General features: G+C 39.6%; 4 protein-coding genes across 5 annotated transcripts; 2 read left to right on the top strand and 2 right to left on the bottom strand.

Moving 5' to 3' along the window:
• Positions 1-48,570: 48,570 nt before the first annotated feature.
• On the bottom strand, positions 48,571-100,019 carry kif16bb (kinesin family member 16Bb). 2 transcript variants are annotated; one of them, XM_061960206.1, is made up of 19 exons: positions 99,900-100,019; positions 99,778-99,841; positions 99,601-99,708; positions 99,407-99,523; positions 95,796-95,896; positions 93,070-93,185; positions 91,274-91,416; positions 90,850-91,018; positions 89,491-89,616; positions 89,183-89,358; positions 89,042-89,107; positions 88,909-88,968; positions 75,685-75,804; positions 75,489-75,540; positions 75,278-75,406; positions 71,599-71,681; positions 68,992-69,071; positions 51,689-51,758; positions 48,571-51,198 (listed from the first exon to the last, which is right to left on the bottom strand). In XM_061960206.1, the coding sequence occupies exons 1-19, from the start codon at positions 99,944-99,946 to the stop codon at positions 48,994-48,996; spliced, it is 4,032 nt and encodes a 1,343-aa protein (XP_061816190.1). In that variant the 5' UTR covers positions 99,947-100,019; the 3' UTR covers positions 48,571-48,993. The 2 variants fall into 2 exon arrangements, with proteins under 2 accessions (XP_061816190.1, XP_061816198.1); XM_061960214.1 differs by having other exon boundaries at positions 75,278-75,403.
• A 415-nt stretch (positions 100,020-100,434) lies between these two features.
• mad2l1bp (MAD2L1 binding protein) lies at positions 100,435-109,998 on the top strand. Its single transcript, XM_061960194.1, has 3 exons — positions 100,435-100,700; positions 104,965-105,215; positions 109,104-109,998. The coding sequence occupies exons 1-3, from the start codon at positions 100,589-100,591 to the stop codon at positions 109,620-109,622; spliced, it is 882 nt and encodes a 293-aa protein (XP_061816178.1). The 5' UTR covers positions 100,435-100,588; the 3' UTR covers positions 109,623-109,998.
• Positions 109,999-113,599: 3,601 nt separating this feature from the next.
• Positions 113,600-129,151, bottom strand: ephx5 (epoxide hydrolase 5). The gene is made up of 9 exons (XM_061960179.1): positions 128,935-129,151; positions 120,860-121,076; positions 120,578-120,758; positions 120,237-120,446; positions 117,915-118,044; positions 117,489-117,700; positions 114,517-114,625; positions 114,315-114,440; positions 113,600-114,250 (listed from the first exon to the last, which is right to left on the bottom strand). The coding sequence occupies exons 1-9, from the start codon at positions 128,955-128,957 to the stop codon at positions 114,049-114,051; spliced, it is 1,410 nt and encodes a 469-aa protein (XP_061816163.1). The 5' UTR covers positions 128,958-129,151; the 3' UTR covers positions 113,600-114,048.
• A 1,540-nt stretch (positions 129,152-130,691) lies between these two features.
• Positions 130,692-134,262, top strand: cst3 (cystatin C (amyloid angiopathy and cerebral hemorrhage)). The gene is made up of 3 exons (XM_061960164.1): positions 130,692-130,966; positions 131,146-131,256; positions 133,921-134,262. The coding sequence occupies exons 1-3, from the start codon at positions 130,766-130,768 to the stop codon at positions 133,993-133,995; spliced, it is 387 nt and encodes a 128-aa protein (XP_061816148.1). The 5' UTR covers positions 130,692-130,765; the 3' UTR covers positions 133,996-134,262.
• Positions 134,263-144,179: the final 9,917 nt, after the last annotated feature.

The following is a 144,179-nucleotide window of genomic DNA, read 5'->3' as shown; positions in this document are numbered from 1 at the left end:
GAGTTTCGAGTCCTTTCAAGTCCTTTTAACCACAGACTAATATATTTACACAGATTGTGTATGCTTTTAAAAAGCTGTATTTATTTATTAAAACAAGTGCATTTGAAATTGCAGGAAAAAAAATAGTGCTGACATTGCACTTCATAATAGCACTATTAACCAGTCATTTTAAACATTTAACTCATTCCTTTACAGAATAAACACATTTGAAAAAACAAGTGTAACTGTACTTATTTGCACAAAAGTGTTAACATTGTATTTCCACGGCATATTGTGTTGTAACTAGTTCCACAGCAGTTTCTATCCTGTTCTTACCTTATCTCATTGATCTCATCTCATACTGTATGTGTGTTTATGTGTGCGTACACATGAAAAACATAACTAATACATGAACATAACAATGAACAGAGTTGGTACTTTTTAGATGTCAGGGCCCTATGCAATATGTACACATATTCTTAATTTAGTATACATTTTAACTGACCTTTATTTGACAATGTTTGTCTTTCTGTAGGTGGCTAAAATACGCGGTGCTGCTGACCGCCGTCTATCGTTGCGTTACTGTGTGTGATACATTGACTAACGTAACGTTATGCAAAACCTGCTTAAAAAAAATCACTTGACAAAAAGTATGAGTAAGGTAGCGAACTGCAGTGGACGCAACATATTGCCGTGTGTGCAATGACGTTATAACCATAGACATCTTATAAGTAGACGCAGCATTGGCTGCTGTGACGCGAGCAATTTGGCCGCCATCTTGAAGTGGTGATGAGGAGCCGGCGAGCAGCCTAAACTGACAGTTGACAGGTAGAAAACAAAGATGCCGGGGGATTACTTTTCACAAGTAAGATTTAACATTAACGTACTATTGGTTGTATTTTATGAAAAGAATATTACCACAGAGTTGAGAAGGAGCAAAGATCTTCAATATTTGTATGTGAAAATCACAAAGAAATCTTCTGGGGGAGGATGACGCCCCTACAGGGGTTTGGTTTACAAACTTTTGGCCCACCTAAAACAAAATTCACCAGCCGCCAATGATTATGATTTTAGGCAAAATATAAGACAATACTTTTTTAACAGTATAATTGTAACTAGGAATAAGTCTTCAAGTAACAATATTCAAATACTAACATTGTTGGGTAAGACAGAATTTGGTTTTATTCGGAATCAAGTGAAACAGTTTGGTGGTTTTAGCTGATAAGTGATTAAGTATTTGGCAGACGGTTTTATCCAAAGCGACATACATAAAAAATACATATAAAACAATCACTGTAAACATGATCATTTAAGGGAAGAATGTAATACAAAATATCAATACAAAGTGTCAAGACAGAATAAACTCTCTGCTGCTGAAACAACAGAGAGCAGTCTATAGATATATAGATATCTAATGTATTCACACATTGTTTATGTAGGATACACGCATGTTTATATAACCTAATCATATTGTCTCTTCAATTTAAAAATAGCTGATTGTTTTTTCCCCCCTTCTCTGGGATTATATTCCCAGTTTGATCTCGGACGTCTGGTCACTTATAGCGTATAAGAATATTCTATTACTGTTAAGCAAACTATGAATAATAAAACACGCCAAAACATGTGTCCGTTATCATAGCTACACGTATGACAAAAAAGTGCGTGTAAATCAGTGGTATTCAGTGAGGTAAGATGAATGAAATGCGCTGACAGTTCATTGCTCCTGCCAAATGAATTGCACTGAGTGGAGCGGATCACCACTCCAAAATGGCGGCCCCGCGTCTCGTCAGCGCCAGTAGGCAGTAGCGCTCGATGCTGCGTCTACTTATAAGATGTCTATGGTTATAACGTTAGCGGTGGGTTTACAGCCTCACTGATTTAACTACACAGCAAATAAAAGTCACGTTATTTAGCCAATAAACGTTAGCTTACATTCAAAAACGTACCCTTCTTTGTGCATCTTCAAATGTCGAACGAAGTTGGAAGTTGTTGCGTCTCCTTCTGTAGTATTTGAACTGCGTGATTTGTATACGGCAATTCGTTTTTTGTTCACCAAGTCGTAGTTTTTATACCCGAACGAAACCAACTTTGGCATAATTGTTTCTCACTGGCGCGTTGTTTGACAAGTCTTCTTCATTGGTTCTCCTGCAATTTGATTGGATGAATCCTGTGGGATGAAAACATTTTAGATCTAATTTGATTGGCTATTGTACTGAGAGCAGACATGCTGATGTACACAGACGTAGAAAATGAAAGATACGGAGCGCTCCTGAATAACTTTGTAATCTTTGGGTTTTGTGGAAAGTAGCAAGTCTTGTCAAGTCAAAAGGCTCAAGTCCAAGTGAAGTCACAAGTCATTGATGTTAAAGTCTAAGTGGAGTTGCAAGTCTCTTTACATTTTGTCAAGTCGAGTCTAAAGTCATCAAATTCATAACTCGAGTCTGACTCAAGTCCAAGTCATGTGACTCGGGTCCACACCTCTGCTGTCAACCAATACATGGTATATTCATTAATTCATATGTATACATTTAAAGAATAATTGAGTATTTTGAAATAGATAGGTAGATCATTTTACATTGAAGTCTAACTACTAGTACATATTTGTATTTCTGATTTACATAACTGTTGTTGCTTCCTGGAGTCATTGTTTCCTTTGACAGTAACAGGAACAGAATTGGCAACGGTTTTAAGGACATCCATTTTTTAATCTCTTGGATCCTTATTAAAATTGGAAAGTGAGGAGCCTTTTGTTCATCACTGCACATGAACATCAGAAGTTGCTCATATTTAAGGAGTCCCTTGTGAAAGCCCTCTTTCACACAGACTATCCAATCATTTGTGCGACCCGCTGTGCATCAGCGTCCTCTCTTCTTCCAAGTTCATTAGCAAATCTTACAGCAGTGCCGCCTTACTGTCACTCAAACGGAAACTGTGTTGTTTTGCAAAGGAATCAGGTCAGTAAGTATGTTCATTGAATTCTAAACAAACAACCTGACATCTCTTTGGATCCTCAACAGTTATCAAATGTAGTCTTAACACTAAATGTCTGACGGTCAACCGACTTCCCTACAAAAATATCTGCTACTTATTAAAGATTTTCATGCAACAAAAACAAAGTTTCTGTACTAAAAAGGTTAAGGAATGTGATTTCCGAAAGGTCCGAAACAACCAACTTCACTAACAAGCTATGCCAAGTTAAATTGTGGTTTATGTGTGCTGTACAGTGTTGTAAAGTGAGAATGAGGCTGTAGTATTTATTTGCATCCTATAGTGCAGTACCATTGAGAACAAAAGGTAATAAGATAAAAACCTCTGTCAAAAATTGCAAGATTCTTGTGCCACCTGTAGTGTTGGGTATCGTTTGCATTTGGACCATGCTGAATCCAGTTCTTGATTTCGATGCCAGTTCCTAAGGATTCTTGATTTTGATTATGTTAAAGTACCAGTAGAGTGGAAAAACAAGTTGACTTTATATGCTTAATTGTGTTTCAATGTATCCATTAACCCATATACAACTGTATTTACAAGTATGTGAAAATACTGTCTAAACCAGGGGTGCTCACACTTTTTCTGCAGGCGAGCTACTTTTCAATTGATCAAGTCGTGGGGATCTACCTCATTCATATATATAATTCATATTTACTTATTTATGAAATATATGTTTTTGTTAATAAGGTAAAGGTGTTTAATGATAATACAAGCATGTTTAACACATATAGTTAATATTGTTAACAAGTTAAAGGTGTTTAATGATAATGCAAGCATGTTTAACACATATAGTTAATATTGTTAACAAGTTAAGGTGTTTAAAGATAATACAGGCATGTTTAACACATATAGATTCCTTTCTTTCATGAAGACAAGAATATAAGTTGGTGTATTACCTGATTCTGATGACTTGCATTGATTGGAATCAGACAGTGGTGCTAAAAACGTCCGCATTTTCGAATGGAGGAGAAAAAAGTCTTCCTTTCTGTCCAATACCACATGAAAGTGGTTGGTTTTTGGCATCTTATTTGTCCAGCTTCCGTACTCCTTTGTATACACTTTACAAGAAATACATTGTCAGCAAACTCCGTAGCTTGCTAGCTTGTGCACGCCAGCTTTCTGAGACAGTCGGTCTTTGGAGTTTTGACGACAGGTACGGCGCCAGAGTCTGTTGAAATAAAGTGTTTCTCGCCTTCCAATCGGTAATTTTAATGAGCTGGCAGCAGCCAGCGTCATCTCAGAAGACCCTCGGGTGCCGTGAATGTCAATCAAGTGACGAAAGTGACGTCATAGTGAAGATTTATGATCGCTCATTTTTAGGACTATTTTTTTAATGCCTGGCTGGTGATCGACTGACACACACTTTTAGCGGTGGATTGATAACACACAGCTAAGTAGCCCTCTGCTGCTTTAGTTTGAGCTGGCCGCAGAAGCGGAAGCGGAAGCCGCCGTCAGTTATTCTAGGGTTAAAATCATGCCTCTCATCTAAATATTAGGAGAATTTAGCCATTAATCTAGAAGTTGTTCATCCGTGACATTATTTATATACACACACACACACACACACACACACACACACACACACACTTATGTACCCGGAGATGGAGACAAACACACACAACCGAAGACGGTGTCTGCAGGGAGACTTTTCCTTGTTAACCCTTTGTGTGCATCATGATTAATCTAATGTAAGGAGATTTGACTGTGGGGTTCCCCAAGGTAGCTGACTTGGTCCTTTACTCTTCTCTACTTAGGGACCGAGTCCCTTTGGGACAGAGGACCCTATTGTATTTCTTGTGTTTTATTATTATACCGCCGCCTCTTTGAGCTGTAATTTGACCTCCTTAACATGCTTCAAAACTCACTAAATTGGACACACACATCAGGACTGGCGAAAATTGCGATCTAAACAAAAACCCAAACCCCAAAACTCAAAATTGCGCTCTAGCGCCCCCTAGGACGAAAACACAGACAAAACTGCCTGTAACTCCCAGTGGGAATGTCGTAGAGACATGAAACAAAAACCTCTATGTAGGTCTCACTTAGACCTATATTTCATACACTAACAACCCCCAGCAAAAATCAACAGGAAGTTTGCAATTCCCCCTTCAAACAAAAGTTGTGTAAAAAAAGTCACCTTTTTTCAAACATTATCTCCTCTGAGCGCGTTTGTCGTGTCGGCTTCAAATTAGCACAGGAGAGAGATTGAACTTTTCTGATTAAAAGTTGATGAAAGAGTTTTAATTACTGCTCCGATTTGGATGTTATGAGCCCTCAAATTCGGTCCCATCCATCGCTGCTTGCAGCTTTAATTTTAATAATGATCTTTTTTTTGTGTGTAAAAAATATGTATGCAGATGACTACACTAATCATATAAGTATTTTAAACAATGTACTGCAAAGTGAACTGGAATGTGTATCCAGTTGGATTGACAGTAATGGGCTTGTTCTAAATAACAGTAATACAAAATACATGATTCTGGGCTAAAACACACATTGAGAAATGTACAGCCTTTGTCACTCATTTTAAAAGGTATTTCTTTGGGGCAGGTGCATGAAACTGAGCTGTTAGGGTTAACCAAAAAATAATCAATTGAATTGGTCTTGTCATATAAACAAGATTGTGTTCAAAATGGGCAAGACTGTTTCTGTTCGTAGAAAATGTGCCTATTTCATGACTGATTCTTCAATCAAACAAGTTTTACAGTCATTGGTGTTGTCACATCTCGAATATTGTTCTGTGATTTGGTCATACGCTTCAAAGAAAGATATTCAGAAGCTCAATCTTATGCAAAATAAGGCATTCAAGTGCCCACTTTGGACTAGTATTAACAGTATCCACCACATTCTATCGTGGTTATAGGTTGATAAGCACTTACTATTTTTTTTTACTATTCATTCTACAACAAAGCCAAAAATCTAACACTCTAAATATCATATGTTTGTAACAGACACAGACACTCCACTAGACAACAGACTAATGGAAACATTGTAGTACCAGGAGCAAGAACATGTGCTATGCAAAAAACGGTGTAGTACAGAGTTGCTTCCCAGTGGAATAGGCTGCCTCGTACTAAAGGTGTCACATAATGTAAGAGGTTTTAAAAACAAGCTTAAAAAGCTACTACTCTAAAGACAGTTTGTATTCCCTTGTATTCTTTGTTTTATAAATAATTGATTGTAGTACTGTTTATGCATAACATTTTATAGGCATATGCTTTATTGAGTGTTTTTCTATGTATGTATTGCTGAGATTTTATTTAGACGTTATTGCATTATGTGATGGACCCCAGGAAGATTAGTGGCTACTGTGTAGCAACTAAGGGGGATCCATTTTTAACAAATAAACAAACAAATTAATCCTTCATATAAAAAGAAGATATGGACATCAAATCGGTTGTCATCGCAGTGAGAGCAGACATCGTACAGTAAGCTATCGTTTTATTATGTTTGTAGTTTCTTGTTTAGCACTTAGCGATACTGCTACATGATGCTTAGTGTTTCACTCAAGCTGGATTTGTTTAGCAGAGCTTCTAAGACTTGTACCTCCTCCATCTTGTATTCAGGATCAACAATACAAGTTCTGGATCATAATTTTTCCCAAAGAAATCGTTGTTGGCTCTCACAAAGTCTTAATGAAGTCTTTGTTGGTGATTAAGGAATCTGTGGTTCCCAACGTAACGTAACACGATGATGTGTCTGGCTAGCTCATTATCTCTCAAAATGGCTCGGGAATCTCCGTGAGATTGATACTATTTCGATCATATCAACTTACTCTCAAACGTTGGAGGTCTTTCGGTGTCATACAACAGATGTATATAATAATACGTTTGTAGCTTCAATATAGAGGCAACTTGTTTTTCCACTACTGGTACTTTAAAAGACATGGTCAAAAATGTACTACTAATTTCTCTCTGGGCTATTTTCAAACAGTATATAATGTAAGGGGTATTTGAACTTATACAAACCCCGTTTCCATATGAGTTGGGAAATTGTGCTAGATGTAAATATAAACGGAATACAATGATTTGCAAATCATTTTCAACCCATATTCAGTTGAATATGCTACAAAGACAACATATTTGATGTTCAAACTGATAAACTTTTTTTTTTTTTGCAAATAATCATTAACTTTAGAATTTGATGCCAGCAACACGTGACAAAGAAGTTGGGAAAGGTGGCAAAAAATACTGATAAAGTTGAGGAATGCCCATCAAACACTTATTTAGAACATCTCACAGGTGAACAGGCCAATTGGGAACAGGTGGGTGCCATGATTGGGTATAAAAGTAGATTCCATGGAATGCTCAGTCATTCACAAACAAGGATGGGGCGAGGGTCACCACTTTGTCAACAAATGCGTGAGCAAATTGTTGAACAGTTTAAGAAAAACCTTTGTCAACCAGCTATTGCAAGGAATTCAGTGATTTCACCGTCTACAGTCCGTGATATCATCAAAGGGTTCAGAGAATCTGGAGAAATCACTGCACGTAAGCAGCTAAGCCTGTGACCTTCGATCCCTCAGGCTGTACTGCATCAACAAGTGACATCAGTGTGTAAAGGATATCACCACATGGGCTCAGGAACACTTCAGAAACCCACTGTCAGTAACTACAGTTGGTCGCTACATCTGTAGTTGCAAGTTAAAACTCTCCTATGCAAGGCGAAAACCGTTTATCAACAACACCCAGAAACGCTGTCGGCTTTGCTGGGTCTGAGCTCATCTAAGATGGACTGATACAAAGTGGAAAAGTGTTCTGTGGTCTGACGAGTCCACATTTCAAATTGTTTTTGGAAACTGTGGACGTCGTGTCCTCCGGACCAAAGAGGAAAAGAACCATCCGGATTGTTATAGGCGCAAAGTTGAAAAGCCAGCATCTGTGATGGTATGGGGATGTATTAGTGCCCAAGACATGGGTAACTTACACATCTGTGAAGGCGCCATTAATGCTGAAATGTACATACAGGTTTTGGAGCAACATATGTTGCCATCCAAGCAACGTTACCATGGACGCTCCTGCTTATTTCAGCAAGACAATGCCAAGCCACGTTTTACATCAATTTCATAGTAAAAGAGTGCGGGTACTAGACTGGCCTGCCTGTAGTCCAGACCTGTCTCCCATTGAAAATGTGTGGCGCATTATGAAGCCTAAAATACCACAACGGAGACCCCCGGACTGTTGAACAACTTAAGCTGTACATCAAGCAAAAATGGGAAAGAATTCCACCTGAGAAGCTTAAAAAATGTGTCTCCTCAGTTCCCAAACGTTTACTGAGTGTTCTTAAAAGGAAAGGCCATGTAACATAGTGGTGAACATGCCCTTTCCCAACTACTTTGGCACGTGTTGCAGCCATGAAATTCTAAGTTAATTATTATTTGCAAAAACAATAAATAATGTTTATGGGTTTGAACATCAAATATCTTGTCTTTGTAGTGCATTCAATTGAATATGGGTTGAAAAGGATTTGCAAATCATTGTATTCCATTTATATTTACATTTAACACAATTTCCCAACTCATATGGAAACGGGGTTTGTATATAAATATTAATAACTTTTTCCCCAGGAGTACACTTTCAGAAAAGGTTTGTTTTAATTTCGAAAACCTCATTATAAACAAAAATGTGTGATAAGGATGGTTCAGGGTTTTATGCTGTCGATTCTGATCATCCATGAGTGAAATCAGCTGATAATGATCATATGTATCAACTGTGATTTATCTTGTTTAATGTATTTATTGATGATGAGTCCTATTGACAGCGTGACAATATCAACACAATATTTTAACTAGTTCTAAACAACTAAAGAAAAACAAAAACTACTATCTAATACTCATTGAAATCCTTGGGTTTTCCAGGGATGTGAGCACCCTTTGAGGAAAAAAAATGAAAATTTCTATCAGTACAAAGTGCTACCACGCAAACCTCAAAATAACATTTTGAAAATCAAGACTACATTTCCTGCAATTAGTTGCATTTCTACACTATATTTTAATTTTGAATTTGATCTCATCTACCAACCTCTTTTGGCTGTCTTTTTGACACATGTAATGTATCAAAGATGTTTTTGTTTTTTTTAGTTGATAATTTACTAACATTATTATCATTTAAAATGTAATGTAAACTTCTATAACATGCATGCAAGGAACTCAGAAATAATTTCCCATTTGGCAACTATCCTGTAGGCACGCACCCTTGGGTACTATACTTCCCGCGTTGTGACCTATGTTTAAAATATATGTTCTCGCTGGCTATTAATAAATGCTCTAGAACAGAGGTGCCCATTACGTCGATAGAGAGCTACCGGTCGATCACCAGCCAGGCATTGAAAAAATAGACCCAAAAATTAGCCTTCATCAATCTTCACTATGATGTCACTTTCGTCACTTGATTGACATTCAAGACACACAAGGATCTTGTGAGATGACGCTGGTTGGAAGGTCAGTGTGAAGGAAAAAAAGACCAACAGGAAGGTGAGAAACACTTTTTATTTTAACAGACTCTCAAAGTTTCAATCAAAGTGTATTTATATTGCCTTTAATCACAAGTGTCTCAAAGGGCCGTACCTGCCATCAAAAGCCTAAAGACCGACCGCATAGTTCCTATCTTCACAATAAAAGTGCTGCTCCATCCTGCCCGTGCGAACAAAATAAGAGTCAGAAACCTAGTGCACACAAGCAAGCTACATAGTTTTGTATAAAAACGAGTATGAAAGCTGGACAGAAGGGATGCCAAAAACCAACTGCTTTTATGTGGTATCGGACAGATAGGAGGACTTTTTTCTCTTCCACAATGTAAATTCGAAAATGTGGAAGTTATCAGCACTGTAGTGAATCCAGTCAATCAATCAATCAATCAATCTTTATTTATATAGCCCTAAATCACAAGTGTCTCAAAGGGCTGCACAAGCCACAACGACATCCTCGGTACAAAGCCCACACACGGGCAAGGAAAAACTCACCCCAGTGGGACGTCGATGTGAATGACTATGAGAAACCTTGGAGAGGACCGCATATGTGGGTAACCCCCCCCCTCTAGAGGAGACCGAAAGCAATGGATGTCGAGTGGGTCTGACATAATATTGTGAGAGTCCAGTCCATAGTGGATCCAACATAATAGTAAGAGTCCAGTCCATAGTGGGGCCAGCAGGACACCATCCCAAGCGGAGACGGGTCAGCAGCGTAGAGATGTTCCCAGCCGATGCACAGGCGAGCGGTCCACCCCGGGTCCCGACTCTGGACAGCCAGCACTTCATCCATGGCCACCGGACCTGTGCCCCCCCCCCCTCAAGGAAAAGGGGAGCAGAGGAGAAAAGAAAAGAAACGGCAGATCAACTGGTCTAACAGGGGGGCTATTTAAAGGCTAGAGTATACAAATGAGTTTTAAGATGGGACTTAAATGCTTCTACTGAGGTAGCATCTCTAATTGTTACCGGGAGGGCATTCCATAGTACTGGAGCCCGAATAGAAAACGCTCTATAGCCCGCAGACTTTTTTTGGGCTCTGGGAATCACTAATAAGCCGGAGTTCTTTGAACGCAGATTTCTTGCCGGGACATATGGTACAATGCAATCGACAAGATAGGACGGAGCTAGACCGTGTAGTATTTTATACGTAAGTAGTAAAACCTTAAAGTCACTTCTTAAGTGCACAGGAAGCCAGTGCAGGTGAGCCAGTATAGGCGTAATATGATCAAACTTTCTTGTTCTTGTCAAAAGTCTAGCAGCCGCATTTTGTACCAACTGTAATTTTTTAGTGCTAGACATAGGGAGACCCGAAAATAATACGTTACAGTAGTCGAGACGAGACGTAACGAACGCATGAATAATGATCTCAGCGTCGCTAGTGGATAAAATAGAACGAATTTTAGCGATATTACGGAGATGAAAGAAGGCCGTTTTAGTAACACTCTTAATGTGTGATTCAAACGAGAGAGTTGGGTGGAAGATAATACCCAGATTCTTTACTGATTCGCCTTGTGTAATTGTTTGGTTGTCAAATGTTAAGGTGGTATTATTAAATAAATGTCGGTGTTTAGCAGGACCGATAATCAGCATTTCCGTTTTCTTGGCGTTGAGTTGCAAGAAGTTAGCGGACATCCATTGTTTAATTTCATTAAGACACGCCTCCAGCTGACTACAATCCGGCGTGTTGGTCAGCTTTAGGAGCATGTAGAGTTGGGTGTCATCAGCATAGCAATGAAAGCTAACACCGTATTTGCGTATGATGTCGCCTAGCGGCAGCATGTAAATACTAAAGAGTGCAGGGCCAAGAACCCAACCCTGAGGAACTCCGCACGTTACCTTAACATAGTCCGAGGTCACATTATTATGGGAGACGCATTGCATCCTGTCAGTAAGATAAGAGTTAAACCACGACAAAGCTAAGTCTGACATACCAATACGTGTTTTGATACGCTCTAATAAAATATTATGATCGACGGTATCGAAAGCAGCGCTAAGATCAAGAAGCAGCAACATAGATGACGCATCAGAATCCATCGTTAGCAGTAGATCATTAGTCATTTTTGCGAGGGCTGTGTCCGTAGAGTGATTTGCCCTGAAACCGGATTGAAAAGGTTCACAGAGATTGTTAGACACTAAGTGTTCATTTAGCTGCTGTGCGACAATTTTTTCGAGGATTTTCGAAATAAAGGGAAGGTGGGACACCGGTCGGTAGTTTACCATGAGGTCAGGATCAAGGTTAGGTCTTTTGAGCAGAGGATGAATAACCGCTTTCTTGAATGCTAGGGGAACAGTGCCAGAGGAAAGTGATAAGTTTATAATATTTAGCACTGATGGACCTAATAATACAAAAAGCTCCTTGATAAGTTTCTCAGGAAGTGGGTCAAGTAAACATGTTGTTTGTTTTATCCCACTTACACGCTGTAATAGTTCCTCTAATGTTATTTCATCAAAAAGAGAGAGACTATTTTGTATTGCAGTATCCGTCGTAGATACAGTTGTATCTGTGTTCATAGAACCCAGTTGTAGCTGGGATGCGTTGTCTTTAATCTCCTTTCTAATGAGTTCAATTTTCTTATTAAAGAAATTCATAAAGTCATCTGCCGAGTGGGTGGAGCTATTGGGAGGAGTCCCTTGTTGGGTTAGCGATGCTACTGTACTAAACAAAAATTTAGGGTCGTTTTTGTTGAGGCGGATGAGATTTGAGTAATATTTAGCTTTAGCTAAGGTAAGCATGCGTTTATACGATATTAAACTATCACTCCATGCTTGATGGAAAACCTCAAGCTTGGTCGCGCGCCATTTGCGTTCCAACTTTCTACATGATAATTTATGAGCTCTGGTTTCCTCTGTAAACCATGGGGTGCGCCTTTTAGGGACCCTTTTTTGTTTTAGCGGTGCTATACTATCAATGGTTTTGCGCAGGGCATTGTCAAAGTTGTTAGTGAGGTTATCAATAGAGCCGACATAAATTGGGAATGGTGCCATTACCGAAGGCAGTAGGTCAGCAAGAGTCATTGTTGTGGCGGCATTAATGTTGCGGCTGCTATAGCAGTTATTATTATTATTAGTTTGTTGACAATGAGTCAGAACTTCGAATTTTATAAGGTAATGATCGGACATTACTTTAGTAATGTCCGATCTAAGCTACATAGTTTTGTATAAAAACGAGTATGAAAGCTGGACAGAAGGGATGCCAAAAACCAACTGCTTTTATGTGGTATCGGACAGATAGGAGGACTTTTTTCTCTTCCACAATGTAAATTCGAAAATGTGGAAGTTATCAGCACTGTAGTGAATCCAGTCTGATTCCGATCAATGCAAGTCATCAGAATCAGGTAATACACCGACTTATATTCTTGTCTTCGTGAAAGATGAGAATCTATGTTAAACATGCTTGTTTTTTTGTTTTTTTTAATAAAACACCTTAAATATGTTAACAAAAACATTAAAATACATTTTGTTTATAAGGTGTTTTTGTTTCTATTTCATTAAATGCATAGGCGATTTTTTTGACGCGAAAATTAAATGTATAAAAACATGGATTTCCGCAGACATTCCACATGCCTGGTTTTTAACCTCAAAGTACTCCTGTTTTAATTATTCCATGAATTTGTAAACATTACACAAAACAACAAAAACTAATTTTAGAAAATAAAAATATCAATCTATTTTCTCTCGTATCGATCATACACCGTATTTTTCAGACCAGGGGTCATATTAGGATTTATTTATTTTTTCATTTTAAACACTTTCTTGTTGTCCACATAACATGTAATGGTGGTTCTTTGGTCAAAATGTTGCTTGGATTTTGTTTAACAGACCATCTTCAAGCCGCTTTCTGACCATCTCTTCAGGATGCGCAATTTTGTGGGCGGTCTCATTTTCGTGGCTCCACTTCGACAATGTCTTCTCCCCGTCATCTTTGTTGTACCTGTAGTTTTTAGTGCTTCCATATCAAGTCTACTGGCAGATATAAGTTAGAACTGTACGCTACTTTGTATTGGAAATGGCAAAAGCGGAAGATGAAGGCTCCCCCTCAAGAAGATGGAGAAAAAGGAGAAGTTTATTGACTATGGTGTCGGCGCTTATTACAATGGCGGACACATGCAAATTTCCAGGACTTATCGGTACGAAGATTTCTAATATACATCAACAGGAACCAATAGGTAAGCATAATAGGTCGAAACCAAATGCTACATAAAGGTGACATTTTGGGGTCATTACACTATCATAATACCCATATGTTAAAGCACAGTAACTCTGCGTTAGTCGTAATGCGCCGACTATCCATCAAACGGTGCAGCGCCGTAGCTTAACAAAGTCGTACTGAGACATTTTGACAGAGTTTTAAGCGCTGTGTGTAATGTTTCATATTCTCAATCAAACTTTTGAACTTGCTTGCTAAGGTCATCTTGCAATCCACTCTAATTTCTTATTTGTGACTGCCATCTACTGGTCACATTTATTGTTACACCATGTACCAAATAAAATTACTTTGAGGTCGGTAAGCACTACCAGAATTAATCCGTGCATTAGGCGCACCTTGTTTTAGTGTGCACGGTCAATTTTTGAGAAAATGTAAGTATATATATATATATATATATATATATATATATATATATATATATATATATATATTCTTTTTTTTTTTTTTTTTTTTTTCTTTTTTTTTTGGTCCTGTACAGCTTCTCAGGCAAATCATATAGTTGATGTAGATGCCCATATCGGCTGTTCAGATTTCCTTTACAAAAGAGAAGTGTAGGATACTTCTCTTGTTGCCTTATTTGTATTTGACTTTATTAAATGTATTTATATTATCATTTGGTGCAGCCGGGCCGGAGCAGGAGGGGATAGAAAGAGAAAAAAAGGAAGACGGAGGGGGGAATAGTGGGGACAAGAGGGGGATTAGACAGAGAGACAAAAACAACAACAGCAAACACAACAATCACAACAACAACAATAGAGCAACATCAGCAAATACGATATATACAAACATGATGGTAAAAGTGATAGCAAAAAAGCAATTAGCGAAATAAATAATAATACAGAAATTACAATGAGAATTATTACACTACAAATGGACCAATACAAATACCAATAGAAATAGCGCTATTGAAAATGAACAATACCAATAATTTACCTCAATTGTCAACAATACAGTTGTTCAAATGCAACAATACATATACATAATGATAACTAGAGATACAAAAGAATGCAGAAAAATGGAGGGGAAGAAAGAGAAGCAACCTATATTAACCTTGTAGATTGTTATAGTAACAATAGGTTAAGCTTTGTCAGTGTGCCATGTGTTACCCTGTTTCCTCTAGAGCAGGGGTCGGCAACCTTTACCACTCAAAGAGCCATTTTGACCAGTTTCACAAATTAAAGAAAACAATGGGAGCCACAAAAACATTTTAAAATTTAAAATGAAATAACACTGCATACAAAGTTTTTTTTTTGCTTTGTGTTATGTATAAACCAAGGGTCTCAGACACGCGGCCCACACCTTAATATGAAAATTGAATGTTAGTGCGGCCCGCGAGCTTTAAATGAATGGCGCTTGACAGCTTCACAATTGTCATCCCTCCCGATTTTTCCGGCAGACTACGAATTTCAGGGCTACTATTCGCTCGAACGTGCCGTGATGGTACAGCATTTAGCACCCACTACAACCAGCGTAACGGCCCAGACTAACGTTGTATGGGGCTTCTGCTTGCTCACGTAAGTGACAGCAATCATACTTGGTCAATAACCACACAGGTTACACTGACGGTGGCGGTATAAAAAACTTTAACACTCTTACTAATAATGCACCACACTGTGAACCCACACCAAACAAGAATGACAAACACATTTCGGGAGAACATCTGCACCGTAACACAACATAAACACAACAGAACAAATACCCAGAATCCCATGCAGCTCTAACTCTTCCGGGCTACATTATACACCCCCGCTACCAAACCCCGCCCACCTCAACCGACGCACAGAGGGGGGGGTTGATGTGTGAGGGAGCAGGGTTGGGGTGGGGGCGGGGTTTGGTGGTAGCAGGGGTGTATAATGTAGCCCGGAAGAGTCAGGGCTGCATGGGATTCTGGGTATTTGTTTTGTTGTGTTTATGTTGTGTTAAGGTGCAGATGTTCTCCCGAAATGTGTTTGTCATTCTTGTTTGGTTTTGGTTCAAAGTGTGGCGCATTATTAGTAAGAGTGTTAAAGTTGTTTTATATGGCCACCGTCAGTGTAACCTGTGTGGCTGTTGACCAAGTATGCCTTGCTGTCACTTACGTGTGCAAGCAGAAGATGCATATAACAAATTGTAGAGGGCGTTAAATGCTGTACCATCATGGCACGGCCTTATTATTATTGTAAGGGTGAAAATCGGCGAATATTTATCCCGGGAGTTTACTGCGAGAGGCACTGAAATCTGGAAGTCTCCCGGGAAAATCGGGGGGTCGGCAAGTATGCAGCTGAGCCGCATCAGAGTGATCAAGGAGCCGCATGCGGCTCCGGAGCCGCGGGTTGCCGACCCCTGCCCTAGAGCAACAACGTTAATATATGTTTGATGAAACGTGATTATGTGCATGAGTGTATGTATGCATATGTACTTGTATATGTACAGAATGTGTATATGTATGTTTGTACAGTGAATGTAAATTTAAGTATTTTAAGTACACCTTATGGTCCGAAAATACATAGTACAGATACTACCCTTGGTATCAATACTACCAATTTCTGGAGAGCTCCGTCTTCTTCTTTTGTGTTTCCTAATTATACCTGATGCTCGATGCCCAATCCTAGGCCTACCTACATGTCCACAAAGTTCCATGGAAATCAGTAGTGCAATTATTGCATATCCGTAATAACAACCCAATCAACAAAGAGGAGTGAAAACAATATATCTCCATGCCTACAGGAACCAGCAAAAAGACCCCATTTAAGACTATTGATGAAAATTGGCTTGTCAAATCTGTCACATCCATGGTTGTAAATGTCTCCCTGGCTCTTGTACGGGGAGAGATGAGTCTAATTTTCAAACGACAGTGTGTGACAAGCTCATCTTTCTATTGGACAGAAACATTCCCAAATGAGGGCAGCTGAAAGATACCAGCGATGTCTCGGCCATCTCCTTCGGAATGCGCCCCTTCCAATACCTCCCAGTTAAAAGCACTAGCCATAATGAATAGGGATGGCTACCGAATTTGGTACTTTTATAGGTATTGACCAAAATCTGTAGGTACTACACACTAAAAAATGCTGGGTTATTTTGATAACCCATTTTATGAGTTGTGAGTGTTGGGTTAAATTTTGGAGTTATTTTTATGAAGAGAAATCAATTTTTCGGGTTATGAGGGTATTATTATAACTCAATTTCTGGGTTTTCAAAACTATGAACCATTTTCCAATGTGAAACGCATTTTTGGGTAAAAGGCTTTTTTTTATTAAAAAGGTACTTTTTTCTTGAAGGAAATGTTATTAAGGATTAATTTAACTTAACATTATTTACAATCACACATCTTATGTACATGAAAATATTTGAGCATGCTGTATAGAACTACTATTGTCATGATCCGCTGCCCGGATCATGTTTGTTTAGTTTTTGACTCCCTCAGTTCCTGTTTTGAGCACTCCTAGGTTTGTGTTTTAGTTGCCATGACTGCAGATTGTTTTCACCTGCCTCTGATTAGTTTCGGGACGCTCACCTACTCTTGGGCCAGTGGTTCTTAACCTTGTTGGAGGTACCGAACCCCACCAGTTTCATATGTGCATTCACCGAACCCTTCTTTAGTGAAAAATAAAATGTTTTATTTTTTTCAAATTCAAGAAAAAGTTATGTTTTTTTACTGGTGCACAAAATGAACCGTGCATGAACATCACCTTGTTCGAACAACAAAACCAACACAGTGCATGAACTCACAACAAATTACACACTTTACACACATTACCATGAATTGATTAACGTGGACCTCGACTTAAACAAGTTGAAAAACGTATTCGGGTGTTACCATTTAGTGGTCAATTGTACGGAATGTGTACTGTACTGTGTAAACTGTACTGTTTCATTTAATGTATTATCTTCCTTTGCAATCTGCTAGTAAAAGTTTCAATCAATCAATCAAAAAACCTGCAAATCAGATGGAAAATTAGAGGAAACATTGTTTGGGGGTATCCATAATATACCGATAGGGAGAAGTTTTTATTTACACGATAATTTGGATGTGTCAATACATCCGTGGCGGAGGCGCCGACGAACCCCTGAGGCCGACTCACCGAACCCCTAGGGTTCGATCGAACCACTGTCTTGGGCACTAATCAGAGAGCTACTTATTTCCTGCTTTTCGCCACACTCAGTCTGGCTTTCTTATTTGCTTCCACGCAACAGTTATGACGGCTAATACTTTGATTCCTGAGCTAAGCTTTGCCTTTTTGTTTGTCTGTTTACATGTTAAGCTTTTCTTGTTCGCTATTTTCCGCTAGCTTCCCGTGCTATCGGCTGGTGCTCTTTTGTTTGTATCCCGCATGATTTATGGACAATAAATCATGTCCTTACCTCCACATTGCCCCCGGAATCCCGTCTGCATCCTGGGAGAACGATCCACAAAGTAAAATGCGACCCCGCCGTGACAACTATGACCATACACGGCAATTCTTGCTAAATAAATGTCACTCATATCTTGCTTTTAAAGGGGAACATTATCACCAGACCTATGTAAGCGTCAATATATACCTTGATGTTGCAGAAAAAAGACCATATATTTTTTTAACCGATTTTCGAACTCTAAATGGGTGAATTTTGGCGAATTAAACGCCTTTCTATTATTCGCTCTCGGAGCGATGACTTCACAACGTGACGTCACATTGGGAAGCAATCCACCATTTTCTCTAACACATTACAAACACAGAGTCAAATCAGCTCTGTTATTTTCCGTTTTTTCGACTGTTTTCCGTACCTTGGAGACATCATGCCTCGTCGGTGTGTTGTCAGAGGGTGTAACAACACGAACAGGGACGGATTCAAGTTGCACCAGTGGCCCAAAGATGCGAAAGGGGCAAGAAATTGGACGTTTGTTCCGCACACTTTACCGACGAAAGCTATGCTACGACAGAGATGGCAAGAATGTGTGGATATCCTGCGACACTCAAAGCAGATGCATTTCCAACTGGACTGGACAGATCAGCTTTCAGGAAAAGAGAGCGGATGGGGGTATGTCTACAGAATATATTAATTGATGAAAACTGGGCTGTCTGCACTCTCAAAGTGCATGTTGTTGCCAAATGTATTTCATATGCTGTAAACCTAGTTCATAGTTGTTAGTTTCCTTTAATGCCAAACAAACACATACCAATCGTTGGTTAGAAGGCGATTGCCAAATTCGTCCTCGCTTTCTCCCGTGTCGCTGGCTGTCGTGTCGTTTTCGTCGGTTTCGCTTGCATACGGTTCAAACCGATATGGCTCAATAGCTTCAGTTTCTTCTTCAATTTCATTTTCGCTACCTGCCTCCAAACTACAACCATCCGTTTCAATACATGCGTAATCTGTTGAATCGCTTAAGCCGCTGAAATCCGAGTCTGAGTTCGAGCTAATGTCGCTATACCTTGCTGTTCTAACCGCCATGTTTGTTTGTATTGGCATCACTGTGTGACGTCACAGGAAAATGGACGGGTGTATATAACGATGGTTAAAATCAGGAACTCTGAAGCTTTTTTTAGGGACATTGCGTGATGAGTAAAATTTTGAAAAAAACTTTGAAAAATAAAATAAGCCACTGGGAACTGATTTTTAATGGTTTTAACCCTTCTGAAATTGTGATAATGTTCCCCTTTAAGTATTTTTTAATGGAATAAAAATAATGTTGATTAGTAGTTGGGAAGGAGTATGACAAACCAGCAGTAAAATTCGTAATTTTTAACCAACTATTAGGTCAAGTCACAATGATTTTGTTTTTGATTCCATCAGTCGTCTATTCTGATAACAATGTTAGCCCCTAAGAGTTCACAATAGCCTTCAACATCTACCGGAGAACAAATAAAACAGGACGAGACGCAGTTAGATCCTCATTACCCTTATGGTTACTAACATCTTTGAAGCTGTGTCACACAAAAGCACTCGACAAAATAAAGTGCAAAAGTTAACAAAACAATTAGGAAAGTGTTAAGCACGACACATAAGCTCAACCCCTGTTATCATTGACAGAAATACACATACAAAACAAAGTTTTACGAACTATATTAGAATAGTGCGTGAAAAGTTTGTCTTCCACAGTGGTGCCTGCTGCAGACAGACGTCAGTAGCCAAGTGTGCATGGACAACATTTATTTAATCTGATCATCATTCGGATTAGAATGTTACTGTGTCCACGGACTCTGATTATGACGTGCATTTTCATGCATCACACCTTAAATCTGAATAATTTACTTTGACATACCCCGCCTTCCGCCCGAATGCAGCTGAGATAGGCTCTAGCGAACCACCCCGAAAGGGATAAGCGATAGAAAATGGATGGATGAATGGATGCGCAGAACCGAACAAACGGAAAAGGGTCTTAATTGTGATATGGCGCCAACTTTTGGACGAGTTTGCTCACTGCAGGTGCTGAATAAGCAGTGACTTCCACTGTAAACAAACATGGATTTCTGCATTTCTGCTTTTCCGACGTTATCACTTTTTTCTTCTGTTCACTACTTTTGTTTTATCGCTTTTTGAAATGGAGCTGTTCTGTGCTTTTTATGTTGTGATTAGGTACGGGTTGCGGTGTGTCTTTATGTTACGACATTCTGTTTATGTGCCTGAGGCTAGCAGTTAGCGCTTGTAGTAGCTGTAATGTCGTGAATAAAACAGCTCGTTAAGACAACAACTGGATCCCTTCTTTTATTGTTACATCGACACATGACACTCCAGACCATACTTTAAATTTTGCTAGTCTCGTTAAAGCAACAAACTCAACAGTATATAATGTTACGTCTGTACATGTTGAATGGGGACAATCGCTTCATTCCGAGACTATTAAATGTAGTCCCTGTTCCACCACCAAAATATAGCTGACATCAAAGACATGCTCAGTAAGGATAATTATAACCCGAATTTCGGAATATGTGTTTTCATGCGCTACAATCCGAGTGACTCTCGACATAAACCACCCGTCTCAATCGGAATGAAATTTGGATCCAAATGTGTGTGGTGGGGTCAGAATATTCCAAATGGCGTGATTTTTTTTGTCCTGTCCAGCTTCTCAGGCAAATCATATTGTTGATATAAATGCCTATGTTAGCTGTGCAGATTGTATTTACGCAAGAGAAGTGTGGGATACTTCTCTTGTTGCCTATTTGTATTTGACTTTATTAAATTCATTTATATTAATGTTTGGCACAGCCGGACCCGAGCAGGAGGGGATAGAGAGACGAAAAAAAGTAAGACACAGGGGGAAATTGCGGGGACAAGAGGGGGATAAGACAAAGAGACAACAACAACAACAACTTATAAACATCAGCAAATACGATATGTACAAATCAGTGACGTGCAGTCACTAGAGGCAGGTGAGGCGGGGCATCATGGAAAGAAAAAAAATGTAAAAAGAAAAAAAATTAATTAAATTGTTATATGTATTCAGTGATTATACTATAAAGTTATTTTACATTTAACTTCACCAGTTTTAGATTATTTTTATTCAAAATCGCTGAATTTTCACATTTGCCGTTCAAATACTAAGAGACGGTGCGGTGATCAGCAGCCAGTTGAGGCACGTCACTCAGTTGTGCCTCACCATGGATTGCGGACTCGGCTAACTGCTGGCCTGCTGTGCAGTGAGACCGTATTGCTATATGAATTATATTATACATTTCCATAGTTTAGTTAGCTGAGGTATATAATGTACAGTGTATTTTGTCAACAACTGTATGTGTGTAACGTATTTCTTGTGCTGAGCAATCATAAAACTGCTGCGAAGACGCACTGTGTGAGGCTCGCAGTAATCCCGCCTCCTGGTGGTAGAGAATGCACTCCCGCCGTAGAATGCACCCCCTGACGGGAGTGTTATATCAACTAAAGCCCACACTTAAACTTTCCACGTGCAAGATTGAATCTATTTAAAAAGTTATTTAATAAGAAGCCAAAAAGTGCAAAAACAATAATGTTCGTGTTGGAGGAGTTGTGAATGACTGCAGGGACACAACATTAGGTACACCTGCAGACTGCAGCACGGATTTCATATTTCATTCATTCACAACTCCTCCAACACGAACATTATTGTTTTTGCACTTTTTGGCTTCTTATTGAGCTGCTGCATTTTTTGGTTGGGTTGTTTATTTCTATTGAGTAACTTCTACATTTCTAAAAGGGGAGGAATGTAATAGAGTGATCTATGTTTGTCTTTTGCCATCTCCTGGTTAATGTTGGCTATAGCGTACTGTGGTTACTTTTTGGTTGGCCAACGATTTACGTGGTGTTGCGCACCTGACGTCAAGTGTGTTGAGTCTGTTCTGAAGTCTACAGTAAAGAGACGTACTTCATCACCTCGCCTGGTTATTGCCTCCAACCCAATACATTACATAAAGGTAAGACCATAATAACTTTTTTTTTAATTAAATGTGCTTTTTTGTGTGCTACAGTTTGTATGTGTAAAGTTAAAGTTAAGTTAAAGTACCAATGATTGTCACACACACACTAGGTGTGGTGAAATTTGTCCTCTGCATTTGACCCATCCCTTGATCACCCCCTGGGATGTGAGGGGAGCAGTGGGCAGCAGCGTCGCCGCGCCCGGGAATAATTTTTGGTGATTTAACCCCCAATTCCAACCCTTGATGCTGAGTGCCAAGCAGGGAAGAATGCTGGTATGAGCTTTTAAACATAACCCGCTAACTGCTGCCAATCAAATGGTGAATAAGAAAGTCTTTAGGGTTCATATGTTTGTAAATCTGACTGTGATGAAGTCAGTGTCTCACCAGCCATCAACCTCACCGCACGTCACTGGTACAAATATGATACGAAAAGTGATAGCAAAGAGGCAGTTAGTGAAGTAAATATTAATAACACAGAAAGGACAATGAACATTATTGCTCTAAAAATGGAGCAAAAATGCTAATAGAAATGGGACTATTGGTAATGAATAATAATAATAATTACTAGAGATGTCCGATAATGGCTTTTTTGCCGATATCCGATATTCCGATATTGTCCAGCTCTTAATTACCGATTCCGATATCAACCAATACCGATATGTACAGTCGTGGAATTAACACATTATTATGCCTAATTTTGTTGTGATGTCCCGCTGGATGCATTAAACAATGTAACGAGGTTTTACAAAATAAATATTTGTTCTGTTGTGTTTATGTTGTGTTACGGTGATGATGTTCTCCCGAAATGTGTTTGTCATTCTTGTTTGGTGTGGGTTCACAGTGTGGCGCATATTTGTAACAGTGTTAAAGTTGTTTATACGGCCACCCTCAGTGTGACCTGTATGGCTGTTGACCAAGTATGGGTTGCATTCACTTGTGTGTGTGAAAAGCCGTAGATATTATGTGATTGGGCTGGCACGGAAAGGCAGTGCCTTTAAGGTTTATTGGCACTCTGTACTTCTCCCTATGTCCGTGTACCACTCCGTACAGCGGCGTTTTAAAAAGTCATAAATTTTACTTTTTGAAACCGATACCGATAATTTCCGATATCACATTTTAAAGTATTTATCGGCCGATAATATCGGCAGTCCGACATTATCGGACATCTCTAATAATCACCTCTATTATCAACAATATAATTGTTTCAAATGCAACAATACATATATGGAATTAAAACTTGAATTACAAAAGAAAGCAAATAAATGAAGGGGAAGAAAGAAAAGCGAACTGTATTAACCTTGTAAATTGTTATAGAAACAATAGGTCAGCATGCCGTGTTTCACCCAGTTTCCCCTAGGGCAGGGGGTCTGCAACCTGCTGCTCTTTTATCCCTGTGTTGTGACTCCAGCTAGTTTATGCTTCTGTGTACTGTTGTCACTACGCTGTCCCTTGAGACACCGTCATGCGTCTTTCAAAGTTCTCCATCAGCCATCTAGGGGCAGTGTTTTCTGGTGAGAAACCATGACACTTAACTTGTCATGATTTAGCTTGCAATGGTAACTACAGAGGGATTGAATGTTATTGGAACTGTTGCTGTGTTACAATACTTTAATTGCAAACAAAGAAGGTCATTTTTGCTAAGGTGGGCAGTATGCCGCATGATTGAAAGGCATCAACACAGGACAAATAATAAAAGTCAACCAATTTAAGCCTTTACCGCATCGCTGCTACGCAAGGTTAGACTTTTTTTAGGCGTACGTCACGCTGCAAAAAAGGATTTGGAGGGGGACAACAGAGCTCGCCTTAACACAGCAGCATGAACATGTTTTAGATAGAAAAAGTAAGCAAAGCAAAAGTAGAGAACCATGGAAATACCTAGTAAAGGAGAAAGGTGGAATAAAAGGAGATGTGTGACAAGCAGTGTTGGGACTAACGCGTTACAAAGTAACTAGTAATCTAACGCGTTATTTTTTATATTCAGAAACTCAGTTACCGTTACTACGTGATGCGTTACTGCAGTATCGGCTAGAAACTGGGGATCTGAGTGCGTTTTATGGCAGCGAAGCAGAGGCGTGCTTCTGATTCTTCCTCTGCGCTCTCTGTGTGTGTGCGCGTGGGTGTGGGGAGGGGAGGGCAGGGGAGGGGGGTGCGCAATACGACGTAAACCGTTGGCCAACAAAAAAGTAACCACAGAACACTATACGACTATACGGTATAGTGTTCTGTTGTTACTTTTTGGTTGGCCAAGCGGACGTGACAACAGGCTGTCCTCACTCAGATCCGCACGGACCAGGAGGGGGCGTGCCTTAAGTCCGGCTGGAAATCGAGATAAATTTGGAGAATGGTTGTCCCAGGGGAGAGGCACTGAAATTCGGGAGGGTTGGCAAGTATGAGATATTCTCACTTCTTTTCTTTTGTCGAGCACAAAGAAAAGAACATTTTAGTTAAATGTAAGTTGTGTTTTGGATCTACTGCCCAAAACAACAATTCAAATCTGCCTGGTTAGGCTCTGTGTATGTCACGTGTGCCTTCCTTACGTGAAGCCAGCTTTACAGCTATGTTGTTGATTGATTGATTGATTGAAACTTTTATTAGTAGATTGCGTACAATTGACCACTAAATGGTAACACCCAAATAAGTTTTTTAACTTGTTTAAGTCGGGGTCCACTTAAATTGATTCATGATACAGATATATACTATCAAATATATACTAACATCATAATTCAGTCATCACACAAGATAATCATCAGGGTATATACATTGAATTATTTACATTATTTACAATCCGGGGTGTGGGATATGGAGGGGGGGGGGGGGGGTTGGAGGGGGTTAGGTTTGGTTGGTATCAACACTTCAGTCATCAACAATTGCATCATCAGAGAAATGGACATTGAAACAGTGTAGGACTGACTTGGTAGGATATGTACAGCAAGTAGTGGACATAGAGAGAGAGATCAGAAAGTAAAAGAAAAAATGTCTACATTTGATTATTTACAATCCGAAGAGGTATTATGTAGAAGGGAGGGTGTTAGTTTAGGGTTGTAGTTGCCTGGAGGTGTTCTTTTAGTGCGGTTTTGAAGGAGGATAGAGATGCCCTTTATTTTACACCGGTTGGGAGTGGATTCCATATTGATATGGCATAGAAAGAGAATGAGTTAAGACCTTTGTTAGTTCGGAATCTGGGTTTAACGTGGTTAGTGTTAGTGTTAGTGTTATTATGCTGTTTGTTACCTATGTATGTTATGTTGCAGCTATTTAAAATAGTTTTGTCAATTTGTTCTGGCCTGAAATAAATTGGCCCTTTGAAACATATTTTTGTCTTTGTGTGTTGTATGTAGAGCACATTGCTTAGCAGAGTTCAGTGATGCAAATGTATGTCAAGTTGATCAACAGATTGTATTATTCTCCAGTGCAATAACAGTACTGAAATGAAGGCTAAAAGGGCATTAATGGGAGCTTTAAAAAAAAAAAAAAGTAGAAGAAGTAACTAAATAGTTACTTTTCACAGTAACGCATTACTTTTTGGTGTAAGTAACTGAGTTAGTAACTGAGTTACTTTTGAAATAAAGTAACTAGTAACTGTAACTAGTTACTGGTTTTCAGTAACTAACCCAACACTGGTGACAAGCAGTGTTAGGCATAGCGCCGTTACATAATAACTGCGTTACTAGCACACACACAATTTAAGAATTCAATGAAGTGATAATCTTGTAATCCCACAATACCCTGTTTGTGGACAAGGAGAGATACAGCCACCAAAGCACATCCAATCCCTGTATTAACTATAATTTATCTATTTTTCCAAGTAATTTGCCTAACACAAGTGACAACACAACAGATCATAAAACAAAAATCCAGCAAAGTTGGATTTTGACGAAATGTCAGGTGGCGACATGTGTGGGCCGTTACCTAGGGAAACTATAGGGGAAAAACTAGAAAAGAAACCAGTAAAAAAATAACATGCAAAATATGGGTGGGGGGGAATAAGACAGGAACGTAACGTGATAATACATTAAATGAAACTGTATATGTACTGTATATGTATATTAACTTCAATATAATGATCAAATACAGTAGGTTTTATGGCTGCAAGTTGGTTTTATTTGGTGGAAACAGGCCCAAATCGCTCTTTAGGTACAAAAGGTTGCCGACCCCTGCCCTAAGGGAACAATGTTAATATATATTTGATGAAAAGGATTATATGCATGAGTGTATGTGTGTACAGTATATGTACAGAATGTGTATATGTTTGTTTGTGCAGTGAATGTGCGTGTGTATGTATGTACCGTGAAAGTGTATGTATGTACTGTATTTGTTTATGTATGTGGGAGCGTAGGTACCTACGTGGGTAAGTACCAATGTGTGCACGTATGTATGTATTAATGAATAAATATGCATACACTATATTGCCAAAAGTATTTGGCCACCTACCTTGACTCACAGATGAACTTAAATACATACATATATATATATATACACACACACACACACACACACACACACACACACACACACACACACACACACATATACATATATATATATATATATATATGTATATATATATATATATATTAGAGATGTCCAATAATATCGGCCTGCCGATATTATCGGCCGATAAATGCTTTAAAATGTAATATCGGAAAATTTCGGTATCGTTTTTTTTATTATCGGTTTCGGGGTTTTTTTGTGTGTTTTTTTTTTTGTATTAAATCAACATAAAAAACACAAGATACACTTACAATTAGTGCACCAACCAAAAAAACCTCCCTCCCCTATTTACACTCATTTACACTCATTCACACAAAAGGATTATTTCTTTCTGTTATTAATATTCTGGTTCCTACATTATATATCAATATATATCAATACAGTCTGCAAGAGATACAGTCCGTAAGCACACATGATTGTGCGTGCTGCTGGTGGTTGGGGCGTGGTTGGGGCGGGGCGTGGTTAAGAGGGGAGGAGTATATTTACAGCTAGAATTCACTAAGTCAAGTATTTCATATATATATATATATATATATATATATATATATATATATATATATATATATATATATATATATATATATATATATATATACATATATATACATATATATATATGTATATGTATATGTATATATATATATGTATGTATATATATATATATATATATATATATATATATATATATATATATATATATATATATACAAGAAATACTTGACTTTCAGTGAATTCTAGCTATAAATATATATTTCTTTTATCATATATATAACACATAACACTCATCTACTCATTGTTGAGTTAAGCGTTGAATTGTCCATCCTTGTTCTATTCTCTGTCACTATTTTTCTAACCATGCTGAACACTCTCTCTGATGATGCATTGCTGTGTGGCACGCACAAAAGTGCTTTCATCAAATGCACTAGATGGCAGCATTGTCCTGTTTAAGAGTGTCACAACATTGCTGTTTACGGCAGACAAACTGCTTTACTGTAGACGTGACTGCTGTTGTTGTGTGTTGTTGCCGCGCTGGGAGGACGTTAATGAAACTGCCTAACAATAAACCCACATAAGAAACCAAGAACTCGCCCTCCATCATTCTACAGTTATAATGTGATTGGGCAGGTACGCTGTTTATTTTGTGGGAATCTTGAATTTCGGGAGAAAATTTGTCCCGGGAGGTTTTCGGGAGAGGCGCTGAATTTCGGGAGTCTCCCGGAAAATCCGGGATGGTTGGCAAGTATGACTAAGATGCACGTTACAATCAAACAGCTAGAGTACTGACACACAAAAAAAGAAAAGAGTGCCACATCCAACTTAACGCCAAAGACTACTCCCCAGCTAAAGCCACGCAATGCAGTCCGGACCCATGTATAGAGAGAGAGTATAGCCAAATCTATTTCAAAGTGGGTAGCAAACATGGCGCCCTGTAGCCACGTGAGGGGCTTTTGACCACAAAAGCCCCTTCCATGCTACCAATTTTGAAACTTTAAATTAAAATGTGAAAAGAACCCATCACTAATAATGAGATGACGTTAATGATCATATTTGAGTGAATCATTTATGAGAATTTTGAATTCCACATGATGAAACATAGGATTAAACTGCAACTTTCACCCTTTGCAGCACTAACAGCATTTTTTGAGAGGCCTGTCGTCAGGGACGTTGGACCTTAGAGACTGCCTGGCGTCCCAATGTGTTTAATGGAGAAATGGTCACCAAATTCTTTCCTAAAGCTTATCCAAAATTAGGAAGCATATTGTCCAATCTACTTATTTATTTATATATAGATTTATTTATTTTATATATATATTTTTATATTATTTATATATATTTATTTGTTTATATATGCACCTTATTGCTTTTTTTTTATCCTGCACTACCATGAGCTTATGTAACGAAATTTCGTTCTTATCTGTGCTGTAAAGTTCAAATTTGAATGACAATAAAAAGGAAGTCTAAGTCTAAGTATGCATGGCATGTCATGTTAGGTGTGTCCATATGGTCTATGTATTTAACGCTTTAACTATATTTACATAAAAAAATATGAGATTAATGGACCGGATTTGTTTTCATGGCTATACGTGTCATGACAAGCCGCATTATACTGCATGAGTATAGGAGCATCAAGTGGCATTTTGCTGCAGCACAACAACCCACTCGCCATCTGCAGTCATAATTCTGTATGTTGCCTGAGTGGGACAAAAGGCATGACTTCAACATATGGCAAAATGATCTCTTGCAAACAACATGCGATATTATCCAACAAAGAGCTCCTATTACATAAGCTGCCTTAAACTGAGCAGGCACGGCACAATTTAAATGTCATTCGTGCTCCATTATTCCGTAGCAGGAGGACATCAAGCAAAAAAAGCCACACGCATAAAACACAACGGGGGAGCTGCACGAGACCACCGATCAGTAGTCCGAGTACCCTATGATGCAGCGTCTCCATGGAAATTCGGGGCAGCAATAAAAGTGACAGCTGCACCGTGATTTAACGGTCCTCAGATGAAGCATGGCGCACAAGACACAGGAGTAATGAATAAAGTTTACAAATGAGACCACTTCCTGATAAGAGGTTTCATTTCTCATGGGCTGACCGCAATTAAACAACAAGACACATATTACACACCTGAGCTTCTCCTGCAAGGAAAAACATCCAAGGCGGCTTAACGCCAAAACATCAGCATGGTCTTAAGTGAACAGACCTTAAAGGGGAACATTATCACCAGACCTATGTAAGCGTCAATATATACCTTGATGTTGCAGAAAAAAGACCATATATTTTTTTAACCGAATTCCGAACTCTAAATGGGTGAATTTTGGCGAAATAAACGCCTTTCTAATATTCGCTCTCGGAGCGATGACGTCACAATGTGACGTCGCATCGGGAAGCAATCCGCCATTTTCTCAAACACCGAGTCAAATCAGCTCTGTTATTTTCCGTTTTTTCGACTGTTTTCCGTACCTTGGAGACATCATGCCTCGTCGGTGTGTTGTCGGAGGGTCTAACAACACGAACAGGGACGGATTCAAGTTGCACCAGTGGCCCAAAGATGCGAAAGTGGCAAGAAATTGGACGTTTGTTCCGCACACTTTACCGACGAAAGCTATGCTACGACAGAGATGGCAAGAATGTGTGGATATCCTGCAACACTCAAAGCAAATGCATTTCCAACGATAAAGTCAAAGAAATCTGCCGCCAGACCCCCATTGAATCTGCCGGAGTGTGTGAGCAATTCAGGGACAAAGGACCTCGATAGCCCGGCAAGCAATGGCGGCAGTTTGTTCCCGCAGACGAGCGAGCTAAACCCCCTGGATGTCTTGGCTCACACCGTCCCGAAGATGATCAAGAGAAGAATATCGACCCTAGCTTCCCTGGCCTGCTGACATGAGGGTATGTCTACAGAATATATTAATTGATGAAAATTGGGCTGTCTGCACTCTCAAAGTGCATGTTGTTGCCAAATGTATTTCATATGCTGTAAACCTAGTTCATAGTTGTTAGTTTCCTTTAATGCCAAACAAACACATACCAATCGTTGGTTAGAAGGCGATCGCCGAATTCGTCCTCGCTTTCTCTCGTGTCGCTGGCTGTCATGTCGTTTTCGTCGGTTTCGCTTGCATACGGTTCAAACCGATATGGCTCAATAGCTTCAGTTTCTTCTTCAATTTCGTTTTCGCTACCTGCCTCCACACTACAACCATCCGTTTCAATACATTCGGAATCTGTTGAATCGCTTAAGCCGCTGAAATCCGAGTTTGAATCCGAGCTAATGTTGCTATAGCTTGCTGTTCTTTCCGCCATGTTTGTTTGTGTTGGCTTCACTATGTGACGTCACAGGAAAATGGACGGGTGGTTAAAATCAGGCACTTAGAAGCTTTTTTTTAGGGATATTGCGTGATGGGTAAAATTTTGAAAAAAAACTTCGAAAAATATAATAAGCCACTGGGAACTGATTATTAATGGTTTTAAAAATTCTGAAATTGTGATAATGTTCCCCTTTAAAGGGGAACTGCACTTTGTTGGGAATGTTGCCTATCGTTCACAATCATTATAAGCGACAACAAACCACGTCTTTCTTTTTTTTTTCTTTTTTTCTTTTTTACAATTTTAAAGATTAAAAAACGCTTGAAAGATGCGGCTAATGGGATGTTGTAGCCTCCAAAGCCCTCTAAAACTATTTCAAAACTCTCCAGCAACGTTTCAAATACACAGTGCAAGTCTATATATAATGTAGTAACAGTAATGTAGTATCGCAAAAAGCCGCTGCCTGACCAGGGTTCAGAAAATCTGCAGAGACTCCTCCCACCCCCACCAAGGACTGTTTTCACTGCTGGACTCTAGAAAGAGGTTCCGCAGCCTCCGTAGCGGAACCTCCAGGTTCTGTAACAGCTTCTTCTCTCAGGCCATAAGACTCTTGAACGCATCAAAATAATTACCTCAATTCCGCCCAAAAACGGATTAACTCGCTTGAATATAAAGACAATATAACATACATCCATAAACATGGATGCACATGAAAAAGTGCAATATATTTATCTGTACAGTAATCTATTTACCGTATTTTCCGCACCATAAGGCGCCCTGGGTTAAAAGCCGCGCCTTCAATGAACGGCATATTTGAAAACTTTGTCCACCTATAAGCCGCCCGGTGTTGTAAGCCGCATCTAACTGCGCTAAAGGAATGTAAAAAAAAACAGTCAGATAGGTCAGTCAAACTTTAATAATATATTAAAAACCAGCGTTCTAACAACTCTGTTCACTCCCAAAATGTACGCAAATGTGCAATCACAAACATAGTAAAATTCAAAATAGTGCAGAGCAATAGCAACATAATGTTGCTCGAACGTTAATGTCACAACACACAAAATAAACATAACGCTCACTTTCTGAAGTTATTCTTCATTCATAAATCCCTCGAATTATTCTCTTTCGTTGTCCGAATTCAAAAGTTGGGCGAATGTGGGATCCAAAATGTCGTCTGGCGCTGTCTCCCTGCCTCCCTGTCTTGGTGAACGTCACGTGTGTTCGCCTTCTGTCATCCACTGTTCCCACGCAGTTAGCAGTCTAGCTTCGAATGCCCTGTTGACACCAATATCTAGCGGCTGGAGGTCTTTTGTCAATCCACCCGGAATGACGGCGAGTATTGAATTAAGCGCGTAAGCGTGTCTCTTAATGTGATGTTATGAGCTAGCAAATATAACAACTACACTACCCAGCATGCAACGATAGTGACGAGCATGCGCGGTAGCCCTGAGAAGCGTTGTTGTATGCTGGCAGTTAGAATGTGGTTATGAGCACGCTGTGAGTAAACGTTGAGAACTCAGTTAACACGCCTCGTCTGCATTATTTATAATTAGACAGACAACACACTTAATAGGAGCCATTTTGGGGTCTTTACATAAACACACAAATGGAAATGAAACGTCACATATCCCAGCATGCACCGCGCGCTTCTTCTACGGGGAAAAAAGATGGCGGCTGTTTACCGAAGTTGCGAGACCGAAACTTTATGAAAATGAATCTTAATATTTATCCATATATAAAGCGCACCGGGTTATAAGGCGCACTGTCAGCTTTTGAGAAAATTTGTGGTTTTTAGGTGCGCCTTATATTGCGGAAAATACGGTATTTATATCTGCACCTTGTTGCTCTTTCATCCTGCACTACAACGAGCTAATGCAACGAAATGTTCAAAACTTTCCTAACATTATGTATTATGTTCACTATTTACCGTATTCTGATCATTTCAACCATTTCTGGGACTGATTTCTTCCACGCATTGATTTACTTTTCCACAGCAGTGCATTTTAGTCTTCCGGCAATAAATGTGTGTTCTTACTCCCAGAATCAAACACAAGTGTGTTTTCTAATCATGGCAGACTTGGTAACAACAGACAACGAACACAACTATTTTTGGACAAATGAGGATTCACTACCTTATATTTTTTAAGCTGAATATACTGAGATTAAACTGCTGCTTCCAGAAGCGAGCACGAAAAAGAGGGTGAGACGTTGGAGCAGACGGAAGCCGACAGAGTGAGGTGAAAATGACGACGCTGTAAATGTGGAACTTGGAGACAAGCTATTTTGACATAAATGGATTGCTTACCCAAAAAGGAAACGTACCCTGCAAGCTGAACCAGACGAACAACTGGCCATCAAGTGAGTACTTTAATATCGTCATGCGTGTTAGTACAACTACACTGTCTGGATAGCTCAGCTGTGTACAAACAAAACATTAATTGTGGGCTAATACTTTACAGCTACTGTAATATGACCATGTTTTTCAGTCAGTACAAATTGGTGTCGTATCGCAGTGTTGTGCATTACAAATTGACGTAGAAGCTAGTTTATCTCTTACCGCACTTAGCTTTTACGGCTAATACGGTAGAATGCCGATGTGTCACTATGCTAGAAGAATAGTTCCTCAATGTGCGCTCTTACAGTAATAATGTCGCTACAGCTTGGTTATAATACGGGTTACGGAACATGAATTAAAAAGTATTGTTGATTGTTTTTGAATGCATTTTTAAAGAGATTTAAAGGTAGAATTGATTGATTCCATTAACTGCCTTACTAGCCACCTAGACTGCAAAAAATGTTCTTGTCTTTCTTAATGATTGTGAACGATAGGCAAAAAAAGTGCAGTTACCCTTCAACAGTAAGTTGTGCCTCTGTCAGCCATTGACAGGATCGAAAAAAAATACAAATACAATATAACTGACTAATGTTTGGTGGTTGTATTTTCCATCCACACTAACACACATTCTCACTGACACTGTGTCCAATTCTACTCATGCAAAAGGATTTGTGGGACGTACTGATACAACTTTTTCACTTCAAATATCGGAGTTTTGAGATATTAACCATCGAGTCACTTTTGACCAAAACATGTGTTTCCATCTTCGACAAATCGGTTACATTTAAAGGTTAGAGCGCTGAAATTTGGCCACACAGTTTGGGGTTTTTTATCTTGAAAATGGCATCATGGCACTTTTTGCAAAGTTATTCTAAATAGGAGATAATCATTTACTATACACTTAGCTCCTTTGCCCATTTTGGTCGCCCATTGACTCCCATTGTAACACATATTTTTCCAATATACTAAAATCCCGACATTTTATAATGCATTCACCACAAATACTGAATGGATCTAAAACATCTCCCTTCGAAATTCAGAGAATAATAGTTCTGGGTGTAGTTGTGCTTCTCAACCCCTAGTTATGCGAGAGCCATATTATTTGTTCTTATACAGTATATAGTGTTTTTGTATAGTTGTTCGTTTGAATGGAAAAATATACCACCAAACAACTTAATACAATAAACAATGATCGTGGTGGGTTGTTATTGCTACCGCCAGATGACAGATTATGCGGTTATATAACTTCAAATTCATGGAGTATTCAATGCTATTTACGCGAAAACAAACATTCAGTTTCAGCTAAAATAGGTGCCGATACCTTCCATCCATTTATCGGTTTTCTACCACTTGTTCCTCTGTTTTTCCCAAAATGAAAAAAAAAAAAAATTATATATATATATATATATATATATATATATATATATATATATATATATATATATATATATATATTTAGTATAATGGATGGATGGAATATATATATATATTAAAAATAATCCAAACTTACTATGTATTAATAAGTCTGAAGCTGTTAAAAGATTTGAACTGGTCAAAAAGTTTTTTATATATATATATATATATATATATATATATATATATATATATATATATATATATATATATATATATATATATACATATATAAAATATATATATACATACATATTAAAAATAATCCAAACTTACTATCTATTAATAAGTCTGAAGCTGTTAAAAGATTTGAACCGGTCAAAAAGTTTTTTTTTAAATCATACATGACTTAAATTGAATTAAGTTGACTCAAGAGTTAATCCGATACAATATCAGTACAAATCATAGTACATACTTTTATTTTGTAGTGTAGAATGTTGGAAAAGTTTTGATCTAATGATATTATGTAGAGAGCAATGGGTATGAGAAACACTGTCCTTATGACAGATTTTTGCTTCTAAAATGGAGTGTTAATTTTTGTTTTGGTGACATCTATTGGTCACAATAATTAATGAAGCAGCGAGTTGAATGATGCGGACACGTTCGTTACTGGATACTTTTTAATATGCTTCAGCCTTGGAGACTTTGTATCTGTAAGTAATGTGCAACTATAATTAGTTGATACTTTTTATATTGACAAAGACACACGTTTGTCTAGCTTGTGTATTAGTGTGTGCTTAGCTGTTGTGTAGCTGCTAGCTCCTAATAACCTATAACCTACCTTGTTTACCTTTTGCGAATCACCTAACTAAAATAAAATAAAAGTCCGACCTTGTGTGCTTATTATTATTAACTGGATGTCTTGCTTTGCACAAGTAAACACTTTGCAAGACCGCTTGTATCGGAGCTCAGATCGGAAATTTGAGATGCAAGTGATATCATTCAACACATTTTGCTGTTATAGGGCCAATATTAATATCGGATTTTGACACCCCTACCAATTACTTAGTCAAATATGGTCTGGATTTTTTAAGCAAACATTTTGAGAGATATTTTTTATATTATTTGCTGTGATGTGTGGTGAAGTTCATGGATAGTGATGCTTTTTGGGAGATTTTTTTTAAATCATTGTTACAGGTTTCTCAAGAGGATTACTGTACAGCAAAACTAATTGTTCACTTTAGGTAAAATAGTGTGACATTTATTTGTTCTTGTAAAACTGAAAGCCATTTGTGCACCCATCCTTCTCTAGAAAGCATGCTAGTCTGTGGTAAAAGTCTAATCACTTTTTTTCCTTTTTCTTTCAACTGAAAGTCAGTTTTTTAGCCTGGATACATCATCGTTCATCTTTACCAGGGGTCCCCAAGCTACGGCCGGCGGAAATCCCAAGTTAAAAAAAAAAAACAAATCAAAACAATTGTATAAATAGGAGAAAAACATTTTTTTTATCAATTAATTTTATATATTATTTTTTTAAACATGTCCTTTCTAATCCATTTTCTACCGCTTGTTACTCTCAGTGTCTCCTAGCCGTTCAGGCAAATCATATTGTCTAAAAATGCATTTTCCCATCGATAACGTGACATCATCGCGCTGGGAATATATATATATATATATGTATATATATATATATATATATATATATATATATATATGTGTATATATATATATATATATATATATATATATATATATATATATATATATATATATATATATGTCTTAATAAGGTTATCCAAAAAATAGTGCTCGATACCGTAGTAGAGCGCAATATATGTATGTGTGGGAAAAAAATCACAAGACTATTTCATCTCTACAGGCCTGTTTCATGAGGGGGGTTCCCTCAATCATCAGGAGATTTTAATGGGAGCATTCACATACCATGGTTTATATAGGGCACAGAGTGGGTGGGTACAGGCTGGCGTAGGGGCGTGGTGATTGGCTCATGTGTTACCTAGGAGGTGTTTCCGTCTGTGGCGGCATGCTGTTACAATTTCGCTGCGCTTGTTGAGGGATGACAGGTCTGAACGGTAAATAATAAACAGTTTCTCTTTCAAGCATAGGTTGCATCTTTTATTACCACTATTGTAAGGTGTGCTGGATGCAAGAATTTGCCATGTTATTGAATATTCAACATTATTGTCTTTGAGGTCCCAAATGTGTTTGCTGAGTTCTGTGGTATTCCGCAGGTTTTGGTTCCTGAAAGAAGCCTTGTGATTGTTCCATCTGGTTTTGAACTCTCCCTCGGTTAATCCTACATATGTGTCGGATGTGTTAATGTCCTTGCGTGTTACCTTAGATTGGTAGACAACTGATGTTTGTAAGCACCCCCCGTTGAGAGGGCAATCAGGTTTCTTTCGACAGTTGCAGCCTTTATTGGTTTTGCAGTCGCTCTGTCCGGGGGCCGACGGCTCATTTGCAATTGCTTTGTTGTGGTTTGAGATAATTTGTCGTATATTGTTCATACAGCTGTAGCTCAATTTAATGTTGTTCTTGTTGAATACTTTTCTTAGGGTGTTGTCTTTAGGAAAGTGTTTGTCAATCAGATTGAGGAATTTGTGTCCAATGTTAGTTGAGACGTTTTTGCTGTATGGGGGGTTGTACCAGATGATGTCGTTTCGTTTTCTGTTCTTTTTTGGTTGGTTTCCTGGCGTGGGTTCATAGGTGAGGGTGAAATTGTATCCGCTTTCATCAAGAGCTTTTTGGTACGGGGGGGTTGCTTGGTCAAATTCAGCTTTGCTAGATGACAGCATCGATAGCCTTTTATTAATTCCGGTAGGTATTCTTTTCGTGGTGGTGGGTGGGTGGTTGCTGTCATGGTGCACGTATTGGAGTGTTGTGTTGGGTTTCATGAATGGTTGGTAGCTGTTATTTCTCAGGTTGAAAGTGACGTCAAGGAAGTTGACGGTTTGCTTGTTGGCTTCAATCGTGATCCGTAGGCCGTTCTCTTTGAAAATTTGGCATATGCGCTTCTTGGTATTCTCGCTGCTCCTTGGCGAGGCGCGACACACTGCCAGTCCGTCATCACGGTAAATACCAAGGTTCAGATTGAGGCTACCGTGATGACGGACTGGCAGTGTGTCGCGCCTCGCCAAGGAGCAGCGAGAATACCAAGAAGCGCATATGCCAAATTTTCAAAGAGAACGGCCTACGGATCACGATTGAAGCCAACAAGCAAACCGTCAACTTCCTTGACGTCACTTTCAACCTGAGAAATAACAGCTACCAACCATTCACGAAACCCAACACAACACTCCAATACGTGCACCATGACAGCAACCACCCACCCACCACCACGAAAAGAATACCTACCGGAATTAATAAAAGGCTATCGATGCTGTCATCTAGCAAAGCTGAATTTGACCAAGCAACCCCCCCGTACCAAAAAGCCCTTGATGAAAGCGGATACAATTTCACCCTCACCTATGAACCCACGCCAGGAAACCAACCAAAAAAGAACAGAAAACGAAACGACATCATCTGGTACAACCCCTCATACAGCAAAAACGTCTCAACTAACATTGGACACAAATTCCTCAATCTGATTGACAAACACTTTCTCAAAGACAACACCCTAAGAAAAGTATTCAACAAGAACAACATTAAATTGAGCTACAGCTGTATGAACAATATACGACAAATTATCTCAAACCACAACAAAACAATTGCAAATGAGCCGTCGGCCCCCGGACAGAGCGACTCCAAAACCAACAAAGGCTGCAACTGTCGAAAGAAACCTGATTGCCCTCTCAACGGGGGGTGCTTACAAACATCAGTTGTCTACCAATCTAAGGTAACACGCAAGGACATTAACACATCCGAGACATATGTAGGATTAACCGAGGGAGAGTTCAAAACCAGATGGAACAATCACAAGGCTTCTTTCAGGAACCAAAACCTGCGGAATACCATAGAACTCAGCAAACACATTTGGGACCTCAAAGACAATAATGTTGAATATTCAATAACATGGCAAATTCTTGCATCCAGCACACCTTACAATAGTGGTAATAAAAGATGCAACCTATGCTTGAAAGAGAAACTGTTTATTATTTACCGTCCAGACCTGTCATCCCTCAACAAGCGCAGCGAAATTGTAACAGCATGCCGCCACAGACGGAAACACCTCCTAGGTAACACATGAGCCAATCACCACGCCCCTACGCCAGCCTGTACCCACCCACTCTGTGCCCTATATAAACCATGGTATGTGAATGTTCCCATTAAAATCTCCTGATGATTGAGGGAACCCCCCTCATGAAACAGGCCTGTAGAGATGAAATAGTCTTGTGATTTTTTTCCCACACATACATATATATATATATATATATATATATATATATATATATATATATATATATATATATATATGTGACGTGCGGTGAGGTTCATGGCTGGTGAGGCACTGACTTCATCACAGTCAGATTTACAAACATATGAACCCTAAAGAGTATCTTATTCACCATTTGATTGGCAGCAGTTAACGGGTTATGTTTAAAAGCTCATACCAGCATTCTTCCCTGCTTGGCACTCAGCATCAAGGGTTGGAATTGGGGGTTAAATCGCCAACAATTATTCCCGGGCGCGGCGCCGCTGCTGCCCACTGCTCTCCTCACATCCCAGGGGGTGAGCAAGGGGATGGGTCAAATGCAGAGGACAAATTTCACCACACCTAGTGTGTGTGTGTGACAATCATTGGTACTTTAACTTAACTTTAACTTTACACATACAAACTGTAGCACACAAAAAAGCACATTTAATAAAAAAAAAACGTTATTATGGTCTTACCTTTACTTATAAGTGCGGGAACAGTGGTGTTCGTGTTGGAGGAGTTGTGAATGAATGAAATATGAAATCCGTGCTGCAGTCTGCAGGTGTACCTAATGTTGTGTCCCTGCAGTCGTTCACGGCTCCTCCGGCGCGAGCAATGTTGTTTTTGCACTTTTTGGCTTCTTGTTAAGTGACTTTTTTTGGGTGGATTCGGTCTTGCACGTGGAGGGTTTGGGTGTGGGCTTTGGTTGGTGTGGCGCTCCCGTCGGGGGGTGGAGTCTGCGGCGGAGGTGCAATAACCGGCACCAGGAGGCGGGATTACGCGAGCCTCACACAGTGCGTCTTCGCAGCAGTTTTATGATTGCTCAGCACAAGAAATACGTTACACACATACAGTTGTTGACAAAATACACTGTACATTATATACCTCAGCTAACTAAACTATGGAAATGTACAATATAATTCATATAGCAATACGGTCTCACTGCACAGCAGGCCAGCAGTCAGCCGAGTCCGCAATCCATGGTGAGGCACAATTGAGTGACGTGCCTCAACTGGCTGCTGATCACCGCACCGTCTCTTCTCAGTATTTGAACGGCAAATGTGAAAATTCAGCGATTTTGAATAAAAATAATCTAAAACTGGTGAATTTAAATGGAAAATAACTTTATAGTATAATCACTGGATACATATAAAGATTTAATATTTTTTTTTTCTTTTTACATTTTTTTTCTTTCCATGATGGCAGGTGAGGCGGGGCCTCACCTGCCTCCAGTGACCGCACGTCACTGATATATATATATATATATATATATATATATATATACACCTCTGGGTTACACTTGACTTGTTGCTGACTCTATTGCTGACACTTTGGCGCCAATTGAGGGTCGCACTGCCCTTTGCCTCAATGTAGAAGAATGGCAGCGACAAGCACCTGCCAGCTTTTTTGCAGTAAGCCACAGTTCTTTGCACCTCACCTGACTCCCTGCCTGCTTGTCAACGATAGAATCCCTTTGAAGATAGTTGTAAAGAAATTATTAAAATACGTATTTTTGTCATTTCAGTCAAACAGAGGAAAGTAGAAGTTTCATAATTCGGCAAAAAGGTGTTTTTAAACATGACTAGCATTACCAATATGTTTAAAACATTGAATGCAATTTCAGATGGAAACATTCGTGACGGGTCAATACCGAAGTATCAACGCATTATGAAAAAGATGTGGTGATCACTTTAAGAAAAAAAACTTGTGACCGACACAGCTGCTGTGTCATTTGAATGTGAAACATCAACTGTGTAATCAGAAAGTGCTTCTTTTGGCTCACAAGTGACAGCTTGTAACAAAAGAAGTCGGAGTGGCATGCCGTGTTTGATATCAGTATCCATCGTTGATCTAAATCGGGGGTCTGCAACGCGCGGCTTTCGAGCCACAGGCAGCTCTTTAGCGCCGCCCTAGTGGCTCCCTGGAGCTTTTTCAAAAATATATGAAAATTGGAAAAGATAAGGAAAAAAATATATTTGTTGTTTTGATATGGTTTCTGTACGACAAACGTGACACAAACATTCCTAATTGTTAGAAATCCCACTGTTTACATTAAACATGCTTCACTGATGAGGGTATTTGGCGCGCGCCATTTTGTCCTAATTTCAGAAGTCCTTGAACGCACCGTAGTTTGTTTACATATACAACTTTCCTTGATGCTGCCACAGAAAGACGTGTTTTTTGCCACTCCTTTGTCTCTATTTGTCCACCAAACGTTTTATGCTGTGCGTGAATCCACGAAGGTGAGCTTTGTTGATGGTATTGACTTGAGTGGAGTGCTAATCAGACATATTTGGTCACAGCATGACTGCAAGCTAACCGATGCTAACATGCTATTTATGCTAGCTGTATGTACATAATGCATCATTATTTTAGGTATATTTGAGGTCATTTTATTTGTAGTTTCCGTTTCCTTCAACTTGAACACACGCATCTTTACTTGGGCCATTCTCAGCCAGTAATTTCCAGGAGCCTCCATTTTAGTAATGTTTTCCAATGTTGTAAAAATGTGTAGAAATAATATTACATTTCAACATTTCTGTCAACGAAGATTTGCATCAGCCTGCATGATTTGCATCATGTGTTGCCTTCATTATAACACTTATATAAGGCTTTACATTTTTTGCGGCTCCAGACAGATTTTCTGGGGCGAATTTTGTTCCAATATGGCTCTTTCAACATTTGGATCTTTTAGTGTGACAAATAAAAGGGGTAATTTCCTGTTTACTATGTGGCTCCATGACCAGAGTTGTACATGTCATGTCTTTCTGCACCGCTATTCGTTTGAAAAAAACAAAAAAAACAACTCCAAAGCAACTATATTTGCTAATTGTTCATTTTATTTGTAGGTCTAATGTAGTGATTTTCTAATCCAACAGATGTGGTGCCATTATAGAACGGCATCACAGTGCCAGTGCAGTGTCAATACAGCCAGTGAGTGTGCCACACATTCACTGAAGTGTAGTTTTCTAGCAAACAGGAGTGTATCAAAGAGAAAAAGTTACGTAAAAATGAAACATTGTTATTCAAACTTAAAAATGAATGCACAACATGGTAGAAAAACTGTTCATATTTTTGTGTGCTGAAAATCTGCAAACATGTTCCAAATGGGACTTTTTGGTATTTCTGCCAGGAACACAAATGATGTGATAGTTTGAGAATAAGCGGTAGACCAATAAAAGCATCTTCTCACTCACATCAATGCCTAGTACTCTCTGCAGTTGAGGTGAACTCTGTTGACTAGGAGCATGAACCTTTTTTTAGAGGTGAAATTCAGCACATAAATTCACTTCCACTACAAGAATGAGTCTGCAGCCAATGCAAAAAAGTATTTCCTCAAAATAACCAGAATAATTTTCCAAAATAATCCCTTTTAGAAACGTCTTAGTCCTCAACATCTCTGCAGAAAAGGTAAACCATTAAATCACTTTGACCAATGCAGGCAGGCAGAAAGATTAAGATTGGCTCGAAAAGATTTAGCCCATCAACAACTAAGCAGTGAGAGAGCTGACTGGGTCACGTTCACATGCTTCAGTAGGAGGAGGTAAACAAATTATGCCGTTACAGGCTATCAATGACTGCGAGTATTCGAACCAGGGAACTCAAGGTGAAGTCACGAGGGATAATTAGAGAGTTTGAGCCCACCTGTGAATAGGATGTGGAACTGCGAGCTGACCTAAAGCGGCCAATTACCCTGTCAGTAGTAGTCCAGCAAGCGCCTTTTCCCATTGTACCCGGTCCCTGAACTCAACTTAAAAGAATGTTGGATGTTTTCCTTTTTAAAGCAAAGTCAATTACTGACCTTGCATATAGAGTCAAGCAAGGAGACATTTTGAGCGCTCTTGTTAATCGTGTGTTGACTGACTACCTGACAGTAAGGAAAGACACTTATGTATACAGTGAAAAAGTACTGTCAGGTTCAAACACTGATGACATATATTAAACAGAATCAAGGAATCATGCAGAGACAGAGTTCAATTTAGCTCCTGAGGAGAACGCATGGAGCTGCACACTGAGTCACAGTCTCGCCCTATGCTCTCAGGTACAGCTCCCGCGTCCCTCTATTTATTCAGGAGTTCCCCAGTCAACATCACTGAGGACGCCTCTAAAAGGAGTGGTCACATATACCATGCAAAGCAGCTCCAGTACGCACAATACGTGACGGAATGTGCTGGGGGCCTTGTGATTTCGCCTTGTCTCTGCTTCGTCTGCGTGCTGTTGTCTTATCTTCGTTGAGGTCCTTGAAGTCTTTGGCTGTTAGCGGGCTAAAACAAAGAAAACATCTGCGGCTGAGGCCACCTCTCAGACAAGAAGTTTTGTCCTTGCACAGATATAAAAAGTACAGCTTGAGCACAATAGCTAATAACTATAGCAACGGACTTTAAGCAAACTAAAGTTGTGTGATAACTTACACATAATTATTCTAACAAGTAGCAATCAATATTTTTGGCCTCCGAGACCGATTCGATTTCTTTGGTTCTCAGATCTGACCCGATTTCGAGTCCCGATCCGATAGTTTGACAATGGATTACAGAAATAGAAAATGTTTTCATCCATAGTTAAAACAATAACTCATCTTTATAAGGCTTATATTACATGTAGAATGTGCTAGTATTGTTGTAAAACCTATGATTTATTAAATTTGTGGTATCAAAATGCTACATAATTTTTTTTACAAAACATCACTCAGTGGGTGGGGCTTAAACCAGAATTACAACTCCGAGTTGGGTTTGTTATATCTGTTCGCAATTTTGTTTTGTAGTCCAATTAGGTTGATTTGGACTTCAAAGGATTATGCAATTTGTTATTCTTATAGCCCAGGGGTCGGCAACCCAAAATGTTGAAAGAGCCATATTGGACGAAAAAAACAAAAAACAAATCAGTCTAGAGCCGCAAAAAATTAAAAGCCTTGTATAAATGTTATAATGAAGGCAACACATGATGTGTCTATATTAGCTATATTAGCCTACTATCAAAGGCTGACGCAAATCTTTGTTGACAGAAATGTTGTATTTTAATTTATATTCTACACATTTTTGCAACATAGGAAATCATTAGTAAAATAAAGGCTTCTCACAGATGAGATAACTTCTGGAAATTACTGGCTCAGAATGGCCAAAGGTATAGATGTGTGTGTCCAAGTTTAAGGAAACGGCAGGCGGTCTTCTTCTAATGGATGTATTACAATCTTTGCAAGCTGGGTAACGTTTGCTATCGTCTGGAACAACATGGCACGCAAACAACTATGAGAAATGCAGGCAATGTTACATACAGATAATGTGTCATGAGACATGCAAATATAAATTAAATACACAGAGGACATAAGTAAAGGAAATTAAATTAACTCAAATATACCTACACACGAGGCATAATGATGCAATATGTACATACAGCTAACTTAAATAGCATGCTAGCATCGATTAGCTTGAAGTCATGGATTGACCAAATATGCCTGATAAGCACTCCAGCAAATCAATAGAATCAACAAAGCTCACCTTTGCGCATTCACGCACTGCATAAAACGTTTGGTGGACAAAATGAGAAAAAAGGAGTGGCATAAAACAAGTCTTTCTGTGGCAGCATCGGAGAAAGTTGTACATGTAAACAAACTATGAGTTCAGGGATCGCTGAAATTAGTAGGACAAAACGGTGCTTGCCAAACACTCATCAGTGAAGCCGTTAGTTTCGGCGGTAACTAGTAATCTAACACATTATTTTTTATATTAAGTAACTCAGTTACCGTTACTACATGATGCGTTACTGCGTTATTTTTACGTTATTTTTTTATGTAGTATCGGCTAGAAACAGAAGATCTGAGTGTGTTTTATTGGAGCGCTGCAGTGTCGTCCTTCTGATTCTTCTTGTGTCACAAAAGCCGGCGGCGCGCTCTGTGTGTGTCTGGGTGTGGGTGTGGGTGTGGGTGCGCAATACAACATAAATCGTTGGCCAACCAAAAAGTAACCACAGAACACTATATAGATAATAGTGTTCTGTGGTTACTTTTTGGTTGGCCAAGTGGACGTGACGACAGGCTGTCCTCACTCAGGTCCGCACGGACCTGGAGGGGGTGTGCCTTAAGTCCGGCTGGAAATCGGGAGAAATTTCGGAGAATGGTTGTCCCGGGGAGAGGCACTGAAATTCGGGAGGGTTGGCAAGTATGAGATATTCTCACTTGTTTTCTTTTGTCGAGCACAAAGAAAAGAACATTTTAGTTCAATGTAAGTTGTGTCTTGGATCAAAGATCCCGTCTACTGCCCAAAACAACAATTCAAATCTGCCTGGTTAGGCTTTGTGTATGTCACGTGTGCCTTCCTTAGATGAAGCCAGGTTTACAGCTATGTTGTTATTATGCTGTTTGTTACTCATGTATGCTATGTTGCAGCTATTTAAAATAGTTTTGTCCATTTGTTCTGGCCTGAAATAAATTGGCCCTTTGAAACATATCTTTGTCTTTGTGTGTTGTATGTAGACCACATTGCTTAGCAGAGTTCAGTGATGCAAATGCATGTCAAGTTGATCAACACATTGTATTATTCTCCAGTGCAATAACAGTACTGAAATGAAGGCTAAAAAAAAGTAACTAGTTACTTTTCACAGTAACGCATTACTTTTTGGTGTAAGTAACTGAGTTAGTAACGGGAGTTACTTTTGAAATAAAGTAACTAGTAACTGTAACTAGTTACTGGTTTTCAGTAACTAACCCAACACTGATTTTATATGACTCAAATAAACATTTTATATGTTCCATTGGAAATATAGAACATTACACACGGCGCTCAAAAATCTATCAAAATGTTTTAGTACGACTTTGGTAAGCTATGAAGCCGCACCCCTTGATGGATTGTCGGCGTATTAAACATACGAGTATTATTATTGTGTGTGTATAAGATAAGACATTATCTGGCGTTTTGTTTCGCAATATTATGCAAAAGCAACTTTTCTTACCCTCTGGTACCTGCATAAATCCTGAAAAATTGCACGCGTCCACCTTTGTAGTCTGTGAAGATGCCGCAGTCGATAAGCTTCTTCTTTTTCCTCTATCTTCTTGTTATGGGACATTCATCCTCCGCTGTTGCCTTTTCTAGTATAAGTTCTTACTTATATCTGTCAGTAAACTCGCCATGAAAGCGCTAAAACATACCGGTGTAGTGAGTTTACATTATTTACCCAAGGAACTTCAGTTATTAAAGTTTCGGTCGGATGGTTTTTCACGGGACACATTTCCGGTGTTTCCGGGTGAGTAGATACTACTACGTTATTAACACCATCTTTTGACACTTCTTCCACTCCACACTACAAAGATGACAGGGAGAAGACGCTGGCGAAGGTGAGCCACGTAAATAAGACCGCCCACAAAACGGCCCATCCGGAAAAGACTGTCAGTAACGGCTTGAAAATTATCTGTAAAACATAATCTATGCAACATTTTGACCAAAGAACCACCATTACATGTTATGTAGACCAGTGGTCCCCAACCTTTTTGTGACTGCGGACCGGTCAACGCTTGAAAATTGGTCCCAGAAATGTTTTTAATTTTTTTTTGTCATAAAAAAAATACAATCATGTGTGCTTACAGACTGCATCCCTGCAGACTGTATTGATCTATATTGATATATAATGTAGGAACCAGAAATATTAATAACAAAGAAACAACCCTTTTTTGCGAATGAGTGTGAATGAGTGCAAATGGGGGAGGGAGGTTTTTTGGGTTGGTGCACTAATTGTAAGTGTATCTTGTGTTATTTATGTTGATTTAATAAAAAAAAAAATATATATATATATATATATATATATATATATATATATATACAGTATATATACATACATATACAGTATATATATATATACACACACACACACACACACACACACACACACACACACACACACACAGGTAAAAGCCAGTAAATTAGAATATTTTGAAAAACTTGATTTATTTCAGTAATTGCATTCAAAAGGTGTAACTTGTACATTATATTTATTCATTGCACACAGACTGATGCATTCAAATGTTTATTTCATTTAATTTTGATGATTTGAAGTGGCAACAAATGAAAATCCAAAATTCCGTGTGTCACAAAATTAGAATATTGTGTAAGGCTAATACAAAAAAGGGATTTTTAGAAATGTTGGCCAACTGAAAAGTATGAAAATGAAAAATATGAGCATGTACAATACTCAATACTTGGTTGGAGCTCCTTTTGCCTCAGTTACTGCGTTAATGCGGCGTGGCATGGAGTCGATGAGTTTCTGGCACTGCTCAGGTGTTATGAGAGCCCAGGTTGCTCTGATAGTGGCCTTCAACTCTTCTGCGTTTTTGGGTCTGGCATTCTGCATCTTCCTTTTCACAATACCCCACAGATTTTCTATGGGGCTAAGGTCAGGGGAGTTGGCGGGCCAATTTAGAACAGAAATACCATGGTCCGTAAACCAGGCACGGGTAGATTTTGCGCTGTGTGCAGGCGCCAAGTCCTGTTGGAACTTGAAATCTTCATCTCCATAGAGCAGGTCAGCAGCAGGAAGCATGAAGTGCTCTAAAACTTGCTGGTAGACGGCTGCGTTGACCCTGGATCTCAGGAAACAGAGAGGACCGACACCAGCAGATGACATGGCACCCCAAACCATCACTGATGGTGGAAACTTTACACTAGACTTCAGGCAACGTGGATCCTGTGCCTCTCCTGTCTTCCTCCAGACTCTGGGACCTCGATTTCCAAAGGAAATGCAAAATTTGCTTTCGTCAGAAAACATGACTTTGGACCACTCAACAGCAGTCCAGCTGGTGTCGGTCCACTCTGTTTCCTGAGATCCAGGGTCAACGCAGCCGTCTACCAGCAAGTTTTAGAGCACTTCATGCTTCCTGCTGCTGACCTGCTCTATGGAGATGGAGATTTCAAGTTCCAACAGGACTTGGCGCCTGCACACAGCGCAAAATCTACCCGTGCCTGGTTTACGGACCATGGTATTTCTGTTCTAAATTGGCCTGCCAACTCCCCTGACCTTAGCCCCATAGAAAATCTGTGGGGTATTGTGAAAAGGAAGATGCAGAATGCCAGACCCAAAAACGCAGAAGAGTTGAAGGCCACTATCAGAGCAACCTGGGCTCTCATAACACCTGAGCAGTGCCAGAAACTCATCGACTCCATGCCACGCCGCATTAACGCAGTAATTGAGGCAAAAGGAGCTCCAACCAAGTATTGAGTATTGTACATGCTCATATTTTCATTTTCATACTTTTTAGTTGGCCAACATTTCTAAAAATCCCTTTTTTGTATTAGCCTTACACAATATTCTAATTTTGTGACACACGGAATTTTGGATTTTCATTTGTTGCCACTTCAAATCATCAAAATTAAATGAAATAAACATTTGAATGCATCAGTCTGTGTGCAATGAATAAATATAATGTACAAGTTACACCTTTTGAATGCAATTACTGAAATAAATCAAGTTTTTCAAAATATTCTAATTTACTGGCTTTTACCTGTATATATATATATATATATATATATATATATATAGATATATATTTATTTATTTTTTTTTAAACTTTTTTAATATATATAATTTCTTGTGCGGCCCGGTACCAATCGATCCGCGGACCGGTACTGGGCCGCGGCCCGTTGGTTGGGGACCACTGATGTAGACCATAAGGAAGTGTCACTTTAGAAAAAAATTATATGACTCCTTTAATGCGCCCTATAATCCGGTGCGATTTATATATGAAAAGATAAAAAATAGACCATTCATCGGCAATGCGCCATATGGTACGGAAAATATGGTAAATCAAATGTCTTCTATAGAGGAGGCTTGTTTTCCGGATTATACAAATAAGACTAATACTGAAGGGAGAACAAGCCTGTCCTTAGTTTTCTGTAAATGTGGCCCTAAAACAATTTAGTAGAATATCCCTGCCTTAGAGTATAGAGAAGAATCCGTTTTTTTCCTTAAGTGGACAATGTTAGTCATGCTAGTAAACATTTGCACACCTGCCAAGTGCATAATTAGTTCACTTTAAACTCAGAAAGTCTAAATGGTACTTCAACTACAAAGTTATTATGCACAATACAATAGTGAAGGTAGGGCCTTGAAGCTAATCGGTGGTGGTGGTGATTGAGGGGTAAAAAAAAGACAAGTGAGTGAAATTAATTGGAAACTAAATTTGCTTCCCAAAATCTAGGCTGAACGGTCAGAGGTAAATAAACTTCGGTAACAGAGCAGTGGGATTACCTATCTTTTATTTACATCATTTCACAAACATAACTTTAAATAAAACATACAATAACAAATACTTGTATACATAACTTAATCACAATATTTATTCAAGATGGCTAAAATCCTTAAATAGAAATCATTGTAACCTTACAAAGTAAATGAACTGGAACAGAATCGTCATGACATTATCTGGTAAAAAACAATAGGTATAATTGTAATGATTAAAACTAATAGAAAAGAACAATTGTTCAACATTTGAAAATTTTACAAGTTAAACTTGCGTCATATAAAATTGTAATTTTATGGAGAGAAGAATCAAACATCAAAATTGGTCATAGTATTCATAGCCACAGATGTTTTTTTTCACTGTTTGCTAATGCTTAGTGTGTCTTCAAGCTGAGCAGCTCATTACTGTCTGTCAGTTGTTCATCAGGCACTTGACAAATGATTAATCAGGCATGCGGCCTCAGTGGAGCAAATGAAAGTTAATTTCCACATCTCTGCATGTGGAGATAAATTAGAAGCATGGGAAGCCACTTTAGTCACACTGTCAGGGTGACCTCCGGCCCTCACGTTTGAAAGGATTAGATCCAGTCCAACAGCTCCGCACTCATCTTCATCATGTACCAGCATACAGCGTACATCGGAGCGCTGACGAAGGCTCAAGTTGCGGAACTGGGGATGGCAGGGCCGTACAGAGACAGAATGTGGAGGTGGGTGAAAGACAACATCCTCCTGCACCACACCTAGGTGGGTATCAGTGAGTAAAAGCTGGGCCAAAACTTCAGTGTCACTACTGGGACTAATTTGAACCTTCACGCTTGTGTACATTAAGAGCTGCACCTCTCCAAGGATGATGACCAGTTCTTCTTCCATGTTGCAATGTAGAAGATAAAGAAGATCTGCAAGACTCTTCTGAAATTGCCAGCATACTCGCAAATCGGCATCCAGCAGAAGGTCAGGTACGCAAGCCTGTGTGTCAAATGACAATCCAGTCCCAAATGGCCTCCAGTCTCCATTAAATACAGGGTGCTGAGAGACTCTGCTGTCTCCAGGATATATGACGCCTAGTATGGCGGAGCACAACTCTTTGGTAAGTAGCTGGCTGTGAGTGTACACACCCAAGATGCTTTCCTCGGTCGTTCCCATCAAACGCAAACCGTAGCCTGCAAGGCTCACCTGCAACTCCTTCAGCTGCATGAAGGGGAGCTGATGAAACGCCACCAGCAGCCCAGATTCTGCAGTCAATGTATAAAGACCCACCTCCGAGAGGACCAGGAGAGCAGGACAGGGTTCAGGCTGGCTGCATTTTGCTGCATTAAGCCAAAAGAGCGCCACAATTTTATGAGAATCCAGCAGTGTGTTTGATAGGACTAACTGTATAGATGTTCTCAGGTCTCTTAATGAGAAATTTTGTAGGTTAACAAGAGGCTCTGGATATTTGATCGACATTAGAAAAAATCTTTGGACCTCACGCTCTGGACCACTTACAGAGCTCTCAAATGCTTGATCTAAATCTGTGGGTGCATGAGTAATCTCAGTACTTGCCTCCTCATGTGTTAAACAGACATCCATGTCCTCTGCGAGTAAATGCAGATTTTCAGTTGTCATATTTGTTTCCAAGCCATTTTGTGTAAGTTCATGAAGGCTATCTGGAATGCTCTTGGCTTTAATAATATCTGTCTTGGACAGGACTGGGAGTTGTAGGGGGGTTTGACGATTGTAGTCATGAATAATCACAGTAGTTTCACTGCCACAAAGATGTCCCATGATGTCCATCTGGATGTTCTGCATCAGTGGAACATATTTGATCATTGAATAAATGTGACTACCCTTAAAACGTGAAAAGACATAACTGTCTCTAACCAGAGAGAAGACTTGGCTGTCAATGACAGACATGACCTTGATTTTCCTGGCAAGAGAAATTAGATGATTCGACCAGTAGGCCACAAATGGCTTTTGTCCTTTTTCTTCAAACGGGCGCAGTACCATGGAGGAGCTCCAAAGGAAATGCCGAGCATCTTGGACAATGCAACTCACTTTGTTGACCAAACCGCTCAGTCGTGAGCCTTGAACCGCAGATCCCACAGACTTTTTTGCAGAATCCTTCCAACATGCAAGACCAGTCATGTCTCTACAGCCAGGCTGTCCCTCTAAGATAGTTTCCTCAGGTGGAGGGCAGGCTCCCTGATTGCCAAGAGCATGTTCTTTGAGCTGAGAAGTGCTGGCCTGTCGGGGGGATGACGTGGCCCTATTGCTCCCTGAATGCTGAAGGTGGTACATGTTGCCTAATGAGCTCCCACCAGAGCCAGGTCTCCCCCTGTAGCAATGAGCCACAACACCTTGGATCTCGTTAGCTTTCCCCTCTGGCTTTATGACACATCCATCAACTAGGCCCAGGACACTTGTGTGCTGGAGGCTGGCATCCCCTGACCACACCTCCTTTCCCGTACAATATGCTACTTCAGCTGCGTTTTCAGCATCCCTCCAAGGGTGCTCAGACATGAGCTCTGGCTGTGATTTATGACATCGAACAGTCTCCTGTTCCAGGTCACCCCCAGTGCTTACTCCATTCTGTTTGTCTCCACCCAAATTGAAACCAGTCTGAGGGACAGGACATGTTCCAGGTATTTCCTAGTTATTGTGTGAGTGGATAAAAAAAAAAAAAAAAAAAGCGTCACTTTGTGTTTCTTTCAAGCGACATACAATAATGCGTTTTATGTAGAAGTTATCACAACGATACAATTATACATACTATACACACATGCAGATATTTTAAAAAGTGCTCTTGACCCAATATTTTCCCCAAACGCATCATTTCTTTTAAAACCTCTGCGGGAGAGCGTAATAAGGTGTAAACATATGCACATTAATCAACCAGAACAAGCCAAGAGAAAAATAATTTCATGCATCATAAAAAACTGCATTTGGCCCAGCCAGAGTGGGGATAGGTGTTCCCATTAACTGTTTTGCAACTACGCCTCACTTCAGTGCATGATAAAGCTCAAACGCTGCAGCACAAAATTATTCTACACTCAAATTGCGTCTTCACAAAACACACTGTGGTTATCTTCTGATAAATTTTATAACTGCTGTAATTGTAGAAAGACATGTGCACACTTACATTTATTGGGTTGTCAGGAGAACAGGTCACCAGTTTTGACTCCGTCCTGGAAATAAGTAGATCAATAACACTGAAAATAAAGAGAGTAAGATCTATATTAATAACAATGTTTTTATATTTAATTACTCATGCTGCCTTTCATTTTTAGAGGCAAATGTTATTTGGTGTGAAATGAGACTTTAGTTACGGCCACAGGCATGCCTGCAACAATCCCGAGTCCACGTCACAAAAAGCAGCCTTTGTTGGTGAAACAGTCAAAATGGCTGAATAAGATTAAACCCACTCTACCAGCTTCGGATTAAAAAAAAAAGAAAAAACCTTGGTGCATGTTTATTTGAAGATTTACATATAATTTGCAGCTCTCCTGACATGGGGGGGATTTCAGAAACCATGGTTGAGCTGTGCCTGCTACAAGCGATCATCACAGCAACACACGGGACACAATGCATGTCCTTCAATCAGCGATATCGACCCAAAGTGAAAATCAATTATGAATGCAGAAGTTTAACATTTTTGATGACGATTTATATAAAACTTCATAGTTAAATTCACTAACTATAGCAAGCGCTTGATGTTACAATAAAACTAATTCTGATTTCTGGGATGAAACATGTTTTGTTTTTGTTTTTTTAAACCATATTGTCCAGTGCATCTTTCCTGGTACATAATCATACAAAGTTATCCTTTAAAGTCTAATAATGAAATGTGATTAAGGTTAAGAAAATATAAACTTTGGAGTAGGGCTCTAGGAAATCTTTGCTGCTCACTAGTGTTACCATATCTGAGTTATCGTGTAGAAATAATTACAAAAGTACACTTCATTCACCAAGAGTGTTACAAAAAATAGAATATCTAATGTTGGATATAGAGAACATACAAGCACTTTATCCGATCAAAAATATTGAAATTCAATTATTTAGTACTTGTGCAAACAGCTAAAATGCCTACACAAAGCAAACTATAACCTGCTGGCCAAGAATGTACAACAATTCTTCAACAGAAATATAACAGAGTAAAATCTAATTTAAAACACTAGTATGCACGTACAACACTTAATACCTTGAGCATATCAGTACGTGGAATCAAATTATGGAATGGATTAAGCAAAGAAGTCAAACAATGTACTAATATGATCCAGTTAAAGAGGTTCAATCTGTTTATCAAAAGTATTCTTCCTTGTACTTTGTAAGCATCTTGATCTTTATTTAAAATTAGTTATTCTCATACGTGAATCGCTGTACTTAGAATACAACAATTTAAACTGTTACAAATTGAGAACAAGGAATAAATCCATGTATTAGAAGTTGCTATGAAGTTGAAAGGGGTAGGATTAAATAAACGTTGCTTCTTCCCACTCCTTTTCAGACATGTAATGAGAAATTAAAGTGTAATGTGATGTAACATGCTGACATTGTATGCATGTTCGAAATAAACAGGAACACAATATAGTTTGAGTTACTACTTGAGCTACAGTGTATGGCCGTAAAACAAAAAAAGGAAAAGACTGATCCAGAGAGGTTTGTTATGGGATGAAAAGCAGAAAGTGGCAATAGTAAAAAGTTCAAAAGTAGCTCCATCAATCAGAGTTTGGTCTTCGACAAAGCTGTATTGCCATAAGCTCGACTCAAGGAATAGCGGATATATGTAGCAGGTATATAATATATATGTTATGCATTCCACCAAAATTCCCTCACGTTTTATTTAATTGCTCTATTGTATTCATTGGCACTTTTATTTTGTAATTTTTTTCCAGCAAATAGTTCGTTTTGGGAGCATTTGTCATTTTATTTTGAAGTCCTACCTTCTTCCGGTAGTGACGTTGTCGTCCTCACTTGCTGTTGAGACATGCCGTGAGGAGGTGAGTGTTTTTCTCTTCTCTCGTGTTTTAAAGAGAATGTAACTGTGAAACGAGGTTATAAGTTACTCTTGTGCTGCTAATGTTGCTAACATGTTCATGAACACTTGTTTTGCTCAGAGTTTGAGTGTTTTAGCAAACGTTTTGCCAGTGTACTGTTCGGTAGCACTTCTCACTCACACACAGTGGCTGCGGCACTTCATTGAAGTTTTCCCTCCATTTTAGACTGGTGTGCTGCAGAGTCGTGTGTTAATGCTGCTGCATTATTTCCTGTCTATTTCATACAGGTTTGTTTCTGTTGCTCCCCAAACTTTATTCTATTCTTCTGTACTGTTTTAATTCATTGTTTATTTTGCTATTGTATATAATATTTGACGGTGGTATATTAATTTTCAGTGTATTTGTAATTGTGATGTATAGGTTTTGTGACATTTGTGAATGTTTTATATAGCATTTCTGGTCATTTAAGCTCACTTGCTGTTGAGACATGCCGTGAGGAGACTGGTGTGCTGCAGAGTCGTGTGTTAATGCTGCCGCATTATTTCCTGTGTATTTCATACAGCAATAAATACGCCACCTGTTTCGGCTAAAGGCAACCACCGAGTCCCCCTTGTCTTCCAAGCAACACCAGCAATACACAACGCAGACTCGAACCGGCTACATTGGTGCCGTGACCCGGATGACATCGTGGATCAACACCAGTTTGGTCACCGGAGGTTGTTGAACGTCAGAACAACAACAAATGAAGGTTTCTTTAAGGGGGTTACATTGAAGTGACTTTGTCCCAGTAAAAAGGGGGATTTGGTATTTTTTTTCTTCATTTACCTAAAATGGAAAGTTAAAAAGGCATTTAAAAAAAAAAAAAGAAAAAAAAGTAAAGTGTCAAGTGAAAGATGAGAAAAAAAAGCACTTTCCATTTGTTAATGTAAATCAATAGTAATATATTTTTAAAATTTTTGTTGGCATCAACCAAACTATTTTGAAAGATGGAATCCAATGTTGTAAATGGGACAGCTGTTCGAACTGTTGATTCTGGTTTTGGTAGGGGGGCACAGCTGTTTAACACTCCAATTTCTGGTTTTGGGAGGGGGTCACATATGTTTAACTCTCCCGTTGCTGGTTTTGGGAGGGGGGCGCAGCTGTCTATTTCTCCAGTCACAAGTCCAGGTGTTGTGGGATCACCAGCGCTCAGCTCCACCCATTCAGTTAATGTCCCAGGCAATGTAGCTTCCCCAGCTTTCACTCCCACCTGTCTACCTGTTCACACACCCCGTACCCACAGACCGACTTTTTGTCTTTCAACCATCCCAGACAGGAGTGACCCAGCTTTGAGTGACCTCATCACACACATCGCCCAGCAAGTAGGACAGTCTATATCAGCTCAGTTAAAGGGAGAGAGTCAGACAATTGAAGGCGATCAAGCACGAGTTCAGAACTCAGGTGCAGGCCAGTCAATGGTTGACTCCACGCTTAACCTGACTGGTGTGAAATTAGTCATGCAGTCCGATGTGAGGGAGCCTCCTGTGTACAGAGGGGATGGGTCCGACCAGCTCTCAGTACATGAATGGGAAGAGCTCATGGACACATACTTGAGAAAAAGGAACATACGTCTAGAAGAGCAGCATCAGGAGATGTTGTCTAGATTAATGGGGAAAGCTAAAGACATTGTAAAGATAACACTCCGTAGCAATCCATCACTGAGGCCTCATGAGAACCCAAAAGTTATTACTGACTTACTGAAACAGCATTTTAGTGGTGTGTCATGTTCCAGTATGCCTCTTGCAGACTTTTATAGCACTGTGCCTGTAACAGGAGAGAACCCAGTCGAATACTGGATCCGCCTTAGCAAAGCTGTTGATGCAGCCGAGGAGGGCTTGAGCAGGCAGGGGCGGCATATTGATGATCCTCGTCGAGAGGTAACAATGATGTTTGTCAAATATTGTCCCGATCCCTCCCTTGCTGCAGTGCTGCGGTTCAAAGCACCAGAGAAATGGACCGCTGGTGAAATACAGGAGCACGTTGACCGTTATCAGATCGACATGAGAGAACAGCTGAACACCAGAACAAACTGTCTTGCACCAGCAAGACATGTGACTGCTCATATTCAAACACCTGTGTCTGAGGAGGTGTCTACATATAGCTACCCAGAGTTGCCTCCTGTCCAGGCCGAAGTGAGTGCCAAGTTTACTCCTCAGGTTGATGATAATTGTCTAAAGACTCTGATTGGTCTGCTTGACCGCACACTCGCCCAGAACAGCCAGGCGCTGGCTCTGAAAAATCAGCTGATGTATAGACAGCGCCCGTTTGACCAGTCACAGAGAAAACCCTGCAAGGTGTGCAAGTCTGTGGAACACACCACTTTAGTGCACTGCAAGCGGGACTACCTGTGTTTGTCTTGCTTTAAGCCTGGCCATTTAAAGAGAGAATGTCCAAGCTACACTCCCGGACGGGAGGATCAAGCTGCACATCCACCTCAAGAGCAGCAGGGTTTAAACTAACTGACCCGCATTGGGAGAGGGGACGTGTGGGTGAGGACAATCAATCCCTCAAAAGTGACAGTGAATTTGAACAGTGTTATTTGAAAGTGTGCAGTGCAGCACCGGCTGATGTGAAGATAATAGCACAGAACACTCATAGAGTTGAGCCATATGATGAACTGTTCTATACTCCAGTTAATGTGAATAATATGTTCCAGATGCAAGGAATGCTTGATTCAGGTTCCATGGCCTGTACTTTCAGTGAAGAAGCAGAAGGAAAGATGCTGAGTGAAAAAGTCTTGTTAGGACCTAGACTGATGACACAGGCAGTGGTTTTAATTGGGTGTGGAGGAAAACTCACTAAACCGAAGTGTATGTATGAGGTTGAACTGAAGGTGTATGGGATTAGCTGTATCGTTCCAGTTCTGGTGGTGCCAGGCCAGCGAGATGATCTCATCATCGGCACAAATGTGATTAAGTTTCTCATGCACCAGTTGAAGAACAGTGATGATTACTGGCGGCTTATCTTTGTTTGCAGTCCTTTGTCATCACCAGAGTGTGAACAGTTCTTGGACCTCATGGCAAATACATCTCGTTGGAGGGGTAAGGAGCTACCAGACAAGATTGGCACAGTAAAGCTGAAGCAGTCAGTAACTCTTTTAGCGATGCAAGAACACCTTGTCTGGGGCAAGTTGCCTAATGATACGGCCATGTCACCAGGAAGCACTGTGTTGGTTGAGCCGACCTCATCCAGGTCCATGCCACGTAACATCATGATTGGCCGTGTTGTGACACCTCTGTGGGGTGATAGGTGGGTCCCCATGAAGGTCACCAACCTGTCTGATAGACCAGTTACACTGAAAAGGAACTGTAAGCTTGCAGATGTGTCCCCTTGCTTAGCTGTGGAAGATTTTGAACTCCTCCAAGGCTCTTGTCAAATTGACAAAACTCTAACAGGCAAACACCACACACCAATTAGTCCTTCAGATCTCAAACAGAGACTACGAGATGTAGGCCTTGGCAACCTTGACATAGAGCCCTGTCAGACTAGCTACGCAGGAAAGGGAAAAGTTAGTGCGGTTGCTCGAATGTTACAATGATGTCTTCTCCAAGCACGAAATGGACTGTGGTGAAGCGAAGGGCTTTGTCCACCGCATTCGACTTACCGATGACCGGCCATTCCGCCTTCCTTACCGGAGAGTACCCCCCGCTCACTACCACAAGCTACGTCAAGTCTTGACAGAAATGGAGGAGCAAGGGATCATTCGGAAGTCTGTTAGTGACTATGCCTCACCGTTAGTGATGGTATGGAAAAAGGATGGAAACTTGAGGATCTGCACCGATTTCCGCTTGTTAAATGCGAGAACACTCAAGGACGCCCATCCCCTGCCACACCAGTCAGATTGCTTGGCTTCCTTGGGAGGGAATACCTACTTCAGTACCATGGACTTAACGTCCGGCTTCTACAACGTCCCCATGGCTGAAGAGGACAAAAAATACACGGCCTTTACAACACCGCTAGGCCTGCATGAGTATAACAGGATGCCGCAAGGACTGTGCAATAGTCCGGCCTCTTTCATGCGCATGATGCTGTGCATATTTGGGGATCTGAATTTCAGTAGCCTGTTATGTTATTTAGATGACTTGCTCGTATTTGCAGCGACTGAAGAGGAGGCCCTACAGAGACTGGAGGTCATATTCCAGCGCCTGCGAGACCACAACCTGAAGTTAAGTCCCAAAAAATGTCACCTGTTGCGATCATCCGTCAAGTTTCTGGGTCACATCGTAGATGGAAGTGGAGTGGCCGTGGACCCTGCGAAGGTGGAAGTCATATCCAGTATGTCAAGGTCTGATCTCATGGAAGATGACGGATGTACACCTTCAGTGCGAAGGATCAAATCCTTTTTGGGCATGGTGTTTTTCTACCAGCATTTCATCCCCAACTGCTCTTCCATTGCCAAGCCACTCTTTGCTCTAACTGCTGGTCAAAAGAGAAGAGGAAAGAAAAAAGTAAATGGGAAGGCAGGAACATTCAGGAAACTCAAACCTGATGACTGGACTCCAGAGTGTGACGTCGCCCTTGTCAGTCTTAAAGAGAGTTTGCTGGACTGTGTGGTCCTTGCACATCCTTACTTCTCACGTCCCATGATTCTGTCGACTGACGCTTCCTTGGACGGGCTTGGTGCAGTGTTGTCACAAGTACCGGCTGGTGAAAGTAAAGCGCGGCCCATAGCATTTGCAAGTAAGACCCTAAGCAGTTCCCAGAAAAATTATCCAGCTCATCGGCTCGAGTTTTTGGCGCTGAAGTGGAGTGTGTGTGACAAATTCAGCCATCGGCTGAAGGGTAATTCCTTCACAGTATGGACCGACAACAATCCACTCACATACATAATGACTAAGCCCAAACTCGACGCCTGCGAACAGCGATGGGTTGCAAAGCTTGCTCCATACGCATTCAGTCTGAAGCACATTGCAGGAACCAAGAACAAAGTGGCTGACGCTCTCAGCAGGGACCCGTTTGCTAAGACTATTGGAAATAGACTAGTCTCAGAGTCTTACAGCAATCTGCTTGCCGAATCTGATGGATTTGGAGAACATGGAGTTCAGGATGTCTTCCGTTTAAAAGTCCAGTGTCACCAGATGAAGAGGACAAAACGAGGTGCAACTCAATCCCGTTGTTCCCCATCTCTTGATGGCGACATTGTGAAGGCTGTTCTTGATTCTCATGACCACTGGGGTGCAGCTACAGAGTCTAGAGCAACAGAATTGGTTCAGTCCATTCAGAACCTTGTTTCACCGGGACACGACCTGCTACCTGTCTTTTCCGTGGAAGAGCTCCGGAAAAGTCAAGAACTTGACCCAGGCATCTCTAGAGTCATGCCATTTCTGAATCGGCAGAGGAGGCCCTCAAGGCGAGAGAAGGACGGTCTGGACACGAGTGCCCTGGTCCTTATCAGACAGTGGGAGAGGCTTAAAGTTATTGATGGGGTGCTCTATAGAGTCACCAGAGATTCCATGAGCAAACAGAAGAGGCATCAGTTTGTGTTGCCCAATAGCCTGATAGAAAAGGCCTTGCGCGGTGTGCATGACTTGGCCGGACATCAAGGGCAGGCAAGAACAATTCACCTGGCAAGACAACGCTTCTTTTGGCCTAGAATGGAGCATCAAATTAAAGACTACATCAAGTGTTGTCAGAGGTGCATCCTGGCCAAGACACCAGATCCTTCCGCCAGAGCTCCACTTGAGAGTATCAGGACCTCGGCTCCAATGGAACTAGTGTGCTTGGATTTCTGGAGTGCAGAGGATAGCAAGCAGCGTTCAGTGGACGTTCTTGTCCTGACGGACCACTTCACAAAGTTGGCCCATGCCTTTCCCTGTGCAAACCAACAGGCAAAGCAGGTTGCCAAAAAGTTATGGGATAACGTCTTCTGTGTATACGGGTTTCCAAGGCGCATCCACACAGATCAAGGTGCCAACTTTGAGAGTGAGCTTATTGCGGAGCTGCTTAAACTATCAGGAGTCTCCAAGTCGCACACTACAGCCTACCACCCCATGGGGAACGGAGGGACCGAGAGATTTAACAGGACTCTTGGGAATATGCTGCGTTCGTTGTCGCTGAAAGAGAAGGCCAAGTGGCCCCAGCAAATCCAGACCCTGACATTTGCATATAATGCAACGGTGCATGAAACAACTGGATACGCACCTTTTCATCTCATGTTTGGGCGGGTTCCGAGGCTCCCCGTTGATGTGATGTTCAAACGGGTCCTACATGACCCGGTGGTCGTTGACTATGACAGCTATGTAACATCTCTTATGTCTTACCTCCATGAAGCAGCCGGCATTGCTCAAACGCATGCTATCAAAGAACAAGACAAGCAAGCCAGAGGTTACAATCGGAAGGTCAAGGGGACTTACCTGAATGTGGGAGATCGAGTACTCCTCGCCAACAAAGGCGAGAAGGGAAAGAAGAAACTTGCAGACAAGTGAGAACCAACAGTCTATACTGTCATGGACAGCAACCCGCAGACTCATGTCTACAAGTTGGAAGATGACAAAGGAAAAACAAAAGGTGGTACATCGCAACCTTATCCTGGACATCAGCTTCCTGCCCATAGAGTCTGCTGATGGAGACATGTCAGGAACTGAGGACAGTCTTGATGATTCAGAGGATGAGTGTCAAATGGAGGATCTCATTGACTCTTTGGAGGGGGAGAGTTTGGAGGATAGGACGAGTGCATGGGTATTGAGCGGGGCTGAAGAATCCGCCAGTCACCAACCCTGTGACGGAGTGTCTATGGATGCAGCCCAGTCTTATATGGAGCAAGACTCTTCTGATACAGAGATAGGCCGGTCAGTGGCACCAGATACAGTATCAGTGGTTGATGCAAGCAGTATCCAGTCGTTTCAACCAGTCACAGTGCCAGCAGTTGACACAGCAGACACAGTGCCGGGGGTTGCCACAGGCCATGTCCCAACTGTTATCCCTGACTCAATGTTACCAGTTGGGGGACGGGGTCTAGTAAGCCAGGCATCCACACAAGAAGGCGGTGTGTTTAGAACACGTGCTGGCAGGGTTGTTAAGAGGGCCAGCCGCCTAGTAGAGACAATGGCTCAGACGCCGATTATCATGGGGGTTTTTTAAACTCATTTAGTTGGTAATCAAAGTGTCTTCTTGCCCTATTCTGTTCCGAAAGGTTGTCTTATGTTTCATTTTTTTCCTGGGATATAGTGTCTATTGTATTGTTGTTTTTATTTTGTTTTGCACTTTGCCGCTGTAAGATGATACTTAGTGTGTATCCTTGCAAGTGGGACTTAAGAGTAAAGTGGGCCGGGTAGTTTGGTGTACACGGCACCAGGCGATTCTGGGAGGGACTAGGGCTTGCGCAACCCTTTGATTTCTCTAAACCCGTTTGTCAGGTAGCTCTCAAGCTGAATGTGAAGATTAGATCTTAATGTAAACCCGTGTGTATGGCCCAGTGTTACTGGTCATGTCCAGTCAGCTGCTCAGGATTTTGGTGTAATTCAGGAGGGGTGAATGTAGCAGGTATATAATATATATGTTATGCATTCCACCAAAATTCCCTCACGTTTTAATTGCTCTATTGTATTCATTGGCACTTTTATTTTGTAATTTTTTTCCAGCAAATAGTTCGTTTTGGGAGCATTTGTCATTTTATTTTGAAGTCCTACCTTCTTCCGGTAGTGACGTTGTCGTCCTCACTTGCTGTTGAGACATGCCGTGAGGAGGTGAGTGTTTTTCTCTTCTCTCGTGTTTTAAAGAGAATGTAACTGTGAAACGAGGTTATAAGTTACTCTTGTGCTGCTAATGTTGCTAACATGTTCATGAACACTTGTTTTGCTCAGAGTTTGAGTGTTTTAGCAAACGTTTTGCCAGTGTACTGTTCGGTAGCACTTCTCACTCACACACAGTGGCTGCGGCACTTCATTGAAGTTTTCCCTCCATTTTAGACTGGTGTGCTGCAGAGTCGTGTGTTAATGCTGCTGCATTATTTCCTGTCTATTTCATACAGGTATGTTTCTGTTGATCCCAAAACTTTATTCTATTCTTCTGTACTGTTTTAATTCATTGTTTATTTTGCTATTGTATATAATATTTGACGGTGGTATATTAATTTTCAGTGTATTTGTAATTGTGATGTATAGGTTTTGTGACATTTGTGAATGTTTTATATAGCATTTCTGGTCATTTAAGCTCACTTGCTGTTGAGACATGCCGTGAGGAGACTGGTGTGCTGCAGAGTCGTGTGTTAATGCTGCCGCATTATTTCCTGTGTATTTCATACAGCAATAAATACGCCACCTGTTTCGGCTAAAGGCAACCACCGAGTCCCCTTGTCTTCCAAGCAACACCAGCAATACACAACGCAGACTCGAACCGGCTACATATACACTGTGTTCCAAATTATTATGCAAAGTACATTTTACTCAAATTGTCATAAATAATTGATGCAAATGTCAGTCAGTATCATTTTCAAGTCATCAGCTGTTAGTTTAAATCAAATCTCTAAATTTATTTTTACAATAAAAAACAGTAAATAACTCAAAGTCCACTGTTCCAAATTATTAAGCACAACAGCGTTTCAAGACATTTTATAGGCTGTAAAGAACTATAAATGGTCACATGTTAAATTTGTAGCATTATTAGACCATATAAATTAAAATATTTTTGATTGAAATAACTTCTGATCAAACAAGCTGAGTTACATGTTAATATAGGATCCCCTTTTTTAGATCACTTTCATAAGCCTTGCATCCATTGAACTTGTGTATTCTTGGACTGTTTCAGCTTTAATTTCTTTGCAGGATGTTCGAATAGTGTCCCAGAGCTGCTGCTTGGATATGAACTGTCTCCCACCCTCATAGATCTTTTGCTTGATGATGCTCCAGAGGTTCTCAATAGGGTTGAGGTCAGGAGAGGATGGTGGCCACACCATCAGTTTCTCTCCTCTTATGCCCATAGCAGCCAGTGACTCAGTGGTGTTCTTTGCAGCATGAGATGGGGCATTGTCATGCATGAAGATGTTTGTCGGAAGGTGCAGTTCTTCTTTTTGTACCATGGAAGAAAGCGGTCAGTCAGGAACTCTACATACTTTGCAGAGGTCACTTTCACACCCTCGGGGATCCTAAAGGGACCTACCAGCTCTCTCCCCATGATTCCAGCCAAAAACATGACACCCCCACCCCTTTGCTGCCGTCTAAGCCTTGTTGGGACATTGTGGCCATTCACCAACCATCCGCTGATCCAGCCATCTGGGCCATCTAGGGTTGCATGGCACTCATCGAGTCATCGGTTAACAAAACTTGTTTGAAAATTAGTCTTCATGTATTCCTGAGCCCACTGCAACCGTTTCTGCTTGCGAGCATTGTTTAGGAGTGGCCGAATATTAGCTTTAAGCACACTTGCAAACTTCTTGAGGATCCTACACCTTGAGGTTTGTGGGACTCTAGAGGCACCAGCGGCTTCAAGTACCTCTTCGCTGCTTTGCAATGGCCTTTTAGCAGCTTCTCTCTTAATCGGAAATACAAACCCTGTTTCCATATGAGTTGGGAAATTGTGTTAGATGTAAATATAAACGGAATACAATGATTTGCAAATCATTTTCAACCCATATTCAGTTGAATATGCTACAAAGACAACATATTTGATGTTCAAACTGATAAACTTTTTTTTTTTGCAAATAATCATTAACTTTAGAATTTGATGCCAGCAACATGTGACAAAGAAGTTGGGAAAGGTGGCAATAAATACTGATAAGGTAGAGGAATGCTCATCAAACACTTATTTGGAACATCCCACAGGTGAACAGGCAGATTGGGAACAGGTGGGTGCCATGATTGGGTATAAAAGTAGATTCCATGAAATGCTCAGTCATTCACAAACAAGGATGGGGCGAGGGTCACCACTTTGTCAACAAATGCGTGAGCAAATTGTTGAACAGTTTAAGAAAAACCTTTCTCAACAAACTATTGCAAGGAATTTAGGGATTTCACCATCTACGGTCCGTAATATCAAAGGGTTCAGAGAATCTGGAGAAATCACTGCACGTAAGCAGCTAAGCCCGTGACCTTCGATCCCTCAGGCTGTACTGCATCAACAAGCGACATCAGTGTGTGAAGGATATCACCACATGGGCTCAGGAACACTTCAGAAACCCACTGTCAGTAACTACAGTTGGTCGCTACATCTGTAAGTGCAAGTTAAAACTCTCCTATGCAAGGCGAAAACAGTTTATCAACAACACCCAGAAACGCTGTCGGCTTCGCTGGGCCTGAGCTCATCTAAGATGGACTGATACAAAGTGGAAAAGTGTTCTGTGGTCTGATGAGTCCACATTTCAAAATTGTTTTTGGAAATTGTGAATGTCGTGTCCTCTGGACCAAAGAGGAAAAGAACCATCCGGATTGTTATAGGCGCAAAGTTGAAAAGCCAGCATCTGTGATGGTATGGGGGTGTATTAGTGCACAAGACATGGGTAACTTACACATCTGTGAAGGGGCCATTAATGCTAAAAAAGGTACATACAGGTTTTGGAGCAACATATGTTGCCATCCAAGCAACGTTACCATGGACGCCCCTGCTTATTTCAGCAAGACAATGCCAAGCCACGTGTTACATCAACGTGGCTTCATAGTAAAAGAGTGCAGGTACTAGACTGGCCTGCCTGTAGTCCAGACCTGTCTCCCATTGAAAATGTGTGGCGCATTATGAAGCCTAAAATACCACAATGGTGACCCCCAGACTGTTGAACAACTTAAGCTGTACATCAAGCAAGAATGGGAAAGAATTCCACCTGAGAAGCTTAAAAAATGTGTCTCCTCAGTTCCCAAATGTTTACTGAGTGTTAAAAGGAAAGGCCATGTAACACAGTGGTGAACATGCCCTTTCCCAACTACTTTGGCACGTGTTGCAGTCATGAAATTCTAAGTTAATTATTATTTGCAGGGAGCCTATTTATCACAGGTGTCTGAGATTGATGTCAATGATCTACAGAGCCTTGAGACAATACCATCCATGAGTTTAATGGAAAAACAAAACAAAAACGTTTTTTTGACTCTTAAATCCAATTTGCCTAATTTGGAACAGTGTACAATCAATTTTATACTGCACAAACTGAAGTACTTTTGAGACAGTAAATTCACAAGATAAAAGTAGAGCGCTGCCATGTTTTGCCTCTTTAATAAAAATGTCCATCTGTGAAGCCTAAAATCCTGTGCAATTTGCTATTCCCCAGAACAATTTAATTGACAATATTCAGAGCAGTATAATCAAATCAGCCAAGACAGTACATTTGAAATGCTGCGGTCAGTCTCACTTGTTTGGTTATGTATCACTAATTGACGCTAATGGCAGAATTGCCACAACTTAAACCATAATGTTGAGTCATGAAAACAAAAGTCAGTGTGCCAGTCAAGTCCTATGGTTGATAACCTTATAACTTATTAATTATACCAGTAATTAAAATTGAAATATACCAGGAAGAGTACACACATATTTACGACATATGTGTTGTGAAATTCTCCTGTAAATCGTAAGAAAATATTGAATTGACAATATGTTACTATGATGTGGAACAGGCTGGGAAAATAGTGCTAGGTGCATTTAACAAGCTAGATCCCGTTTGTGGCATTGTGCATCACTCTGTCCACTTACATACATACATACTGTAAATGTAAGTTTGACAACAGAAATTTCCTTATTGGGAAAAAAAAAAACCTTGCGGAGACCTTAACGCTGACGACCGCTGTGACGGATAGTTAAAAATGGTAGGAAAGGACATCCTTCATCAGGCTTTATAAATACAGTGGTACCTCGGTTTTCATGAGTAATATGTTCCGAAATTGAATCATACAAAAAAACTAATACATTTTTGTAATGCAAATTCAATATGTTCCAGCAAAAAATAACATGTTTTCTAAAGAATAATTAGTTTTATCTGCAGAAAATGTGTAATACATGTAGATGAGGAATGAAAATAATAAATGGTAATTTGTACCTTGATTGAAGACTCAGTGATACTTAATACATTTTACTTAGATACGCTTTTATAAAAATTTACTTTATAATAAGCAATAAAAGTAAAAATATAATATAAAAAAAGCATTGTTTACATAACAGTCATTCACTTGAACACAAAACAACTCCACATTGAATAAAGTACAACTATTACAGAATAAAATATTTTATAAAAGTGGGTTTTGGCATGCTGCAGGCAAAAACAGCGATGAGCTGAGAGGGAGGAAGGGTAAGCCACACGGAGCATACCATTGTATTTTGTTAAGTTCTTTCTTGAACTGAATAGTGTTTCTCGACTTTAATAAAGAGCTGGTGCATACGACTTTGGCAATGTTGGCTTTATTTTGCTGTTAGAAAACACAAAAAAAAAAAAAAAAAAATCACGTGGAAATTTTAAAGGGGAACTGCACTTTTTTTTTTTTTTAAATATTGCCTGTCATTCACAATCATTATGAAGGACAAGACAATGGATGGTATTTGTTTGTTTTGCATTCTAGATATTAAATAAATGTGATCAAAAGTTCTTACTATGGAAGCCACGCAATTCAGCCTATAAAGCCCTTAAAAACATCCAAACACCTCCATTAAGGTTTTATATACATGTCATTATAGTAATGTAGTAACGGGCACATTTATAACATTTAATATTTACATAATTTGATCGTTTTAAGCATTAATTTCAAAAACGCATCACGTTTGCTTTTTTTCCCCTTTCATCACTGATTACTAGCTGCATTTCCATTGCAGTTTTAATCGCAAATTAAAAGCAATATTTTTAAAATTTTGTTCAAGTACATTTGCGACTTATAGGGTGTTTTGCATCATGAGCAGTAAGTCTCGTAAAATCTCATCTCGCGAGACTCCACTTTGAGGAAGATTTCGCAGCCACTGCTCCGTGATGTCAATAGATGACCAAGGCAGCAGGTCATCGCTCAAAGGCAACATCTTTACTGCTCCTTTGACACTTGTTTGGGCATGTGGGTCTCTCCGCGCTTGCAGGTCGGCCTCTATTGTGGGTAGGGCCTCGCGGGAGGTCCCAGTGCGGCAATGCCGCCTAGCTTGCTCCTCCCCCTCCCTACCGGGCGACCGATCGGAGACTCATGGCCCCCTAATTTTGTTCGGGCAAACATGTGGGTCTCTCCACGCGAGATGGTCCGGTGCGACGTCCAATCGATCGGAAGCAAGACCAAGATGACCCATCATGGGCGCCCCGTCGGTTTGTTGTTTAAGTCAGTGGTCCCCAACCACCGGGCCGCACAAGAAATAAAAAAAAATTTAAAAATATATATATATATTTTTTTTTTTTGTATTAAATCAATATAAAAAACATAATATATACATTATATATCAATATAGATCAATACAGTCGGGGATACAGTCCGTAAGCACACATGATTGTATTTCTTTATGAAAAAAAAATATTTTAAAATCCAGCCCCTCCCCCGTGGGACAAATTTAAGCGTTGACCGGTCCGCAGCTACAAAAAGGTTGGGGACCACTGGTTTAAGTGACATCTAAATGCGAAAAAAGTGTGGCCGTGCCAGCAACATGAGGGTTGCAGGTTCGATCCCCGTTTCTGCCATCCTCGTCACTGCCGTTGTGTCCTTGGGCAAGACACTTTACCCACCTGCTCCCAGTGCCACCCACACTGGTTTAAATCTAACTTAGATATTGGGTTTCACTATGTAAAGCGCTTGGAGTCACTAGACAAAAAGCGTTATATAAATATAATTCACTTCACATCACTATCGAAACGTCTCAAATGTTTTAGCGATATTTGAGAGGCTTTTTGAAATATAGGCGTGTCCATTACCAGTCGACATATAGGTTTTGCGCATTTCTAGGGATAATGGAAACGCAGCCACTCACTGCAGACTTTGAGAGCAAACAGACATAATAAAACATCACTTACCGTGCAAGGTCTGCTATCATTAGGATGCCAACTGCTGCAATGTTAATACATTCCCATTTAGGTGAATAATTTAATTATAATCCTCAAAGAAACGAGGTGGGAGTGCGGGGTGACGTAAGAGTCTTTTCGTGTCGTCCTCACCAGTTACGGGTCAAAGTGTTGGCTGTCAAAGTGTTTCAACTTGTCGGAATACGTCCTACTATTCAGATGAGAGACATTTATGATCTACAATAAACTTACAGGGAGCAAGGAAGCGAGGAAGCAAAAGACCACTTGATGTAAAGGGACACACACGGAAGTGATCACGGTACCGCTAAATAGTTTGTTTATAATAACAATATCACTAATATTTAATTAATATTCAAATCTCAAAATGTAAATAGAGTATTGAATAGAGTAGTTTCCGTTGGCTCCGCAGTAAGCTCACTTTTATTTACATTTAGTTAACATTTGTAATGCATTAAAAAAAAAAAAAATCCATCCGTTGCCATGTCTTTCATAATGATTGTGAACAATAGGCAAAAGTGCAGTTCCTCCATAAGGCACTTGATTCCGCGTAATGAAAAGTGGGCAAACTAACTTGTTTGGGCGTACAACAACCAAGACATACAAAAACTGGGCAATATCTTGGCAAAAAATGTTGGCGAAAACTTTAACCGTACGAAAAGTGAGACGTAAGATAATCTAGGCACCACTGTACCTGAAATCTTCAAATAATATCCATGTAAATTCTGAACCCAAATGATCTTCATCGTGTCTTGCCATCTTTACAGCTTTGTCTTATTCTAAAACCACAGAGGCACATGTTGCAATGTCTTCTCCAGGCATTTGGGCTGTACAAGCTGCAGACCAGGAGTGCCCAAAGTGGGGTCCGCCAAGTCATTTTGTTTGGCCCGCCAAAGGGTGGCTTTCCAAATCTGATACATATTCATACATAACCACTTTGAAGCTCGCAATCATTGATGACATGTCCACCAGGCTAACGAGGCAGTACTCTCTCATGACGCTGCTGTACGCTTAACATTGCTGTGTTTGGCCCGCGGCCCTTTGGCACATTTTCACTTTGGCCTCTGGGGCAAAAAAATAAAAAATTGGCACCCCTGCTGTAGACTTACGAGAAAACTACTACAGACAGAAATGTGCTAGTCTGCACATCCATCTTGTCCTCGTTTTACTTCTTAAAATGCATAGTTAGAAGGTTCATGGCAGGCTAATGTCAAATGAAGAGTGATGTTTTCAAAAATGGGACACAGCGCCAGATCACTACCGACTGAACTATAGATGCCGACCTGGGACACCCCCTCAGCTGTCTAGACCAGCTGTGATTTACACTGGCACAGCATGAAGTGCTTCGGGTTGGCATGTTCATTTGCAACATTCCCACTTCTCACTGAAATGCCGCCATGATTTATGGCTTTGACTATGCGCTGACACATCCAGCTAAAAAAGAAGTGGCGACAAACTAGTTGCAACTGAACCTTCTTCACCTCAGAGTGTTTTGTGTTTGTCTGCTTGGAGTCCTACCTTGGAGTGGCAAGTGTCGTCTTGGAAGGAATTTTAGATTTCCATTTTGGAGACAGGCTGATTCTCGATACCCGCAGAGCCTGTAGCAATCAGAATGAGACAAGACTGGAATGAAAAATCAATTACAAAAGGGTTAATTTTTTTGCACTTGATGTAAGTTCATAAAAGTTTGTATTTTTTCCACGTTTTGATCACATTTCAAAAAACAAAACAAAAAGGCTGTTCAAGGGGTCAAGAAAGGGAGGGGAGTTAAAGGGGAACATTATCACAATTTCAGAAGGGTTAAAACCATTAAAAATCAGTTCCCAGTGGCTTATTTTATTTTTCGAAGTTTCTTTCAAAATTTTACCCATCACGCAATATCCCTTAAAAAAGCTTCAAAGTGCCTGATTTTAACCATCGTTATATGCACCCGTCCATTTTCCTGTGACGTCCCATAGTGATACCAACACAAACAAACATGGCGCATAGAACAGCAAGCTATAGCGACATTAGCTCGGATTCAGACTCGGATTTCAGCGGCTTAAGCATGTATTGAAACGGATGGTTGTAGTGTGGAGGCAGGTAGCGAAAACGAAATTGAAGAAGAAACTGAAGCTATTGAGCCATATCGGTTTGAACCGTATGCAGACGAAAACGACACGACAGCCAGCGACACGGGAGAAAGCGAGGACGAATTTGGCGATCGCCTTCTAACCAACGATTGGTATGTGTTCGTTTGGCATTAAAGGAAACTAACAACTATGAACTATGTTTACAACATATGAAATACATTTGGCAACAACATGCACTTTGAGAGTGCAGACAGCCCAATTTTCATCAATTAATATATTCTGTAGACATACCCTCATCCGCGCTCTTTTCCTGAAAGCTGATCTGTCCAGTTTTGGAGTTGATGTCAGCAGGCCAGAGAAGCTAGGGTCGATATTCTTCTCTTGATCATCTTCGGTGGCATAAGGGACATGTGAGCCAAGACATCCATGGGGTTTAGCTCGCTCGTCTGCGGGAACAAACTGTCGCCATTGCTTGCCGGGCTACCGAGCCCCTTTGTCCCTGAATTGCTCACACACTCCGGCAGATTCAATGGGGGTCTGGCGGCAGATTTCTTTGACTTTATCGTTGGAAATGCATCTGCTTTGAGTGTCGCAGGATATCCACACATTCTTGCCATCTCTGTCTTCGCATAGCTTTCGTCGGTAAATTGTGCGGAACAAACGTCCAATTTCTTGCCACTTTTACATCTTTGGGCCACTGGTGCAACTTGAATCCGTCCCTGTTCGTGTTGTTACACCCTCCGACAACACACCGACGAGGCATGATGTCTCCAAGGTACGGAAAACAGTCGAAAAAACGGAAAATAACAGAGCTGATTTGACTCGGTGTTTGAGAAAATGGCGGATTGCTTCCCGATGTGACGTCACGTTGGCTCCGAGAGCGAATAATAGAAAGGCGTTTAATTCGCCAAAATTCACCCATTTAGAGTTCGGAAATCGGTTAAAAAATATATGGTCTTTTTTCTGCAACATCAAGGTATATATTGACGCTTACATAGGTCTGGTGATAATGTTCCCCTTTAAATTGGTTTGACTATGTGCTCAGACGAAAGCAAAACAATTTTGATTAAAAATGCACAAATTTGTGACCATATACTGGATATATATTTTATTAGTTCAAATTATTTTCAATAAAATGTTGTATTCATTACTGGATTATATAGAGTTCACATGTATGTTTTGACCCAATTAAAAAGTATATTTGACAAGCTGGTGGGGGGACTCAAAGCCACTGGGTTAGCAAGTTATTTAAAGTTACAGTATGTTCCGATCAGGCTTTTATGCTGCTGATCCTGATACCGATCATCCATGAGTGAGATTGGCCGATACATGTTATTGGTATTTGTATTAACTATACATTTTTTAATTCATTTATTGTGAGTGCTATCAACAGTTTAACAATATTAACATAATATTCAAACAAATTCCTTATATTACATACAATTGTTTGATAAAAACAAAGTCACCAGTACACACCAACTTAAATTAAAAGGCAAAAACTACTACGGGTATCTATTAATTTAAAATTTTTTGGGTTTTGCCCTCAGTCATCCAGGGAATTAATCAGAGTTTAAAAAGATAAATAGATTAATAAAAATGTCTCTAATTAAATTATTTTGAGAGACTACATATATCGATCGAATCACTCTAGTATTGATTATATACTAATTCTAACCACCAACTTATGGATCAATCTGCCCTTTGTGTCGTGTACTTGCTGTGACAATGCTGACAGTTATCCTCTCTCTAGCTCCTATTTCTCTACTTGTTCATAGTTGCTTACTTTTTGCTGGAACGTGATTACACTTCTTAAACATTACTAAGCACTTATTTCTTGGTGTTGTTTAAAGCTAACTGAGCGAATAGCTCGCTCTCGGTATGTAACAAATTTAGCTTCCAGAGGGGATCAGCATTAATTGGTAATGCCAATCACATGCTTTTACGTAAAAAAAAAAATCGATCAATAGTGATAGCTGGCCGATCGTTCGGCACATCCATAGTCATAGCACACAGACAGACGTGCATGTCTGCTGTAGTCAGGTTCTGTCTGCACCTGCGGTTTCTCTCGGAGGTCGACAGCTCCGGTGGGGTGGTTGAAGCGTAATAGGGTTCTGCTCCCGAGCTGTATGATGGCACCTGAAGGGAAAGGGGGGACGCATTAGAGAGTTGCAAATCACTAAGCTACCTGCAAGCTCAAAGTATTTGGAATAAATAATGCAAGCCTTACTAAGACAGGTGCAGCAATTAAAGATTTGAGGCTCTTCACAAGATCTGGCACAGATGATAGAGTGTCAGAACATTATCCATAATGCATGAAAAGCTACAACTTGGCCGATGGAAACGTTCCTGTCAATGTTTCAAAGAAGTAAAAACTTGCTAGTATTAAAACGGCACCTACATTTCAGTGATGGGCAAGCTACTTGGAAAATGTAAGCTACTACTATCTATATATATGACATTAGTAAAGTTACAAAGGGCTTAAAGTTAGTATTATTTACAGATGATACAACTGCATTTCTGTGATGAGGTGGCGACTTGTCCAGGGTGTACCCCGCTTTCAGCCCGATTGTAGCTGAGATAGGCTCCAGCGACACCCCGCAACCCCAAAAGGGACAAGCGGTAGAAAATGGATGGACAACTGCATTTTGTTCAGGAGAGAACACACAAGATAATACAAATAATAACAGAAGAAATGAACAAATTAAAAAGATGGTTTGACAAAAACAGACTCTTTGAATCTCAGTAAGACTAAAATAATGCTATTTGGTAACAGTAGAAGAGAAAGTCAAACAAATACAGATAGACGGAGTAAATATTGAAAGGATAAAAGAAAACACATTTTTGGGTGTACTAATAGATCAAATGAATTGGAACTCTCAAGTAAAAAATATACAACATGAAGTAGCAAGAAACATGTCAATAATGAATAAAGCAAAACATGTTCTAGACCAAAAATCACTTCATATTTTCTACTGCTCGCTAGGGTTACCATATCTGAGTTATTGTGTAGAAATATGGGGAAACAACTACAAATGTGCGGTTTATTCACTAAATGTGTTACAAAAAAGATCAATTAGAATAATACATAATGTTGGATATAGAGAACATACAAACCCTTTTTTTTTTATTAAACCACAATTATTGAAATTCAACAATTTGGTGCATTTGCAAACAGCTAAAATGATGTACAAAGCAAACTATAACCTGCTACCCAAGAATGTACAACAATTATTCTCAACAAAAGAGGAAAAATATAACCTTAGAGGAAAATTTTAGTTTAAAACATTTGTATCTACGTACAACACTAAAACCTTTAAAATATCAGTATGTGGAATTAAATAATGGAACGGATTAACCAAAGAAATCAATCAAAGCACCAATATGATTCAGTTTAAGACACTGTTCAAACTGCAAGTGTTCACAAAGTACACAGAACAAGAATCATGATGAACATCTTAAACCCTTTTTTTATTGAGACAAAGATTATTTATGTATTTAATATTTGTTTGTTTACTATGGTATATTTATGTTCTATTTGTTCACTGTTCTGTTACAGGGAACAAGGAAATTGGATAAAATTGCTATGGTATGAAAAGGGGTAGGATTAAATTAGCTCTGCTTCTTCCTTCTCCTTTTCGGACGTGCTGTAATGAAACAACTGGAAATGCGTGATGCATTACATTGTATCGTATGCATGTTCGAAATAAACAAACTGAACTAGTTACTCTCAATCACATCTCTATCCCCACAGAATTATAGCTACACTACAAGCTACACAGCCAAAGTAGCTTGCTACATCAACACTACATGATGTATACAAACAGATATCTTAACTGAATGTATAACTTTACACCAAACAAAGGCAGAAAATAAATGCTCAATTTGTTTTTTCATTATAGTAAACAAACTGGAAACATACCCTGTGTCTGGCTTTTTAACATTTCTTAACTTGCAAAGTTGTGGTATCTTGTACAAAATTATGGGGGAAACACTGGGAACAAATTACATTAAAGGCAGTCAAACAATAATAATATTGAACAAACACCAAAATATATACTCTATTGGAATTGAGACTTTTCAACAAAGGATAATTTACTGTTTCAACAGAAACCACTGTGGCAAAATGACAATAACCTGGCCAAAGGAAAAGTGCAAAACATGTGTCTCTCAAAACAGACTAACAAACTCTTTACATGAGCAGAAATCTATAAAAGTAAACAATCTGGAATCCAATGTAACTTTTATACCAGTATTAACTAAGCTGCATGGAGTAATCAGTATAGCCACTTTCCACTAACCTCCCTTCTCCCTGAGTGGTTTGCTCACACAGCTGTGCACAGTCAAGTTAGCCAGAACAAAATAAAGTTTATAAAATGTAAAAATAAAACAAATATGTCAAACTAAAAGTACCGGTAAATGGCATATTGATGCATCCTGGAAGAAACAGTCATTTAAACAAGATCCTCGCCTCATGTGGTTTCTGCCATGCTGCAGAAAACGTGTTTTGATATTGCTTTTGAGGTTTTAAAGCATCATGACCCGCCCTATCTTGCCTCTGATTGGCCTGCCGTAATGTTTTGCCTTAACATCACCCATTCGTGACTCATCATACGTAAACCAACCCATCAAGGGAGTTTCTACTTATTCCTCCACCTTAGGTTCCCAGGAGGGGAAAAACACTAATGGATGGATGGATTTGCCCTCCATTTTCTCTTTGTAGTTTGTAGCTTTTATGGACACTATGTCGCTAAAAAAAGCTAAGCTACATGAATCTCTACCGGTTCAAAAAAGACTGTTACCGGGAAATGTGGTTAGGCTTCGTAGCGTTGCTACTTGTAGCTCATTACCCCCCCCCCAATCTTTGCTATATTTTCACAACGGTGCAATAGATAAAGACTTCCTGTAAAAGCAATTTCCAAAGTGATTGGCAGCGCCCTAAACCACAGAATGATCTACAACAGAAAATGGCCCAAGAAGGCTTGATAATGTTCAGAAAGTGATAGACTTGAAGTGATATGAGGGTTTATATATCAAACTCATGCAGTCACATCCAGATTTTTTCTCAAGGCTTCCTCTGCAATCTCCGCCTCCTGGCTGTCGACAGTAAATTCTAATCTTGCAACTACAAATGACTTAGACGAGTGACAAAGCACCTGCGAGGGCAGCCGGTATGGATTACAGCTGCTTTTGGGGAGAAAATGACTACCATTTGTCCAAGAAAATGCCTTCAGATACAGCGGTTTGTGAAGGGGATATTGGATCCGCTGAAATGGTTATAAAAGAAGGCTAGCATTGCTTCTCAAATTGGTGTGCTGTTATCTCTCAAAAAGCAAAGCCCTGTGTAGGAGGAAGCAATAAGCCTGAAGGCTCCAAGCCCCTGCAAGCAAGGTTGGAAGCTTCAACGCCGCTTGGCTCAGTCCTTTGAAAGGGTAACGCTCTGGCCCCACTTGAAACCTGTGGGCCCTAATCAAATTCATCTGCTAATTAAAAACATGGGCCTCGGGCTTTGTCAAGAGCCTCTCACTCTTCGGCATGTTTATTAAGAGAAACAGCATCTGCCTTGTGAAGAGCTGCGTTCAGAACTCACTCATGCCAAGAAGGTGATGCTTGCAGCGGAGCAAAAGAACATGGATTTCATTAGCAGATGTGGCTTGCTTAAGTCAATGAATGGAATTGGAGAACCTTGCATTCCTTTCTCTTGCATCCGTGAGAGAATATTAAGGCGAGCTTACCCTGAGTCAGCTGACAGGGATGAGTTACTGCAGTGCGATTGACTGCACACACTGCACCCTCTTGAGGGATGAGAGTCACAATCCCAGCATGGTTCTCAAACACACAGCCGAGCTTGGGTTCGCCAACTGCTGCAATACAACAGACGTGCAGAAAAATGCTGTTCATCTCCAGTCAAGCCACATGCAATATGTTGTAGTAACCCTGACTCACCAATATCCAGACCACAGGATGCTTTGTTAGGGTTCACCAGGGTTTTGCCTTCCTACAGAGGTGATTAATCAGGAGACAATATGTTTGGTATTGTTCTACTGTAATTATAAACAGCGATAGACCTTGGCTGGTGGTTAATTTGAAATAAAAATGCAGACTGAATGTGTGACGTGTTACAAGGAAATACTCCATTCACCTTCAAATAAAAGAGACTGATGCCGGTGCTCAGCAAGTCCTCATCAATGCCAATCAGATGTGGTAGCTGGCAGTCCAAAACCACTGCACTACCTTCCTTCTTCACAGCCACCGCCTCCTCCTGTGGGACATAAGAGATCATTCTGAGAAGGACAGAGAGTCTCTAGATAGCCTGTAGCGGAAATGGCACACAATAATAATGAAAAAACAGCTGACAGACATTTAATGACAACCAGCAGAAAACTAAATTCTTTATGACTGCTCTTCGTAGCCTGAAGGCCAAAGCAGAATAGCCCTGTTCCAGCCATGTGTTGCCATGAAGCAGTGGAGTGGCTGACGGCAATAAATCATTCAGATTACCGCGGTGAGATTCAAACTGTACATCGTGTTCACCAAGCGAAAAAAAGAGCACCACTAGCTGCCTCCACACAATGGCTTGTATGACATGCACCATTGCCATCATTGATACATAACCATCAAGACCGACTGTTGCCATTAACATTATCAATGTGCATCATGACACTTATTACAATTTATTTTGTACAAAAAAAAAGTGCTATACAGAAAGTAAAACAAAGCTAAATAATGGAGTGAAACTTCCAAAATCAAAATGCCTCTTAAGTTGTACAACTGGGTTTTTCAAAACTTTATGTTTCAGAAAAAAATAGATAGAAAAAAACAGACATTCATGATGACTATAATGATTTTTGTTCTTCTCCGATTTATAAATGTTATAATACGTGTGTCAAACAATGCCAATTTGTCAAAACATAAGGTCCATGCATTTTGGTGTGAGCTTCCTCGCAGTTTTGGATGCCTCGGTTCACGAGGTTTTGCAGTCCGGCTGCAAAACCATGATCCCCTCTGCTTCAGGCAATAAAAGGAAACAAAACAAAAAAGCATGTCAAAAGTATTTTCATCCAACCTTGGCATGCGCATTACATTGACGTGTGACATCCAGTCATAAAAACTTTTTTTATGCAGAGTCTGAATGAATCAGATCATGTGCAGGTGTACTTAATGTGGTGACTAATGAAGATTATGCGAGCGAGGCCATGGGAAAAAAAATAGCAGCGGCGACGACCTCCGGATATATTAACGCTGTACAATTTCAAAAGACAAATGATGGTACTTTTGAAGAGGGCGAGCCGTGGTTGCCTTTGCAATCTGGGAATGTCTTAAGAATTGAACAACTTACAAATGAAAAAAAACTGGTTATAAAAGTGACTGTGGAGCAAAATTTACACCAAAGCATATCAAATATAACCTGACTCTCGCCAGACCCTTGTAGTTCGCTGAGCTCCACACAAGGATCGAGGGCAATGCAAACTCCTTCAAGATAGCAAAAAATAATGAACCAATCAGGATCGCCGGGCGGGATTTCATAGATGTGACGTAGCACCGAAGCGCCTGTTTGGATCAAACAACAATGGCGGCACGCAGCAAGGAGTCGTGTGCTGACATTGATTCTGCTATTTCAACGGTTTTGTCGAATCTATCGAATATTAATTATTTAAAAGATGAACAGAGAACGGTTTTGAAGGCATTTATTAACTTTTCGCTCTGTCGTTATCCAATATGTCGGCTGTTCTGTTTTGGATTTCCCAGCATCGCTCTCATCAGCGTCACGGCTTGATTTCGATGTGAGTGGTTGAAGTAGCACGTTATTCAAGATAACGGACAAAGTGGTTTATCCAATCACATACAATGATTTTTTTTACAAGGCCCCGCCTTGTGAAATACATCTCCTATAGAGAAGTCCCAGATCCTTGTGTGGAGCTCAGCGAACTACAAGGATCTGGCGAGAGTCAGGTTATATCCAATACATATCTAGACCAGCAAGAAATGTTTAAATGCAGGTTCCCTTTAATGTACACGTTAAGTGCATATATAGTCCATTGAGTTACTTTGCAAATGCAAAATGAAAAACAAAGAATGTACCATCATTTTAGGACTATAGGCCGTGACGTTTCCCCCCCGCACCCCCACACGTTAAACCCTACGGCTAATTCATGGATTTGGCTTTTCAAGCCATCAATAAATTTAGCCTTGTCAAATCCGACCAATGAAATTGCCCAACGGGTCACAGTGGACCAATACATTTGTTGAATTAAACACGCGCACTATGCCCTTTCCCGCATCATAGCGAATACGCGACAAAATGCATACGATTCAGGCAATCAACCTGGCTATCGAAAAAGGAACGGAAATCCACTACCACCAACAGGTTTCGAAAGGCTGGACTGTGTGAGGAAGACAAGCTCAGAGGGACATTTTCTTTAAGACAAAACGTGAAAGTGAAAACAACCCTGAGAAAATGTTGGTCTTATCTCCGACACAGAAAAAGATGACTTTAGCTGTTTCAGCGTGCAGGGGGAGGCAGATGAAGATTGCGCTCGATTACTTTTTCGGTACGATGCTGTGTTACAAGCAATGTCTTGTTAAATTAGGGAATGAAGAGAAGGGCCTGTGTAAATATTTCACGTTTCGAAACACGTGGTTTACAGACGTGTGAGTCCTGTTTATGAGCAAAACAGAATGTCCAAAAATTAAGTGGGTGCAGCTTATATTTAGGTGGATTTTATAGTAAATTGTCTGCATTATATATAGACTAGACTAGACTTAGACTTCCTTTTTATTGTCATTCAAATTTGAACTTTACAGTACAGATAAGAAGGAAATTTCGTTACATAAGCTCATGGTAGTGCAGGATAAAAAAGCAATAAGGTGCATATATAAATAAATAGGTTACTGTACAGATAAATATATTGCACTTTCACATGCGTCCACGTTTATGGATGTATGTTATATTGTCTTTTTTATTCCAGCGAGTTAATCCATTTTGGGGGGAGTTGAGGGGATAATTTAATTATGATGCGTTCAGGAGTCTTACGGCCTGAGGGAAGAAGCTGTTACAGAACCTGGAGGTTCTGCTTCAGAGGCTGCGAACCTATATAGCGCTTTACTATACCTGGAATGATACTCAAAGCGCTTTAAATTTTTATCAAACCTACAGCAACCCTGTTTTGATTGATTGATTGAAACTTGTATTAGTAGATTGCACAGTACAGTACATATTCCGTACAATTGACCACTAAATGGTAACACCCGAATAGGTTTTTCAAGTTTTTAAGTCGGGGTACACGTTAATCAGTCATCACACAAGTTAATCATCTGAGTATATTCATTGAATTATTGACATTTACAATCCGGGGGGTGGGGGCGGGGGGGTTAAATTGGGTTGCTATCAGCATATTTCAGTCATCAACAGTTATATCATCTGAAAAAGGGACATTGTAACAGTGTAGGTCTCACTTCGAAGGATATGTACAGCGAGCGGTGAACGTAGTGAGCTCAGAAAGCAAAAGAACAAGTATATACATTTGATTATTTTGATTAGTATGATTTAAAATGTAATTGACAGCATTAAAATATAAGTGTAATGTACAATATTTATTCCAGAAAAGGATATCATGCTTTAGAGAGGACCAGAAGGGCTGCAGACCACAATTGTTCAGCAAGGATTTATTTGACCAGAAATTATCTGAGTTCAAAGAGCACAGTGAGCCTTAAAAACGAGAAAAATGTACTCCAGTCAAGTGTTCAGGGCCAATAACTTCCCTCCAGAGCTATGGAAAACAAAGCAACAAGTGCTCCTAGAAGCTAGTGGACTAATGATTTACATTGCCATGCACGATTAGTTGTGAAAAGATTGTGCTCTTGATTCACACATGTATGCAATCCTATTTCTAAACATGGACAATTGTCCACGGGCTGCACTATGAACAAATGCTCCCAATCACCTCGTCCCTCAAACAAGAGTCCGCTCTGAATGCTGCTTGAGTCCTCGTTTGCCCGCCAAGTGTCTGCAACCAGACGTGATGTTCGTACATAAAAAAGGTATCAAAATACAGCAGTTTGATTTTTGGTAAAAATCGGTACCTATCCCTAGCTATATCCACCAAAAAGTATGCAAAGTTCCTGAGACTTGCTCTAATTGGACACTTTGAATGGTTTTTTGTTTTTTTCCCCCAGATTTGGGGGAAAAAATGTCCAAGAAACAGGATTTCAATTATCAGCCCCAACAGTAAAACGTGATTTAAATTCTCAGCCCCCCCAAAAAAATTGTGATTCACATTTTTGCCAGACTGGTTACGGACCTACATTAACAACTAGTTCATAAACTAGTTCCCACCTCTTTTAGCTCTGTATTTTTGGACAGTGACAAGAGATGTGTGATTGAAGAAATGCCCCAATGGAGGAGGAGAAGTATCAACTTTAGCCCGTTAAAATATTATTCACAGACTTCACTAGAAGTTGGGCAAAACCAAACCAATTACTGCACGGTGTCACATTCTTCGGAAATCGGGACCAGAGGAGAGGCTCTTACATTCTCCTCACATTCGGGCATGTGGCAGTGAAAGCTGACCTTTACCCTGCAGTCAGTCAGTCAGCTATGTTATGCTGACCAAAAAAAACACCTAGAATCTGCTATTCAATAGAAGATACAGCTGGTGAACATACTGTGATTCTAGTTGGCTTGGGGAGTATTTAGGCTTCAATTAAATGCTATCGTATGTAGTTTGGCATTTTCTCCCGCTCTCTCTGAACACAGCTCGAGGTTACAAAAATGCATTTGTAAATCAACTTCAAGCCAACTAATCACTAACTAGTTTTCCGACAGCCGTGTCATGTGGAGCAGCCTGCCAGCTGTGCAGAAAATAAATTGAATAGTACAATGAAAGCAATCACCTATATGATTCTGGCATTCAGCCAGTGTACACAAAAAATGTAGCCCATATCTTTACAATACAGAAAAGATGGCAATATTAAATAAAGTACACACACACACACACACACACACACAAACACAAAAGTTTACATACACTTGTAAAGAACAATGTCATGGCTGTCTAAAGTTTCCAATGGTTTTTACAACTCTTATTTTGTGTGATAGAGTGATTGGAGCACATACTGGTTGGTCACAAAAAACATTCATGAAGTTTGATTAATTTATGAATTTATTATGGGTCTACTGAAAATGTGACCAAATCTGCTGGGTCAAAAGTATACATACAGCAATGTTAATATTTGGTTACATGTCCCTTGGCAAGTTTCACTGCAATAAGGCGCTTTTGGTAGCCACCCACAAGCTTCTAGCAAGCATCTGGTTGAATTTTTGACCACTCCTCTTGACAAAATTGGTGCAGTTCAGCTAAATTTGTTGGTTTTCTGACTTGGACTTGTTTCTTCAGCATTGTCCACACGTTTAAGTCAGAACTTTGGGAAGACCATTCTAAAACCTTAATTGTAACCTGATTTAGCCATTCCTTTACCACTTTTGACGTGTGTTTGGGGTCATTGACCTGTTAGAACACCCATCTGCGCCCAAGACCCAATCTCCGGGCTGATGATTTTAGGTTGTCCTGAAGAATTTGGAGATAATCATCCTTTTTCATTGTCCCATTTAAAGCACCAGTTCCATTGGCAGCAAAACAGGCCCAGAGAATAATACTACCACCACCATGCTTGACGGTAGGCATGGTGTTCGAGATTAAAAAGGCCTCACCTTTTCTCCTCCAAACATATTGCTGGGTATTGTGGCCTAACAGCTCGATTTTTGTTTCATCGGACATCACATGGACAAAGATAAGACCTTCTGGAGGAAAGTTCTGTGGTCAGATTAAACATAAATTTAGCCGTTTGGCCACAATACCCAGCAATATGTTTGGAGGAGAAAAGGTGAGACCTTTAATCCCAGGAACACCACCCTACCGTCAAGCATAGTGGTGGTAGCATTATGCTCTGGGCCTGTTTTGCTGCCAATGGAACTTGTGTTTTAAATGGGACGATGAAAAAGGATGATTACCTCCAAATTCTTCAGGACAACCTAAAATCATCAGCCCAGAGGTTGGGTCTTGGGCGCAGTTGGGTGTTCCAACAGGACAATGACCCCAACCACATGTCAAAAGTGTTAAAGGAATGGCTAAATCAGGCTAGAATTAAAAGGTTTTAGAAAGGTCTCCCCAAAGTCCTGACTTAAACATGTGGACAATGCTGAAGAAAGAACTTCATGTCAGAAAACCAACCAATTTAGCTGAACTGCACCAATTTTGTCAAGAGGAGTGGTCAAAAATTTAACCAGAAGCTTGTGGATGGCTACCAAAAGCACCGTATTGCAGTGAAACTTGCCAAGGGACATGCAAACCAAATATTAACATTGCTCTATGTATACTTTTGACCAGCAGATTTGGTCACATTTTCAGTAGACCCATAATAAATTCATAAAAGAACCAAACTTCATGAATGTTTTTTGTGACCAACAAGTATGTGCTCCAATCACTATCACAAAAAAATAAGAGTTGTAGAAATTATTGGAAACTCAAGACAGCCATGACATTATGTTCTTTACAAGTGTATGTAAACTTTTGATCGCGACTGTATATATATATATATATATATATATATATACATACATACATACATACATACATACATACATACACACACACACACCTGTACATCCTCTTCCTGGCTCGTATTTTCTGTTACCGTTTCATTCTAGTAAGAGGCTATTCCACAATCCATTTCATGATTACGTTCCCATATGCCATGACACCAACCTAAGAGGCTGCTAAATAACTCTGCTTTGTAAACCCACTTTAAATACAGAATTTTAAAATAAACAAGCTTTTTGGTCAGCCTGTCCTTAAAGGCTCAAGCTGAAATTTGATCAAGTGTTTAAAACTGAAGTGTGACAAGTGTGTGTTCAAACGATGAAGTATATCTGACAGAAGTATGGGGATGCTGTCAATGTGAAACATTGAAGCAGAACATTTAAAAAATATATATAAAAAAAAAAACAATTTTCCATACGTTGATACAAATTGTCAAGTGGTGTGTGAAGATGCAGCTGGTTCAGCTTCTCTTTTTTTTTAAGTTAAACAGCAACTCCTTCTCTGTTGTCTGCATTCCATAACAAAATCCCACCTAGTTTTCACCCACACAACATGCAAATGAACTTTGAGACAAATGTCAAATCCTTAGTCATTTATCAAATGCTTGTAGTTTTGGCATCACCATAGCACCTGCTGGTCACTAGCACAGTGGCCTTTTGCTTAGATGCCACAATGTGTTCACAGGGGAAAAATAATGTTGCATATTGTCAAATGGGCAATTTTACGTTAAAACAAAACATGGGTAATACCGATATAAAGGCTCTTCATTAATTGGCCTGCCTTCTGATCAAAGTGCCACATGTCAATAATCAAGATTTCTTAATTAGGAGCAGTGACAGCTGCTAATGACTTGTAATAAATTGTTATGAATGGTGGGCTGTCAACACCCCAAATGTCACCTGTTAACCATCGTAGGGAACAGAATACTAATTATACAACAGTATTTTTAAAAAATAGGAACATCCAGGAATGGATATTTTTCCGTTGAAAACTATAAATCAAAAATTTGTACAGAATTAGGGATGGGCGATATGGCCTAAAATTGCTATTCCTCTATATAGATTAATTTAGCTGCTGATGTATACGGTAACATACTGCATCCTTTCAGTTGTATTATTGTTTTAACTAGAATTATTAGTATTATTCCAATTGTATTAACTCTTCATAATCTACCTGCTAATGTACCGTTAATATCTGGTTACTTTGTTGTAACATGATTCCACTTACTTAAATAAAATGTAATCAGCACATATGTTTCTTTTGGGATATTTTATGTTATGGCGATACTATAAATGTGGGTATTGATCAAATACCAAGTAGTTACAGAGGCAGTATTGGCCATACTCGTGATGACACTTAAAATGTTGAAGAGCATTGAATGATTAGATTGTTATAATCACAATCTTAATCAGACAAAAACACAGGAGGGCGATATAACAATGTCAATTAAATTTTAAATTTTGGTATTTTCCTTTTATTACATATGCACAAATGTTTAATACCAAAAAAATGCAATAAAGTCAATAGCGTAACATATTTTAACAAAAGCAAAAAAACTTACCTAACCATAACCAACTATTGGCTCGTATTTCCTGAGTTTGTAAACAAAAATGACAAAGTTTTTGTGATTACAAAAAGTCTATCACTGCAGTAGTAGTGACCATTAATACTATACTTCGTGTCATTTCTGTTGATATTGGTTTCCATTCAAGAGTTCCTCCTTGGCGGTTAGCTATGCTTTCTGCATCTTCCTATGCTGTGGAGTGTAGCACGTTTTTCTATCCCTTGTCTAGTAATAATTGTGAGTTATGTTATAAAAAAAAAAAAATAAAAAAAAAAAAAATAAAAATTCACGGCCACACCGCTAGAATGTGTCGACATGCATTAAAGCAGGGGTGTCAAACTCATTTTAGATCGGGAGCCACATGGAGAAAAATATACTTCGAAGTGGGCCGGACTGGTAAAATCACGGCACAATAACTTAAAAATAAAGACAACTTCAGATTGTTTTCTCTGTTTAAAAATGTATGTTTTTTTTACATTTAGATGTTGCGTTTAATAGTATTCTATTTGTTGTTATTTATACTTTCTGAATATGTATAACTGAATAACTGATAATGTTAATCAGTCAACTCATTGGTGTTAATTTTTTAAAACTATATCAAAATCTAATTACAGGATGTTAATGTAGTTTGCTCATTTTCCTCGACTGGTGCACTAATGTGTTTTTTTTGTGTGTTTTTTTTTACATATCTAGCATAATCTACAAAGATACAAAGAATTGCTATTGTGACATTTAGTGGACACATTTAGAACAGCGGTTTCTTTCATTGATAAATTTCGGCTCATTTTTATATTTGGCAAATTCATCCCGCGGGCCGGATAAAACCTGTTAGCGGGCCGTACGTTTGACACCCCTGCATTAAAAAGGCTCTATTGCCAAATGTATAATCATTTTATAGCGTCTATATTGGGGAGCCCAATTAGGAACCCATAATGTACCAAATCCAACCATCCATTTTCTACCGCTTGTCCTTTATGGGGTCCAAATCCCTCATTGGACAACCCAGTCAACCTTAAAATCAGAGACTCTGTCCAAAATATAAGTGAAAGAGGAAAAACCTGCTGAAAAACATGTTAAATGTTCAATAAATCGTATAATCCAGTGCTAATTATCAGATAATAAAGCAACCTATACTTTTAATGACAGGCACGATTCACAGAGTATGCATAATAGAACAACCTACAGTAACAAAATGGTGACATTTGGGAGGTTGGGCAGACATTCAGCAGAGGAAAATTGTTCAGCACTCATTGTTACACCAGCGTTTTCCTTGAGGTTGTTGCACGCACAGCCTCAGAAGCAATATTGGGTTGCAAGAGAGGGTATGTCAGTTTGCTTTCTCTTTGCCAGACTTCCAAACACTGTAACACTCTCACCTGAGGAGTATTTCAACAACTCAACTGTTGGGTGCTGTTTGAATCTTAATGTATGCAAAGTTATGTTTCATGCCAGGCTGACTCTCTCCCTCACTACTCAACATTGCCAACATGCCTGGCTGTTTATTGGCGCTGCAGCAACACCAACTGGTGAGTTGGCTCAACTGCAAGCACAAGAATCTTCAAAACTGCTGCAGCATAGATTTGAAGGAAGCAGTTATTGTAGTGAGACAAAAACATGATGGCAGACATTAGGTTTATCATATAATCCAACCATTTATCAATAATTGTGCAAGACCCATTTACACATGGGTTAGGATAACTATATTTGAAACAGACCGGCTATAAAAGTTTACAGTCTGATAAAATCCATAACCAAATGATTGCTGTATCTTTAAAGTTAAGTTAAAGTACCAATGATTGTCTCACACACAGTCGGTGTGGCGAAATTATTCTCTGCATTTGACCAATCACCCTTGATCCCCCCCTCAGAGTTATGTTTACATCTTCTAACTTGTGTCTCATTGAAAGGCACAGATGAGGAATTGGTTACCTGGAAATAGGGATTGGTAACGGTATTCAACATTATTTTTAAGTTGTTTAGCCTGTGTTCATTTGTTAATGTTAAAAAAGTACAAATAAATTAATAACCTGAGCTGTGCTACCAAGTTATATTTTCTTACACGTCTGTGTCACACACAAACACGCACACATGCGCGCACAAATAAAGTAGACTTTGCATGCAGTTGCAATACCAGGACGTTGGATGGCAGTAGTGTATAGACTACGGCCTGTTGCCTTAACCAGGAAGTAGTTTGTGCCATTAAGTTGAATTTGCCAGTCTTTTTTGTTGAGACCTACAAAGTGTTAAAAACTGGATATTGTATTTACTCCACACTTGCTGTTTGATTGTAACGTGCATCTTGGTCGTAGTTTTTATTACCATATTTGGAGGTGTTAAAATTGTCATGTAAAATTGCTAATCAGTAGCATGTCTATGGCAAATACAATGTAAGTTAGCATCAAGCTCGTGCATTTTGGAAAGTGGAGCTTTACTGTATTTTTAAGTGCCTTCTTGTTTTATTGGCATGGATATTGGGTAACATTATCTATAGAGGCGTGGGGCAAAGTTCGCTCTGAATGCTTGACTGATTGTTTCCATGCCAAGTGTTTGAGCTGATGAGAGTCTGCAACCAGCCGTGATATCACGTCAACAAAAGGTTTTGAAATATTTCACAGTTTGATTTTACGTGAATCGGTACCCAGTAGTACCGACGGACTTTGGTTGATACTCCAGTTGTCCCAATACCAATATTTTGGTACCGGTACCAAATTGTATTTCGATACTTTTCAAAATAAAGGGGACAACAAAAAAATATTGGCTTTATTTTAACAGAAAATCTTATGATACATTTAATGTATGTTTGTTTCTTATTGCAATCAATGAAGCATTTTGTTAGAACATAAGATCGTGAACATTGTAGACCACTACTCTTTTAGTAGTAAGTTAGCAAACAAAGGCTCCTAATTTAGCTGCTGACATATGCAGTAACATATTGTGTCATTTCCCATTCTATTGTTTTGTCAAAATTATGAGGAGACAAGTGGTAGAAAATGCATTATTAATCTACTTGTTCATTTACTGTTAATATCTGCTTACTCCCTGTTTTAACATGTTCTATCTACACTTCTGTTGAAATGTAATAAGCACTTATTCTTCTGTTAGGATGATTTACATGAGTTTTAAGTGATACTACACATTTTGGAATCAGTCCAATACCAAAAAGTTAGAGGATTATACATTAAGTTCCCCTGTGTCCACGGACGTATTTCCACACTTTAAAAACAAATTTAAAAAATGACAAAAGATTTTGGGATAATAAAAAATATCGATATAATCATTGTAGTATCGACTAGATACATCCATTGTATTTGGGTATCGTTATAGTCTATGTATGTACAGAGATCCACCCATTTGTTTACATTCAGGAGCATTATCTTGTAAGGGGTTAGCCATTGTATCCTCCTACGGTGATGTATATTTAGCTATTCTTTGCCCTGCAGGGATGATACTTGTAAGAAACTTTGTCGCCATGGAGGCAATGATTAGTGATTTAGAAGTAGCTAAAACTCCTGCAGACTGCGGATGGACGTTAGCCGCTAGATGACAAGCCATGTTTTAAAGCACCTCTTGTAGAGCGGCGCGTCAGTGTTCATAGCTTCACAACCATTGTTTGTTTTTAAGCCAAAATGCGTCCATTCTGCCCCTTGTGGTTTCAAACCACGTCTGCTTGTAAGTACGTCGTACGTGTGCATTACCGAACATGCTCCAGCACGTCGTGTAAAAATAAAAAAACGGTATTTTCAGAGGCAGTGTAGTCTGTTTTTAACTCATTAGTACCGCGGTACTTTATTAGCACTGGTACTGGTGCTAATAAAGTACCCTAGGTTGTACGGTATACCGGAATAGTACCGCGACATTAATGAATCATATTCGGTACTGTACCACCTCTAAAAAGTACCGGTCCAGCACCCCCCGCCGTCATGTCATTATTGGTTTTACGAGCAGACGAGAATGTTTGGCAGTGCACAATCACGGAGTACTTACAAGCAGACAGTGTGTGGACAGAAAATGGACGCATTTTGGCTTAAAAACTAACGATAAAGGTGAAGTTATAACACTGAAACGCCCACCGGAAGAGGTGCTTGAAGACATGGCTAGCTAGCGGCTAAAGTCCAGTCGCAGTCTGCAGTGTTTTATCTACTTCTAAATCACTAATCCTCGCCTCCATGGTGACATAAAGTGAGTTTCTTACAAATATCATCCCTGCAGGACGAGGAATAGCTAAACATGCTTCACACACCGTAGCTCACACGTGTCACAATGTAAACAAACGCCATTGGTGGATCTACACCTGACATCTAGTGATGGGATCGGCAGTTCTTTTGACTGTACTGAATCACTAGAATCAGTTCCTTAAATTGAGTCGTTCAAAAGATTTGTTCGTTCGAACGAATCGTTTGCGAACGACACAACATCACTGACATCCACTGTAATGATACCAATTACAGGAGCGTATCGAGTCAATACTAGTCGATATTTTTTAGCATCACAAAATCTTTCATTTAAAAAAAAAAAGTTATATTTTGTTTATAATCTCAGGAAATATGTCCCTGGACATATGAGGACTTTGAATATGACCAATGTATAATCCTGTAACTACTTGGTATTGGATTGATACCTAAATTTGTGGTATTATCCAAATTTAATGTAAAGCATCCAAACGGAAGAATAAGTGATTATTACATTTTAACAGAAGTGTAGATAAACATGTTAAGAGAAAGTAAGCAGATATTAACAGTAAATGAACAAGTAGATTAATAATTCATTTTCTACCACTTGTTCTTAACAATTTTAACAAAATAATAGAATGGAAAATGACACTATATGTTACTGCATATGTCAGCAGCTAAATTAGGAGCCTTTGTTTGCTTACTAAAAGACAAGTTGTCTTGTGTGTTCACTATTTTATTTAAGGACAAACTTGCAATAAGAAACATGTTTGATGTACCGTAAGATGTTTTGTTAAAATAAAGCCAATGCAATTTTTTGTGGTCCCCTTTATTTAGAAAATTATCGAAATACATGTTGGTACCGGTACCAAAATATTGGTATCGGGACAACCCTAATACAACCCAAGTTGGCATCTATCACTATCCGGGGATTACATTTCATACACAAGTGAACAACTGCTTAATTTATATTTGCAATGCATTAAAAGAAAGGCGCAGCAATGTACAGTACATTAAAGTAACAATTACTATACCTCCAGAACACTATGGGTTTCCTCCCATCTGCAGGTCCACTCCTTGGTTAGGGTATAAATCTGCAGGAAATTAAATGAATGCTGGAGTTTACAAGGAAGCGCCCTAAAACGGCATACTTAGTTTAGCACTTACCTTTTCCTCATTCTGATGCAGCTCCTCCTCTACCTTCAGTGAGGAAGACAGCTGTTTATGAGAAACCTAGAAATGACCCATGACTATTAACATTTGAAAAAGCCTTGCAAATATTTTCTTTTTAGTCAATCAAAATCAGACCAGTTTGGTTCCTTCTAGTAGATTCTTCAGCCTGGTGACCTCTGCCTGCAGCTCTCTGATCAACTTGACGCTACTGTCTTCATTCACTGTTGGGGAATTCACGATGTTTCGCGCACGGCTAGCGTATCGCAATGTGCTCAAGGTCTCTGCATAGTGCAGATCAGCGGGGGAAATGGCTGCAAGGAAAAGTCGACAGGGATCAATGCACACAGGTAGATGAAAAGAGGGAAAACAATTAGGACAGGGAAGGGTGGAAAAAGTCGGAAAATGTCCGGTCAGCAAAAATTTACAGGAAGAACAGTGCGTACTTGCAATCATGGTGGTCTTTGAGTTTCCACCCAGGCTGTCTTTAAGCAGCCATGTCAGCACAGAATCTCTGTATGGGATGAAGATCTTCTGCTTTTTGCTTGTTCGCTCTACCGCACTGAGGTCAGCTACAACACACACACACACATACACAAAGAGAATGTGTTGAAATAATTTTGCCAATTTCAGTCAATCTTTCAGTACAATCCTGATTAGAACTGTGTCACAGTTGCATTATATGCCGCTTTTTTTTATGTTTTTTTTTTTTAATGGTCTAAATCCAAAGTGTGAATATTTTTTTCCCGTGTAGAATGTACAAAAACAGTTAAACACTAAATTATTCATACACTTAAAGCACATTTTTGAATCGGTACGTTCCAGCTGGAAATTAAACAAAAATGTATCAAAAATAAGTTGTGTTGGAGCTATTAAACATATTTGCTTCAGTCAGTGTTTATCACCCTTATAAAAATGATCCTGGTACCTGTCTTACATAATCTAGAACAGGGGTGTCCAATTCCCCCTCCACAGAGGGCCGCCTATTTAAAACCAAAAGATGTAAAGAGCTATGTTAATTTTTTTTTTTCCACATAATTGATTTTGTAAACAGTTTTTGAAAAATCTGTTATTTAAAACTCCAACATTTGCTCCTGATGGCTGCTGGTTAGCACCTTGCATGGCAGCTCCCGCCATCAGTGTGTGAATGTGTGTGTGAAGGGGTGAATGTGGTAATACTGACAAAGCGCTTTGAGTACCTTGAAGGTAGAAAAGCGCTATACAAGTATAACCCATTTATTTATTTATTTATCTATCTATATGCATCAACTTTTCAGTTATGCCTCTGCATTGTGCATATTTGCAGTTTATTTTTTTCCCCACAATATGCCACCAGCCAATAAAAACAAGCTCTATACCTTTAGAAATCTTTTTAATGTGTTCATTTCTTCAGTTATTTGTATTAGCTTCTGTGTGTTCTTTCCTGAACAAAACACAGTTGTATCATCAGCAAATAACACTAACTTTAAGTCCTTTGCAATTTTACAAATGTCATTTATATAAAGATTGAATAATTTTGGTCCAAGTATTGATCCCTGAGGTACGCCACAAGATATTATCAGCTCTGAAGATGCGTGTTTGCTTCAGGTATTGCTTCCTGTTGGCCAAGTAGCTTCTTACCCAGCGTATAAACAAGATTAATGCGATAATTTGTGATTAATCACATAATAACTTTTGACAGCCCTAATATATACACATCACTTGAACTCAAAACATTTGGTAAGAGTAATTGTCAATTCAAGTTAATTGATATGCTGGCTGCAGTGTGTTGTCAGTGTGCCATTCCTGAAGTAAGATCCATTTACCCAATGCCGAGATGACAGTGCCGAGGGTGACGAGGGACTTGTTAATGTTGGCTCCCTCCTTCAGCCTGACGCCTGAAGTGCGAGTTGCATCAGCCCTCTCGCTGCCAGCCAGGTCGACCAGGTGGATCTTACTCAGCATCTCACATGGCAACTCGGCATCAAACCATGCCTTTGGCAAGAAAAAACATCACAGTGGAATACTGCCGCACTTAGCATGACAACAAAAGAGCACTTTATGATGGGAAAATAAGCCTTTGAATTAAAAAAAAAAACATTTAAAAAAAGAAAAAAACTTTAGGACACCCAGCAGAGAAGTATATGGCTAATTAGAACTCTTGAGAGATGGCCTTTATTAACCGCCAAATAATTAACTTTGCCAATGCACTTAAATTCTATACAGCATTACACCTCCTCCGCATCTCACCTGAGTAAAGTTGATGGTAAAGATGGCGTGTGAGCGACTACTGCAGTCATTCATCCCCGTGCTGGCAGTGATACGTTTGGCATTCCCAACAGCTATCAACTCTTCCATGTTCCTGTAGCTGTGAACCAAGTGCTTAGATAGATCTAAGCAAAGAAGGTTATCATTATGAAATTTGTTTTTAAAAAAGGGGACCTATGATGATTATAATCTACATTTAAAACACTTCCTTGTGATCTAGATCAGTGTTTTTCAACCACTGTGATACAGTCTGGTGTGCCGTGGGAGATGATGTCATTTTACCTATTTGGGTTAAAAATATGTTTTGCAAACAAGTAATTAAAGTCTGCAAATTATGTTGTTGTTGAGTGTCGGTGCTGTCTAGAGCTCGGCAGAGTAACCGTGTAATACTCTTCCATATCAGTAGGTGGCAGCCGGTAGCTAATTGCTTTGTAGCTGTCGGAAACAGCGGGAGGCAGTGTGCAAGTAAAAAAGGTGTCTAATGCTTAAACCACAAATAAACGGTGAGTGCCCCTAAGAAAAGGCATTGAAGCATAGGGAAGGCTATGCAAAACAAAACTAAAACTGAACTGGCTACAAAGTAAACAAAAACAGAATGCTGGACGACAGCAAAGACTTATTGTGGAGCAAAGACGGCGTCCACAAAGTACATCCGAACATGACATGACCATAAACAATGTCCCCACAAAGATGGATAAAAACAACTGAAATATTGTTGATTGCTAAAACAAAGTAGCTGCGGAAAATATCGCTCAAAAGGAAGACATGAAACTGCTACAGGAAAATACCAAAAAAAAGAGAAAAAGCCACCAAAATAGGGGCGCAAGACGAGAACTAAAACACTACACACAGGAAAACGGCAAAAACCCCAAAATAAGTCACGGCGTGATGTGACAGGTCGTGACAGTACACCTACTTTGAGACAAGAGCTATATTGATGCATGGTTGGTTATGGTTTAAAGGAATATCCAACAATTGTGACAATGACTTTTTACTGTCAACTGAGTTTCGTTTTTTAATGATTTCTGCTGGTGGTGTGCCTCTGCATTTTTTCAACACAAAAAATGTGCCTTGGCTTAAAAAAGGTTGAAAAACACTGGTCTAGATAATATTGGGTAAGCTTAAGTGTACATTTTGCATACATTTTGCTCAAAAGCCACATTTATCATCTGTTTTGAGTCGGTCTACAAAATTAGCGTTTCTGCAAGTATTTCCCAGATTGCAAATTAAACCACGCCTTGCCCTCTCTTAAAGTATCTTGTCTTTTGAAAAGATATCGTTGAATATATATTTTGAAAACGAATGTGACCGCAACTTATTTTTTCAGACATGGTGGAAAATAAACTTCATAGTTATATACATTCACAACTTTAGGTACACCCGCACACTCCGATCGATTTAGCTGCATAAAATACAACTGCTTTTACCAGAATTTATGTCAGCATATTGCACTTTAGATGAAAATAATACTTTATTCTGACTTTTTTTGTGTTTCCTCAAAATCAGCTGGTCATTCAGAGCTTCTCTCTTTATGAATGATAGCTTGACTAAATGTCCAAATAAGTACATCCACCTTAATGTGACATCACAACGCATCCAGACTTTAAAACCCTGTACGAAGAGGCATCCAAAACTGCGTGTAAATTCACACCAAAATGTCTGAACTTTGATGCGTTGGCATGGTTTAACACGAGTATCCAACACTATTTAGAAGTCAGAAAAGACAAAGTCATCATAGGTGCAGCGGAGATATAAGGAGGGGAAAGAGAAAACCTTACGCTCAACATATGGCCCATCCCTCGGGTGTTCTCGAACTCTTAAACCTCCACCATCCGTAGCCATGCTCTTCTTTTGGAGTAGATCATGCACACGTTCATTGTAGATCTCCATAAAGCTGGTGTCCACACAAACGCCCAATGATCATATCCAAGGGTTTCAGTGTTCATTTGTGAAAAACAGAAAAAACAAGAACAAGCAGTTATTCAGATTGCCCTAGCAGTGAGAAAGCATATGCAATAGGTTTTGGCACAACGCATTAAATACTGCAGTGCAGTAGGCAACGGCAGGAAAAGGACAGGTCTCGCAAGGATTGCTCCCTGTGTAAATGAGTCCTGCAGGTTCTGGCTCTGTGTTTAATAAAAAAGGTCAAATTTTAGATTTGGTTTACAAGCCAAAGATGCTTTAATCATCACAACTACCCAGATACATATCATATTTCCCTGAGCTGAACCAAACATTGAGAACAGCTGAAACCACACAGAAAATTAGTTATTGCTGCTCAGTCAATAGACACCAACTGGTTACCCCACTTTGAGAAAGACTATACAATACAGTTTGTTTTTAGACTATGTGTATTAAACAAAAGCATGATTGACACCATCTGACCATTGGGTACTGAAAAAGTACAACTCTACAAAACACAGACAAGTAAAAGCACTTTCGTTCAGTTGAATTCAACTCAACCAATAATCAGCAGCACACCCCAAATTTTCACACCCCACATAAACACAATAAAGAAAAAAGGCATACATCTTCTTCCTGCTTTAAGAGTCCTACTTCTTTGCAAGCAAAAGGTGGCATGAAAGTAGGGCAAGGTGCACATTGAGGGTACTCAGCAGGGAACGAGGTTTAAAGTGGAGCAATCTCTGCTTTTTGAAAAACCAAAAACATTTACTGTACTCGTTTCACAATATTATTTAGAGTTAGCCTTAGTTAATGTGGGGGTGTGACAGCGTTCATTAGTCAGTAAATAAGTATTTCGGGGAGCAATAAGCTCTGTGAGAAGTTGAGATCCGCAAGATTGTGACCCACATTGTAAACCAATGTTATAGGTTGATGCCAGCTTCTTCCGAGCATTGCAGCTGTGCTTTGGGGCAAGGCACTATAGTTGCAGTCCTTGAGGTTTGACCCACATGGGCAGGGCAGCATTCCCTAGGGGGCGCCACAAGTGCCGATGCATACCATCCATCCATGCGTTCAAGTTAAAGGGGAACTGCACTTTTTGGGGAATTTTGCCTAACGTTCACAATCATTATGAAACACATGACTGACTTTTTTTTGTGACTTTTTTTAATGCATTCCAAATATTAGATAAATGTAAATAAAAGACAATGGGAGCTCCACTATTCCGCCAATAAATAACCATTCAAAAAGCGCCAAGAATACTCAATTTACATTTTGTGACTTGAATATGGGGACGGCGTGGCGCAGTGGAAGAATGGCCGTGCGCGACCCGAGGGTCCCTGGTTCAATCCCCACCTAGTACCAACCTCGTCATGTCCGTTGTGTCCTGAGCAAGACACTTCACCCTTGCTCCTGATGGGTGCTGGTTAGCGCCTTGCATGGCAGCTCCCTCCATCAGTGTGTGAATGTGTGTGTGAATGGGTAAATGTGGAAGTAGTGTCAAAGCGCTTTGAGTACCTTGAAGGTAGAAAAGCGCTATACAAGTACAACCCATTTATCATTTATTTATTATAATATTAAACATGTATTGGTGGCATTGGGTTTTTTTTTTTAAGCACCAACCCAAACTATAGCAGCACTGTGATCGCAAGTTTGTGTGCCTATTACATAATCGAGTGGTCTGCTGCTTCCTCGCTTCCCTGCACGTTTACTCTAGATCATAAAATCATGCATCTCACCTGGAAAGTAGATGGCTGACAATATAATCCGACAAGTTGGAACACATTAACAGCCTTTTAGGGCCTGCATGGAACTGGCAAGGACGACACAAAATTCGCTTTCTTATGCATTCTACAAATTCTAAAATACGGCTCATGCTAGACGGCTAACAATGCAAATAATGGGAATACGACCTATTCCGCCGATAAAGCCCTCTAATAAACCAACAACATTTTATGTACATGCTGTGTGTGTGTGTGTGTGTGTGTGTGTGTGTGTGTGTGTGTGTAAAGTAGTAAACATATTCTTGACATGTAATATTTATTGTATTTTGGTCATTTTAAGCATTGCCAGAACATTTATTTTTTTGGGTGTATTGAAAGCCCTTTGCAACATTCACAATTTCCTTCAACAGCAGCTACTAATAATGCCAGACTTTGAGTGCCAACGACTACTACTTTAGGACAACTGATGATCCAAAATCCTATATTTTTGGTACTGAATATACAGAATGAGCTAAACGTTTTAGATGTTGTGCGCCAAGCAGTTTAAGCTATAGTGAAACACTTAGCATCAAGTAGCACTACTGCTAATTGCTATACAGGAAATACAAACTACAAACATATGAAACAATCACTTACTGTACAATGTCCTTTTTCAGCACAAGACTTGTGTTCCCCGTTTAGATGAAGAATTCATCACAATCCTCACTCAGGTAAAAAAAAATGCTGGGAGTATTGCTAATTTTTAAGATGGTTTTGAGGTAGGAACTTATTTTTAATGCTTTTACATCTATTTTGTTGTGCTTTTTAATAAAAGGGAACAATATGTTTTCACACTTTGTAGAAATATAAGTGCATAAAGATGAATGACGGTCCCTTACCTGACTTCTGTACGAAATGAGACATGATGATCGAGCATGCTTCTTTCAGCTATTTTGGAGAACAAGCCTTCACAGATCCTTGGAATTAACCCTTTTTCCTCCTGCCGCAACAAAAAAAAAAAAAAAAAAGAGAGAAGTGTTGTATTTAGAACAAAACACTGAAGTGACAGTTTGTAGTTCTTGTATTCACTTAACCATGACTGTCAATGCTTTTCTATTAACACGAAAGCAGCACGCCAAGGCAGCGGCACACAACAAACAATATAAAGCTACTGAAGCTTGGAGGCAATCTCGTGATCTCTTGTTTTAATTACAAAGAAGCAGATAGCAAGCATTAGGAATGTTACGTAATTAACACAGAAGTCGACAGCAGCTGGGATGATGTCCTAATGTGAAATTTACATTAGGGTGGGAAATGGGAGCGCTGCAGGCTGCTGCACTCATCACGTTTTCTGATTAACGGAGAAAAAACAGAGTGCAAAGGAGGGATGTCTGATGAGGTCATCTTCTAAAGGCGTAAAGTGTCGGTTATGGTCACGCTGGGTAAGCACTACCAGGTTGTTTTGCAGGGTAAGTGCTGCAGTGCTGATAACATCGAGACATTGGGGCTTTATTAGATTTAAGACGTGGATGATAAAAAGTTTTGAGTAAATACGCATGCAATTTATAGGACTGGAGACAAACACCAGTTTACAAACAATAAACCCTGTTTCCTTACTAAACTATTTACCAACATATTGGACAAATTCATAAATAAAAGGAACAATCGCGTAGTACGCAAACATCTCAACATGGATGGCATGAATCCAAATAACAGGAAATTACCAATGCAATAGATCATTAACGGTGTACAGCTGCAGTGTTTATGGACTTAAAAACATTTGACACAATTAATCATAATCTCTTACCAAAATTAGAACGGTATGGCATCAGAGGGCTGGTCATGAACTGGGTAAGAAGCTATTTAACCAACAGGAAGCAATAGGTGAAGCGAGGAGTACACACGTCTACAGAGGTAAATATCTTGTGGCGTACCCCAGGGTTTAATAGTAGAACCAAAATTGTTCAATCTCTATATAAACGATATATTTGTAAAGCTACAGGATTTTAAGTTAGTATATTTGCAGACAACGCGACTGCGTTTTTTTCAGGAGACAATACACAGACGCTAATAGAATTAACAGAAGAAATTAACTAACAGTTCGCTTGACAGACAAAATCAGACATTGACATTGTAAAATAAATCAAATGTAGATGTAGGTGTAATAGACGATAAAGAACTAGAAATCTCAAGAAACCTGGTACATGAGAACAGGGGTTATTGCAGCTGATTTGAGGGGTGACAGAACAGTGCCAGAAATTAGTGAGGATTGAGTAATTGCAGTTACGAGAGGGGACAGGGTATGAATGAAAGCTTTGACCAAAGTAGTAGGGAGAGGATCAAGTTGGCAAGTGGATGGTTTAGATTCGCAGACAAGGTTGGTTATTTCAGCAGCAAAGGGGAGATTAAAGTCAGAATGGACGAGAGAAAACAATTGGAACATCAGAGGGGTAGGGTCGTTGAGATCTGGGGGACTAACTGCTAATGGATTGTGTCAATTTTAATATTAAAAAAGTCACAATGGAATTACAGGAGTTGGTGGAGTAAAAATTGGAAGGGAGAGAGTCAGGTGGGTGTAGTGTTTTGTGAACCAGGGAGAATAATGCTTGGGAGTTGCCAGAACCTGACCTGATTAAATCTGCATCATTGTTAGATTTTGCTGTGGAGAGAGAGTCCTTATAGAAGATGAAAAATGTATAGAAGACCTCCTTGTGGATGGTAAGACCAGTCTTCATGTAGAAGCATTCCAGTTGGCAACCTTTAACTTTCAGTTGGTGTAGTTCAGGAGTAAAACAAGGTGCAGATTGGGTAAATGAAACAGTCTGATTAAAAAGGGCTGAGGGAATCCAGTAGATTGTGAAGGCCATTACCGTAGTGACTCAGTAGATCATCAGGTGCAGAATTAAAGTTAATACTGGGAAGGTCAGCAATACCAATGGCCAGTGCGGTTGGATCAGTGTTCTCGATATTACGAAAAAAGATTGTACGGGGTAGTTTGGTTATGAACAATGTCACCTTAACATTAAATAAGTTGTTGAGCATGTTGTCAGATATGGGGAGAGTAGAAGCAGACAAATTGGGAGTTACACCAGAGCAGCAGAGTAGATCCAGGATAGCCTTTTGAATGTGTAGGAAAATCAAACCGCTGCTCAACAAAACAGTCCAGGCATGATATGAAGTTTTTTGTAAAAGGTAGTCATTACCATTGTCAATATGAACATTAAAGTCACCAAGGATAATGACATCAGGGGAATGGGATGAAATGAAAGTGAGGAAGGCAGAAAATTAATTGATGAATTCTGAATTTGACTTAAGTGGATGGTAAACAGTGGCTACAGTGATAGGAGACGGACCATTCAGTTTTATGACAAGGGATTCAAATGACCCATACACCGGCACAGAGACAGGCGAGACTTTCCAGCTATCGCGAGACCACCACCGCGACCGGTCATGCGGGGTTGACAGTTGTAAATATAACCTTAACCTAAATTTAATGTAATTATTGTATGCACAATAATTTAATCATCATGCAGATGTTGAGCATCCGGGCCAGCCAAGGCCAGCCCACTGCCCCATATACCCCCAGAGACGCTGCGCGTCCGATGGGCGGGACAAAGCCCAGCATTTATCCAATGACTCGTCTCGTTTCACAGCAGTTTTTACTTCCCCATTGAAGTCTGTGGACGCCAAGCGTCTATACTGTTTAAAGCACCGTGAAGCTGCAGGAATGAGAGAGAGGAAAGGCGCGTCGTTACCTGTGATAAGAAGCTGATTCTGAACAAAAGAGCGCATTGTAGCGCATATTTAGTCAATAGCATGTACACACAACACTATACAGTGTATTTAATCACTTATGTTTTTACATTTTAGGGGAAGCTGAGCTTCCCTTGCAGTCTCAGAGCAATCGCCACTGGTTCAAATTCAAAATGGCTTGCAGAGTACAAAGAAAAATCCTGATAACATCTTGAACCTTATCGAAAATATCAGACAATATTATTAATCTCATGGCAATCACAACTTGGCCATTTATTTTTGAAAATTTTAGTTATTTATTTTTAATTTTTTTGTGCCACAGATTCAACACAGGACGTGAACAAACATGTGTTAGCAATTGCTATGAAATTGAAAAATGGGTAGCGTTAAAGAAGTTCTGTTTGTTCCTACTCCTTTTTAGACATGTAATGTGTGGTATACCATATTGTAACTGTGTGCAGGTTCAAAATAAACCAATACCAACCAACCAATGTACAAAATGTTAGGTACACCTGCACAATTTCTTTAGGTTTCAATACTAAAGCAATGTTTTGAATGAGAAGAAAAATATTTGCAGTGGTTTTAGACATGCACTAAATCATACAGAGAAGTGTTGCTCATATTTTACCTGAATCACAACAACATGAGGGTGAGAAACACCTCTCCGTAGGACAAATTTGAACATGCTGATGTCCGATTGACACTGACAGAAGTACTGTATGAACTTAAGTAGTTGTCACATAACTGAAAACCTTACCGTGTGACCCATCATTGTGTAGGATTTTCCTGATCCAGTTTGTCCATAGGCAAACACACAAGCATTAAATCCCTCACATGCAGCTTTCAAGACATCATGCCCCAAATCATTAAAAATCTGCAGAAAAGAACAATTGAGCAAACAACCTTGCACTTTAAGACAATACAATTTTTGTTTTTTCAAGTAATTGTTACCATTTCCTGGGATGCAAATGAAGGTTTTCCTTTGTCTGTTGAATCATATGAGAAGTCATAAGAAAATATTTTTGTGTTCTTCTTCTCGCACCCTCGACTAGATGATGTCTAGTTGAAAAGCACACCATCATATAATTATCTGTCTCATAGTGCATTCCTGTTGGAAACACACAGTACCTTATACAGAAATATAGTGTTCCCATCCAAATGGGTCACCTCCTTGGACGATAGTTGCTTTTCTCTGCCGGGAACCAAACATGTCAAAGGTAAACTAGGCCTTAGAATGTATTTTCTTTTACCTTTTGTTAAGTGGACGGACTCGGACAGCAACAAGAACTGAAGCCATGACAGTGAAAGGGGTCTGCGGCCTTCTGTGAGGGAAATGTGCGTCTATATGACCCTGAACACACCAGCAACCAATTAGCACACCTGTGTGACCTGTCTTTTGACAAATTACTTTTAGTTGTCCTTTATTTGTTCTCCGGCAGAGGTCACTGTTTACAAACTATAATACATGTCCATGCTTTAAAATGTGATTATAATCACATATAGTGAACTTATCCTCGTTTTTATTACTTTACCTATTATTACTTAAAGTGTGTGCAGTCTGCTTTAATTTTCATTTAATAACACACCCACGAACACACGAGACTACTGTATATTATAACAGGACTGTATCATTTGCATTTTCCCGTTAACTCGCGCAATATTGTGTGGTTATATTATGACACTCACATGTGTAGTGAATGGCGACGATTAGATATCTGCATATTTGCAAAATAAACACGCAGTTTGAGTAGCGCTAGGAAATCCGAGGTTTCCGATTGCAATTGAATGCACCACGTGACTAACGTGTCCCATGATGCATTACGGCGACCAGTTGCGACTTTCAAATGTGTGCAGGAAGTTTCGAGCTCACCCGAAAAACATTTGAAAAGTTGCTTTTTAACAAATCACCACAGTCGACAACAGTGTTAACATATTAGTAATGAAGCAGCCATCGCCGCCTACAAAAAACAAAGCTGAGGAAATCGATAAGACGACGGCTATAGCGATGCTAAATGTTCCCGAGGATTCAACATGTCGTGGTTCCGCCGAAGGTAAAAGATCGTCAATCATTCGTGTTTGAAAATATATATGTTGGTCTTTGTAAAGGAATAAATTACCACTGTGTCGTGCTCAAACAATATAGGTCTGCAATGTTATTTATGGAACATGGGGGACGCTGGGACCCAGGGCAGCAGGTTGTAACTTTTCCTTTAAAAGAAGAGTCTAAAGCAGGGGTTCCCAAACCGGATCCGAACCGCCAGCGTCCAAAATCCGGCCCGCGGGATGTCCCAAGTTCCATCCATCCATTTTCTACCGCTTGTCCCTTTTGGGGTCGTGGGGGGTGCCGGAGCCCATCTCAGCTGCACTCGGGCGGAAGGCGGGGTACACCCTGGACAAGTCGCTATCTCATCACAGGGCCAACACAGATAGACAACATTCACACACTAGGGCCAATTTAGTGTTGCCAATCAACCTATCCCCAGGTGCATGTCTTTGGAGGTGGGAGGAAGCCGGAGTACCCGGAGGGAACCCGCGCAGTCACGGGGAGGACATGCAAACTCCACACAGAAAGATACCGAGCGCAGGATCGAACCCAGGACCTTCGTATTGTGAGGCAGACGCACTTACCCCTGTTCCACCGTGCTGCCCCCAGGCAAATCATATTGTCTGAAAATGCATTTTCCCATCAATAACGTGACATCATCACGCTCAGTCAATTAGTGTGCCAGGAATATATATATATGTATACATATATATACATATATATGTATACCCAATTTTTTTAACCCAATGCGGCCCCCCGAGCCCTGGTTTAAAGGATAGGGTCGTCCTTCTAAGTCTTGTAGTTTTGAAGTATCAACGGATCACTTCAGAATAATTCAATTCAACAGAAGTCTAACTGGAACCTTGTTAGAGGAAATTAGCACATGTATATCCACACAGTGCTGCCGCCAGCTACGAACACCTTCAGCCATAGATATGGATGAGTAGATAGTAGCTGGACGATTATGGGAAAATAATGTATTATTATTCATTAATTGGAAAACTTTAGTATTTATTGTACCACCAAAACTAAATTTTAAAGATCAGAGGATATAAATTAGTAACAAATAAACCTCCACAAGTACAAAATTAGGTATTTATTATACCACCAAAACTCAATTTTATTATAACATTTAAAAGAACAGAGGATATAAATAAGTAACAAATAATCCACTGCGAGTAAAACAATAATAATAGTAACAACGATAAATTAGAATAAAATAGCAATATTAAAGAAAAACAACAATAAAACTCAGTTTTTCCCTTTTAGTTTTTTGGAATTCAGTGTTTTATTTTTACACTTATTTACCACATTAGAGTGGGTGTGCTGTTTGTGTCATTAATACAATTTTATTAAAATATTTGTAAATTAAATGCAAAAATCCTCACATTTATTAGTGTAATGCATCTTTGGCCAATTTTGACCAGTATTTAAAGTCTGAGCATAATACTTGTGCGCACTTTTTGTGTCTTTTTACACATTGAAATAAGAAAGGACGCGCACTTTCAGACGCAGATTTTTTATTTATTTTTTACCGACCCTGCCTTCTTTGTGTCAAAACAGTGTTTTGTTTATATTTGCAGAGTCAAATTTCCTTCCCCGTTTATTGCGTTTTTGTTGGTCGACTTCAAAGTAACGAATTTTCCGGTACAATTTCTTACATTTTGATTTGCCAAAAGTTTTATCAATCACAAATACTGCATTTCCGGCATTAGGACTCCCACGTGTTATTGTTTTTGCCATGGCGAGCAATAAACCCAATAAAACCACTTTGCAGCAAATGGCTCACTTATGAAAATGGAAAGATGTTTTACACGCCATGTAAACAGGCTAATAAAAAGAACACCTTTACGATCGGGTGCACTGATTTTCAACGATCCAGCCTCACCAGGCACCAAGAATCATCATGTTGAATCCTGCTTGTCGGCTCCCAGATCGTGGTCGGGGGGGTAACACCCTCCATTTTACCCGGCAGTGGGTCCCTACAGTTCCGCTCTTTGGTCGGAATGACGAGGCCGTCGATTTGTTACAACTCTTTATGTTTTCCACAAAGCCAAGCGGACATCCACCATGCTATTAAGACTCCTAGCGTTACCTCTCCTAACTTGCCGACTCACTTACACACGTCACTCACCCCACATACCGCCATTCTTAAAGGGGAACACACAGCTTATGGCCATTACCAAGCCAGAGATGAAATGCTAGAGGCATTGAGTGCAACTGTATTAAATGACATTGAAACTAACTTGCCAAATTCTAAGTTTGTTGGTATTATTTGCCATGAAAGTGTAGATGTGGCGGTTTTTAAAGGACTGATGATCTACATACAGGTGAGAATAATCACTTTAATGTGTCATATGCATGTATGCCCTGGCACACCATTATTATCATTTCATGACCGAAGCAAAAATAAATACACCTACAAATACAAAATACAAATAAATCAATATTTGTTCAATTCAAATATAGAAAAAAAAATACCGGCAGCGGTAAAGTTTAGATCCATGAAGGAAAGATGAAAGTGAATGAATGTTTATAACTGAATACATTTACATATGCATTACAATTAGTTTTCTTTTGTATTGTTTTTTTTGATGAATTAACGTTTATTACAACCATTTTCCAAAACACAATATAGAATGTAAGATATAACAGGATAATGCATACATTTTAGGGCTGGGCGATATATCGCGGGTTTGTCTCTGTGCGATATAGAAAATGACTATATCGTGATATTCAAGTACCGGTATACGTTCTCACGCAGTTGCTTTTAGCTGCGTACATTACACTGCAGGCTGTTCCCACTCTTTCTTGTCTGTCCTTCTCACAGACAGCGAGCGCACCTTCTTACATACGTCACATACTGTCACGTCATACGTCACATACGTATACGCCCTCACGCAGCAGAGAGGTAGCAGCATGGCTAAAGTTAGCTGTGGTGCGAGGGGTAATACGAGAGAGAGAAGATGTGAATCTGGTAACAAATGAAGGAAGAATTAATTCCCAAGAAAAACAGCACGGGGTCCATCGTCTGGCGGTGGTTTGGCTTCAAGTGGGAATATGTTGAACAGACAACCGTAATTTGTCAAGCGTGGGGAAAAAGCATTGCTACAAAAAGTAGCATTACTGCTAATATCTAGCATCATTTGAAAAGTCACCTGCTAGAGAATGTAGAGTGCTTACTCCGCATGTCAACATCTCCATTCGGTGCCACACGCCCACACCATCAAAATGCCGAGGCAAACATTTCCAGATCAACGCCGTATGAAAAAAATAGTCAACAACAAAAGAGATAACGTCCACATAGCGAAGGACGTACACAATTTGATTTCCTATTAAGCAGCTAATTTTTTTTTGACACTTATTGAAATATCTTGTGTGACATGTACAAAAGTGCACTTTATTTGTTTTAAACTATTGTAGTGGCGTTCTGTACAAAAAGTGCACTTTAATTTAGTGTTGTTTTGATTTGTCAACTTAGAGACATCATGCACAAAAGTGCACTAATAGCTTGTTTTAAAATGACTGACAATTTTGCACTTTCTGTTTTGGAAATGACATGAATGTTTGTGCCACTGCTTAATAACTGTTTAATGAATACAGTGTTGGTCAATTGACTTAGTTGTGATTTCCCTCTCTGCATGAAAGTTTAAAATGAGCATATATTAATGCAGTATGAACAAGAATGTTTTAATGTAGACACATAAAATCATCATACTGCTGTGATTATATGTATCAAGTGTTAATTCTAGGCTAAGGCAAAATATCGAGAGACATATATCGTGTATCGCGATATGGCCTAAAATTATCGAGATATTTAAAAAAAGGCCATATCGCCCAGCCCTATTATGTAGTACGTTTTTATTTAATCCAGGACTTTCACTGGTGAATACTATTCACACCATCAAGCAAAGGGTTTTGAAAATAACCTAAATAATTATTAATAATTTCCAGGAGTTATCTCACCCTCTGAGAAGTCTCAATTTTACTAATGATTTCGAATGTTGTAAAAATGTGTACAATAAATATTACATTTCAACATTTCTGTCAACAAAGATTTGCGTAAGTCATTTTGACAGTTGGCTAATATAGCTATTATAGACACTTACATCATGTGGTGTCTTCATTATAACACTTACACAAAGCTTTCAATTTTTTTCGGCTCCAGACAGATTTTTTTTCATTTTTATTTTCGGTCCAATATGGCTTTTTTAACATTTTGGGTTGCCGACCCCTGGCCTAATGCATTCTTACTCTCATTGTGTTGACAGAAAACACACAGGAGGGACATTGCATCATGACCGCCAGTCCTCAGCATTGCAAGACAGCTGAGAGTGACTCAGAGATGTCGAGAAGAGCAAAGGAGGAAGGCTGCATGAATGTTGTCTTCCCGGGAACTGTGACTAAGGAAGGCTGCTGCCGTTTTGTCAGCGAGGTCCTCAAATTTATTTTATATCAAAGACAACAACTGCCCATGACCTTTGACCAACTGGTGTACTCTCAGAGGAAACAAGATAAATCGGTGAAAATATCAGACCTTATTGCACATTATTTTTTTATCATTGACAGAATTTCAGAATTTTGCCCATCGTTTATAAACCTTTTGTGAGACAAGCACCCTTTTTTTTTTAATGCACTCTAACTCGTAAATAAACGCTAGCAAGACTCCGCAAACTTTGAAGGTAAAGGAAGACGATCTATTCCACCTATTAAGTGCTGTAAAAAAATATCGAAAACCTCAGATTTGTATACATCTTGCAAGTACTGTATACAGTCGTGGTCAAAAGAACATAATACCATGGCTGTCTTGAGTTTCTAATAATTTCTACAACTCTTACTTTTTTGTGATAGAGTGATTGGAGCACATACTTGTTTGTCACAAAAAACATTCATGAAGTTTGGTTCTTTTATGAATTTGGTATAGGTCTACTGAAAATGTGACCAAATCTGCTGGGTCAAAAGTATACATACAGCAATGTTAATATTTGGTTTAGGGCTGCAACAACTAATCGATTAAATCTATTATAAAAATAGTTGGCGATTAATTTAGTCATCGATTCGTTGGATCTATGCTATGCGCATGCGCAGAGGCTACTTTTTTTTTCTTTTTTTTTAATACACCTTTATTTATAATCTGCAACATTTACAAACAGCTGAGAAACAATAATCAAAATAAGTATGGTGCCAGTATAATGGTTGTTTTTTTTCAATAAAATACTGGAAAGGATAGAAATGTAGTTTGTCTCTTTTATCCGATTATTAATCGATTAATGGAAGTAATAATGTACAGATTAATCGATTATCAAATTAGTTGTTAGTTGCAGCCCTAATTTGGTTACATGTCTTTTGGCAAGTTTCACTGCAATAAGGCGCTTTTGGTAGCCACCCACAAGCTTCTAGCAAGCTTCTGGTTGAATTTTTGACCACTCCTCTTGACAAAATTGGTGCAGTTCAACTAAATGTGTTGGTTTTCTGACATGGACTTGTTTCTTCAGCATTGTCCACACATTTAAGTCAGTACTTTGGGAAGGCCATTCTAAAACCTTTGTTCAAGCCTGGTTTAGCCATTCCTTTACCACTTTTGACATGTGTTTGGGGTCATTGTCCTGTTAGAACACCCAACCTCTGGGCTGATGATTTTAGGTTGTCCTGAAGAATTTGGAGGTAATCATCCTTTTTCATTGTCCCATTTACTCTCTGTAAAGAAACAGTTCCATTGGCAGCAAAACAGGCCCAAAGCATAATACTACCACCACCATGCTTGATGGTATGAATGATGTTCCTGGGATTAAAGGCCTCACCTTTGCTCCTTCAAACATATTGCTGGGTAATGTGGCCAAACAGCTCAATTTTTGTTTCATCTGACCACATAACTTTCCTCCAGAAGGTCTTATCTTTGTCCATGTTATGTCAGATGAAACAAAAATGTAGCTGTTTGGCTACAATACCCAGCAATATGTTTGGAGGAGAAAAAGTGAGGCCTGTAATCCCAGGAACACCATACCTAGCGTCAAGTATGGTGGTGCTGAAGAAACAAGTCCATGTCAGGAAACCAACAAATTTAGCTGAACTGTACCAATTGTGTCAAGAGGAGTGGTCAAAAATTCAACCAGAAGCTTGTGGATGGCTACCAAAAGTGCCTTATTGCAGTGAAACTTGCCAAGGGACATGTAACCAAATATTAACATTGCTGTCTGTATACTTTTGACCCAGCAGATTTGGTCACATTTTTAGTAGACCCATAATAAATTCATAAAATAACCAAACTTCATGAATGTTTTTTGTGACAAACAAGTGTGCTCCAATCACTCTATCACAAAAATAACAGTTGTAGAAATGATTAGAAACTCAAGACAGCCATGACATTATGTTCTTTACAAGTGTATGTAAACTTTTGGCCACGACTGTATATGTATTGTATTAACCGGCACATTCCTAATAACATGTAATATTCACGTATTTTGCTTATTTTAAGCTGAAGGAAAAACATTATATTTTTTAGCCTGAATATAAATAAAGGGGATGAGCTGCGAGTTTTAGAAGCTGAGGGATAAGCAGCTCCAGCAATTAGCAGTATTTCTAAGTGCTAAACAAGAACTACAAACTACGAATATAATCAAACAATCACTTGCTGTACAATGTCTTCTCTCACTGGGATGTTCATATCTTCCCATTTAGATAAAGAATTAATCATCCTTACGCAGGTATAAAAAATTAAAAAAAAAGTTTGTTTTGTGTGTGTCGGTCTAACTTCTCAGTTTATGGCCACAACCTTTTACTATACAAGTGAGAGGCATGATTTATAATCTCAAATTAACTTTTACCAACTCAGAGGCGGTGCAACAGCTCACCGGCTCGGTATGTCAATGTTGCAGCAAAGGCTTGTTACTTCTCTGTGATCATGGCACCGCTATAAGTCGTTCCTCTGCATTAGCGTTTGGTAAATGTTCATGTCACAGTATGTAAATGGGATATAGTTGGCGGTTTTTGGATGTTTTTTATAAGGCTTAATGGCCGCAATAGATGACTCGCATTAGTTTTAGTTAGGGATGTCGATAATGGCTTTTTGTCGATATCCGATATTGTCAAACTCTTTAATTACCGATATCAACCGATATATACAGTCGTGGAATTAACACATCATGCCTAATTTGGACAACCAGGTATGGTGAAGATAAGGTACTTTTAAGGGACTGCGTGGCGCAGTGGAAGAGTGGCCGTGCGCGACCCGAGGGTCCCTGGTTCAATCCCCACCTAGTACCAACCTCGTCATGTCCGTTGTGTCCTGAGCAAGACACTTCACCCTTGCTCCTGATGGGTGCTGGTTAGCGCCTTGCATGGCAGCTCCCTCCATCAGTGTGTGAATGTGTGTGTGAATGGGTAAATGTGGAAGTAGTGTCAAAGCGCTTTGAGTACCGGTACCTTGAAGGTAGAAAAGCGCTATACAAGTACAACCCATTTATTATTTACTTTTTAAAAAAGTAATAAAATAAGATAAATAAATTAAAAACCTTTTCTTGAATAAAAAAGAAAGTAAAACAATATAAAAACAGTTACATAGAAACTAGTATTTAATGAAAATTAGTAAAATTAACTGTTAAAGGTTAGTACTATTAGTGGACCAGCAGCACGCACATCATGTGCTTACGGACTGTATCCCTTGCAGACTGTATTGATATATATAATGTAGGAACCAGAATATTAATAACAAAGAAACAACCCTTTTGTGTGAATGTGTAAATGGGGGAGGAAGGTTTTTTGGGTTGGTGCACTAATTGTAAGTGTATCTTGTGTTTTTTATGTTGATTTAATAAAAAATAAAAAATTAAACGATACCGATAATAAAAAAAACAATACTGATAATTTCCGATATCAATCAATCAATCAATGTTTATTTATATAGCCCTAAATCACAAGTGTCTCAAAGGGCTGCACAAGCCACAACGACATCCTCGGTACAGAGCCCACATAAGGGCAAGGAAAAACTCACCCCAGTGGGACGTCAATGTGAATGACTATGAGAAACCTTGGAGAGGACCGCATATGAGGGTAACCCTCCCCCTATAGGGGAGACCGAATGCAATGGATGTCGAGTGGGTCGGACATAATATTGTGAGAGTCCAGTCCATAGTGGATCCAACATAATAGTAAGAGTCCAGTCCATAGTGGGGCCAGCAGGACACCATCCCGAGCGGAGACGATATTACATTTTAACACATTTATCGGCATCGACATCTCTAGTTTTAGTGTTAGCGACCTTGTACTTGCTGTGTTTTACAAATTTGAGTGCAAAAAAAAAAAAGAAATGTGTTCTTGTCTTACATAGGGATTGTGAATGATAGACATAACAACATTTAAAAAAGTGCAGTTACCGTTTAAAATTAAGTGTGTTTGTTTTGTAACCTCCCAGGATGAAGCTGTCGTGAGTCAGAAGCAAGTTCATCAGGCTAATTTAAACAGGCGAAAGTGTCAAAAGACGCTGCAGGCCGTGGAGGAGGTGCTGCAGCAGCTGGAAGTGCTCTTCTCCATGAGCCATGTCCCCCGAGTGCTGCTGCTCATAGGTGGCTCAGTCATCCTCCCCAAGGAGAGCTACGAGATCAACATGGAGAATCTGGTATTGGACGGGGGGGGTCACTGCCTCCGTGTGTCGACGTGCTTAAGACATCTCTTCCGCTCGCTCTTTGTCGCTGACTTCTTGTCTGACAGCGGCCCCGTGCGTTTAACCACAACCAGAGTCTTAGCGCTGGCCCACAGGGACTGCGGGGTAGGTTGGTTCCACCCTAAACTGCACTTTAAACTGCCAACATGTGTGAAAAATCAAATCATTGCACTTTCTAGTGATCCATGCAGCTGCGGCAACACTAACATGGACTGTCAGGAGTATGTTTGGTTTCAAGCACCCACAGCCATCAATGGCTTTTGTCTCTAAAAAAAAAAAAAGGGTATTATTTGTGCTGCTTTTTAAACTGGAGGAATTTTAAATATTTAAGTATTGACGTATTTTTACGTACAGTATATAGTTTTAAATATTTGTATGAATGATTTCATGGTCAACTTCAAGTTGCATCATGTATAAAAACTCATTCTTACTTGAAATCTGTCTAATGCTGACTTTTTTGCTATCAAAACATTAGGCTGTCATTAGTATGCATCATTTATTAAATTGTTTTTGTCAGTGAATGGGCTAAAAAAATACCAGAAATAGGCTAATATCATTAATTTTAAATACTGGCATATGTGTGACTATTCCTCCACGATCACAGAGGATTATCATCTTCACATTTCAGTATTTCTGTCTCTGCAAATTGACCAAACCTGTTCACAAGTACCGGTACTTAAATCATGATAAATATAGCTCGCACAGCAATAGTCCATTTCAGTTTTTCTTTTGTGTATTTACCTAATGATTCAACTTTATTCATTAAGAATAAATATACAACAGTATATGTTCACATTGCTGAGAGAGAAGGGAAAAGTTTACTTCTTTAATTCAAAGTGTTTACATTGCACATCAAGCATGTTTACTTGTGGGTGTTTTTTTGTTTTTTATTTGCTGTCCTCAGAATGCCAGATAGTGCAAATTAATAAAATAAATAGCATTAAGAGTACAAAATCTGAAAATAATTCATTTGCTTAAAACCGAGACTGCAAATATAAAATGTACAATTCAGTAGATATAGAGGATTACCACATGAAGAAACAGTAAAGGGTAGCCAGGGGAACAGTCAGGCCAGTGATTCTCAAGCTGTCAGATCCATGTACAGAGTGAGTACGGACAACCCGCTTTCAAGCGGGCTCCTTAATGATTGGTCAAAAGGCACTCACGTGACTACAAGGCGCCATGTTGTGTACCATTTTGAAGCAGCAGGTACTAAATAAGGCGCCTGTTGTTAACTTGTCAATATTCTCTGTACACGGCTCTGCAAACTGATACGCCAAAAAAAACACTTAATTAAATATTCAAACACAGTATTACTGTTTAAACTGTGTGCAATGCAATGGCCAAACATTAAATATACTTGCTATGTAAAACCTCTGCCTTGTTTTTAATGAATACTTAGGCTGCTATGCTACTGTATTTTATTGTTGGTCATTATGGTGGTACTTGCAGAGCCAAGGGATTACTGAGGTGGTACTTGGTGAAAAAAGATGAGAACCATGTAGGCCTTTAAAGCCATGACGTCAATCAATCAGTCAATCAAAGTTTATTTATATAGCCCTAAATCACGAATGTCTCAAAAGGCTGCACAAGCCACAACGAAATCCTTGGCTCAGATCACTCTACATCAGGGGTCGGGAACCTTTTTGGCTGAGAGAGCCATGAAAGCCAAATATTTTATAATGTATTTCTGTGACAGCCATATAATATTTTTTAACACTGAATACAACTAAATGCGTGCATTTTTAAGTAAGATCAACATTTTTAGAGTATAATAAGTCTCATAGGGCAGCACCGTGGAAGAGGGGTTAGTGCGTCTGCCTCACAATACGAAGGTCCTGAGTAGTCCTGGGTTCAATCCCGGGCTCGGGATCTTTCTGTGTTGAGTTTGCATGTCCTCCCCGTGACTGCGTGGGTTCCCTCCGGGTACTCCGGCTTCCTCCCACCTCCAAAGACATGCACCTGGGGATAGGTTGATTGGCAACACTAAATTGGCCCTAGTGTGTGAATGTTGTCTGTCTATCTGTGTCGGCCCTGCGATGAGGTGGCAACTTGTCCAGGGAGTACCGCGCCTTCCGCCCGATTGTAGCTGAGATAGGCTCCAGCGACCCCGAAGGGAATAAGCGGTAGAAAATGGATGGATGGAATAGGTCTCATATTCTTTTTAATAACATTGTTATTCTGAAGCCAACCAATAATAAATCAAATACTTCTTACCATTAATGCGACTTCTTGAAGAGGTGGGGTAGAAAACGGATGGATGGATTAAAATGCATGAGAGTGTTTTATATTTTGAACGTTATTTTTAACACTGTGATTACCAGCGGAATTATTCAGTACTTATCGTGTTCAACAATGTCAGCTAAGATTTATCTGAGAGCCAGATGCAGTCATCAAAAGAGCCACATCTGGCTCTAGAGCCATAGGTTCCCTACCCCTGCTCTACATTCTCTACATTAGTTGATTATCCTTTACTCCTCTTCCACAGCAATCAAAGAGCCTGTATAATTAAAAAAAAAAAAAAATTCAACCTACATTATAGGCTCAGAAAATGTCATGTTTCATTCCATGCAAATACTTTTAGTTTAGTACTGATGGTTTATTCACGGTGGCACAGGGGTTAGTGCATGTGCCTCACAATACGAAGGTCCTGAGTAGTCTTGAGTTCAATCCCGGGCCCGGAATCTTTCTGTTTGGAGTTTGCATGTTCTCCCCGTGACTGCGTGGGTTCCCTCCGGGTACTCCGGCTTCCTCCCACCTCCAAAGACATGCACCTGGGGATAGGTTGATTGGCAACACTAAATTGGCCTTAGTGTGTGAATGTGAGTGTGAATGTTGTCTGTCTATCTGTGTTGGCCCTGTGATGAGGTGGCGACTTGTCCAGGGTGTACCCCACCCGAATGCAGCTGAGATAGGCTCCAGCGACCCCAAAAAGGAACAAGCGGTAGAAAATGGATGGATTGGCACTTCCCAAGTAAATTGTCATGGTTAGTTGCGATGTTATTTGTGTGATGTTGTGTTTTAAATTTCATACGAAAGAGGTCAAATAATCTACCCAAGACATGAAACTCGCTATATGCCGCTAAATCTATGTAAGAAAATGTTGGCTTCATCATATGGACACGCCGATACATTTATTTTGGAGGATGATTGAGATGTAATTTGTTATTCATTGCATTTTATTATCCCAATTTGCCCCAATTTAATGTTGTCGAACTTAGGGGCTATAGTTAAAACGTCCTTAATATCCGCATCACGGTAAAATAAAAAAGTTAATGTGTTAAAATCCCACGTTCTGCCTGCATTCGAATGCATCACGTAATTAACTTTGATTGAGACTTTTATTAGTAGATTGCACAGTACAGTACATATTCCGTACAATTGACCACTAAATGGTAACACCCGAATACGTTTTTCAACTTGTTTAAGTCGGGGTCCACGTTACTCAATTCATGGTAAACTGTAACTGTAAACATGGTAACTGTGATGCATGATTGCATTGCTCAGTCAGTTGCAATATTCAAAAAATTTTGAGCTCCTCCAATATAAATAAAACATTAAAAAAACTTTACAAATAAAATTTTACAATACCAAAATAACTATAACATACCGCTTTTGGTACTTAGTAACACATTTTTTCACAATAACAATGTACAGTTTATGTGGCCACCTTGCAATTTCTTTAAAATATGTCTACTGTATTAATTTGTAATCTTATCATTTGAATTTAAATAGGGTACATAAAAGTGGGACCCCATTTTTATGATAATGGGGTCCCTGGTACCCTATTTTGAAAATTCCTAGCGCCAACACTGATGGAGTATTGGAGCGTGCAAAACAGCAGCAGGCAGCTGTGGCCTGCGGGCCGGTTCTAATACTAATCAAATATCATCCCGGCCATAGATAATTCATTCGCGGGCCGGATCCGGACCTTGACTTTGACACCCCTGATCTAATCCATGTGAATTAACATATCCTCCAGCACCAGTAGATGGGGACATAAGAATAATCATCGAATGAGCTTAAGCCTAGCAAATGTTCAAATTATCATTCTGTCCACCTTCATATGCTATTTTTGTTGAGAGAATATATGCAAGAAGAAGATTGCAGCAAACTGTGACGCAGGATGTAGGATTGTATCCTACTATACAGACAAAACAAACATGTCAGTCAGCATGTTTCAGTTTTCAAGTACTGTTTTGTTCTGTATCATTTTGTGAAATAAAGTAACTTTCAAGGACAGCTGATAAGAAAAATACTTTTAATAATAGTGCATTACATGTTTAAAGCATTGAATGTGTCAAGGCATAATATTGCTGTTATTTGGCTGCATTAAGTGTTAACATTTCTGTCTGTTCAGAGTACAATTAGTAGTGCAAAGTAGTGTAACACGTGATTTTGGAGACAAAAATATGTGCAGGGCACATTTGGGACTTTCATCAGTCAGCAATAAAATAAAGTACCAACTACTGTAATCTATAAACTAACACCAAGCATACCTAATTTGAATGAACACCAAATTGTGCACCTTCTTAGATACAAAGCCACCCAATATTTTATGAAAACATTTAAATTAAAAAATCACACATGGTCCACTAAAGGAAATACAAACTATGTACTGATTTATAAAAAAAAATGCTTTTTAGTGTAAGCAAATGTGCATAGGAACCCTTTCATGAAACACACGTACATTCATTCAAAGCTTCTCCAATTTTTTAACAAACTGGATGAGATCAGTGGCGAAGAGCTGAGGCTCCTCAAAGGCAGCAAAGTGACCACCACGGGGCATGAACGTGTAGGAGACTATGTTAGGAAACCTGATTTGGGCCCACGACTTAGGGCAGTGCATCAGCTCCTTAGGGAAGGCCGCCAGTCCAGTAGGAACAAATATCTTCGTCCTGGGGAGAAACAGTTTGTTCAACATATGATTACATTTAAAAAAACATGGTGATGTAGACATACCTTAAATCCACTCTTTTATATAGAAAACCCTTAAAGTTCTCTTTGTAGAAGCGCATGGATGAGACAATGGAGCCTGTGGTCCAGTAGATCATAACGTTTGTCAGGAGGTCATCCAGGCTAAATTTCCTACATACACACATTTAGTTACTACAGACATCATAAACCTTCCTAAAATGAAAGAACATTAAATGTAGTCTTAGACCTTTCCAGCCCACCGTCCGCCAGGTTTCTGTATTCCATGTCACTGCAGGTGGAGAACTTCTCCAGAATGTAGGCAGCCAAGCCTACAGGAGAGTCATTCACCCCACAGCCTGGGAAAAACAACAGCAGTCATGCTCGTTATTACACCTCTCACATCTGCCTTGACACAACTAAATACTGGGAAGCCACCAAAGTTAACAGTTCAACCCATTTTTTTTCCTAACTGAAGCTGCTAGTAATGTTGGTAATGACCTGCCATAATTGATGCTGCTGTATTGCCTTTGAGTTAAGACAAGTTAATGCTAGGTTATAAATCATACATCTCAAGTGTATAGTAGCAACTTTGAAAATCCAAGCGCTACCAACTTGATACTACAACTTGGCTCTCAACAAAGGGAATGCAGCATAAAACTACTGCATCATCACTAGGAAGCATTTTTTTTTTAATCTGAAGAGTAAGCATTATTCTGAATTTAGCAGCTCAAGAAGAGCACAAGGGCTGGTCGATAAAACCATCCCATCAGTCGGTATCCTGGTGAGAGCGGAAATTGTAAGTCACAGTTGTATGTTTTTATTTGAGACACTTAGCAATAGTGATACATGATAACTCTCCAAGGCTCTCACAAAGTTTGCCGTTATCAGTAGCAAAACCCAAAAAGTGCTCGCTATGTTTTTGTTGTGCATAGCAATGAACACTGTCGTTGCTATGCGCTCTGAAATCAAAGCCCCCAGGAAAAAGTAACCATAATTTTTTTAAATGACAAACTGTAGTAAATATGACATGTTATCATGAATGTGCCTGTTACTAGTACATTACATACATTCTTACAGCATGTACCGTATATAAAACATTGTTGGAGTTTTTTAAGAGGGCTTTATAAGCGTAATAGATCGTAGGCTGTATTGTTAGCCGCCTCTTAGCAAGCTGAGTTTTGGTGGGTGGCTCTGTCTTGGCAAGTTTGTTGTGGTCTCATGTTCTTTCCATTTGAAGATTATGGATTTGAGGGTGCTTTAAGGCAGTGTTTTTCAACCTTTTTTGAGCCAAGGCACATTTTTTGCGTTGAAAAAATCCGAGACACACCACCAGAAGAAATCATAAACTCAGTTGACAGTTAAAAGTCATTGTCGCAATTGTTGGATATGACTTTAAACCATAACCAACCATGCATCACTATAGCTCTTGTCTCAAAGTACCGGTAGGTGTACTGTCACCACCTGTCACATCACACCCTGACTTATTTGGACTTTGTTGCTGTTTTCCTGTGTGTAGTGTTTTAGTTATTGTCTTGTGCTCCTATTTTGGTGGCTTTTTCTCTCTTTTTGGTATTTTCCTGTAGCAGTTTCATGTCTTCCTTTGAGCGATATTTCCCACATCTACTTTGTTTTAGCAATCAAGAATATTTCGGTTGTTTTTATCCTTCTTTGTGGGGACATTGTTGATTGTCATGTCATGTTCGGATGTACATTGTGGACGCCGTCTTTGCTCCACAGTAAGTTTTTGCTGTCGTCCAGCATTCTGTTTTTGTTTACTTTGTAGCCAGTTCAGTTTTAGTTTCGTTCTGCATAGCCTTCCCTAAGCTTCAATGCCTTTTCTTAAGGGCACTCAACTTTTGTTTATTTTTGGTTTAAGCCTAAAACACCTTTTTACCTGCATTTACAAAGCAATTAGCTACCGGCTGCCACCTACTGATATGGAAGAGTATTACACGGTTACTCTGCCCAGGTCTAGACAGCACCGACACTCAACAACACATCATTTGCAGACTATAATTACTGGTTTGCAAAAAATTTTTTTAACCCAAATATGTGAAATTAGATAATCTCCCACGGCACACCAGACTGTATCTCATGGCACACTAGTGTGCCACAGCACAGTGGTTGAAAAACACTGCTTTGAGGGATCATCAAATATGTGGATATTTCTTTATAACCCAACCCTAACTAAGTATGTGACTTCTGGAGGAAACAGATAGCACCAGAACATTTTGAGGGGCATCATAGTAAAGGGGGTGAATACATATGCTCAAGCCAATTTTAATTTTTTATTATCTTAAATTATTTATTTATTTATTCTTCTCATTTTACTTCACCAACTTAGGTTATTTTGAGCAAGTCCATCACACAAAATGTATATTAAAAAACATGTAAATTTCAGGTTGTAAAGCAACAACATAGGTAAAAAGAAAATGGGGTGAATACTTTTGCAAGGTGTTGTAAGTATTAATCATTTAAATCCTTTGTGTTTAGCCCTCAAAATCCTACCGTATCCAAGGAATTAACTAAAACGAAAACACAATTATTGAGAAAATAAAAGTGTCCATCTAATTACTCCTGTATCAATTGTATACTGATACTACATTTGGTATAGACACCACCAATTCAAGGATCAATCCCCCCTCCTTTTACTTGCCGTGTACTGATTTGGACAATGCTGACACACCAACAGTTGTCATATTATCCTCTCTCTAGACTTTCATTAATGTACTTCCTGTAAATAACTTCCTACTTTCTGCTGTAACTTGGTTTCATGTATTTCTTGGTGTTGCTCAAAGCTATCTTAGCAGTTAGCTTGACTATTAGTATGCCTGCTCCTGGCTTGCTCTTGGTGTGTAACATGTTTAGCATCGTCCTGCAGTGATAATGGTACTTGATAGTGATACTTAAGAAACTAGAAAATGCAGTTTATTTGCCGTAGTGCAGGTGATTTTTAATAAGTTAATGGAGCGGCTCCACATTGTCTATGGAGACACATAAATCTGCAATGGCTGGTCACATACTTTTTCACTAAAATCAGTCGATACCGATCGCTCGACACATCCCTAGAGTTGTTTCTTTGCTCCTGATTGATTACGCTAAAAAAGTAGTCTTGTGTAACAGAAAGCAAGACAACAGTTCAAACACCAAGAGTTCTCCGATTTTAAAGGTGGATTTTTGCAGATCATTTGGGTTGAATTCAACTAAAATGGTTCCTACCTGCTGTATCAGGTTTAGTAGCCTGAATGTGCATGTATCCTGTTTCCCTCAAGATTTCCCACACATTCTTTTCAAAGAATGGAAACAGGCGGCGGACATCTTCGCGACTCAGGCCCACCAAGAATGGGAGATAAGAGCCAATCAGGATGGACAACATCACTTTGAACCCTCTACTCGATGAAAACATGTTTAAGTGGAGGCCTTTCACACATCTGAAAAAAACCGAGTTGAAAAATTAGGCTACAGAAATGACAAGCACAGCAGGTTTCCATTGAGGAATTTGCAGGATCTGTGTCTTTTGCACACTGCAAGCACTGTCTCAGCATTTGGATAAGTTGTTGCAATGCAATACTGTCACAATGGAGCTTGTGTGGCGAAAATTCCAACGTGTTGACAACACATTGTTTGAAAAGTGCTGTTTCTTACTGAGGTTTCATCTGTGCCATGTTGGTGGTGATGAGAGAACCCCAGTCTCCTCCCTGCAGATAAAACTGGGAGAATCCTAAACGCTCCATCAGCTTCAGGAAAATTCTGGCGGCAGCAAGAGTGTTAAAGCCTGGAAAGAAGGACATGATTTTTAAAAGGTGCGTTCACCCTTGTCATGCTGGGTTCGGCTAAAATCTTTCTGGTGCGTTTGCTCTGCTAGCACGGCTAGCTAGTGTGAACACAATAATCTTAAACCCGGTGTGTGCCAAAAGGACCCACATTGATTGTAAGTGAACTCTGGTGTTCAAATCTGAACATGACACAAACTACAAAAAGACATTGACTGGTGTTGAAATAACTTCTGATATCAAGTTACTTGTGGACAATATTCAAAGTTTTTCAGATGTCCCTGTAAATAAGCATAAAAGGTAGTTATGACACGTCTACCTGGCTGGCCGCACCTATAAGAAAAGCTCACTGTGATCAAGTGGCCCTTCTGAATACTGCAGAGGACATTTGAAATATGTCGTGGTAAAATAATAACTACATTACTTTGGAATATTGTCTGACTAGAAGAAATTAAAAGGCCTGCTTTATGCATATGTTCTTTACTGTGCAGTTTAGTGTGTCTGAACATTCAAGGGGCTGTTTACAACTTCCTTACGGTTACATTTTTCAAACCAAAAAATATAACAGCAAGCTTCTGTTACCATTGGTGGTTTAACAGAACACATTCATTTTAAAATGGCCTATATTTTTTACAATTACTACATTTATGTAATAAAACTTTTTGACGCCCGGAAAAGATGATTGGTGTTTACTCACACTGTCTTGCCAACATGTATGTGCAGGGAACACGTGCACACTTACAAAAGCAGCCTAAGAGAAGCAACAAACTATTTCTAGTCATGTTGTGGTTATGATGGAATACACATTCAATGATAGCTAACTATCCAAATCAATATTATTAGCTAACAACACCCAAAGCTAATGCGCGTGTACATGTTACGTACGCAACTAATTACGTCATTAGAAAAGTCAATGACTTCACTATAAAAGTGGGTGACATTGTTATCACCAGGAAAGATGAGGTCACCTACCTAGGTTCCATTCTAGAGGCTAATATTTCCTGTGATAAAATGGCAACCAAGGTAATCAAAAAGGTCAACCAACGAACTAAATTTCTCTATAGAATCTCCTCTCTGGTCAACAAAAGCACCATGAGGATTCTAGCGGGAACTCTCGTTCAACCCTTTTTCGATTACGCATGCACCTCCTGGTACCCTAGCACCTCCAAATCCCTCAAATCTAAACTCCAAACATCCCAGAACAAGCTAGTCAGATTACCTCTAGACCTCCACCCCAGATCACACCTCACTCCTACCCACTTTTTCAAAGTGGGCTGGCTCAGGGTGGAGGACAGAGTAAAACAACTTGCACTGAGCCTAGTCTATAAAATCCGCTACACCTCCCTGATACCGAAGTACATGTCAAACTACTTCCTTAACGTAAATGACCGCCATAACCACAACACCAGGGGGAGCTCCACTAACCACGTTAAACCCAGATTCCGATCTAACAAGGGTCTTAACTCATTCTCTTTCCATGCCACATCAATGTGGAATGCGCTCCCAACAGTTGTAAAAGAAAGGGCATCCCTATCCTCCTTCAAAACCGCAATAAAAGTACACCTCCAGGCAACTTCAACCCTAAACTAACACCCTCCCCGTATTAATAATCAAATGTAAATAATCAGATGTAGATACTTTTTCTTATGCCTTCTGATCTCTCTCTTTCTCTCTATGTCCACTACTTGCTGTACATATCCTACAAAGTCAGACCTACACTGTTTCAATGTCCATTTCTCTGTTCTCAATTGTTGATGACTGAAGTGAAATAACAACCAAACCTAACCCCCCCTCCACATCCCGGATTGTAAATAATGTAAATAATTCAATGTATATACCCTGATGATTATCTTCTGTGATGACTGTATTATGATGATAGTATATATCTGTATCATGAATCAATTTAAGTGGACCCCGACTTAAACAAGTTGAAAAACTTATTCAGGTGTTACCATTTAGTGGTCAATTGTACGGAATATGTACTTCACTGTGCAACCTCCTAATAAAAGTCTCAATCAATCAATCAAATGATGTTGTAGAAGCTGTAATAGGGCGTGATATAACGCTTAAAATACATTGGAAAGTTAGCGCCCTCTAGGCATCCGTGTAAATGTTGCAAAGAGCCCCTATAATGGAATCACACCAAAGCACTGTTTGAATACATACCCTGTTTTTTTCTGTTATGGACCAATACCTTGTTTATGAGGGGCTTCAGAGAAACCATAGCCAGGTATAGATGGACATATGACCTCAAAGGTGAGACCATTGTGGTTCTCTGTGAGAAGTGGCAAGACCTTGTAGAATTCAAAGAAGGAGCCTGGCCAGCCGTGGACAAGCATGAGTGGAACCACCTTTAGGTTCTTGTGTTTGGTAGGACGCACATGGATGAAATGCACGTCTATTCCTATAGAGAGAAGAGAACATTTGAGGATACATAAACCCATAGTATTGAGAGCACACTAGAAAAGAAAATTATACTATAGCAACAATATTGTTTTTTCCAATGTTGGTGCCTATTGCTCCTTTTTGAGGTACCTTCTATTTTGGTTTTGAAGTGTGGATACTTGTTAAGCATTGCCACTTGTTTTTTCCAATCAAACTCATGCCTCCAGTAGGAAGCCACACTCTTGAGGTATGTCGAATTGAACCCATACTGAAAAGTGGAATTTTCCAGAGGGTCAGCATAGCGGGTTTTGTCAATGCGTTCATGGAGGTCCTGTTGAATAAGGCATGTTTTTTTACATTATTGCACATATTTATATCTAGTCAGGTCAAGCTTTTTCTATACCATAATGTGTATGTGTCTCATAAACAAACCTTGATTTCATCATCTGAGGTTTGCACCTCGAAGGAATAGATACTGTCATCCTCTGACCGTGGCTTATCTCCTGCTCCCCACCATCCTTCTCCAAGAGGAATAGTTTGGACTTTCTGGCGTCTTCTATGCAGAATGTACACCAGCACAACGCCTGTAGCCACACCTGTCCCAATTACAATCTGCTTTTGAAATGCATCCAAACCAGTGAAGGAGTCTCTGCAGGACAAAAGGAACAATGAATGAATTTGAATGACTAATTCAGAGGTCTTGAGGGCCACATTGGGTTATAAGAATTGGGCCAGGGGACGGGCTATCTACAGGGTTTCCCCTACATGTAAACGATCGTGGCGCAATTGATTGACTTGATATATTGTATGAATGGATATACCATATATAGTCTATTATTTACGTACTATTGGCTAGAATAAGTTTGAAAACAGCTCAAATATCATAAAAACGTTCCTCATTGCATTATCAAAAAAAAAGTGCAATAGATGACACCGGGTAAAAGTAGAGACAATTGAAGAGAAAGGTATTTTGTGCTAATTAATGCATTACCCTAAGTCTTTTGACATTATTACCGACAATAACGTTTAATTTTACGCCGCGTGTGGAGTGGGCATTTGTCCCCGTGCGCGGTTTCCCACATTCCAAAAATATGTACGTGAGGTTAATTGGAGATTGTAAATCACATGATTGGCAATGCTAATTTGAGTTGGCTGGTCTATGAGCTAGTCCATTGTACGTTAGCATTAACCTAGCGGCATTAGCGCTAAACTTTCATCCTGCATAATTGTATTGCTTTTTTCAGTTTATTACAAATTATATTATTAATCTAGCGTGATTCCTATATGTATGTGCACTTCATGTGTATATATAATGTACGTTCTTTAGTGTGGTTAGTTTTAAGGTGACTTAATTGTGAAGAATATCAACAAAACACCTGAAGTTATTTATTTTAAATCTCTCTCAAAAGACTGTTTACATATTTGGCAAACTAAATTGCAACATCCAAGGAGGGCAGAATAAAGTGTAGCCTGTGATACTTTTTACAATAAGCAACACTTGAAACGATATTGAACAAAGAGAGCACAGTCTACCAAATGTATTGTGTTAAAGCGGATTGTGATAAACAATTTTTTTTTTTATGTTAATTTTCCCTCCATCCACCCATTTTCTACTGCTTGTCCCTTATGGGGTCGCAGGGCGTGCTGGAGCTTATCCCAGCTGCACTCGGGCGGAAGGCGGTGTACACCCTGGACAAGTCGCCACCTCATTGCAGGGCCAACACAGACAAACATTCACACTCACATTCACACACTAGGGACAATTTAGTGTCAGCATATAGCCGGGTCCATGTTTTTGAAAGTGGGAGGAAGCCAGAGTGACCGGAGGGAACCCACGCAGTCACGGGGAGGACATGCAAACTCCACACAGGACCTTCTTATTGTGAGGCACACGCATTAACCCCTGTCCCACCATGCTGCCCTAATGTTAATGGTATTATTAATAACACTATATATATATATATATATATATATATATATATATATATATATATATATATATATTAGGGCTGCAACAACTAATCGATTAAATCGATTAAAATCGATTATTAAAAAAAATAATAATAATAAATAAAAAAAATCGATTATAAAAATAGTTGCCGATTAATTCAGTCTTCGATTTGTTGGAACTATGCTATGCGCAGAGTTGTTGTTTTTTGGGTTTTTCTTTTTTTAATAAACCTTTATTTATGAACTGCAACATTTACAAACAGCTGAGAAACAGTAATCGAAATAAGTACAAAAACAGTACAAAACAGCGCCAGGGCGGCGCTGAGGCTATGTCTCATGAGGTGGAGGTAAGCTACCCAATAATGTGTCATGTGCAGCTCACGTGACGACGCCGTGTCCTTTGCTGGAACATTCGAAAAATGGCGCAGTAAAACAGTACCGATAGTTCAGCGGAAAAACATCTTGAGGTTATTGCTTCAATGGAGAAAAGTGTACGACCTAAGTTGTCAAAAGTGTGGGAACACTTTACTTTAAAGGGGAACATTATCACCAAACCTATGTAAGCGTCAATATATACCTTGATGTTGCAGAAAAAAGACCATATATTTTTTTAACCGATTTCCGAACTCTAAATGGGTGAATTTTGGCTAATTAAACGCCTTTCCATTATTCACAACGTGACATCACATCGGGAATCAATCCGCTATTTTCTCACTTTCGTCGGTGTGTAACAACACAAACAGGGACGGATTCAAGTTGCACCAGTGGCCCAAAGATGCGAAAGTGGCAAGAAATTGGACGAAATTTGTTCAAAATACGAGGGTGTGGGGAATGCCGACGAAATCGTCAGTCGTTTGTTCCGCACACTTTACCGACGAAAGCTATGCTACGACAGAGATGGCAAGAATGTGTGGATATCCTGCGAGATTCAAAGCAGATGCATTTCCAACGATAAAGACCCTAGCTTCCCTGGCCTGCAGATATCAACTCCAAAACTGTACAGATCAGCTTTCAGGAAAAGAGAGCGGATGAGGGTATGTCTACAGAATATATTAATTGATGAAAACTTTATTCATTACTCGCGGTTTTACGTAAATTATTATACATAAACTGTGTTTACCAATAATTTAGCTTAAAAACATTTTTTTTTTTTCAATCATTCGAGTGCATTCGGGTAGTCTTGTGTAATGCAGTATTTTGTGTCTATTCAGGTATGGTTAACCTGAGTGCTGAAATCGTGGAAAAATATATGTTCTTAGCGCGCCTGAAATGGGCTGTCTGCACTCTCAAAGTGCATGTTGTTGCCAAATGTATTTCATATGCTGTAAACCTAGTTCATAGTTGTTAGTTTCCTTTAATGCCAAACGAACACATACCAATCGTTGGTTAGAAGGCGATCGCCGAATTCGTCCTCACTTTCTCCCGTGTCGCTTGCTGTCGTGTCGTTTTCGTCGTTTTCGCTTGCATACGGTTCAAACCAATATAGCTCAATAGCTTCAGTTTCTTCTTCAATTTCGTTTTCGCTACCTGCCTCCACACTACAACCATCCGTTTCAATACATGCGTAATCTGTTGAATCGCTTAAGCCGCTGAAATCCGAGTTTAAATCCGAGCTAATGTCGCTATAATTTGCTGTTCTATCCGCCATGTTTGTTTGTATTGGCATCACTGTGTGACGTCACAGGAAAATGGACGGGTGTATATAACGATGGTTAAAATCAGGCACTTTGAAGCTTTTTTTAGTGATATTGCGTGATGGGTAAAATTTTGAAAAAAACTTCGAAAAATAAAATAAGCCACTGGGAACTGATTTTTAATGGTTTTAACCCTTCTGAAATTGTGATAATGTTCCCCTTTAAAGACTTCAAAGAAGACCGTTTCCTGCAAAATGGCACAGAAGTACAACATTGCTTCAGGAGCACTTGAAGAGGAAACATGTTGGAACCATGGATGAAGGGAAGAACTCACACTACGTAACTTTTTAAGTCCATAGTGGCAACAGACATTCATGAGTTCAGCTTTTTTGTGAGTAACGTTAACGTTATGCCTTCGTTGCAATGCGGGGTTGATAATGTGTCTCTGGCACATTTGACTCCGTTTTGGGAGAGAAAATGCACGGTTACCAATTTCAAAGTAAACGTAACGGACAGAAATATCTCAGGTTGGTTTCATAATGGATCAATGTAGCCGGGCCCGATAAAGCTAGATAAATATATTTAGATTTGAGTGACGCTTTACAATAACTAAACGTTATGAAGGTGCTGGAATATTTCATGCTATTATTCAGAGGCAGCCTAAAATTAATCCTTTATTATTCACAACAGAAACATGTACAATATCTGATCCAGTTTTGATGAGTTACATTTCTGTGTTATTATTGGTGTATGCTGCACCCCCAATGTCCAGAACATGGTGCCATTATGCTGGTTGTTTTCAATAAAATACTGGAAAGGATAGAAATGTAGTTTGTCTCTTATATCCGATTATTAATCGATTAATCGAAGTAATAATCGACAGATTAATCGATTATCAAATTAATTGTTAGTTGCAGCCATAATATATATATATATATATATATATATATATATATATATATATATATATATATATATATATATATATATATATATTTGGCTCATTTTCTGTGAAGAACATATATCAGAATACATATTTAATGACCACACACCATACACCCCCCTACACATTTCTATTACACACATTTAATATATATATATATACACATATATATATATACATATATATATATATATATATATATACACACACACACATACATACATACATACATACATACATACATACATATATATATATATATATACACACATACATATATACATATATATATATACATATATATATATATATATATATATATATACATATACATATATATATATACATATACATATATATACATATACATATATATATACATATATATATATATATATATATATATGTATAAAAACTACGACGTGGTCAACAAAAAACGAATTGCCGTATGCAAATCACGCAGTTCGAATATTACAGACGGAGACGCAACAACTTTTAACTTCGTTCGACATTTGAAGTTGCACAAAGAAGGGTAAGTTTTGAATGTAAGATAACGTTTATTGGCTAAGTAACGTGACTTGTATTTGCTGTGTAGTTAAATCAGTGAGGCTGCAAACTCACTGCTAACGTTATAACCATAGACATCTTATAAGTAGACGCAGCATGGAGCGCTACTGCCTACTGGCGCAGACGAGACGCGTGGCCGCCATCTTGGAGTGGTGATCTGCTCCACTCAGTGCAATTCATTTGGCAGGAGCAATGAACTGTCAGCGCATTTAATTAATCTTACCTCACTGAATACCACTGATTTTCACCCCCTTTTTGTCATACGTGTAGCTATGATAACAGACACATGTTTTGGCATGTTTTATTATTCATAGTTTGCTTAACAGTAATATAATATTCTTATACGCTATAAGTGACCAGACGTCCGAGATCAAAACTGGGAATATAATCCCAGAGAAGGGGGGAAAAAACGGTAAAATATTTTTAAGTTGAAGAAACAATATGATTAGGTTATATATACATGCGTATATCCTACATAAACAATGTATGAATACATTAGATATCTATATATCTTAGGGACCTATAGACTGTATCTCTGTTGCTTCAGCAGCAGAGTTTATTGTCTTGACACTTTGTATTGCTATTTTCTATTACATTCTTCCCTTAAATGATAATATTTGCAGTGATTGTTTTATATGTATTTTTTATGTAAGTCGCTTTGGGTAAAAGCATCTGCCAAATACTTAAACATATATAAACACCTGAAAATCTTTATATCAGCTAAAACCACCAATCTGTTTCACCGGATTCAGAATAAAACCAAATTCTGTTTTACCCAACAATGTTAGTATTTGAATATTGTTACTTGAAGACGTATTCCTGGTTACAATTATACTGTTAAGAAAGTATTGTCTTATACTTTGCCTAAAATGAGAATGCATCATAATCAGTGGCGGCTGGTGAATTTTGTTTTAGGTGGGGCTGAAAGTTTGTAAAACAAACCCCTGTAGGGGCGTCATCCTCCCCCAGAAGATTTCTTTGTGATTTTCACATACAAATATTGAAGATCTTTGCTCCTTCTCAACTCTGTGGTAATATTATTTTCATAAAATACAACCAATAGTACGTTAATGTTAAATCTTACTTGTGAAAAGTAATCCCCTGATTCCTATTTTCAACAGTCCGCTCATTTGAGCAGGAAAACGCTGAACACCAGCCCGGCATCTTTGTTTTCTACCTGTCAACTGTCAGTTTAGGCTGCTCGCCGGCTCCTCATCACCACTTCAAGATGACGGCCAAATTGCTTACGTCACAGCAACCAATGCTGCGTCTACTTATAAGATGTCTATGGTTATAACGTCATTGCAAACACGACAATCTGTTGCGTCCACTGCAGTTCGCTACCTTATTCATACTTTTTGTCAAGTGATTTTTTTAAGCAGGGTTGCATGAGGTACCTACCGTATTTTCCGCACTATAAGGCGCACCTAAAAACCACAAATTTTCTCAAAAGCTGACAGTGCGCCTTATAACCCGGTGCGCTTTATATATGGATAAATATTAAGATTCATTTTCATAAAGTTTCGGTCTCGCAACTTCGGTAAACAGCCGCCATCTTTTTTCCCCGTAGAAGAAGCGCGCGGTGCATGCTGTGATATGTGACGTTTCATTTCCATTTGTGTGTTTATGTAAAGACCCCAAAATGGCTCCTATTAAGTGTGTTGTCTGTCTAATTATAAATAATGCAGACGAGGCGTGTTAACTGAGTTCTCAACGTTTACTCACAGCGTGCTCATAACCACATTCTAACTGCCAGCACATACAACAACGCTTCTCAGGGCTACCGCGCATGCTCGTCACTATCGTTGCATGCTGGGTAGTGTACTTGTTATATTTGCTAGCTCATAACATCACATTAAGAGACACGCTTACGCGCTTAATTCAATACTCGCTGTCATTCCGGGTGGATTGACAAAAGACCTCCAGCCGCTAGATATTGGTGTCAACAGGGCATTCGAAGCTAGACTGCTAACTGCGTGGGAACAGTGGATGACAGAAGGCGAACACACGTGACGTTCACCAAGACAGGGAGGCAGGGAGACAGCGCCAGACGACATTTTGGATCCCACATTCGCCCAACTTTTGAATTCGGACAACGAAGGAGAACAATTCGAGGGATTTATGAATGAAGAATAACTTCAGAAAGTGAGCGTTATGTTTATTTTGTGTGTTGCGACATTAACGTTCGAGCAACATTATGTTGCTATTGCTCTGCACTATTTTGAATTTTACTATGTTTGTGATTGCACATTTGCGTACATTTTGGGAGTGAACAGAGTTGTTAGAACGCTGGTTTTTAATATATTATTAAAGTTTGACTGACCTATCTGACTGTTTTTTTGACATTCCTTTAGCGCAGTTAGATGCGGCTTACAACACCGGGCGGCTTATAGGTGGACAAAGTTTTGAAATATGCCGTTCATTGAAGGCGCGGCTTTTAACCCAGGGCGCCTTATGGTGCGGAAAATACGGTACACATAACGCTACGTTAGTCAATGTATCACACACAGTAACATAACGTTAGTCAATGTATCACACACAGTAACGTAACGTTAGTCAATATATCACACACAGTAACGTAACGTTAGTCAATGTATCACACACAGTAACGTAACGTTAGACGGCGGTCAGCAGCACCGCATAATTTAGCCACCTACAAAAAGACAAACATAGTCAAATAAAGGTCAGTTAAAATGTATACTATGTTAAGAATATGTGTACATATTGCATAGGGTCATGACATCTAAAAAGAACAACTCTGTTCATTGTTATGTTCATATATTTGTTATGTTTTTCATGTGTACGCACACATCAACACACATACAGTATGAGATGAGATCAATGAGATAAGGTAAGAACAGGACAGAAACTGCTGTGGATACTAGTTACAATGCAATATGTCATGGAAATACAATGTTAACACTTTTGTGCAAATAAGTACAGTTGCACTTGTTTTTTCAAATGTGTTTATTCTGTAAAGGAATGAGTTACATGTTTAAAATGACTGGTTAATAGTGCTATTTTGAAGTGCAATGTCACCACTATCTTTTTCCCTGCAATTTCAAATGCACTTGTTTTAATTAATAAATACAGCGTTTTAAAAGCATACACAATCTGTGTAAATACATTAGTCTGTGGTTAAAACGACTTGAAATGACTCGAAACTCAAAATGCAGGACTTGGGACTTGACTTGAGACTTTCCAGTGTTGACTTTGGACTTGACTCGGACTTGCCTGTCTTGACTCGGGACTTGACTCGAGACTTGAGGGCAAAGACTTGAGACTTACTTGTGACTTGCAAAGCAATGACTTGGTCCCACCTCTGCCATACACCCGAACACCACACGAGGGTTAAGCCTAACACTGTTTTTAATTGTCGTGACGTTCCTAGCTGCGGCTCAAAGTTTACTTACTTCAAAAACTGCACTCGCTGCATTGTGTTCCAAAGGTGAACGCCCACGTGTAATTGCAGAGAACAGGTTACAAAATGGAGAAAACGTCTCTTCTGGAAGACAAAATAATATATTTTAGCTTGGTAGCTAATGGAATCCGTTCAAAATGTACCAAAGCCTAGTCGAACTCCTCAAACGTCGACATCAGAACTAACTCCCGCCCACAGACCACTGACTAATGTTGTGTCGTTCGCGAACGATTCGTTCGAACGAACAAATCTTTTGAGTGAACGTACTGAACCGAATCACTTCATGAACTGATTCGTTCCTTTCTCGGTTCAGTTGAGCTCCGCCGCGACCATGCCGGTATGAGTGGTACTGGCGCATTCTGTGACTCACTGAACCCTCGACGTCGGCGAACGACGCAGCCAGCTACTCATCATGGGGGCGGGGGGAGGGACTGAGCGAACGATTCGTTGACCGCGGATTAACGACATGAATCACTCAGTGAACGACAACGCTCTCGCTCTCTGCTCTGCTTGCCCCAATGCCGCGAGTGATTCTCCTCCCGTCGCGGGGATATGTTTCATGCCATTGGCATCCGTTCTCCATTCATTCTCCAAGCTAACGGCTAATGTTGACTCAAGCCACATGAAAACAAACACACACACACGCGCCCCGTCCCCATTATCTCAACACATAAAGTTATGAGAGTAGAGGAGACAGAAAGAAACTCAGTGCAGGGCAAGGCTGAGCAGCAGCGACGCGAAGGGGAGGCTGTTTGAGAATATTTAAAATAAAAATAATAACTAATGTATGTACATATACATAGGCTATTATTTATCTTGATTTTTATATTATTTAAGCTATTTCTTTTCTTTTTTATTGCATATTTAAGTTGATATTTCCATTTTTATATTTTTAAATGTAAGCTACAGAAATTTTAGTTTTAATGTTGGCTTTTCTGGCACTTGGTTTAATATTTGTTGTTTTATTTAAGGTAGCCTATTTATTTTCTTTTTGTTTGCACATTTAAGTGAATATTTTCTTTGTTATATTTTTAAACGTAGGCTACAGAACATTTAGTTTTTATGTTGGCATTTCTGGCTCTTAATTTATTTGTTTTATTTTGAAGGTATTTATTTTCTTTTTGTTTGCATATTTAAGTTTACATTTTCTTTGCTACAGAACATTTAGTTTTTATGTTGGCATTTGTTAAGGGTTTCTTAATTTAATATTTGTTTTTGCACTAAACAAACGAGGCCTATTTATTTAACTGTTGATTGCAAGCATTTTAGTAGGATATAACTATTTTTTTTATTTTCCACGTTTATTTATTTCTTATTTTCATTTCAGTGCAATAAAACATATTTAACAACAGGACTCGCGAACCTACTGACACAGAGAACTGACTGTGTCGCGTAGGAGGACGTCACATTGAGGCTCTCGTTCAGTCACTGTGCGTGTCGTTCATTGGGTGCTGAGGGCTTGTGTCGTTCGCGAACTGACACACACCGAGATCTGCCGCTGGGGAAGCTGTTACTGACTGACTCATGATTCGCCGACCTGCCCACAGAACTGCTGCTGCAGAAGTGATTCGGTGATTCGGTGAACGAATTTTTGGAACGAATCAATTTAAGGAACTGATTCTAGTGATTCAGTACAGTCAAAAGAACTGCCGATCCCATCACTACCGCCCACACACCACTGACCGGAAATAAAGTTCGTCAACACGACGCGGATTGGTCGAAACCAGAGCCAATCACATCCCGTGACGCAGCTCTTTTATATAGTAACCCAAAGCCAAGCTTGTAGTTGCTGTTAAGAGTTCGGGGAACCAGCTAGTTTCGCCATGTTTTGGAAGATCGCTTTCCTCGTCTTTGGGGCAGTTTGCGCCGTGGGTTTTGCCAGTTTCGTCGGAGGCTTCACAGATGGGGATGTCAACGACGAGCATGTGCAAAACGCCCTAAACTACGCCATCGTCGAACACAACAAGGCCTCGAACGATCTGTACCTCAGACAAAAGACCGAAGTGGTGAAGGTCCAACAGCAGGTCAGTGACCTCAGACCTCGGGCAAGGATTCGGTCAATAGCTCGTCATTAGTTGTGTAAATACAACAGCATTTGAACAACTGGTGTTCGTATAATTTACGTTGCAGCTACGACTGGTTTTCTGTACATAAAACCTTGTTGTTTTTTTAAAATGGCACATCTTAAATGGTCTTGTTGCAGGTAGTCAGTGGCATGAAGTACAAAATTACTGTGAGAATGGCGAGAACCTCTTGCAGGAAGGGTGGCGCACAGGAACAATGCGAAGTCTTCCAAGACCCAGAAATGGCTAAGGTGAGATTCTTGATAATTGTTTTGATTATTTTTATGTGTATTATGGATTATGACACGCTTTGTTGAATTTTGCCTGTGGATGGATTGTCAAATGTTGGCTTTTTTTGTATAACTATATTTTATAAGTACCACTGATAGTCTCACACACACTAGGTGTGGTGAAATTAACCTCTGCATTTGACCCATCCCCTTGTTCCACCCCCTGGGAGGTGAGGGGAGCAGTGAGCAGCAGCGGTGGCCGCGCTCGGGAATCATTTGGGTGATTTAACCCCCAATTCATACCAAAGACTATAAAAATGGGATCCATTACCTCCCTGTTAGGCACTCAGCATCAAGGGTTGGAATTGAGGGTTAAATCACCAAAAATGATTCCCGGGCGCGGCACCGCTGCTGCCCACTGCTCGCCTCACCTCCCAGGGGGTGAACAAGGGTGAACAAGGGGATGGGTCAAATGCAGAGGACACATTTCACCACACCTAGTGTGTGTGTGACAATCATTGGTACTTTTTAAACTTTAAATTCCAACCCTTGATGCTGAGTGCCAAGCAGGGAGGTAATGGGTCCCATTTTTATAGTCTTTGGTATGACTCGGCCGGGGTTTGAACTCACGACCTACCGATTTCAGGGCGGACACTAACCACAAAAACAACAATTCAAAAATTGTTGCAATTTGTTACAAAATAATGTCATTTGACTTGCATTAGTTTGCGTCAAGTGGATGGTTTTGACTCTGCTATTATTTGGCATCAAGCAAAGCATAGAAGCGAGTTAACTATATTACCTTTAAATTTCTGCAGGTCTGGATTAATGTTCTTTAATGTTTACCTAAGTTTGACGCAAACAATCGCCACCTTTGGCAGAGCATGTTTTAAAGCACTGCTTGCAACGTGGCGCTCCCGTGTATAAAGCGTCACCAGTGGCAGGCCGTGCGTTTCCCACCTAGGCCTTAAGTGATGTCCAACTTCAATGATTACCTCTCAAAATACCGTCATTTATATCACCACATGACCATTGCTGGAGAAATACTCTACAGAAACACATATACGCACTACTGGGCATCGAACCACCACCAACAGTGTACAAAACAGGTTATTTTCTGGCATATTTAAAAATCAATAAACCCGCATCAGAATCAGAATAGTTTTTATTGCCGTTGTTTGAAAATGGGTTCACAAACTAGGAATTTTTCTTGGTGCAACATAAAACACATAACACAGAATAGGTAATAAAATGAGCTGTGCCTGAGCTATCAGATCTTATTATTGTTCATGTGCCTGATGGCCGAGGGGAAAAAACTGTGGGTCTGGATGGACCTAGTCAGCAATTATAACATATCCTATATGGTATTGTTAAAATTAAAATTGCAAAAAACATACTAAACGTGAAAAAATAAAGAAATTAAATATTTGAACTTACAATTTGTAGCACCCATTCGAGCTTGGCCGACATCGTCTCAAAAGATGTAGTTTCTCTTTAAATATCCTTCTTGAAAATGGCCTTGCAAATATATGTGTTGTCTTGTCTAATCATAAAAGATGCAGACGAGGCGTGTTGGCTGAGTTCTTAAAGTTTACTCCACAGCGTGCTCATCAAAAACATCCCGCTGCATTCAACAACCTAAACAGGGCTACTGCTCATGCTCTTCACTACTGTGGCATGCTGGGTAATGGAGCTCATAACGTCACAATATATATTCCTTAGGCCAGCTAGAAGGCCTTACTGATAACAAATTGTGATCTGATTGGCTATCGCAACTGTCTGTCAAATGTTTGTGTCCATTCAATGACAGTGCATGGACGCCCGCATTGTTGATTCTGAAGTCCCCAGGCAGATTTGGTACAGCATGGCAACATAAGCTAGCTGAATTCTGATTGGATAAAAACTTTATAACCTAAAAACAACAGCGCTGGAAGGAGCATAATATGACATGAAGAGAATATGAATACTTTTAGATATTTAGGGAAAGTAAAATAAAGAATACTTTCATCTTTAATCATGATAATGATTTCTGGTTATGTTAGGACAGCAGAGAAGGCCTTGCTGGCCCTGACGGCACACAACTGCACTTCACACCCCCTTTTTATTAACCAGTAGAATTGCTGTCTTTTGCCTTTCTTCCTCTGTACGCCATTTCTTCTTGTGCGTTCTGAGTGTGTGCAAACTGGCACACTCAACATGCTCCTCCGCTCGACATGCACATGCAGCCTCAGCTGTTGCTCTTTCTAATACATTGTAGAATACAGTTCTAACTTATATCTGTCAGTAGACTCGCAAAACTACAACATGGCTGACGGGGGGAAGACACAGTCGGAGTAGAGGCATGTAAATAAGACCGCTCACAAAAAACGGCGCATCCTGAAGAGACAAACAAAGAGCGGTTTGAAGATTGTCTGTACAAAAAAAAATTTTTTTAAATCCATGCAAAATGTTGACCAAAGAAACACAATTATATTTTTTGTAGACCACAGTAAGTGTTTTAAATGAGGAAAGCGATCATGATATGACCCCTTTAACTTGTTTTTACCTTTCATAAATTGTGTCTGACATTGTTTGTTATTTCTGTGAGAAATTAGTTAAAAAGAGGAAGTGATGTGTCATAGTGTGCCATGTGAATAGGGAAAGAAAACATATCTTTTATTTATATTTTGCATGTTGTTTCCACAGCCCTACGTGTGCACATTCAGTGTGTGGAGCCGCCCATGGATGCATTTCATGCAGCTGGTAGACACAAACTGCTAGGAAACGAACCACGAAGGAAACCTTCAATGTTTCAGATTACTACCGCCACCATTGTTGTTTCCTGTAATTGAACCGCAAAATACTTCTTTATTCTGCTAACCATATTTTTTTTTTAGATTTTAGAATCGATGTGAGAATCCATGCAGTATTATTTTTGATCTTCAGAGTGAAACGAACTAACGACAAATAGATGTGCACTTTTTTTCCTAATTAGCATTTTATGACCAAAATGTGTTTCATAATAAAATTAAAGCACCTTTAAACAACTGTACCCCTGTATGAATCAGTCTTTTGAGGCACAATTAAATATATAATGATCATTTGTGTGTGTGTGTGTGTGTGTGTGTGTGTGTGTGTGTGTGTGTGTGTGTGTGTGTGTGTGTGTGTGTGTGTGTGTGTGTGTGTGTGTGTGTGTGTGTGTGTGTGTGTGTGTGTGTGTGTGTGTGTGTGTGTGTGTGTGTGTGTGTGTGTGTGTGTGTGTGTGTGTGTGTGTGTGTGTGTGTGTGTGTGTGTGTGTGTGTGTGTGTGTGTGTGTGTGTGTGTGTGTGTGTGTGTGTGTGTGTGTGTGTGTGTGTGTGTGTGTGTGTGTGTGTGTGTGTGTGTGTGTGTGTGTGTGTGTGTGTGTGTGTGTGTGTGTGTGTGTGTGTGTGTGTGTGTGTGTGTGTGTGTGTGTGTGCGCGTGCGTGCGTGCGTGCGTGCGTGCGTGCGTGGTTTCTGAAATATATCTTGATTTTAAATACCACCAACCGATTAAATAATTTTTTACCAACATTAACATGTATTATGCAACAATTGTTTAAACAATATTACAATTAATATTGAAGTCATGTTGTTGATTGTATGGTTAAGTTTAGGTTTTAGGCTGCATCCTGCAGTTAAAAAATATGAACAATTACTTTCATAGGGATGCTAAATGTTTAAAGCTATAAATGCCAAGGTTTTTTTTAGATCTTCGCATACTACTTTTTAAACTTTAAATGTCTACTTTTTATCATTGTAAGGTTTTCAGGAAAATATATTTAGTTTATTTTTCATATTACAAGATTTTTGATAGTTGTCTTGTGAACGATTTCCCTTGTGGAATAATTAAAGTTTGTCTAAGTCTAAGTAAATACCGTTAATGTTTAATCCACATATTTTTTTAATATTCAACACAATGTTTTTAATTGCCTGTCACTACATTGTAGGAATATTGATAGTTTTCTTCTTGTTGTAAGCCACACCCTATGAGTATGACCCTCAGCTGACCCCGCCCTCTTCTAGAGCTGACCTTGGAGACCATGTGGGGGCCACCTGCACTGCCTCAGGGGGTCATAAATCAATCCCCCGCCAACCCCCTTTTTTGGTAATACCTTATCTCTCCCCTCTGAGGAGCAAGCGTCATCATCGTACATCGATGGACAGCTAAGATGAGTTAATTAATCATATGACAAGCGGTAGAAAATGGATGGATGGATGTCTCTGATGTGCACATCAATCAGTTTGATGACATTTCTTAATTTAAACAGTTACCCAGCATCACCTCTGTGTCGCCAAAGTATCCACAACACTGGATGACAGCGTTAGCGAGAAGCACTGCACATTAAAATATCACACACAACTCTTAGTGCAGTAGGTGCGTGACTGCTCGCAGACTGCTCGCTGTTTCGAAAAAGCTAAGTATCGTTCTATTTGTGTGCTTTTAATTGTTCTGCAGCTTTCTTTATTACTTTCTCAACATATTTAGTAGTACTATTTAACTTGCAAATCACCCGATCTCTGTCTCTCCACCCCTCCCGCATGCTAAGCTAACGAAGCTAGCGCGGAGAAAAGCGTCGCCGGTCAGAAGGAATCTACTCCTGCACACCGTGACCAGGACTTCTCGGAAGACAGCAGGAACTTCACTCGGTGACAGAAAACACCGTGAGTATGGCTTCCTGCGCGTCTTGCACCTTACTCACGGAGAGGCTGGCTCTGCTAGAGGGCCGTGTCCGCCAGTTAGAGCAGAGTAATCTCGTAACTTTAGATGTTGCGGACACATCTGCTAGCGTTAGCTGTAGCGAGCTAACTAGCCCAGCCTGTAGTAGTCCTAAGCGGCCTACAAGCTACGGTGTACCGGTTGAGACGCATAATAGATTTAGCTCTTTAGCTAGTCCTACACCCCAGTCTACCGGGCACCACACCTTAGTCATAGGGGACTCCATCACCCGAAACATAAAGCTTAGCAAACCAGCCACAATTAAGTGCATCCCTGGGGCCAGAGCACCTGACATTGAGGCTAATCTTAGGGAGCTAACTCGCAACAGGCCTAGTAAACACGTACGACAGGCTCATCGCACCACTAGTTATGCGAATATAGTTGTACACGTTGGCTCCAATGACACTAGAATGAGACAGTCAGAGATTACCAAGAGAAACATAGCCAGGACTTGTGATCTCGCTAGAAAGATGTCCAGGCATCGAGTAATTGTCTCTGGCCCCCTGCCTGCGAGAGGCAATGATGAGAGATATAGCAGATTAGTCTCGCTTAACAAGTGGCTGGCTAGCTTCTGTAGACAACAGGGACTAACGTTTATTGATAATTGGCCCTCTTTCTGGGGCAAACCAGGCTTGCTGATGAGAGACGGCCTTCACCCTAACCAGGAAGGCGCCATCATCCTGTGTAAAAACATAGACTACTGTTTAAGTCACATTTGACTAACTACACTAGAGCAAGCCCGGTCACAGGCAATTACAGAGCCTGCTAGTCCGGGTGAGGAGTCAGTTAAGCTAGAACTAGCCAGCACCAGGCTGGATAATTCCTGTACGCATAGCAATTTTCTTAGAATAACACACAACTCACATAATGTTTTTTCTGTTGTGAATGTGTCCGGGGTAGATATGCATTCTACTGAGGTGGCAAATCATGATGCGTTCAGTCGATCGCAGCATCAAGCAAACAATCTGAAAATTCCCGTCGTATCAATTCCTAGATATGGTCGAAACTATTTAAAGTGCACTACGTATAATAAACGCAACATTATTAATATTGCTACTACGGATAATTTAAACAAATCTCGTCAAAACAGCCCAATACTTATAATATGGGCTTTTTAAACATAAGATCATTGTCTCCCAAAACGTTATTAGTTAATGAGGTCATTAGAGACAACAATCTTAATGTCATTGGTCTTAGCGAAACCTGGCTCAAACCAGACGATTTTTTTGCGCTAAATGAGGCATCTCCTCCTAACTATACGAATGCGCATATTGCCCGTCCCCTTAAAAGGGGTGGGGGTGTCGCACTAATATACAATGAAAACTTTAACCTTACCCCTAACCTAAATAATAAATACAAATCGTTTGAGGTGCTTACTATGAGGTCTGTCGCACCGCTGCCTCTCGATATGGCTATCTACCGCCCCCCAGGGCCCTACTCGGACTTTATCAATGAATTCTCAGAGTTTGTTGCTGATCTAGTGACGCACGCAGACAATATAATCATAATGGGGGACTTTAATATCCATATGAATACCCCATCGGACCCTCAGTGCGTGGCGCTCCAGACTATAATTGATAGCTGTGGTCTTACACAAATAATAAATGAACCTACGCATCGCAACGGTAATATGATAGATCTAGTGCTGGTCAGGGGTGTCACCACCTCCAAAGTTATGGTACTCCCGTATACTAAAGTAATGTCCGATCATTACCTTATAAAATTCGAAGTTCTGACTCATTGTCAACAAACTAATAATAATAATAACTGCTATAGCAGCCGCAACATTAATGCTGCCACAACGATGACTCTTGCTGACCTACTGCCTTCGGTAATGGCACCATTCCCAAATTATGTCGGCTCTATTGATAACCTAACTAACAACTTTGACAATGCCCTGCGCAAAACCATTGATAGTATAGCACCGCTAAAACAAAAAAGGGCCCCTAAAAGGCGCACCCCATGGTTTACAGAAGAAACCAGAGCTCATAAATTATCATGTAGAAAGTTGGAACGCAAATGGCGCGCGACCAAGCTTGAGGTTTTCCATCAAGCATGGAGTGATAGTTTAATATCGTATAAACGCATGCTTACCTTAGCTAAAGCTAAATATTACTCAAATCTCATCCGCCTCAACAAAAACGACCCTAAATTTTTGTTTAGTACAGTAGCATCGCTAACCCAACAAGGGACTCCTCCCAATAGCTCCACCCACTCGGCAGATGACTTTATGAATTTCTTTAATAAGAAAATTGAACTCATTAGAAAGAAGATTAAAGACAACGCATCCCAGCTACAACTGGGTTCTATTAACACAGATACAACTGTATCTACGACGGATACTGCAATACAAAATAGTCTCTCTCTTTTTGATGAAATAACATTAGAGGAACTATTACGGCAAGTGGGATAAAACAAACAACATGTTTACTTGACCCACTTCCTGGGAAACTTATCAAGGAGCTTTTTGTATTATTAGGTCCATCAGTGCTAAATATTATAAACTTATCACTTTCCTCTGGCACTGTTCCCCTAGCATTCAAGAAAGCGGTTATTCATCCTCTGCTCAAAAGACCTAACCTTGATCCTGACCTCATGGTAAACTACCGACCGGTGTCCCACCTTCCCTTTATTTCCAAAATCCTCGAAAAAATTGTCGCACAACAGCTAAATGAACACTTAGTGTCTAACAATCTCTGTGAACCTTTTCAATCCGGTTTCAGGGCAAATCACTCTACGGAGACAGCCCTCGCAAAAATGACTAATGATCTACTGCTAACGATGGATTCTGATGCGTCATCTATGTTGCTGCTTCTTGATCTTAGCGCTGCTTTCGATACCGTCGATCATAATATTTTATTAGAGCGTATCAAAACACGTATTGGTATGTCAGACTTAGCTTTGTCGTGGTTTAACTCTTATCTTACTGACAGGATGCAATGCGTCTCCCATAATAATGTGATCTCGGACTATGTTAAGGTAACGTGCGGAGTTCCTCAGGGTTCGGTTCTTGGCCCTGCACTCTTTAGTATGTACATGCTGCCGCTAGGCGACATCATACGCAAATACGGTGTTAGTTTTCATTGTTATGCTGATGACACCCAACTCTACATGCCCCTAAAGCTGACCAACACGCCGGATTGTAGTCAGCTGGAGGCGTGTCTTAATGAAATTAAACAATGGATGTCCGCTAACTTCTTGCAACTCAACGCCAAGAAAACGGAAATGCTGATTATCGGTCCTGCTAAACACCGACATTTATTTAATAATACCACCTTAACATTTGACAACCAAACAATTACACAAGGCGAATCAGTAAAGAATCTGGGTATTATTTTCGACCCAACTCTCTCCTTTGAGTCACACATTAAGAGTGTTACTAAAACGGCCTTCTTTCATCTCCGTAATATCGCTAAAATTCGTTCTATTTTATCCACTAGCGACGCTGAGATCATTATTCATGCGTTCGTTACGTCTCGTCTCGACTACTGTAACGTATTATTTTCGGGTCTCCCTATGTCTAGCATTAAAAGATTACAGTTGGTACAAAATGCGGCTGCTAGACTTTTGACAAGAACAAGAAAGTTTGATCATATTACGCCTATACTGGCTCACCTGCACTGGATTCCTGTGCACTTAAGATGTGACTTTAAGGTTTTACTACTTACGTATAAAATACTACACGGTCTAGCTCCGTCCTATCTTGTCGATTGCATTGTACCATATGTCCCGGCAAGAAATCTGCGTTCAAAGAACTCCGGCTTATTAGTGATTCCCAGAGCCCAAAAAAAGTCTGCGGGCTATAGAGCGTTTTCTATTCGGGCTCCAGTACTATGGAATGCCCTCCTGGTAACAATTAGAGATGCTACCTCAGTAGAAGCATTTAAGTCCCATCTTAAAACTCATTTGTATACTCTAGCCTTTAAATAGCCCCCCTGTTAGACCAGTTGATCTGCCGTTTCTTTTCTTTTCTCCTCTGCTCCCCTTTTCCTTGTGGAGGGGGGAGGCACAGGTCCGGTGGCCATGGATGAAGTGCTGGCTGTCCAGAGTCGGGACCCGGGGTGAACCGCTCGCCTGTGCATTGGCTGGGAACATCTCTGCGCTGCTGACCCGTCTCCGCTCGGGATGGTGTCCTGCTGGCCCCACTATGGACTGGACTCTTACTATTATGTTGGATCCACTATGGACTGGACTCTCACAATATTATGTCAGACCCACTCGACATCCATTGCTTTCGGTCTCCCCTAGAGGGGGGGGGGGGTTACCCACATATGCGGTCCTCTCCAAGGTTTCTCATAGTCATTCACATCGACGTCCCACTGGGGTGAGTTTTTCCTTGCCCTTATGTGGGCTTTGTAGCGAGGATGTCGTTGTGGCTTGTGCAGCCCTTTGAGACACTTGTGATTTAGGGCTATATAAATAAACATTGATTGATTGATTGATTGATTCTGCGTTCACTTCACTCTTGATACATCTCAACTTTGCCGTGAATAAGTGGGTATGCCAGGTTTTTGTGCATACGCACTCCTAATAAATTTCCGACGGTGAGGTGATTAAGTGAACCCTATACAGGGCTGTCAACCTGTCACCCTCTGACTATCAGAAAATGGTCAAACCAGGCGAAACAAGAACTAACAGACAAGACCACAGCATTGGCCTGCAGGAGACCGCATTGGCCTGCAGGAGACAGCATTGGCCTTCAGGAGACAGCATTGGCCTGCAGGAGACAGGAAACAGCTGACGTGCTGACAGGCGGGTCGGTGATGACGAGAAGCGGAAATGAGCAGAGCAGCAAAGGAGCAGAGACGAGAGCTGCAGAGGGGCTGGCGCCAATCTTAACTGCTTCCTGCCAAAAGGACAAAAACACACACAGGTTTAAAACAGCCAATGTGGTCTGACGAGTCCACATTTCAAATTGTTTTTGGAAACTGTGGACATCGTGTCCGCCGGACCAAAGAGGAAAAGAGTATTAGGGTGTATTAGTGCCCAAGACATGGGTAACTTACACATCTGTGAAGGCGCCATTAATGCTGAAAGGTACATACAGGTTTTGGAGCAACATATGTTGCCATCCAAGCAACGTTACCATGGACGCCCCTGCTTATTTCAGCAAGACAATGCCAAGCCACGTGTTACATCAACGTGGCTTCATAGTAAAAGAGTGCGGGTACTAGACTGGCCTGCCTGTAGTCCAGACCTGTCTCCCATTGAAAATGTGTGGCGCATTATGAAGCCTAAAATACCACAACGGACTGTTGAACAACTTAAGCTGTCCATCAAGCAAGAATGGGTAAGAATTCCACCTGAGAAGCTTAACAAATGTGTCTCCTCAGTTCCCAAACGTTTACTGAGTGTTGTTAAAAGGAAAGGCCATGTAACACAGTGGTGAACATGCCCTTTCCCAACTACTTTGGCACGTGTTGCAGCCATGAAATTCTAAGTTAATTATTATTTGCAAAAAAAAATAAAGTTTATGAGTTTGAACATCAAATATCTTGTCTTTGTAGTGCATTCAATTGAATATGGGTTGAAAAGGATTTGCAAATCATTGTATTCCGTTTATATTTACATCTAACACGATTTCCCAACTCATATGGAAACGGGGTTTGTATACATATATACATATACATACACATACTGTACATATGCATACACACAGTACACCCATACATACACACATACATCTATCCATACATAAACTCATACACATATATACACATGCATATATGTGTATATATATATATATATATATATATATATATATATATATATATATATATATATATATATATATATATATATATCTACACACAAACATACATGCATATATACACCCATATGTATAAATAAATACACACATACAAATAAATACTGTATATCATTGTATACATACTGTATGTATACATACATTTACACATACACACACATATATATATATATATACATATATATATATACTGTATATATATTTATATATTTATATACATACACAGACACACATACACACACATATACATATCATTAAAACAATTAATATATAAATGAGGAAAAATTATATAAATAAAAATGTATATATAAAAAATGTAACAATATAATGAACAAAAAATGAAAATCCACAGGAGAGGGACTATCCGAGAGCAGTTGGGCAGCACCGTCGGAAATATTGCCGAACCCTCCTTCAACAACAGCAGACAGTGGCTGCATGTGATTGTAAGTTGTTGGCAGATCAAATCAGTTTTCTACCTGACGTGACAGATGTGTGAGTGGTGGTTTTGTCTTTGTCTTGGGAGGCAAATATGCGAGTGCATCTTTGTTTCAGATACTGCGACAGTAGACCTTGCAATTGGCAGTATTGTGAATTGATGTACAAAACACTTTGTGTTGTAATGCATGTTTTTGTGTCATTCAGTTATCGTATTTTCTGGACCATTTAACGGACCCATTAAATCTTTAAAAAAACAAACATTTCCTTATATTAGCCACACCGGACTACAAGCTGCAGATGTTTGCGTTGTAAAATTAGTTATTTACACATAAAGATTTTGTAAATATTTATTTACATACCCTAATTGTTTCTAAACGGTGTCTGTAACAAAACAAAACAGAAGTTCACCCACTAGCTGCGGAAGCCAGCTCTCCAATCAGCTGAACAGACTCAATACCTCCACGGTGACGTTTTGGTGACATTGGGAAACTGAAACATTCCAAAAAAGAATGCAATTGTAAGTTAATAATACTAACAAAGACACTCGTAAACAGGGGCGTCACTAGCTTTTAAGGACAGGGGGGGCTTAGCCCCCAGGAGATGCACAGGATGTGAGCGAACGTAGCGCACGAGCACAAAACCTCACAAACGGCTAACAAAGACTTAGAAATTATTCATTGTTATTATTATTATTTCAGTCAGTTTATTTTCAATCTGTGTTCAGTACAACAACAAACATGGGTTTGCACAGTGACATTTTGTTTACAGCATCAACAAGAAGCAATGACTTGCATGATCCTTCAAGATACACTGAAACACAATGAAAGTCATGGCATTAGCCTCTATGTTGTAAATTAATAACATAGAGGCGAATGCCACCACTTTCGCTCACAATACAGTGAGCGAAAGTGGTGGCATTAGCCTCTATGTTGTAAATTAATAACATAGAGGCTAATGCCACCACTTTCGCTCACAATACAGTAATTGTTTGTTCCCAAATATTTTGAAGTTGCACAGATTACATTTTGGGCACATATGTGACTAAAATGGTTGTAAATTCAAGCCCTGGAAATATTACTTAATTATTTGAATTAAAGTAATATCTGGATCGGGATAATTTGGCTTATATATAATATATTTATATATATATATTATGGCAAGTCGTTAAGGAAATTAAATATATATGGAAGTCTGAATAGAAATGAGCAGTGTTGGGACTAACGCGTTACAAAGTAACGCGTTACTGTAACGCCGTTAGTTTCGGCGGTAACTAGTAATCTAACGCGTTATTTTTTTATATTCAATAACTCAGTTACCGTTACTACATGATGCGTTACTGCGTTATTTTACGTTACTTTTTATGTAGTATCGGCTAGAAACTGAGGATCTGAGTGTGTTTTATTCCAGCGAAGCAGAGACGTGCTTCTGATTCTTCCTCTGCGCTCTCTGTGTGTGCGTGTGACTGTGTGTCTGAGTGTGGGAAGGGGAGGGGAGGGGAGGGGAGGAGAGGGTGGGGGGAAGGGGGGTGCGCAATACAACCGTTGGCCAACAAAAAAGTAACCACAGAACACTATACGGTATAGTGTTCTGTGGTTACTTTTTGGTTGGCCAAGCGGACGTGACGACAGGCTGTCCCCACTCAGATCCGTACAGACCGGGAGGGGGCGTGCCTTAAGTCCGGCTGGAAATCGGCAGAAATTTGGAGAATGGTTGTCCCAGGGAGAGGCAGTGAAATTTGGGAGGGTTGGCAAGTATGAGATATTCTCACTTCTTTTCTTTTGTCGAGCACAAAGAAAAGAACATTTTAGTTAAATGTAAGTTGTGTCTTGGATCAAAGATCCCGTCTACTGCCCAAAACAACAATTCAAATCTGCCTGGTTAGGCTCTGTGTATATGTCACGTGTGCCTTCCTTAGGTGAAGCCAGCTTTACAGCTATGTTGTTGATTGATTGATTGATTGATTGAAACTTTTATTAGTAGATTGCACAGTACAGTACATATTCCGTACAATTGACCACTAAA

This window comes from Nerophis lumbriciformis, linkage group LG02 (genome assembly GCF_033978685.3).
Source record: "Nerophis lumbriciformis linkage group LG02, RoL_Nlum_v2.1, whole genome shotgun sequence".
Taxonomy (NCBI): domain Eukaryota; kingdom Metazoa; phylum Chordata; class Actinopteri; order Syngnathiformes; family Syngnathidae; genus Nerophis; species Nerophis lumbriciformis.
Note: the sequence above shows the minus strand (reverse complement) of the source record. Positions and strands in the feature narration are given on the sequence as shown.

Bases quoted from the DNA above. Each gene is read 5' to 3' on its own strand.
- kif16bb (XM_061960206.1), bottom strand. From the start codon at position 99,946: ATGGCTTCAGTTCTTGTTGCTGTCCGAGTCCGTCCACTTAACAAAAG. The intron at 89,108-89,182 runs GTCTGATTTTGA...GGTCATTTCTAG, and splicing joins TACTAGAAGGAACCAAACTG to GTTTCTCATAAACAGCTGTC. The intron at 75,805-88,908 runs GTATAGTAATTG...TATGTCCCACAG, and splicing joins AAACCCATAGTGTTCTGGAG to GAGGAGGCGGTGGCTGTGAA.
- cst3 (XM_061960164.1), top strand. From the start codon at position 130,766: ATGTTTTGGAAGATCGCTTTCCTCGTCTTTGGGGCAGTTTGCGCCGTG. The intron at 130,967-131,145 runs GTCAGTGACCTC...GTCTTGTTGCAG, and splicing joins TGGTGAAGGTCCAACAGCAG to GTAGTCAGTGGCATGAAGTA. The intron at 131,257-133,920 runs GTGAGATTCTTG...TTGTTTCCACAG, and splicing joins AAGACCCAGAAATGGCTAAG to CCCTACGTGTGCACATTCAG.
- mad2l1bp (XM_061960194.1), top strand. From the start codon at position 100,589: ATGAAGCAGCCATCGCCGCCTACAAAAAACAAAGCTGAGGAAATCGAT. The intron at 100,701-104,964 runs GTAAAAGATCGT...TTGTGTTGACAG, and splicing joins ATGTCGTGGTTCCGCCGAAG to AAAACACACAGGAGGGACAT. The intron at 105,216-109,103 runs GTGAAAATATCA...GTAACCTCCCAG, and splicing joins AGAGGAAACAAGATAAATCG to GATGAAGCTGTCGTGAGTCA.
- ephx5 (XM_061960179.1), bottom strand. From the start codon at position 128,957: ATGCAGCGAGTGCAGTTTTTGAA. The intron at 114,441-114,516 runs GTCTAAGACTAC...GTGTGTATGTAG, and splicing joins GCGGACGGTGGGCTGGAAAG to GAAATTTAGCCTGGATGACC. The intron at 114,251-114,314 runs GTATGTCTACAT...GTTTCTCCCCAG, and splicing joins TATAAAAGAGTGGATTTAAG to GACGAAGATATTTGTTCCTA.